Source organism: Myotis nattereri (assembly GCF_964212035.1).
Source record: "Myotis nattereri genome assembly, chromosome: 15".
Lineage (NCBI taxonomy): Eukaryota > Metazoa > Chordata > Mammalia > Chiroptera > Vespertilionidae > Myotis > Myotis nattereri.
Window position 1 is genome coordinate 37,601,563 of NC_138090.1, and position 144,179 is coordinate 37,745,741.

Below are 144,179 nucleotides of genomic sequence, written 5' to 3' on the forward strand. Positions count from 1 at the left end.
TTTTTACAACTTCCAGAAATAATCACCTCTTTAAAAAAAATTTTTTTATTGATTATTACATATGTGTCCTTATCCTCACGTTACCCCCTATCCCCCCCACTCATGCCCTCATCCTCCTGTTGTCTGTGTCCATTGGTTAGGCCTATATGCTTGCATATAAGTCCTTTGGTTGGTCTCTCCCCCTTCCCCACACCCTCCCCTACCTTCCCTCTGAGGTTTGATGGTCTGATCGATGCAGAAATGATCACCTTTAGAAGCCACCCTCTTTTTCCTTCAAAATGTATAACTATGCCTCAGTCCTTCCATTAAGTATTTCTACTCTAATATTCTTTCTTTCTGTCATACCATCAGCAACTTGTACAGACCTTTTCTTTTTTTAAAATGTATTATAATTCTTCACTCTTAGAAATCTTAACTATTCAATGATTACCAAAAGGTAAACAGCCAGCATTTCTTAGATTAACTTTCATGAGCATACTTTAAATGCATTTTTACTTCAAGAAAATATACCTTCAAAAAAGTACAAGAGACCTTCTGTAATAAAAACTAAGAGCGGGCAAATTAAAACGTCTAGCAATCAATGTTTCAGTTTTTAAAAAAATATTCTAGATGTTTATTATTTAACCCAACAATGCTTCAAAGCCTTTAAGTTAATTAAGACTTTTGGAAAATTATGTATAGGCATATGAGGTTAGAGAAAAGGCAAGGGGAGGAGGGAGCAGGCTGTTTCCAGGCCTCTAGCCACTTGGATTTAAACTGCCAGATTTTCCCTTCGAGATAACATGTTAAGGTTACTGCTGTGGCTTCTGTTTCTGGCCCTCTGGGCCAGCCCTTCCCTAGGCCACTTGTTCCACAATTGTGAACATTATGTTAGTTTTCTGTTTTTGACTTTCTTATTTTTATGTACATAGATTTTCTGAGCCTCTTTTAACAGCTTTTCTGCACTTCTATCCTCCAGTTCTCTACCTTTGCAGTTTTCTTGAAATGTCAGGTCAACTATTACAAAATGTAATTTTTAGTATTCCAGGTGGCTGAAGAATACACAGGAGTACCCGTAGATACAGGAAAAACCCATTTATTTCCAGATGTACTAGTAAAGTGACTCAAGGGGTCTGTTCTCCAAATCCTGAGTAAACCAATATGGAGGAAGCTTTCTCTTTATACCCTTTGGTTTCTTTGTCCCCCAAATATGGATCATACTTTCGAAACTTAAGCAGGCTTCACAAAAAGCCCCGTGTGTTGGGATGGGGGCTGTGAGACCACACCTAAAGGCCTGGCCTGGTGCCAGCGCTGATAACCCCCTCCGGGGGTTGTGTATTGTTCATGGTTTATGGCCTCTGTAAAATGGAAGTATTTAGGTAAACAGGTCTTGCAAGACCAGATAATTAAGAAAGGGGCAGTGGACTATAAGCTAACAGGAATGTGCATTAGGGATACAGAGTCAGGGTGCTGGCACCCCCGCCACCCCCCATATCTTATTTTCCTCATCATTAGGAAGGACTCATGTGTTTTTTGGAGTTCATGGACTTTTCCTGCCTGTTAATTTTATTGAAAGTGGAATTTGCTGTTTTGGTCCCCATTTGTAACTTTGAATTGTTTCCAAATGGTGAAAGAGGTAAGATTCATATCTAAGCTATTGTACTGATCATATTAACAAGACTTTTCTCCCCAACTTGGGATAGTCAGAGAACCATGAAAGACTGGAAAGGAATAAATTATAACTCTAAGTGCTGCAGAGGAGATTGAAATTGTATGCATGAAAACAAGATCCTTAAAGAAACAGAAGGTGTGGGATCCATAGCCATATGCAAAGAACAGAGACATGATTTCATTTTTAAATATATTTAAAGCTATGTAACAGACTGTTGCCAGTGGAAATCAGGTTCTTCCACGGGATCTTAAGGAAAGCATCCCAATTCCAAGGGTACCATGCACAGGAGATTGTGGTGTGGCAAGATTTATTCAGGAAGGCTGCCCCTGGGTTTTCAATGTCCCATCTCCCTCTGTACCTTCATGGAAAAAGTCCAATCTTGTCTTCATAAACACCAGTGTCCAGAGTTTGTTTCATATTAAAGCTTAGTCCTTTGGAGCTTATTCAGTCTGCCTCAGCTCCGGTGGGCTGCTAGACCCACATGGAAGTGTGTTTTTGTTGTTGTTTTCTTTTTTTTTGGGGGGGGGGGTGAGGAGAGAGAGAGAGAGAGAGAGAGAGAGAGAGAGAGAGAGAGAGACACTCTTTGTTCCCCAGAAATTTTAAAGGACCAGGCGCTTTAAAAAAAAAAGATAACCAATCACCTTCCCAAGATTTCCCCGGCTTCTGATGGGTCCACCTCCTAGCCAATGATCCTTTTCCCAGGTTAGACTGACAGGTGTCTATGGTCAAGTACCTCCCCACTGTGCCATTTTGACTGCTATTGCACTGATCCTTATCTCCCCCTGCTCTCTCACCGCCCCCCCCCCCTCCAGCCCCCCCCACAGACCCTCCCACCCCCAATCTTCAGTACCAGAGCAGGGCAGGGAAGGGTGTTAATCCTTGTCCGGGTAATTCTGTGATTCCCTGTAGTATGTGTGAAGCTAGTGAAGCTATAGCTTCCTGATGAAGCAAACAGGCTAAATGTCACTTCAGCTCTCCAGCCCATTAGGCTGAACAATGCCCGATTCTCTTTGCTTTCTTCCTTAATTAATATGTAGGCTAACAAGACCAATTTGGTTTTCTTTGTGCTTCTCCAATAGTCAAATAAAATTGATGGTACAAGAACATGCATCCCTGAGACAGCATAAAACCTGGGTCCCGGGTTCCAAGGACACTGGATAAGAAAAAAAAAAAAATCACAGAGCTGGTACCACCCTGCCACCCCTGCTTGGGATCCCAGAGACTCCAGATAGTCAGAAAACAAACAAACAAACAAACAAACAAACAATCAAAACACCAGGTAAGTCCACCACAAAAATATAATCAGACCTCCACTCCCTATGAAAAATGTCTTATCTCTTCTACTTGCTTTCTGAACTCCCCCCCCCCCCCCCCCAAACAGTTGAATAGCAGCGCAGGCTCAGAGATCAGGAGCCCTCCCACCTCCCTCGTCAATAAAAGCCTTTCCCTCAAGCCCTTTGGGGAGCAGATCCATCCCTCTTTTCTGTCTGGGTGTAGGCTACCTTGTGCACAAGTTCAAGTCTTTGCCTGAACTTTTTCTTTTTTTCTGGCGAACTCCCTTGATTTCTAACGTGGAGGATCACAAGAACCCAGGTCACAGGTAACACCCTTAAGTATCATTGTATTCAGGTGAAGAAAGTGAGGTAACGCTTCCAATTTTACCTATGGCCTTACACACGCTATGGCCATCTTCAGAGTCACCACTACCGTCCCCAACACACACATTGACGCTCTTGACAACCCGCCCCCTTCAGCCCCATTCTGAGCTCCGGGATTACATTCCCTGGTGTGACTTGGATCTGAGATTTTCAGGTTTCCACTCCCTGAGCAGTGAAGGTTCCCCACCTGATGAAGGCCAAAATGGCTATTTAGTTAGACCCTAGTATTCGCAGAGTGGGTTTGCAAGTCCGAGAAGAGGGACAGCCCCACTCGTCCCCGTGGGAAAGCTCAATGCAGAAAGTCATCTGTGACAATCTTCTACTTGGGCGGGAGCCTCACCCTTTCTGGTTCAAGACTACGTTTCCCAGAAGTACTTGCGGCTCTAATCAACTTCCAGCGAGAACGGGGCTACCTTTTTCTATTTCTCAAGGAACATATGACTCCCTGGGATTGGCCGGGTGTATGGAAGAAACTGGTCTCCAGGGTATGAGATCTACCTGGTGTGGGAGCGCATTCTGAGCCTGCGTCTAGATCTCAAAGACTCATGGCAGAGCTGTCGGCGTAACCTAGAGTATGCGTTAGCGGGGAAACCCGAGAGACGGGCGCCATCTTGACCAAACGGATCCGGGTCGGGACTACGTTTCCCAGAGGGCCCCGCGGGAACAGGGCCACCTCTACACTAGCCTGTGGAACCCTGGGCCTCCCAGGAAGGTGGAGTGCCAGGTGAGCGGCCTTGGTTTTGGGAGCTTGACCAGGTTTCTCAGGTGCGTCCCTGATGGAGTCTCGGGCCTGTGTGAGTTGGTCGGGCTGGGGAAAAGTGTGAGATTCCATCTGTACGATTGTGACCTTATGTGACTGTGCGGCGTTGCGTGTGAGTGTGATTGTATGCCTCATGGTGGGTGTGTCACTGTGACTATGCGCGGAGTTCTGTGTGCAGGTGTCACTGTGGATATCCTCGTTGTAGGTGTGTGATTGTGACAGTATGCGGCACTGTGTGTGTAGGTGTGACTGTTTACCCTTGGTCGACTGTGATTGTGTGTGTGTTCGTATAACTTTTTGTTTTGTTTTAGCTATATTTTTATTGATTTCAGGGAGGAAGGGAGAGGGAGAGAGAGATAGAAACATAAGTGATGAGAGAGAATCATTGATCGCTGCCCCCTGCACACCCCACACTGGGACCGAGCCCACAACCCGGGCATGAGTCCTGATGGGAATCTAATTGTGACCTCCTGGTTCATAGGTCGAGGGCTCAACCACTGAGCCATGACGGCTGGCTGGGATATTCGTGCCTCTGTGTGTGTGTGTGTGTGTGTGTGTGTGGCAGCGGAGTGTAGAGAATCTGTGAGTATGTGGCTATGACTGTTATATGAGGGCTGAGTGTTTGTGACTGAGGTTGTATAAATGTTAGCAGCAGTAAGTGTACTGGATGCCTGTGACTGAGGATGTGTGAGTGTGATCATGTAACTGTTTGTGGCATTCTTTGTGCAGTTGGAGGGTGCCTGTAATTGTGCCAGGGTGGACAGTGTGTTGATGTGTGAGGTTAGGACAGATTTTGGTGTTGGACAACAGACTTTTCCCCTTTTCATACCTGAAATGCTAAAGATATCCCAGACTCCTCTGGTCTCTTCCATGGGTGGTTGGTGTGGGTCCAAAGCTACCTCTGATCTGATGAGCCTGGGCCACAAGGAAAACCTGGCATCTCTGATTTCTTTCTCTTTCCTCAGCTCTTCTTCTCAAGAGGTCCTCAGAAGAAGGAGGAATGGCTGTGGACCAAGCCAAATGCAAGGTGCTCTGGGGCTTCCTTTATGCTCTCTTTCTCCTGGATTGTATTGTTTAACATAGACTCATTAAATATCCTCTTCCTACAACTTTTCATTCAAGAAAATAATGGGAAGCCCTGGGGATGGGCACACAGATCCCAGTATACATACATCCTCATTTCCTTCTTTGTGATGTTCATATATTAATTTAGAAAATAGCTCAGTTACTCCTCTGTGCTAAGTTTTCCCTTTTTAAATACACACACAAAATGTGCCATGGTTATTTTAAAGAATTTGGAAAATAGGAAGTTACAAAGAGTATAGCCAGTCAATGTTTTGATTTATTTCCTTCTAATACATTTCCTAGGCATGTATAGTATACATTATTTCAAGATTGGAATCTTACAGCACTTACCATTTCATAGTTTATGTTTTCACTAAAATTATCTGTAGCTATTATTTAGTTTCTTTTTCATTCTTAAAAAAAATTTCTGAATACTACATATGTAAACAAAAGTGCTTAAAATATAAGTTTAAGAAGTAACTGTAAAGGGAAACTGTTTAACAAAAACTTGCATTAGCACTCCAGAAACCACAGTTAGTCCTACCCACAGAGAAAAAACCTAATCCTTATCCTGACTTTAAGGTGGTAATTTGTTGTTTTATTTACCATATATTGACACATCCCTAAAAGAGATAGTTTAGTTTTGACATTTAACTTTATAGAAATGAAATTGTGCTGTGTAATGTTGTTTTGAGTCTTGATTTTCTGACATAATACTATATTTCTTTAGGATCACTCTTGTGAATTGTTTAATAAAATTACCTACAGCTTAGTTAGTGAGTGGATGAGACAAGTTTTTGGCTCCTTTGAAAGAACTGCTCTGAACATATATTTATAAGTATCTTGGTGCACACATGGGTGCTTTCCTAGGTCATAAACATATCAGTGGAATTGCCGGGATTTACAATATGTGTGCATCTTTAAATTTCCTAGATATTGCCAAATTATTTTTCAAAATGCTTGTACGAGTTCAATTACTACAGCAGTTTGTAAACATAGTCATCCTGTATTCTCTCCAATACTTGGTTACTTGGTATTTTAATTTTGACGAGTCTGCAGATATAATGGTATATATATATATATAGTTTTAAAAGGATAACATACATTCCTCAAAGCACAGAACTTAAAATATATGTCTGATGAATATTATTATAAAGGGAGTATATTCATTTAACTAGAGCTCAAATCAGATCAGGAGACAGAATATTACTAGCATTCCAGAATATTGATTCTTGTCCCATGTACTCACTACCCATCTCTCCCAAAGATAACCATTATTCTGTCTTCTATAGCCATAGATTATTTTTACATATCCTTGAATTTTATATAAATAGAATCATAAAATATCTCCTCTTTTATGCTTGACTTCTTTTTTTTTAAATTGTTTTATTGCTTAAAGTATTACAAAGGGTATTACATATGTGTCCATTTTATCCCCCCGCCCTAGACAGTCCCCTAGCCTCCCCTATCCCCCAATGTCTTATGTCCACTGGTTATGCTTATATGCATGCATACAAGTCCTTTAGTTCATCTCTTACCCCCCTACCTCCTGCCCCCCAACCCTCCCCGGTGCTTGACTTCTTTTGTTCGACATTAAATTTCACTTGTAGCATGAATGTACTATGTGATATTATGTAGTATGAATATGTGAAATTCATCTATGTTCCTTTACCTAGTTGTAGGTGATTTATTATTATTATTGTCTAAAATTCCCTTCAGTGAACATACCACATTTTTTTTATTCATTCCATTATTGATTGGCATTTGGGTTGTTTTCAGATTGGGGCTATTATGATAAAGGCTGATGTGAACATACTTGTACATGTCTTTTGGTGCACATATGAATGCATTTTTATTAGGTATGTCCCTGTGTCATAGTTTAGGCATATATCAGCTTTAATATAATACTAACAGTTTTCCTAAATAGTTTTATATCAGTTTATACTACTGACTTCATTGTATGAGAATAAACTTTATAACAGGAGGCTTTATTAGAGATACAGAACGATAGTTAACAATGTAAAGGTTAGTCCACCAGCAAGATATTACAGTTTTAAATGTGTATTCCCTCATAAAATGACTTCAAATATATTTGACAGAACTAACTAAAAGAAGTAGCAGACAAGTCACAATTGTAGTGGGGAATTTTTAGCACTTTTCTCAATAGCTGATAAAACAACCAATAAATACCCCATAAAGTATATAATATTTGAACAATGTGATTGACAAATGACCTAATTGATATACATAGGACAGTGTTCTTTACAGCTACAGTATATATTACTTTCAGATGCATATGAAGCAGTTATCTAAATTGATTATATTCTGGATCATAAAGGGAATTTCAGTATATTTCAGAGGAGTGAAATAATGTTGTATGTTTTCTGACCACAGTGGAGTTCAGCTAGAAGTCAATAACAAAAATATAATTAGAAAATTCCATATTTGGGATTTAAGCAATGTTTTATAAATAAGTGGTGAATCAAAGAAGAAGTTGCAATAGAAATTAAAAATATTTTTAAGTGTATGATAATGAAAATATAAAAATCTGTAGTGTTGCTGAAGCTGAAGAAAATATGTAGCCATAAATGCATATGCTAGTAAAGAAGAATGCTAAAAAATTAATGATCTATATATTCATCTCAAGAAGTTAAGAAAAAATATACTGAAACCAAAAGAAAGCCTAAAATAGGAAATAATAAGAATAAGAGCTCAAATATAAATTTATATATATTAGAACATAAAGTGAATGTACAATCACTCTGGCTGGTGTGGCTCAGTTGGTTAGATCATTGTCCCATATACTTAATGGTTGTGGGTTTGATTCCCGGTCTGGACACATACCTAGGTTGCAGGTTCTGTCCCTGGCAACCAATCAATGTTTCTCTCTCTCCATGAATAAATAATAGATAGATAGATAGATAGATAGATAGATAGAAAAATAAGTAAATAAAGAAATAATGAATGTACAATAGAGAACATTAACAAAGCCAGAGGTTTATTTTGGGGATTAATAAATTGATAAACTTCTAGCAAAATTTAAAAAATAAAAAAAAAGGAGGTAGGACACAAATACCAAATCAGATTTGAGAGAAAAAAAAAGACTAATTTTAAGGCTGAGTTCTTAGTTAATTCTTGTTTGGTACCTGAGACTTGGTTGCACAGTAAAAGACCATTAAACCTGAACCAGTGGCCATTACACTCAGTCCCTTTTTATTCTTCATTGGGTATGTAAATTCATTTTTTAATACAGATTTTTAGTTTTGCAACTCATTTTCTTTATTGGACATTGTGTGTGCTTTAAGTTTTACATGGCCTGCAGTATCATTACAACTTACCATGCTATCATGATGGATTTAATATGTTAACAAATTGTTCATTTCCTAAGTGATAATGGGTTGAGTATGCAATGAATTCTTTGGGACATTCAACTTATTTATTATTTTATCATACCCTATCTCTATTGGATTTGTGTCTGCTGGTTCTGACTAATGTGGAATACCTTTCCTATCTTGGGTTATTATGTGAGGCCGAGCTGTGATAGTCCTTCCCTGGTTTGATTTAGTGGTCCCTTTTTTCTGAGGCTGGCTTTTTCAAAGTTCCCAGAGTTTATACTGTTCAGACTGTACAGATGGAAACAAGCACATTAATTAGGTCATATACAAATAATAGGATGAGAAAATATAAATAATAGGACAAGAAAAAATAAATATATAATCACTGACTAATTATGGCAAGGAAAAAAACTATTTTTATTCACCCTCTCTTTTGTATACTTCATTTTTTTTTTCATGCTTCATGTTATTATGGGCTTAAAGCATTTTCTGATGTTTTAACTTACTGATGGTTGTCATATTTCATCATAGTAAAAGGAGGAGTGGCAGGAGAATTATAGTATGTCATTACATAAATTTTTATTACATAGCCAATGACAGCCCCTTTAAGGAGAGTCTTTTATTAAAAATATATTTTTATTGATTTCAGAGAGAAAGGGAGAGGGAGAGAGATAGAAACATCAGTGATGAGAGAGAATCATTGATCGGCTGCCTCCTGCACGCCGCCTATGGGGGATTGAGCCCACAACCCTTGACTGTAATCAAACCCAGGACCCTTCAGTTCGCAGGTCAATGCTCTATCCACTGAGCGAAACCAGCCAGGGCAAGGAGAGTCTTAAAAGGAATCTTTTCAGCACAGCACCTGTGATACTTTTAGAAACAACCTTACCTGTTGACAACAGCAGAAGGTTCCAGATCTAACAAAAAATTTTTTTCTGATGTAAGACTTAGAGTCAGCTATTATCCAGGAACTCCTTTTTTTTTTTAATTTACTTTGTCTTCACTTCTCTTTTTTCCTTCTTGGAATTGAATAAAAGACCAAAAATGGGAGACTTATGTTATACCTGACAGTTTATGTTGGGTAAAAGTGGTACTGTTATTGGTCTATTTTAAGTGGTGCCAGAGCTCAAAAGAGTTCTTTTTAAGGTTTTGTGTTCACATGAACTTTTCTCTAGTTTTCTTATGGTAAGTGATTTTTTTCCAGCTTTCAAAATTTTGTCATCCTTTGGTAGATTATTGGGGAATTAATTGAGGAAATAATTAAATCTGAGGCATTTCCACAATAAATATGTATTATGGAATAACAAGCAAAATTTGCTTTTTTAAAAATAATAAGACTTGTCCTAACCGGTTTGGCTCAGTGGATAGAGTGTCGGCCTGTGGACTGAAAGGTCCCAGGTTCGATTCTGGTCAAGGGCATGCACTTTGGTTGCGGGCACATCCCCAGTAGGGGATGTGCAGGAGGCGTCTAGTCGATGTTTCTCTCTCATCGATGTTTCTAACTCTCTATCCCTCTCCCTTCCTCTCTGTAAAAAATCAAAAATACATTTAAAAAAATAATAATAAGACTTAAAAGAAATTTCACACTCAGGTGGGCACCTCCTTCCTCAGGAAAGATATAACAGCTATCTGAAGCTATTAAATATTAGCTTCATTATACACTAATTGAACACTCCAGTTTCTATGATTTCACTTTCCTTTTGACTCTATTAACCTAAAAGTTATCAGGCACAAGGGTAGGAAAGTTAGAATACAGATAGTGTTTGAAAAACAAGCACATAGTGTTTTGAGCAGGCTTACTCTGAATTAAATTTATATAATGTAGATAAAAAGTTAACTGAAAACCTGAAGTTTACTCAAGAAAAAATCAGGATGAGCAGTTTTCTTGGACCTGATCTTTTTCTGGCTTAATTTATTCCCCAATCCATTCTCCTGGGCAAAAATCATGCAAAGATATATTGGTTCCCCTTTCCCATTAGCCACTCAAAATGTTTATACCACCCTCACTTGCTCTGTACTGCTAGAAAATAGAGTTATTGCCTACTCCAACGTGAATGGGAATGCCTTTGAAAAAGTAATGGACTATAATGGAATTTATAATAGAAAAGCATTATAAAGAATTGGGTTCTTAAAAACTAATGTCACTCAATGTTATTAGTTACAAGGAAAGTGTAAATCAAAACCACAATGAGGTACCTACTAGATACCTACATACGTTTTAGTATGGCTATGGTAAAAAGGACGGATCATAAGAAGTGTTGGTTAGGATTGGAGAAATTGTTGGTAGGATGTAAACTGGTGCAACTATTTCAGAAACCAGTTTGGCAGTTCTTTAAAAAGTTAAGCAGAGTTAGCATATGACCCAGCAGATCCTCTCCTAGTTATATACCCAAGAGAATTGAAAAAATATTCAACCAAAAACTTGTACATGAATGTTCATGGTAGCATTCACAATAGCCAAAAAGTGGAAGTAATCCAAATGCCCATCCATCAGTAGATAAACAAAATGTGATATATTTATACAATGGGGTATTATTTGCCAATAAAAAGTAATTATGTTCTGATACATGCTATAACATGGACATAACCAAGAAAACATGTTAAGTGAAAGAATCTAGTTATAAAAGGCCATATGTTATATGATTCCATTTATATGAAATGTCTAGAATAGGTAGAAAGTAGATTAGTGGTTGCTTAGGGCTGGGGAAGGAAGGAAAATGGGAATTGACTATAAATGGGTTTTCTTTCAAGGGAGATGAAAATGTTCTAAAATTAGAACATGCCGAAACCGGTTTGGCTCAGAGGATAGAGCGTAGGCCTGCGGACTGAGGGGTCCCGGGTTCGATTCCGGTTGGGGGCATGTGCCTGGGTTGCGGGCACATCCCCGGTGGGAGATGTGCAGGGGATGGCTGGTCGATGTTTCTCTCTCATCGATGTTTCTGACTCTCTGTCTCTCTCCCTTCCTCTCTGTAAAAAATCAATAAAATATATTAAAAAAAATAAAAAAAATAAAATTAGAACATTTGTGGTGATATACTAAGAAACATTGAATTATATACGTTAAATGAATGACTTATATGGTATGTGAAGTTTCTCCCCATAAAGCTGTTAATAAATAAAGCTAACCTAAAATTAGTGTATTAGAGTCTACATAAAATAATATTGTCCATGACTTTATAAGTGTGGCAGCTAGTTAATCAGTACATGGAGGTTTTTTATACTGTTTAAAATTTACTTTTGTGTATGTTTGAAAATTTTTATATTAAAAAGTTAAAACAAAAAAACCTAATGCCTAGTGGTGAAAGACTAGGAGCCTTCATAGTAAAATCAAGAAGCATGCACTATCCATAGGATTATTTAACATTTTTTATACCTATTAGAAAAAGAGTACCCCTTAGGAAACAACTAGAGAACCATTGTTTTATTCTTTGCTATAACTTCTATGAGTCTGCTCTGTGTCTTAGTTGATTTTCTGCCCATGGATGTCAGTGTTGGGTAATAACCAACTTTCACTTTATGGTACTAATAAATACCATAATCTTTTAAAAAAAGTGTAAACTCCTGGCTTTTCTAGACGCTTGTAGTGAAAAAGCCTTGATGATTGCTTATCTCTTTCCTTTTCCTGAAATTCTTCTCTGTCCCACTTGGTATTCTCAACTTCCTTAGGCTGGGAGCAGAGGGGGAAAAAGAGGGAATAAGGGACAAGAAAAGTTCAAGAGCCATTCTCTAGAGGTCAAGGAAGTTCTCTTTGATAGGCTTGATATAAATCCTGACCCAGGCCAGCTCTTAGTGTGGGGCTCATGTCTAGTCCCAGGAAAGAATTGGGCCCCAGTCTTTGTTCCTTTTAAACTCTGAGACACAGGGGGAGTTTTCCTAAGAGCTCTCACTGCATTCCACTTGGAATTGTGGTGGCACTGCAGTCTCCTCTTCTTATGAGGTAGGAATACAGAGCACAGCAGTGCTTTCCAAAAATAGGTCTTTCTTTCAAAGACAGCCTTCTTTTATATACTCTCCAATCACTCAAATACCTCTGGAATAGACATTGAATTGAAACGAGGGCACAAATTAGGTTTCCATCCAGTTCCTTTTGCACTATACATTAGATGGCCAAAATTTTCACTGGAATGCAGAGTGTCATGGCCCCTATTGTCTTGCTTTCCTTCTCCAGGACTTCTCCTAAACTGAAAATCAGAGGGTGTTTTTTATTTTATTTTAATTTTTCAATTACAGTTGACATACAATATTATGTTAATTTCAGGTATACAACATACTGATTATACATTTAGATAACTTAAGAAGAGATTACCCTAATAAGTCTAGTACCCATCTAACAAAATATAGTTATTAAAATATTATTGACAATATTTCCTATAGGGTACTTTATATCCCCGTGACTTTTTGTATAACTACCCATTTGCACTTCTTAATCCTTTCATGTTTTTTCACCGAACTCCCCAATCCTGCTTCTCTCTGGTGACCACCAAGTCTCTGTATCAGTGAATTTGTTCCTGTTTTTCTTGTTCATTTATTTTGTTTTTTAGATTTCAAATATCTGTGAAATCATATGGTATTTATCTTTTTTTGTCTGACTTATTTCACTTAGCATAATGCCCTCTAGGTTCTTCATGTTGTCACAAATGGCAAAATTTTTATTCTTTTCTGTGACTGAGTAATATTCCATTGTATATAGGCATCACATCTTTATCCTGTCAATTATCAAAGGACAGTTTGCTTCTATATCTTGGCTATTGTAAATAATACTGCACTGAACATAGGGATTCATTTATCTTTTCAAATTAGTGTTTTGGATTTCTTCAGATAAATACCCAAAAGTGGAATTGCTTGGTTATATGGTAATTCTATTTAATTTTTTTAAGAGAATCTTTTTGCTGTTCTATGTGTTTTGTTTTTCCATATAATTTATTTTTTAAATATATTTTTTATTGATTTCAGAGAGGAAGGGAGAGGGAGAGAGAGAGAAACATCAATGATGAGAGAAAATCATTGACCAACTGCCTCCTGCATGCCCCCTACTGGGGACCGAGTCTGCAACCCTGGGCATGTGCCCTTGACCGGAATCAAACCTGGGACCCTTCACTCTGCAGGCCAGCGCTCTATCCACTGAGCCAGACTGACTAGGGCTATATTTAATATTTTGAGGAACCTTCATGCTGTTTTCCACGGTGGCTGCACAAATCTACAATCCTACCAACAGTACATGAGGATTCCCTTTTCTTCACATCCTCACCAACATTTGTGGTCTGTTGATTTATTTGTGTGTGTGTGTGTGTGTGTGTGTGTGTGTGTCAAGCACTGCTTTATTTTTTATATTTTTACTGTTGACAGTATTACAAATGTCCCCCATTCCCATCCCTCCCCCTTTACACCCATCCACGCAGCCCCTACCTCCTCCAGGTCTATGAATATAAGTATATACATTCTTTAGTTTATCTCTCCTTGTTCCCCTACCCCACATGGAGGTATGTCAGTCTGTTACATGCCTCCATGCTTCGGGTCTTATTTCGTTGGTCAATTCATTTTATTCATTAGATTCCACAAATAAGTGAGATCATGTGATATTTGTTTTTCTCAGATTGGCTTATTTCACTTAGCATAATAGTCTCCAGGTCATCCATGCTGTCCCAAAGGGTAGGAGATCCCTCCTTTTTTACAGCTGCATAGTACTCCATTGTGTAAATGTCCCACAGCTTTTTTATCTATCTATTGATGGGTGCTTGAGCAGTTTCCAAATTTTAGCTATTGTAAATAATGCTGCCATAACATAGGTGTTCATGTGTTCTTTCTTATTGGTGTTTTAGGGTTTAGAAGGATACATTCCCAGAAGTGGGATTGCTGGATTAAATGGCAGTTCCATTTAAATTTTTTGAGGAAACTTCCTACTGTTTTCCCTAGTGGCTGCACCTATTCTGCATTCCCATCAGCAGTGAACTAGTATTCCCTTTTCTCCACATCATCACCAGCACTTGTTGCTTGTTAATTTTTTTGATGAAAACCATTCTGACAGGTGTGAGGTGATAACTCATTGTGGTTTTAACTTGCATTTCTCTGATGATTAGTTATTTTGTGCTTTTTTTATATGTCTCTTGGCCATTTGTATGTCCTCTTTGGAGAAGTGCCTATTCAGGTCTTCTGCCTCTCCCTCTCCCTCTCTCTCTCTCTCTCTCTCTCGTTCTCTCTCTCTCTCTCTCTCTCTCTCTATATATATATATATATATATATATATATATATATATGTATACACACACATATATATATACATACATATATATATACACACACATATACTAGAGGCCTGGTGCACAAAATTCATGCACAGGTGTGGGGGGGGGTCACCTTAGCTCAGCCTGCACCCTCTCCAATACTGGACCCCTCGGACATCCCTCTCACAATCTAAGACCGCTGGCTCCTAACTGCTCACCTGCCTGTCTGCCTGATCGCCCTAACTGGCCCCCCTGCCAGCCTGATCACCCTTACCTGCCTCTGCCTACCAACCTGATCGCCCCTAACTGCCCCCCCTGCCAGCCTGGTTGTCCCCAACTGCCTCCCTTGCCAATCTAGTCGCCCCAACAGCCCCCACCCCCCGCTGGCCTGATCGCCCCTAACTGCCCCCCCCCCGCCAGCCTGGTTGTCCCCAACTGCCCCCCTTGCCAATCTAGTCACCCCCAACAGCCCCCACCCCCCGCTGGCCTGGTCGCTCCTAACTGCCCCCACCCCCCACAAGCATGGTTGCCCCTTACTGCATCTCCTGCCAGCCTGGTCACCCCCAACTGCCCTCCTCTGCTGGCCTGGTTACCCCTAACTGCACCCCCTGCCAGCCTAGTTGCCTGCAACTGCTTCCCCTGCTGGCTTGGTTGCCCCTCACTGGCCCCTCCGCTGGCCTAGTTGCCCCCAACTGCCCCCCTGTTGGCCTGGTTGTCCCTTACTGCCCCCTCCTGCTGGCCTGGTCACCCCTAACTGCCCCATCCCCGCCAGCCTGGTCACCCCTTACTTCCCCCCCTGCCAGCCTGGTTGCCCCCAACTGCCCCTCCTGCCAGCCTGGTTGCCCCTCACTGGCCCCTCTGCTGGCCTAGTCACCCCAACTGCCTCCCCGCCGGCCTTGTTGCCCCTCACTGCCCCCCTCCTGCTGGCCTAGGTGCCCCCAACTGCCCCACCAGCCTACTTGGTTGCCCCTCACTGCCCCCCTCTGACAGCCTGGTTGCCCCTCATTGCCCCCATCCCAGCCTGGTTGCTGCCAACTGCGCCCCCTTCCAGCCTGGTCGCCTCTCATTGCCCCCCTTTGATAACCTTGTCACCCCTCACTGCCCCCCCCCCCACCCGCCAGCCTGGTCACCCCATACAGCCTGCTGTTCAGTCGTTTGGTCATCCCTCACTAACCTGCCCAGCCAGCCTGGTTGCCCCATGCGGCCTGCTGCTCAGTCATTTGGTTGTCCCTCACTAACCCCCCTAATGGCCTTGTTGCCCCACTCAGCCTGTTCAGTCACCCACTCGGTTGTTTCAGATGTGCCGGCCCCTGGCTCTTTATATATGTGTTATATATATATACTAGAGGCCCAGTGCATGAATCATGCATGGGTGAGGTTCCTCGGCCTGGCCAGTGATCAGGGCCGATTGGGGTCAGCCAGCCGAGGAGAGGGATCAGGGGAGGTTGGCTGGTAGTGGGAGGTTGGCTGTGGGAGCACACTGACCACCAGGGGACAGCTCCTGGGTTGAGTATCTGCCCCCTGGTGTTTAGTGCATGTCATAGTGACCGGTCATAATGGTCACTTAGGCTGTTATATATATAGATATAATAGAGGCCTGGTGCACAAAAATTTGTGCACTCGGGGGAAGAGGGGGTCCCTCAGACCGGCCTGTGCCCTCTTGCAGTCTGGGACCCCTCGGGAGATGACGACCTGCTGGCTTAGGCCTGCTCCCGGGTGGCAGAGGGCAGGCCCAATCCCTAGGTGCAGCCCCTGGTTGGGCTCAGAGCAGGGCTGATTGGGGAGTTGGGGCGCTGCCCCCTGTCATGCACAGAGCAGGGCAGATAGGGAGGTTGCGATGCCACCCTCAGTCACGCTCAGGGTAGGGCCGATTGGGGGGTTGGGGCACCGCCCCCTGTCACACTCAAGGCAGGGTCGATGGGGAGGTTGCGGCGCCACCGCCGGTCACGCACAGAGCAGGGCCCATCAGGGGGGTTGGGGCTACATACCCTGTCATGCACAGAGCAGGGTCAATCAGGGGTTTGAGGAGCTCCCCCCTGTCACTCACAGAGTAGGGCCGAAAGGGGAGTTGGGGCACTGCCCCCTGTCACACTCAGGGCAGGGTGGATCAGGGGGTTGGGGCGCTGCCCTCTATCACCCACAGAGCAGGGCCGATCAGGGGGTTGGGACGCCGCCACTGTCACACTCAGGACAGGGCCAATGGGGAGGTTATGGCTCTACCCCATCACACACAGAGCAGGGCCCGTGGAGGAGGGGGGGTTGGGGCGCCGCCCTCTAACACCCACAGAGCAGGGCCGATCAGGTGGTTGGGGTGCCGCCACTCTCATACTCAGGGAAGGGCAATGGGGAGGTTATGGCTCTACCCCGTCACACACAGAGCAGGGCCCGTGGGGGGCGGGAGGGTTGGGGCACCGCACTCTGTCACACATAGAGCTGCAGGGCGATCAGGGGGTTTGGGCGCTGCCCCCTGTCACGCTGATCCCGGTGCCGGGAGGCCTCTCAGCTCCGCTGATCCCGGTGCTGGGAGGCATATTACCCTTTTACTCTATAGAATAGAGGCCTGGTGCATGGGTGGGGCTGGCTGGTTTGCCCTGAAGGGTGTCCTGGATCAGCGTGGGGGTCCCCACTGGGGTGCCTGGCCAGTCTGGGTGAGGGGATGATGGCTGTTTGCAGCAGGTCACACACCCTTCAGGGTGGGGGTCCCCACTGGGGTGCCTGGCCAGTCTGGCTGAGGGGCTGAGGGTTGTTTTCAGGCTGGGACTGAAGCTCCCAACTGCTCCTTTTTTTCTTTTTTTCTTTTTTTTTTTTATTCTGGGCCAACTTTACCTCTGAGGCCTTGGCTGCTGAAAACAGGTTTCTGGCCTTTGTTTACCATCTGTATTTGATACAATGTTGCGGTCCAGCTGGCTGAAGCTCCGCTGAGTAAAGCAGGTTTCTGGGGTTTTTTTAGCTTATTTATTCGCAACATTGTTGCTTAGAGTTGCAGCTGAGAGGCCAGCAAGTCAGGCGGGGAATGTTGGAGTTCTCCGTCACTGAAGCAAGCAAGCCTCCCTGTTCCCATCAGCTGCCTGGCTGCCAGCCACCATCTTGGCTGCCAGTTAATTTGAATATCTCGGCCCTACTCTTTGAGTGACAGGGGGATTAGCCAATGGGAAGGGTAGCGGAGTGACACTAATTACCATGTTTCTCTTTTATTAGTGTAGATTAGAATTTGTGTGAGTTTATTTCCTCAGTTTTTATGCCTATATATTGTATTTTTATTATTTTTTATATATTTTTTAAATTAAATCTTTATTGTTCAGATTATTACAGTTGTTCCTCTTTTTTCCCCCATAGCTCCCATCTACCCAGTTCCCACCCGCCACCACTGTCCTCATCCATAGGTGTACGATTTATGTCCAGTCTCTTCCCACATGCCCACACCCCTTTCCTCCTGAGAATTCTCAATCCACTCCCTTTCTATGCCTCTGATTCTATTATATTCACCAGTTTATTCTGTTCATTGGATTATTTATTCACTTGATTTTTAGATTCACTTGTTGATAGATGCATGTTTGTTGTTCATAATTTGTATCTTTACCTTTTTCTTCTTCTTCCTCTTCTTACAGGATACCTTTCAGCATTTCATATAATACTGGTTTGGTGGTGATGAACTCCTTTAGCTTTTTCTTATCTGTGAAGCTCTTTACCTGACCTTCAATTCTGAATGATAGCTTTGCTGGGTAAAGTAATCTTGGTTGTAGGTTCTTGCTATTCATCACTTTGAATATTTCTTGCCACTCCCTTCTGGCCTGCATAGTTTCTGTTGAGAAATCGGCTGACAATCTTATGGGTACTCCCTTGTAGGTAACTAACTGTTTTTCTCTTGCTGCTTTTAAGATTCTCTCTTTGTCTTTTACGCTTGGCATTTTAATTATGATGTGACTTGGTGTGTTCCTCTTTGGATTCCTTTTGTTTGGGGTTCTCTTCGCTTCCTGGACTTGTAAGTCTATTTCTTTCACTAGGTAGGGGAAGTTTTCTGTCATTATTTCTTCAAATAGGTTTTCAATATCTTTCTCTCTCTCCTCTTCTGGCACCCCTATAATTCAGATGTTGGTTCGCTTGAAGTTATCCCAGAGGCTCCTTACACTATCTTCATATTTTTGGATTCTTTTTTCTTTTTGTTTTTCCGTTTGGGTGTTTTTTGCTACTTTGTATTTCAAATCTTTGACTTGATTCTTGGGATCCTCTAGTCTGCTGTTGAATCTCTGTATAATATTCTTTATTTCAGCTAGTGTATGCTTAATTTCTAGTTGGTCCTTTTTCATATCCTCGAGGGTCTCACTAGATTTATGGAGGGTCTCACTAAATTTATTGGCGGTTTCTAGAAAATTCTTGAAAAACTTTATAAGTGTGATTTTGAACTCTATATCCAGTAGTTTGCTTTCCTCCATTTCTGTCATTTGTGACCTGTTTCTTTGTCTCCACATTTTTTATGCTTCCCTGTGTTGATAGGGTGGCTTTGTGTGCTAGGTGTCTTATTGGGCCCAGTGGCTCAGCCTCCCCAATTATCTGAGGTGGACACTCTTGGTGCACCCCTTTGTGAGCTGTGTGCACAGTCTTGTTGTAGTTAATCCTTGACTGTAGTTGGTATCACTGGGAGGAATTGACCTCCAGGCCAATTGGCTGTGAGAATCAGCTGTGTCTGCAGTGGGAGAACTTCTGTGCTGGAGACACCCTTCTGGGGCAAGACTTGCTTCAGTGGGGCTTTGGTGCTCACTGAGTCTGCCCCCTGAGTGTGTCCCTTATGGATCTGAGGAGTTGTAATCTGGATGGTCCCACTCTATCCATTGGGTACACTGCCTCTTGGGTCTCTAAGAAGGTGCTAATTTAGTCTCTGCCTGAGGCTACCCAGCAGGAGCTATGGAGAGATCAGCAGATTCCTCTTCTTTGTTTGGGATTTGGAGGTGCCCAGATGAGGCCCAGCTGTGAACCAATGCAAGCTGCTGTGGGGCCTTGGGCCTTCTTTTGGATGTTCTGGGTCTCTCTGACCCAGCTTCAGTTTGTTAGGTAATTTTAGATTGCAAAGGGCCAGGTCATTCATATGCAAAAGCCTCTACACACAGCTTGGGTGGGGTGGGGTCTCAGGGAATCAACAGGGTGGAGTAAACAGCTATGGCTGATCCTCAGCCCTGCCATAAGAAGTCCCAGTTCTCAGTGTCCTGTGGTAATTGCTACAAGCTCCTCTGAGAGAAAGCCACCCTCAAGTTCCAGCCGATGCCAGACAGTCCAGTTTCTTCCCGTATGTGTCTGGGTCCCCAGAGAGTAGCCCGGAACTGGAGTTCGGAGTGGAAGCGTGTGTCTCCCTCCTGATTGAAAAAGACAACCGTGTCCTCAGTTGCCAGTCCTTTCCACATGCGCCTCCATACCTCTGCACTTTACTTCCGCACCTCCTCTGAGTCTCAGTGTGCTTTTCTTTTTCCTTCTAGTTGTAGAATTTCCACTGAGCCAGCCTTCCTGTGGTTCTGGATGATGTCCGTTTTGTCTTTTAGTTGTATTTTTGAAGTGCTTGTGCAAGGCAGCAATTTCCGGTGTTTACCTATGCCGCCATCTTGGTTTTTCCCTATTTCCTCATTTTTTAAATTGGATTGTTTGTGTTCCTTTTGTTGAATTGTATGAGTACTTTATATATTTTGGAGATTAATCCCTTATCAGATATATTATTGGCAAATATGTTCTCTCATACAGTGGGCTCCCTTTTCATTATGATGGTGGCTTCTTTGCTGTGCAGAAGCTTTTTATTTTGATGTAATCCCATTTGTTTGTTTTTCTTTTCCCTTTATTTCTCTTGTCCTACGAGATGTGTTGGCAAAAATTCTGCTATGTGAGATGTCTGAGATTTTACTGCCTATGGTTTCTTCTAGGAATTTTATGGTTTCATGGCTTATGTTTAACTCTGCTTTATTCTTGTTTATGGTGTAAGTGGATGATCTAGTTTCACCTTTTTGCATATATCTGTCTAGTTTTCCCAACACCATTTGTTGAAGAGACTATCTTTACTCCATTGTATATTCTTGCCTCCTTTATCAAATATTAATTGACCATATGGTGTGGGTCAATTTCTGGGGTCTCTGTTTTGTCCAATTGGTCTATATGACTGTTCTTGTCTTAGTACCAAGCTGTTTTGATTATAATGGCTTCGTAGCATAGTTTGATATCTGGTATTGTGATCCCTCCAACTTTGTTCTTCTTTCTCAGGATTGCTGCAGCTATCCAGGATCTTTTATAATCCATATAAATTTTTGGAGTATTTGTTCTAGTTCTATGAAGTATGCCATTGGTATATTGATGAATTGCATTGAATCTGTAGATTGTTTGGGGTAGTATGGACATTTTAATGAAGTTAATTTTTCCAATCCATAAATATTGTATACTCTTCCATTTATTTGTATCTTTTTCTATTTCTCTTTTCCAAGTACAGGTCTTTTACTTCTTAAAAGTAAGTTTATTCTTAGGTTAAGTTTTTTCTTAGGTATCGTTTTTGATGTTGTTTCAATGGTAAATGGATTGTTTTTTGAGTTTCTCTTTCTAAGAGTTTCTCTTTCTAAGAGTTCATTATCTATCCTATCTAATAAAAGAGAAACATGGTAATTAGCCATACGTCTGCTACCCTTCCCATTGGCTAATCAGGGCGATATGCAAAGTAACTGCCAGCTAAGATGGCGGCCGGCAGCCAGGCAGCTTGAAGCGAACATGAGGCTTGCTTGCTTCAGTGACGGAGGACTCCAACATTTCTCGCCTGCCTTGCCGGCCTCTGAGCCTGCAGTTTGAATACATTGTTACAAATATAGAAGCTAAACAAAACCCCAGAAACCTACTTTTAGCCGGGATCTCAGAGCTGGAGTTGCAACAGTGTTTCGATTATAGAATCCAAACAAACCAGATACCTGCTTTCAGCAGCGGAGGCCTAAGAGCTGGACCCAAGCCTCAGAGCGACAGCTGGCCCAGAATAAAAAAAGAAAAAGAAAAAAAAGAGTGGTTGGGAGCTTCAGTCACCCGCCAGCCTGAAAGCAGCCCTCAGCCCCTCACCGAGCCTGGCCAGGCACCCCAGTGGGGACCCCCACCCTGACGGGGGTGTGACCACCTGCAAACAGCCATCAGCCCCTCATCCAGGCTGGCCAGGCACCCCAGTGGGGACCCCCACCCTGATCCAGGACACCCTTCAGGGCAAACCAGCTGGCCCACACCCGTGCACCCGGCCTCTATCGTATATAGTAAAAGGGTAATATGCCTCCCAGCACTGGGATCAGCGGAGCTGCGAGGCCTCCCGGCACCAGGATCAGCATGACTGGGGGCAGCACCCAAACCCCCTGATCGCCCTGCGGCTCTGTGTGTGACAAGGGGCGGGGCCACAACCTCCCTATCCGCCCTGCTCTGTTCATGACAGAGGAAGGCGCCCCAACCCCCTGATCAGCCCTGCTCTGTGCCTGATATGGGGGAGCTCCCCAACCCCCTGATCAGCCCTGGTCTGTGTGTGACAGGGTGCAGCGCCCCACCCCCCCTCATGGGCCCTGCTCTGTATGTGACAGGGTAGAGCCATAACCTACCCATTGGCCCTGCCCTGAGTCTTACAGGTTTCAGCACCCCAACCCCCTCATCCACCCTGCTCTTTGTGTGACAGGGGGCCATGCCCCAACTCCCCTTATCGGCCCTGCTCTGTGCGTGACAGGGGGGAGCTCCCCAAACCCCTGATGGGCCCTGCTCTGTGCGTGACAGGGGGCAGCGCTTCAACCCCCTGATTGGCCCTGCTCTGTGCGTGACAGGGGGTGGCGCCACAACCTCCCCATCAACCCTGCCTTGAGTGTGACGGGACGGTGCCCCAAACCCCCAATCAGCCCTACCCTGAGCGTGACTGAGGGTGGCACTGCAACCTCCCAATCCGCCCTGCTCTGTGCATGACAGGGGGCAGCGCCCCAACTCCCCAATCAGCCCTGCTCTGAGCCTGACCAGGGGCTGCACCTAGGGATTGGGCCTGTCCTCTGCCACCCGGGAGCAGGCCTAAGCCAGCAGGTCATTATCTCCCGAGGGGCCCCAGACTGCGAGAGGGCACAGGCCCGGCTGAGGGACCGCCCCCCCCCCACCCAGTGCACAAATTTTTGTGCACCGGTCCTCTAGTCTATATATAAAAGGCTAATATGCTTAGTGCCCCATCAGTTGTCTGACAAGTTGGTATAGTGCACACTGACACTAGGGAGTAGATGCTCAACGCAGGAGCTGCCGTGATACGCACTGGCCATTTACAGAGAAATGGCACTGTGGACCTGGCACCAACAAAGCAACACTCAGCTTCCCCCAAGTGGGACACAGGCTCTGTCACCACCCCAGAGCGACAGCCTACCAAATCGCAGCCAACACTGCCAAGACCCCATGACCCAAAATGTGGCCCACAGCCCAGCCCAGCCAGGAAACAGTGGCTGTGGGCGCCAGGTAATGACGTCACACAGCAATGCCCAGCTTCCTCTCCCTAGCAACTAGTCTCCTTGGAGTTTTTTCAGCCCAGAGACATGACTTGCTTTATAGCTAGGTGCAAGCATTTTACACTTTAAGCAAATGTCTGTGAAGCATTTTCCCATGCCTCATCTCATTTGATCCTCACAGAAGTCCTGGAGTAGGTAGATAGGAGACTTGGTAGAATCCTATTTTCCTTTCATTAGCCAGAAAGTGGAGATTTAGAAAGTTTAGAAACTTCACCCAACTGAAAAGAAGTCAGAAATGGTGGACCTTGAAAATGACTTAATGTTTTCTCACTGCGCAGAATATATTCAAACACTGCTGCAGTTAAATATTTCACCCTTTGTTCTCCCTGCGTGATCTACAATAATAATCTGCTTTGTGTTGATATTTACTGCTGTGTTGCTGACAATTACCTAAAAGAGAAGTTGGGGTGCTTCACTGGGCTGGAAAGTTTAGCTAAATCAAAATAAGGCCTAATTAAGCAAGTTTATCTATATATATAAAGCTCTCACTGGCACCCATCACACATGTGTGTTTTGATCTGTCATTGTCGATCGTGAATTTGGTTGACACTTGTATTATAGAGAAAGGGCGAATATTTCTTTTAAATTAATTTCCTTTCAATGTGCACAGACTTGTGCACCAGGCCTCTAGTTGGTGTATAAAAAATGCCATCAATTTCTGGATATTGATTTTGTACCTTGCTACCTTGCCAAATTAATTTATTAAGTCTAGTAGTTTTCGGGTGGAGTCTTTAGGATTTTCTATGTACAATGTTATGTTATCTACAAATAATGACAGTCTTACTTCCTCCTTTCCAATTTGGATGTCTTTTATTTCTTCTTCTTGTCTGATCACTGTGTCTAGGACTTTCAGTACTATCTATAATAATAAATGTATAATATGCTAATTAGACCGGACGACCTTCCAGATGAAGCCGGGGCTATGTGGGAAGCCCAGGTCCCCAGTGCCTGCCGGCAGCCAGAAGGAAGCCGCAGTCCTGGGTGCCTGCCGGTGGCCGGAGGGAAGCCCGGGTCCCAGGTGCTGGAGGGAAGCCAGTGCCGGCAGTCGGGGAAAGGAAGGCCTACTCTTGCATGAATTTCCTTCATCGGGCCTCTAGTGTTGAATAAGATTGGTGAAAGTTGACATCCTTTTCTTATTCCTCTTCTTTAGGGAAATCTTTTTAGTTTTTGCTCATTGAGTATGATATTGGCTGTAGATTTTTCATATATGGCCTTTATAATAGTGAGGTATGATCCCTCTCTTCCCACTGTGCTTAGACTTTTTATCTAAAAAGTGTATTGGATTTTGTCAAATGCCTTTTCTGCATCTATTGATATGATCACGTGATTTTTATCTTTCAATTTGTGTATATGATGTATTATATTTATTGATTTGTGAATATTGTAGCAGCCTTGCATCCCTGGAATAAAACCCACTTGATCATGATGTATGATTTTTTAAACATATTGCTGGATCTGATTTGCTAATATTTTGTTGACGATTTTAGCATCTGTGTTCATCAGGGGTCCATTGGTGCAGTCTCTTTGATCTCCTGAGCTGGATAATCTATGATTGCCCTTTGTGTATGTTATTTTGGCTCACCTGGTGTAATTAGGATTTGATTATTGATGTCCCATTTGTGGGAGGGAACTCTCCTCAAAGTTGCTATTAGTGAAGCTCCACTCCAACCTTCTCATGCCAGCTGCTATACAGATGCTGACAGAACAGAACAAGACACAACAGGATCAAAGCAAACAGACCATGAAAATTAAGCTGTGCAAAGCAACAACAAGTCTAAGAAGGAAAAACAAAGAGAAAGCAAAGCAAAGAAAAAATAAAAAGGATATTAAAAGACATGAGACCAAAGACCTAGAAGGGATATAAAGAGAAAGGGAGAAAGAAGAAGAAAAAAATGGCAATATGGAAGCAAGAAGGAAGCGAAAAGAACTAGTGTAGGAATAAAAAAGAAAAGGAAACCGAAAACAGATGAAATAATAATAATGAATTTAAACATAATAACAATGGATGTAGTAAGTTAGGAAAAGTTAAATGGAATAAAGAAAAGAGAAAAGAAGAAAAAAATAAAGTAAGAAAAGCTAATAATAAAATGACAAAAAGATAATAGAATCAAAGGAAAGAGAAATTAGAAATATGAGCAGGAAAAAGGAAAAACAGACAACAAAAAACAAACAAAACACACACACACACAAACCTTTGGGTGTACTGTTTATGGAGTTCGCTGGATTTTTCTCTGATGTTGAATCTGGTCCCTTGATTTGTCTATTCTGTCACAAATAGACAAATTTGTCTATTTGTCAAAGTCCCTTTCTGGCCCTGGGCAAACTAATTGAGGCCCCATAGGTTGAAGCCTCTAGCAGTCTAACCACAGGGCTTCCTTAGCACAGAGGCTGGGTCTGCCTCGAGTTTCATGCACTGAGTATCCCTATTCTGATCTGTTCTTTGTTACCCCATGGAGCTGGGCTCTGCAAGGATATACTGGTCTTGGCTGGGATGGTTTAATCAGACTCATGTTGGGAGTGGTGCCAGTAGCTTATAGGAGGGGGAGATGGGTGAGGAGGCACTTCCTTTACTTTCAATACTTCAGCTCTACGTGGCTTGTTGGCACCTCCTCACTGCTACCTGCAGGGTCACAGATTTCCTGCCCAGGCTGTTTCCTGCTTACCTCAGGTCGCTACAGGTCAGATCAGAAGCAGCTCTTTCGCCAGTTGGAAAGTGGGCACCTCCCTTGCATTCCAGGTAAGCAGGGCTGATCCTCCTTCCTGGTTCTACTGCCCAGTCCCCATTCTGCTCACCAGCACAGTTCCTCCAAGTAATAAAGGGTCCCAAGATTCAATGCTAGGTGTATCCTTCAGACCCCTCCATTGGAGGCTGGCCCTGAGCTCCACTGTGAGGCCCCTTCCCACTGGTCAGGAGGTGCTTTCCAAGCTGCATGATGGCAGGTTGCTAGTGCTACTCTACCCAGGAACTTCAGCCCAGGCTTTCACTGCTGCACCCACTCTGCAATCTCCACAGCCAGTGCCCTTGGGGCCACCACTCTCAGTCCCAGGCCCTCCCATCTTACCTACAGATCTTCAGTTCTACTTGGTCCAGGGCCAGAGAAGATACATCCACCTCCCTGGTCTTCAGCACAGTTCCTGCCCTTGAGCCCTGGCAGTGGAGCAGAGTAGTTGGGCTCTAAGGTGGTGGTGATAGCACAGTAGCAGTGACAATGGGTAAGTCCACAACAGGGATGAGTCCTGCTGGGTCAGTGGAGGCAGCATGGGTCCGGGCAGTGTCCTCAGTGAGTGCACGGGTCTGGTTTGTGTTCTCAGCTTGTGTGTGGGGTCCCACCAGTGTCTGCAGTGGAGGCATGGGTCCAGGCGGTGTCATCTGTTGGCGCATGGAGTTTGGGACGGTGTGTGTGTGGGCTCAGCCCAGCCAGGGAAGTCCAAGTGGTAGTAAGGCAGGGCACCTAGCCACTGCCACTCCCCACAGCCTCCTCCTGAGGAGGACCTTTTAAAACTTTCAAGATGGCATGTTTCTTAAGCTGGAGCCATGCTGGGGAGTGGCTGTGGCAGTAGCAGTGGCTCCCAGGCCAGGAGAGCCCAAACTACTGACCCGAGACTCCACATACTTGCCCTCTCACATTCTCACTCACATTCTCACCCTCACTCTGGTCCTGTTGGCTGCCATGTTAAAAATCACACTGTCTTGATTACTGTCAATTTATTGATAATGGCCATTTTGACGCATATGAGTTGCTATTTCATTGTGGTTTTAATATGCATTTCCCTGATGATCTTTTCCTGTCTGTTGGCCATTTGTATGTCCTCTTTGACGAAATGTCTATTCAGATCCTCTGCCCACTTTTTATTTGAATTATTTCTTTGGTGTTAAGTTTTATGAGTTTCACATATATTTCAGATGTTATCCTCTTCTTGGGTGTATCATTGGCAGATATCTTCTTTCACTCAATATGAAGTCTTTTCATTTTGTTGATGATTTTCTTTGCTGTGCAAAAACTTTTAGGCCCTACCGGTTTGGCTCAGTGCATAGAGTGTCGGCCTTCGGACTGTAGGGTCCCAAGTTTGATTCCAGTCAAGGGCACCTGCCTGGGTTATGGGATTAATCCCCAGTAGGGGGTGTGCAGGAGGCAGCCAATCAAGGATTCTTTCTCATCATTGATGTTTCTATCTCTCTATCCCTCTCCCATCTTCTCTGAAATCAATAAAAATACATTTTTAAAAAAACTTTTAGTTTGATGTAATCTCTTTTTTTTTTTTGTTTTCCTTTCCTGAGGAGACATACAAAAATATGTTGTTAAAAACAATATCAAGGAAGTTCATAGCACTACAGGCATACCTCAAAAAAACAAGAAAAATCAGCAATAAACTATTTAACCCTACAAGGTGTTAGGTAAAGAACTAAAAGAGAACAACAAGGAGAGCCTAGAATGAGTAGAAGGAAGGAAATCCTATATAATAAAGATGTAATATGCAAATTGACCCTCATGCCATAACGCCATCACACAATGGCTGCCCTGCCCAGCCCCTCCCCCAGTCCCACCTCTGATCAGCCTCTCCCACCCCAATTGAGGGTGGGGTGGCCTGCCAACCCCCCTACTCCCCCATGGCCCCTCACACAGGCCAGCCACGCTTTCACAGGGCTGGGGGTACCCCAGGCAGGCTGCAGGCATGGCATTGGTCAGAGGCAAAGGCCCTGGCTGTCCCTGGCCTAGAGAGTTCAGAAAACCTCAGCAGTGTCCAAAGACCAAAACCGAGTGGAAAGGTCCCTTCCGTGTTTATGGCTTAAAGTGCCAGGAGGAGGCGAAGCGTCTTGAACCGGCAACCCTGGCATCTGCACACCAAGCCTTGGGGCACACCACACCAATGGCACCTGTGGGTGAAAGGGGGAGAGCAGGGAGCTGGGGTGCAGAGCTGGGAGAGGCCTAGAGTCTTTGGGAGCTGCCTGCCTGCTGAGATTGCTGTGACCCACACGCTTAGGCTTGGTCAAAGACCCTGGTCAGCTCTGCCACTTGTCTTCCAGGTGCAGCTATCCCTGAGCCAGCTGGCATTGTGCTCAGAGAAGCAGCTGTCACTGGGCTCAGTTAAATAAGAGAAATCAAAGAGTCAAGAGTAAATATCCTCCCAGCCCCTTCTTACGCCCCGGGAGAGGAGGGCTGGGGATGGGGGTTATGGAAAATGGCTGCTGCTTTGCGTTTTATAATGAAAAGACTTCTGCTATGTAGAGAGGAGAGCTGATTCATTTCCAGCAACACCTGGTGTGTTCCCTGCCCCAGCCCTGAAGCCTGACAGCACCCAGCAAAGGTATGTTCGCACAGCCATGTTGGCCTGGCTCCTGGAACCTTGGGAGCAAGTTTGAGCTGCATTGATAAAAAAAACAAAAAAACAAAACAAAACAAAACAAAAGAAAACAAAAAAAAACAGTGAAGGTTGAAAAACACCTCTTTTTACTCAAATGGCACTATAAAATGCAGATTACAGCATCTGATTTTGTCTTCTGTGTTGATTTTGAGGCAGAGCACAAATAGGTTTATGGGAAAAGAAGAAAGAAACAAAGGGAAAGGGAGAGGATTCTGCCGTCCACAGCACTGAACGTTGTTTGTTTTTTGTTGTTATTTTTCTTTCTGTTTTTCAAGTCAGTATATGCCATTTAAACCACTTTATGGTGTTAGGTAATGAGCTAATACTTCCTCTATTAAGAGCAAGCAGCAATGCCTTTCATATGAGTCACATACATTTAATCCATTCAAATGGAGCATACTGAGTGGAGAGAATGGTATGTGTCATTATATAAAGAACTTGGCATTATGATGCTATCTGGCTGAAGATCTTATTTATTTTGCAATTTAGAGAACGTAGACAAATCAGGCACTGAAAATGAATGTGCATGCTTAAATGCATGACTTTATTTTCATCCGTAATGACCAAATGACCAGTCACCAGGAGGTGCATTGATGGGTCCCACGGCGTGGTGGGTCTGGGGTTTCGCAGTGCAGTGAGTCTGGGTGAGGCTGCGTGGTGCGGGCCCGGGCTGGGGGACCTGAGTCTGTAGCCTCCGCCCTGGCACCGTGGCCAGGGGACCTGAGGTCACACCTCCCGCCCTGGCGCCGGGACGTGAGGCTGTGTCCCCTGCCCAGCAGGGCTTGACAGGGGTGGGGCCGGCCAGGTCTTGGTGTCGCCCAATGGAGGTAGGGCCAGCCAGACACTTCTATTGTAGAGAAAGGGCAGATAGCAATATTAAAATATTTCTTCTAATTAATTCCCTTTTAATGTGCACAAATTCCATGCACCGGGCCACTAGTAATAAAGATAAGAGCAGAACTAACATAGGGACTAACTAAACAATACAAAAAAAATCAATGAAACCAAGAGCTAGTTCTTTGAAAGGAAACAAAATTGATAAACCATTAGCAAGACTCGTCAAGAAACAAAGAAAGAGGACCCAAATTAAATAAAATCAGAAACAAAAGTGGAGAAGTAACCACTGACATCACAGAAATACAAAGGATTGTAAGAATATACTATGAACAGCTATACGCCAAAAGCTGGACAATGTGGATTAAATGAACAAATTTCTAGAAAAATATAATCTCCCAAAACCAAATCAAGAAGAATCAGAAAACCTGAATAGACCAATAACAACTGATGAAAATTAAGCAGTAATAATAATATAAAAAAACCTCTCAGCAAACAAAAGCTGAGACCAGACTTCACAGGGGAGTTTTACCAAACATTCAAAGAAGAACTAACACATACACTCCTCAAGCTATTTCAGAAAATACAAGAGGAAGAAACAGTTCCAAACTCTTTTTATGAAGCCAGCATTATCCTAATTCCAAAACCAGATAAAGACACTACAGAGAAAGAGAATTATAAGCCAGTATCCCTAATGAACATAGATGCTAAATCCTCAACAAAATATTAGCAAATCCGACTCAGCAATATATTAAAAAGATTATACACGATGACCAAGTGGAATTTATTGCAGGGATGCAACGCTGGTACAATATTGGGAGCAAATCAATAAATGTGATTCATCACATAAACAAATTGAGAGACAAAAATCACGTGATCATATAAACACACGGAAAAAGCATTTGACAAAATTCAACACCCATTTTTGATAAAAACTCTCAGCAAAGTGGCAACAGAGGGAGATATCTCAACATGATAAAAGCCATATACAACAAACCTATAACCCACATCATACTCAGTGGGCAAAAACTAAAAGCATTTTACCTAAGAACAGGAACCAAGAAAGGGATGTCCGCTTTCACCACTCTTATGCAACATAGTACTGGAAGTCCTAGCCATAGTGATCAGAAAAGAAGAAGAAATAAATGGCATCCAAATTGGAAAGGAGTAAGTAAAACTCTTGTTATTCACAGGTGACATGATATTGTACATAGAAAACCCATAAAGACTCCACCAAAAAACTAGATTTAATAAATGAATTTGGCAATATAGCAGGATACAAAACCAACACCCAAAAATTGATGGCTTTTTTATACACCAATAAGGAATTCTCAGAAAGAGAAACTAAACAATCCCATTTACAATGCAACAAAAAAATTAAGATACTTAGGAATAAACTTAATCAAGGAGGCAAAAGACTGGTACTCAGAAAACTACAGGATATTGAAAGAAAAGAGATAGAAGAAGATATAAACAAGTGGAAGAATATATCATATTAATTGATTGATAGAATCATCATAATTAAAATGTCCATACTACCCAAGGCACTCTCTATTAAAATACCAATCGCATATTTCACAGAGCTAGAACAAATACTCCAAAAATTAAATGGAATAAAAAAAGACCCCTAATAGCTGCAGCAATTTTGAGAAAGAAAAAATAAAATTGGAGCAATCACAATACCAGATTTTAAGTTATACTACAAAGCCACCATAATTAAAACAGCCTGGTACAAGAACAGGCATATAGATAGATCAATGGAACAGAACAGAGAGCCCAGAAATCAACCCAAGCCATTATGCTCAATTAATATTTGACAAAGGAAGCAAGAGCATACAATGGAGTCAAGAGAATTTCTTCAATAAATGATGTTGGGAAAATTGAACAAATACATGCAAAAAAAAAAATGAAACTAGACCACCAACTTGCACTATACACAAGAATAAACTCAAAATGGATAAAAGATTTAAATGTAAGTCGTCAAACCATAAAAATCCTAGAAGAAACCATAGTCAGCAAAATCTCAGACATCTCGCATAGCAATATGTTTATAGATACATCTCCTAAAGCAAAGGAAACTAAGGAGAAAATAAACAAATGGGACTACATCAAAATAAATAACTTCTGCACAGCAAAAGAAACCATCAACAAAACGAAGAGAGAGCCCACTGGATGGGAGAACATATTTGGCAATGATACATCTGATAAAGGGTTAATATCCAAAATATATAGTGAACTCATATAACTTAACAAAAGGAAGACAAACAATCCAATTAAAAAATGGGCAAAGGACCTAAATAGACACTTTTCCAAAGAGGACATACATATGGCCAAGAAACATGTGAAAAAATGCTCAAAGTCACTAATTATCCGAGAGATGCAGATCAAAATGACTATCCACAAATCAGTAAATGACAACTGCTGGTGAGGATGTGGAGAAAAGGGAACCCCAGTACACTGCTGGTGGGATGCAGACTGGTGCAACCATTATGGAAAACAGTATGGAGTTTCCTTATTAAATTAAATATGGACCTGCCATTTGACCCAGTGATCCCACTTCTAGGAATATAGCCGAGGAAACCTGAAGCACCAATAAAAAAGAATTTATGCACCTCTATGTTCATTGCAGAATTACTTACAATAGCCATGATCTGGAAACAGCCCAAGTACCCATCGGTAGATGAGTGGATAAAAAAGCTGTGGTACATTTATACCATGAAATACTATGCATCAGTCAAAAAGAAGAATCTCTTACCCTTTGAGACAGCATGGTGAGATCTGGGGAGTATCATGCTAAGTGATATAACTCAGTCAGAGAAAGACAGGTATCACTTAATTACACTCATATGTGGAATCTAAGTAACAAAATACACTAATGAACGGAGTGGATCCAGAGACTTGAAGGATGGAAGAGAGGGCAGAATCTCAGAGGGAAGGTGGGGGAGGGTGGGTGGGAGGTAATCAATCAAAGACCTTGTATGCATATATGCATAACCCCTGGACACAAACAATAGGGTGCTGAAGGCCTTGGGTTGGGACAGGCTTGGGCTGGAGGATGTCAATGGAGGGAAAAAGGGGACATATGTAATATGTTCAACAATAAAGAATTATTTAAAAAAACAATATCAGAGTTTGCTTCCTATTTTTTTCTTCTAGGAGTTTTACAAGTTTCTATCTTACATTTAATTCTTTAAGTCATTTTGAGTTTAGTTTTATTTATTTATTTATTTTGCTTGTATTTGTACAATTTCTCCCAACACAATTTACGGAAGAAACTGGCTTTATCCTATTGCATATTCTTGCCTTCTTCATGATAGATTGACTATATAGGCATGGGTTTTTTTCTAGGCCATCTATTCTGTTTCATTCATCTATGTTTTCTGTTTTTATGACAGTACCATGCTGTTTTGATTACTATCGCCTTGTAGTATAATTTGATACCAGGTAGCATGATACCTACAACTTTGTTCTTTTTTCCCAATAATTCTTTTGTTATTCCAAGGTCTTTTGATTACGGTGACTTGATATTATGGTTTGATATCAGTTATTATTATTCCTGCAACTTTGTTCTTCTTTCTCAAGATTGATGAGGCTATTTGGGGTCTTTTTTTGGTTCCATATACATTTTTGGAATATTCTAGATCTTTGAAATATGTCATTTTTTAAAAAAATAGGTATTGTGTTGAATCTATAGATTGCTTTGGTTAATATGGACATTTTAATGATGTCAGTTCTCCCAATCCACAAACATAGTATATGCTTCCACTTGTTTATATCTGCCTTTATTTTTTTTTTCAATGTCCTATAGTTTTCCAAGTACAGATCTTTTACCTCCTTGGTTAAGTTTATTCCTAGGTACCTAAATTTTTGTTGTTGCAATTGTTACTGGGATTTTTTTTAAGTTCCTCTTTCTGATAGTTCATTCTTAGTGTATAAAAATGCCATCGATTTCTATATTTTAATTTTATGTTCTGCTATTTGCTGAATTCATTTATTAGATCTAGTAGTTTTTTTGTTGGGTTCTTAAGGTTTTCTATGTACAATATCGTGTCATCTGCAAATAATAACAGTTTTACTTTCTTCTTTCAATTTGGATGCCTTTTATTTCTTCCTGATTGATCATTGTGCCTAGGACTTCCAGTGCTATCCTATATAATAAAAGCCTAATATACAAATTGTTCCCTTGATTGGGTGTTTGACCACTGGCTATGACATGTGCTGACCATCAGGGGGCTATGCAGAACATGGTGGGCGTCGGCAATGCAGTGCTGGCAGCAGGCAGCAGTGGAGGCACTGCCGGCCCCAATGGGCCCTGATGAGAGCAGGACCATGGCGGGATGGTGGAGCAGGTGAGCAGGTGGCACCAGGCCAAGGAAGTTGTGAGCGGGGCCCAATCGTCCCGCAGACAGTGACCAACGGTGGGGAGCGGGGCCACCACCTGCCTTCCAGGCACTGAGGGAACCAGGTGGGGCCTGATGACTTAGTTGGAGGGTGGTGCACGGGGGGCACCCAGAGGTCAGCTGGGACCTACCCTTCTACGCAAGATGTTCACACTTCGATCGCTGGCCAGGCCTAGGAACCGCACCCATACACGAATTTCTTGCACCATGCTTCTAGTGTTGAATAAAAGTGGTGAAAGTAAACATCTCTGTCTTGTTCCTGATCTTCAGGAAAATGCTTTTGGTTTTTGCCACTGAGTACGATGTTTGTCATATATGGCCTTTATTATGCTGAGGTATGAAGTCTCTATTTCCACTTTATTGAAAGTTTTTATCATAATGGAAGAGTGAGGTCCAAGTCTCCCAAGTGGCCTGTATCTGCACTGACTCCACCACCACATGATGTGGGCTCTTCTTCCTATCTCTGTTGTTCTGGGTTGAAACCCTACACTCCTGGGGAAATGGAGTTTTGTAGCCACAATATCCCTCCGGCTTCTCAGCCACTGCACCTGGTTTTGGGGGCTAGCCCTTTCTGTATCTCTGCCCTTTTTACCATCTTTATGTGGCTTCTGCTGTGATTCTTTGGTTATAGTATTCAATTCAGCTAGCCTTCTTTATTTAGGTTGATTGCTCCATAATTTAGCCATAAATCAGGTTTGGGGCTGAGAGCAGGTGAGTGTAGCTTCCACCTATACTGCTGCTGTGTTGGGATCTGTTGTTATTTGATCTTCAGTAAACCTTTTCTGCAACAATTTCCATTGCTGGTAGCAGGAGCTCTGGTGGGGTCCAGGAAAAGACCCCATTTAAAGTAATAGAGGACACCTAGGAATAATCTGAATAAGAATTATGCATGATATATAAGAAATATTCCTGAAGGACACAAACATTGATTTGAGTAAATAGAAAGTCATTCTGTGTTCTAAGAAAGCAAGACTCAACACCATAAAGATTTCAGAACTCCTTATATTAATCTATTCATTTTATGCTTTTTAATATACCTTATTTGTTAAGATATAATTTCTTTATTCCTATTTCTCTATTTTTCTGAAAGTGTTTATTATAAATGCTTGCTGGATTTTATTGAATGCTTTTTCTGCATCTATTGATATGACCATGTGATTTTTATCTTTCATTTTATTTATGTAATGTATCACATTTATTGACTTGGAATATTGAGCCAGCCTTGAAACTCCAGAATAGATCCCATTTGGTCATGGTGTATGATATTTTTAATATATTGTTAATATGTTGTTAAAGATTTTAGCATCTATGTTCATAATGGATATTGGCTTATAATTGTTATTGTTTGTAGTGTCCTTATCTAGTTATGGACCTGCGATAATGCTGGCTTAATAAAAAGAGCTTGTCAGTCATCGTCCCTCTTGAATTTTATAGAATAGTTTGAGGGGGATAGGTATTAGTTCTTCATTGAATGTTTGGTAAAACTCACTTGTGAAGCCATCTGGTCCAGGATTTTTGTTTGCTCTAAGTTTTTTTGTTTTTGTTTTTTTTTGTTTTTTATTACCGCTTTGATAGCATTAGTTGTTATCAGTCTATTCAGGTTTTCTGACTTTTTCTGATTCAATTTTGGAAAAGTGTGTGTACGTTTCTAGGCATTTGTTCATTTCACCCAAGCTGTACAATTTGTTGGCATATGCAGTGGAACCTCAGTTCTCAAACTCAGTTTGTTCCAAAAGGCTGTTTGAAAACCAAAGCAGTTTCTCCCATTAGAAATAATGTAAATTGAATTAATTTGTTCCAGACCCCCGGTAATTCCGTTTTAACCTTTTTTTTTTTTTTTTTAATTCTCACCCGAGGATATTTTTCCATTGATTTCTAGAGAGAGTGGAAGGGAGGGGGAGAGACAGAGAGAGAGAGAAACATTGATGTGAGAGAGATACATCAATTGGTTGCAACCAAGGTACATGCCCTTGACCCGAATCAAACCTGGAATCCTTCAATCTGCAGGCCGACACTCTATGCACTGAGCCAAATTGGCTAGGGTTAAACTTTCTTATACACAGTACATAACTAATGTACTGTGTAATCTATAAGTAAACACCTTAAAAACAAAAAAAGAACATGGAATGTAAATGAAAATGTAACATAAAGGAAATGAAATGCACGGTAAAAATGAAAATTTAATAACAATAATAATAATAATAATAAGCAGCAACAAAAGCAAAAAAATCACAAAAATATTCACAGCACAATTTCTTGAAATGTGAACAGTGGACTCATTCTCTCCTTTGAACCTGAGAGACATGTGGCTGATCATACAGGTTGTCAGGTTGAGAAGTGACTTGTTCAAGATGGAGACATTTGAGAACCAAGGTATGACTGTAGTTTAATTGTTCATAGATATTATTACAATCCTTTGTATTTCTGTGATGTCAGTTGTTACTTCTTCTTTTTCATTTCCGATTTCCTTTATTTGGGTTCACTCTCTTTTTTTTCTAGATAAGTCTGGTTAAAGATTCATCAATCTTGTTTATGTTTTCAAAAAACCAGCTCTTGGTCTCATTGATCTTTAATATTGGGGTTGTTTTTTTTTTAGTTTCTATGTCATTTATTTATTCTTTTAAGTTTATTATTCCCTTCTTCCCCCCTTTACTTATTCTGGGCTTTTCTTGCTGTTCTTTTAGGTACAGTGTTAGATTGTTTATTTGAGGTTTTGGGTGTTTGTTTGTTTGTTTGTTTGTTTGTTTTTTGCCTATTGAGGTAGTTCTGTAATGCTATGAACTTTCTTCTCAGGACTACTTTCATGGTGTCCCATTGATTATGGGTTGTTGAGTGTTCACTTTAATTTGTTTCCAGGTACTTTTTTATTTCTTCTTTGATTTCATTGGTAACCCATTTATTGTTTAACCTCCATGTGTGTGTTTTTTGAGTGTTTTTATTATTATTATAGTTGATTTCTAGTTTTATGTCATTATGATCCAGGAGAATGCTTGACATGATTCAAAGCTCCTTGAATTTGTTAAGACTTATTTTGTGCCCTAACATGTGGTCTATCTTTGAGGATGTCATTGCACACTTGAGAAGAATATGTATTCTGCTTCTTTGGGATTAAATGTTATGTAAATATCAATTATATCCATCTGATTTAGGGTGTCATTTAAGGTCACTGTTTCATTGTTGACTTTATTATTATTTTTTTCAGCAAGATCTATCCTGTGAAGACAGGGGTATTAAATTCTCATAATAGGACTATATTGCTGTTGATCTCTCTATTAATGTCCATCAAAAATTATTTTATATATTTACGTGTTCCTATATTTGGTGAATATATGCTTATAAGGGTTAGATCCTCTTGTTGAGTCAATCCCTTTAGTGTTACCTGTATTCTTTGTCTCTTGTTATGGCCTGTGTTTTGAAGTATAAGTATTGCTGCCACAGCTTTTATTTCATTTCTATTTGCATGGTATATTTTCTCCATCCATTCACTTTCAGCCTGTGTGAATCTTTTGTTCTGAGATGAGTCTCTCATAGATATAGGTCATATAAATGGGTTATGTTTTTTATCCATTCAAATACCTTAAGTCTTTTGAATGGAGCATTTGGTCCATTTACATTTGAGGTCATTATTGATAGGTACTTATTTATTGTAATTTTTTCTTTATACCTATGTTTCTCTATTTCTTTTTTTTTTTTTTAAAGCAACTGGTTTGAACCTTTAACATTTCTTGCAGTGATGGTTGGGTGGTAATGAACTCCTTTAGCCTTGTGCAGTCTGAGAAGCTCTTTATTTATCCTTCCATTTAAATGATAGCCTAGCCGGATAGAGTAGTCATTTATTGCTTTGAATATTTTATGATAATCCCTCCTGGCCCGAAGTGTTTCTGTTGAGAAATCAGCTGACAGCCTTATTGGAACTTCCTTGTAAGTAACTGACTGTCTCTCTTTAAGATTCTCTCTTTGTCTTTAATCTTTTTCTATTTAATTATGATTTGTCTTGGTGTGTGTCTCTTTGGGTTCATGTTGATTGGGATTCTCTGTGCTTCCTGAACTTTTGTGAATTTTTTCCTTCACCAGGTTAGGGAAGTTTTCTGTCATTATTTCTTCAAACAGGTTCTCTATCCCTTGCTCACTTTCTTCTTTTTTTAATCCTCACCTGAAGATATTTTTTCCATTGATTTTTAGAGAGAGTGGAAGGGAGGGGGAGAGACCGAGAGATTGGTTGCCTCCCACACACACCCTGACCAAGACTGGAGATTGAACCTGCAACCAAGATATGTGCACTTGACCAGAATTGAACCTGGGACTCTTCAGTCCACAGGCTGACCCCTCACTCACTTCCTTATCCTTCCGGTACCCCTATGGTGTGATGTTTTTATGTTTCATGTTGTTCCAAAGTATCCTTAAGCTATCCTCAAGCTTCTAAATTTTTTTTCTGCTCTTATTGAGTATTTTTTCTTCCTAGTCTTCCATATTGCTGATTTGATCCACTACTTCATCTAACCTACTTTTTATTCCTTGTAGTATATGTAGTCTTGATCCCATTCTTCATTCTTCATGGTTATTTTCCATGGTTTCTATGTTCTTTTTCATGCTATTGTAGTTCTCAGTAAGTTCCTTGAACTACCTTATAACGTACTTTTCGCTCTCTATCTGATAATTTGCTTGCCTCCATATCATTTAGCTCTTTTTTGGGGGATAGCTCTTCTATTCTTTCATTTGGGTCTTGCTTCTTTTTCTCCCCATTTTGGTCTCTGTGTTTTTGTTTTTCCCCCTATGTATTAGATAGATCTGCTATGACTCATAGTGTTCAGGTTGGCCAGATGTAGTAGGTGTCCTGTGGGATGCAGTGGTGCAGTCACCTTGATCTCCTGAGCTGGGTGCTCTAAGAATGTACCTTGTGTGGGTTATGTGCATCCTGTTGTAACTGGGTCTTTTTTTCTGTTTGCCCATTCTTGGGTAGTACCCTCAGGCTGACTGACTGTAAGGCTCAACCCTGACCATGTGTGTAAGTGTTGGAAAAGTGCAGTTTCAAGAAATCTTGTTGGGCTCAGTGGCACAGTCTTTCCAATCACCTGAGCTCTGTGCTCCAGGAATGTCTCTTACAGGTTATGTGCACCCCCTGTTGTAGTTGGTCCTTTTTTGCCTGCAGTTAACCCTTCAGGCTGGGTGACTATAGGGATAAACCTCAATCACCATGTTCAAGTGCAGGTTGCTGTCAGATGTCTGTATGTAGCTGGCCTTGGGCTGTCTGTTGTTACCATGCTTTTCACTGTTTGTGTCGGTGTCTACTGGATCTGAGTGTGTGTGGGAGAGGTACATCAGTGTAAAAGGATTGTCTTTAAGCTTAGAAGTTGGAGGCAGATCTGTGAAAGGACTCTCTGATGCTGCAGTCTTTTCGCAGCAAGGGTTCAGGAATTTGGAGAAGGGGCTATGACATAAATGAAGAGACTAGACAAGATATATAAATTTGGAAGGCATGTGGGAAAGCCAGGCAGAGGCCTCACCCTCTAGTGAAGTGGGCTTTCTGATTGTCCAGACCCACAGCTTTTTATTCACACATTTTGCCCTTGAGCAAAGCAAACACACATATCAAAGGTAAGGTTTGGTAAACAGTAAAAGATTATCAGGTTAGGGGAATTGCCTTCAGATGCTCAGTCAGCAGCAGATAATAATATGCAGATTTTTAGCCCTGCTGAATATCAAAGCCCTATCAGCCTTTTGAAGACTTTTCGCATTTATTATGACCTGCTGGTCTTTGCCCCCAGTATATCCCCCTTTTTATTTTTAATAAATGTAACAAGAATGTATGGCATTTGCAGAGCTTGGGTCCTTTTAAGATTTTAGATTCAATGAAAAGGATTGAGTTCTTTCATGTCCTTTAAAATTGTTGTCAAGCATCTAACGAACCAGTTTGCAGTATTCTCTGTTGTGGGCCAACAGTTCTTTGAGTCCTCTTTCCAATCATTGTCCAACAGTTTTTCATGGGTTCTCTTCTCAATTACTGTCCCTGTGACATGACAGCAATGATATTCCAGTTCTGGGTGGTGGACAAATGGTGAGCAATGGCAATGCAGGTCCGACCTTCTTTGGCTTGGTTCAGGGCAACCTGCACCGATTTACAGCTGATGACTGCTAGTGTGGCAAGGCATTTTTACCATCCCCCATCTCTGGATTGTTTCTCCTGTCTCGTCAGCCTGCTCTTGAGTCTACTGCTATCTGGGGCTGGAGTAGTGTGGTTAGTTCCTCTCTCGGATCCATTGTTGCAGGAATCCACATGAGCTTGGAGGATTTTTCTGGAAATATACAAGCATATTCTTGACCAAAGGTTAATAAAGGGACCTTTCTATAAACTAGACCAGGGGTGGGCAAACTACGGCCCGTTTGAAATGAATAAAACTAAAAAAAAAAAAGACCGTACCCTTGTATGTAATGATGTTTACTTTGAATTTATATTAGTTCACACAAACTTTCCATCCATGCTTTTGTTCCGGCCCTCCGGTCCAGTTTAAGAACCCATTGTGGCCCTTGAGTCAAAAAGTTTGCCCACCCCTGAACTAGACTCTCAGAATCTTTTCATTTTGCCAAACTATTTTCCTTTGGCTTATTCTGACAACAGTATAATTTCATGGGTGTCTTGACATCAGCATTACAAGTGAAAAAAATTTTAAAGTAATTAAGGCTTGATGTAATTTACTTGGAAGAGATTACTGTACTATCCCCCCTTTTTTGTTTTAAATAATATTAAGAGGTTGTTGGAAATCCTGCAATGCAGCCATGATAGCTTTTAATTTAATTCTTAGTATAGAAGTATGACTGGTCTGAATTCATTGCATGATAAGTAGCTTTACTATGAGATGAACCATCAGTAAAAAATAGTTAATGCTCCAGGAATAACTTCCTCCCTAGTATAACTAAGTTTCCCTGAATATTCACTTACTTTGGTTTGCCAATTTAAATCAATCTGAAATAAAGCTTATTTTCTAACTTAATTTGTCCTTGGGTGTTGACAGTAAATGACACTAATTGGATTTCTGCTATCAGTCTGAGTATATCCACATAAGCTTTGTTTAGGGAGGCAAAATGCAAATTACTTACCTTTCTTTTTGAGGCCTAATAAATTAACTTTTAATTACCGTTTCTAAATATTTGAAGGAAATCTCCCTTTATTTCCTCCTAGAGTAATTTCTAAGCCACATTTAGGGAGTTTCTTTTTTTATATATATACTGGAGGCCCAGTGCACAAAAATTTGTGCACTCGGGGGGGAGGGGGTGTCCCTCAGCCTGGCCTGTGCCCTCTCGCAGTCTGGGACCCCTCGGGAGATAACGACCTGCTGGCTTAGGCCTGCTCCCGGGTGGCAAAGGGCAGGCCTAATCCCTAGGTGCAGCCCCTGGTCGGGCTCAGAGCAGGGCCGATTGGGGAGTTGGGGCACTGCCCCCTGTCATGCACAGAGCAGGGTGGATTGGGAGGTTGTGATGCCACCCTCAGTCACGCTCAGGGTAGGGCCGATTGGGGGGTTGGGGCACCGCCCCCTGTCACACTCAAGGCAGGGTCGATGGGGAGGTTGAGGTGCCACCCCCCCGTCACGCACAGAGCAGGGCCGATCAGGGAATTGGGGCGCTGCCCCCTGTCACTCACAGAGCAGGGACGATCAGGGGGTTGGGGAGCTCCCCCCTGTCATGCACAGAGCAGGGCGGATCAGGGGGTTGGGGCGCCGCCCTCTATCACCCACAGAGCAGGGCCACCCTCTATCACCCACAGAGCATCAGCTGTCACACTCAGGGCAGGGCCGATGGGGAGGTTATGGCTCTACCTCATCACACACAGAGCAGGGCCCATGGGGTGGGGGGGTTAGGGCGCCGCCCTCTATCACCCACAGAGCAGGGCCAATCTGGGGGTTGGGGCGCCGCCACTCTCACACTCAGGCCAGGGCAATGGGGAGGTTATGGCTCTACCCCGTCACACACAGAGTAGGGCCTATGGGGTGCGGAGGTTGGGGCGCCCCACCCTGTCACACACAGAGCCTCAGGACGATCAGGGGGTTGGGGAGCTCCCCCCTATCAGGCACAGAGCAGGGCTGATCAGGGGGTTGGGGCGCTTTCCCCTGTCAGGAACAGAGCAGGGCTGATAGGGAGGTTGTGGCCCTGCCTCCTGTCACACACAGAGCCGCAGGGTGATCAGGGGGTTTGGGCACTGCCCGCTGTCACGCTGATCCCGGTGCTGGGAGGCCTCGCGGCTCCACTGATCCCGGTGCTGGGAGGCATATTACCCTTTTACTATATAGACTAGAGGCGTGTTGCATGGGTGGGGACTGGCTGGTTTGCCCTGAAGGGTGTCCTGGATCAGGGTGGGGGTCCCCACTGGGGTGCCTGGCCAGCCTGGATGAGGGAATGATGGCTGTTTTCAGGTGGTCACACCCCCTTCAGGGTGGGGGTCTCCACTGGGGTGCCTGGCCAGTCTGGGTGAGGGGCTGAGGGCTGTTTTCAGGCTGGGACTGAAGCTCCCAACCGCTCCTTTTTTCTTTTTTATTCTGGGCCAGCTTTAGGTCTGAGGCTTGGCTCCAGCTCTGAGGCTTCAGCTGCTGAAAGTAGGTATCTGGTTTGTTTTGGTTCTATAAAAGAAACTCTGTATCAACTCCAGCTCTGAGATCCCTGCTCACTGAAAGCAGGTTTCTCGGGTTTTGTTTAGATTCTATATTTGTTACAATTTTCAAACTGCAGGCTCAGAGGCTGGCAAGGCAGGCAGGGAACGTTGGAGTCCTCCATCACTGAAGCAATCAAGCCTCATGTTCAGTTTAAACTGCCTGGCTGCCAGCCGCCATCTTGGCTGGCAGTTACTTTGCATATCACCCTGATTAGCCAATGGGAAGGGTAGCGGTTGTACGCCAATTACCATGTTTCTCTTTTATTAGATAGGATATACTTTTTTCTTTCCTTTAAGCAGAGCAACACACTTAATTGCTTTTCTGATGCTGGCTCATACTGCCATGCCTACATTTTAAGTGACTCCCTTTTTACTTATGGTGACTCATTAATGATCAGATTTAATGCTTGAATAATAACCTTAAGTTTACATGTAAATAGTAGTGACTCATTAATGATCAGATTTAATGCTTGAATAATAACCTTCAGTTTACGTGTAAATAGTAGTGAAAGAGATTTTAAAATTTCTCATTTTTACTAAGCTTAAAACTTACTTTTAAACAGCATTCTTTTTGGCTAGTGCTCATTTGCATACATATACAAATTTTTACATTGGCCATCATTAAAGCCAATTGCTTATAAAAACATTGGCTTCTCATATAACTGAAATTATATGATACCTTGATTATATTGTGAAAAGCTAATTTATTTAAGTACTTACAGTAGTCATCTTTATTGAAAAAGCAAAGCAAGCAAACCTATACATTTGACTCATGAAGCATAGATGCCGTCCTATCCCAGCCTATTTGAAATGCAGGCTGCCTGAAGGCTTTAAAATTCTGCTGCTGAATAATCTGATTCTGCTTAAGAAATATTCAGCAACTTTGTCTTTGCCCTCCCTTAGAGGTTGAAACCTTTATAACATTTAAAATATCTGTACATAAATAAAATATTGTTATTAATTTTTATTTGATAAGCTTTCCACGTGATTTCAAGTATATTAAATTGGCCTAATTTAGTTCAAATATATTTCTTTTAAGAGGAGAGAATAAATCCTTGAGTCATTCCAGGGCCTTTGGAATGTCCCAAAGTCATCTCTTGGTTAAAGTCTTGAAATTTATCTTGGAAAGACCATCAAACATATATAACCCTAAGATTATATTATATACTTTTTATAATTATTCTAAAAGATATCAATTAAATTTAAACTGGTTTTTATTTTAAAAATTTTGGTTCATACCATAGAATTAATCCTCTTTCTTTAAATAGACCATATAAAATATTATACTCTAGGTTGAAATTTTACCACACATAGTACACATAAGGGCTACAATATATTTTTGTTATGCCCAGATTTCAAGATCCCCAAGGAAACCACACCAGGGAACTAGCCAGTCCGATGCAAAAGCAGAGGGTCTCTTATACAAGCTCACTTGGTCCCCCCCTTGCCTCCTTTACTGGGTGCAAGAGAGAGCCCCCAGTCCCAAGGGAACAAAGAATTTATATTGCTTGGTGTCGGGGGTTGGGGCAGGGTGCAGCTAGGGTCTGGTTACACAAAGACAGGGGGGTGGCCAGCATACTTTTGGCCTTGGGCTAGTTTCCCCCGCTTTCCCATTGGCCGAGATAAGGGCAGGCTGAGTAACTGATACACCCTTCGGCTTTTTCTTGGAAGAGGGGTTAAGGACACAGCCATCAGTCCTGCTCTGTCCTTTCATTTTGAACTACTAATTTCTCCAGAGAAAATACAAGAATTATTTTCTCAAAAATAAATTTCTGTACTTTATGTATTTTGTTATCACAACCATATAATTTCTCCTAACTTATTTTGAACTTTAAACTCTTAGAAGCCTTAAATTTTTAGTTGGTAAGTTAAATACTTAACATTTCTCAGATTAGTAATAATTTTACATTTTTAAGGATATATTTCAAATAAAATACAAGACATATTTAATTAATAGATTCAGTTGTATCCTCTAGATTTTTCATATGAGGCAAACTCAGATTAATATTTCAGTATTTTTTCATTTCAAAATACTGAGATATTTAATAAATTTTATTATTTAATTTAGTAAACTCCAAAGTTTTAAGTTGCCAAAGACTTTGGAAAACTATGTTTCTGGCTGGTGAAAGGAGGGGGAAGCAGGGAAGCAAGCTTGTAGCTACTTAAATGTAAAATCGCCACATTCTTTCCTTAGATCTGAAGTTTCTGCTGCAGAAAATGAGACCAGTCCCCTCCTCTATCAGAAAGCACAGCCAGTCTTCCCCCCTACCCCCCCGCCCAGGCGACTGGACCCCCACTATCAATATATCTATATATATAAAAGCCTAATATGCAAATTGTCCCCACAGGAGTTCAACCGGGAGCCCAGTTGCTTTCCATGACATGTGCTGATCACCAGGGGGTAGAACAGAATGAAGGAAGGCTCTGGCTGGCAGCTGGGGAAGGGAGACCCTGGCTGGCAGCCAGAAGGCCCCAATCGGCCCTGATTGCCGGCCAGGCCTAGGGACCCTACCCGTGCAGAAATTTCGTGTACTGGGCCTCTAGTCTATAATAATTACTGAAAAGCTTTACCACAAATCCTTCATTTTTTTTATCTATGTTTATCTATGTAAGTTACATTTATTTATCTATGTTTCAACAATTTTGAGATTCTAAAGCCAACTATTATCATCTAAAGCATTTACTTTGGCAAATTCTGTAACAGAGATAACTCACTGACTTTCAGTGGCCTTAATGTTAACTTTGGAATGTGGTCCATTATTATTTAAAAACTACCCTTTATTATGGAAACACTAATCTTGTTGCCTAAACCCAGCCTGTATTTTTTCTTTGGGTCATTTTTGCTACCTTTTTTCTTTTGAGAAAAACCATCTTGGGTTTATTCTATAGCGTCCGCAAAGAGATTGAGCTCAGCTCAAGACCCATCCAAGATCAGATAGAGCGCACTTTCGTCTTAAGCCAGCTTTTTTCTCTCCAGAGTACAGAAATCTCAGACATCTCCCTTGAATTCTGCTAAATTTTAAATGATGAATGGGAAATAAAAAACATGGGGAAAATGAGACTTCTTTTTGTTATCTCTACCTCCCTTTGTCTCCTAGAACATCCTTGGCCACGTGTCTCCCCACCCCCACATCCTGTTTGCTCTAGGGAAATTCAGTAAATGGCTTGGCTGCCTAGGTGGTTTCTTTTCTTACCTAATTAAATTAAAGGCATGCTTAATAAACTAACAATAAACACATTAAACCAAATAAAAAGGAAAGATCAACAAACATATAGACTTAATAAATCAAAGTTCTTTTCCTGGGAATTTCTCTCCCATAGCATGATTACCCTTCAAACTTAATTTAGCTAAACTCTGCCTGCCCCAAGTCGTCATGGTAATTTTCAGACAAAGCATTAAAGAGTTCCCCAGTGAGAGGACTAACAGCTCTATCCTCTCTAGCTGCCCAGCCTTTCCACACTAGAGGCTGAGGATCTGGCTCTTTTTTAGCTTTTGCAGACTTTTGATGCCCAATACAAATTAGGCATTTTTGCAATTTTGACAAGACCCCACATAGTTAAATATGACAAGGCCTCTTGTTTCCCTTGAGCCTGACTTAAGAGAGTACCTTTTGACATTTTAATTTCTTTATAATTTTGCCTTTTAATCAAATTATTCCCCATATGGCCTGGCTTTAAAAAGACGTCCTTGCCCACTCTGGATCGAGAATTCCAAAGCTTGGTGCAAGCTTTATGCACAGTGAATCTCCCCACCAAATTTTTGGTGATCCCCACCTTTACCAGTAATCCCCACCTTTACCGTTGGACCTCTTTCTTTGCTCAGGCGAATAATCTTCTTTTCCAGATGTCCCTCATTGAGGCGCCATAAATGCTGCAATCTTTTCGCAGCAAGGGTTCAGGAATCTGGAGAAGGGGCTGCAACATAAATGAAGAGACTGGACAAGATATATAAATTTGGAAGGCATGTGGGAAAGCCAGGCGGAGGCCTCACCCTCTAGTGAAGTGGGCTCTCTTAATGTCCAGACCCATGGCTTTTATTCACACATTTTGCCCTTTAGCAAAGCAAACACACATATCAAAGGTAAGGTTTGGTAAATAGTAAAAGATTATCAGGCTAGGGGAATTGCCTTCAGCTGTTCAGCCTGCAGCAGGTAATAATATGCAAATTTTCAGCTCTGCTGAATATCAAAGTCCTATCAGCCTTTTGACAGAAGCCTCCCCTGGAGACACAGTCCAAAAATCCCAGCTCTACACAGCTCATCATCACCCTTGTGCCACCAAACCAAGCAGGAGGGGGCCGAAAATCAGCCTTGCATGGCACTCTGATCTCTCTCAGCAGGATGGGGTCAAAATTACAAGCTCTTCTTGGGCTCCTAACTCAGCAGAAAGGGCTGAATGTCCAGCTCCCCCATTTCCCCAAAGCCAGAAGGGAGAGGCAGGCTAAGCAGCAGCTTTGCGGGAGGGTTGACGACTCTGTGCTAGAGGTAGGAGTGACCATTTCTCTCTCCTAAGCCACACACTATAGTCACTGACTTGTACCCTAAGTCTTTTCAGAGAATAGAGGGACCCTTGAAGTCATTGCTGGGTGTAGCCAGCAGACCCCTCTGCAGGACCTGAGTACAGCAGTGTGGCCTGTCCAGCAATCAGAATCCAGAGTGAACTCCCAAGGCTGGTGCTGCAATGTTGGGAGTGTTCCTTCCTCAGTATGGTAGTGTTTGAACCTCCCAGGCAGACAGAATCTCCACTGATTCCCACTGTCCATTGCTATGTGGCATCCCGTTCCCATCATTTTTGCTCTGAGTTGCATGGAGATCTGCAGGTAGGGAGTTTTGCAGCTGTGGTATCCCCCCAACTTAACAGCTTCTGCACCTGTGTGAGGGGGCTCTCTATTTCTGTGTCTCCACTCCTCTTACCAGTCTCTATCTGGCTTCTTCTATACTCCTTGGTTAGAATATTTCAGATCAGCTATACTTCAATTGTTTTTTTAAGTTGACTGCTCTATAATTTAGCTGCAAATCTTGTTTGGGGAAGGGAATAAGTGGACACAGCTTCCAGCTGCTCTGCAGCTATCTTGGAATCTTCCTGATTCTAATAGTTTTTGATAGCTCTCTTGATTTCTTTTTTTTTTCTTTTTCTTTTTTACAGAGAGGAAGGGAGAGGGATAGAGAGTTAGAAACATCGATGAGAGAGAAGCATCGATCAGCTGCCTCCTGCACACTCCCCACTGGGTATGTGCCCACAACCAATGTACATGCCCTTGACCAGAATCGAACCTGGGACCCTTGAGTCCGCAGGCCGATGCTCTATCCACTGAGCCAAAGCGATTAGGGCAGCTCTCTTAATTTCTGACATAACAGAATATTTAAACTCATCTTTTAATTTTTGACTGAATCCTGAAATTATCTCTTTTCCAAAAGAGCCCTGGTTCTTTTTATTTATATTGCTCATTGCTACTGTCTAGGCCAGGGGTGGGCAACCCGTGACATGCGTGCCAAACATGGCACGCCAGTAACTTTTGCTGGCACGTGAAACCCTCTCTTATAATCTTCCATTTACAATTTTTGTGAACATTTGAATGACTTAAATGTTAAATTACAAGGAACTGGCAAGACATTTGATGTTATGTTTGGTTACATAAAGGCTTTTGAAAAGAAACTGGAAGTCTTTAAGAGGGATGTGGATAGTGAGATATTTAGATATTTCCCAAACCTCAAGAGGCACATCAAAGACCTCCCAAAAGATGACAGAACAGACTGTCAAAGCCTTCAAAAGCTGTTTTTAAACATCATCGAGTCAACTATTGAGCAATTCTTCTCAAGATTTGCGAAATTCAGAGAACTGGAAGAGACAGCAAAATTCATGAGGTTTCCAGACAGCATAAAAACTGGAGGAACTAAACTTACAAATGTTTTCATGGATAGACATGGCTGACTTTGAAATGCAGTTGATTGAATTTCAGAGTAGCTCAATTGGGAAGCAGAAATTTATTGACCTTAGAGTTGACTTGGAAAACATTGAAAAAAAGCGATTAGAGACAGGAGTACCAGAGAGAAGTGTCGAAAACGAACTGGTGAGGACTTAGAATGCCATTCCAGAAAATTTTTTCTGTTTAAAAAACTTTGCAACAGCATTACTCTCCATGTTTTCATCCACATATGCTTGCGAATCTTTCTTCTCAGTGATGAATTTTGTTAAGTCTCATAATAGGAGTAGCCTGACGAATGAAAGTAGTAGCTCGTGCATATCTCTGAAAATCACAAAATATAAACCTGATGTAAAATCTCTGTCATCAGTGATGCAGCAGCAAAAGTCCCACTGATAATATCAAACAGAATCATAAAATTTTCTGTTGGACTATCAGTGTACATGTATACATTAAAAAATAAATGTATTTTTCATCATCATATAGGGTTGGCACGCAGAAAAATTTTGAGTCAGAGATTTTGCTGGTTTTGGCACGCACTCACAAAAAGGTTGCCCACCCCTGGTCTAGGCCTTTTAAAAACTTAAGTATAGTTGGTAAACAATATTTTTTTGGTTATATTAGTTTCATGTGTACAATATAGTGACTCAACATTTTTCTACCTTACCATTTTTATACCTTATCATAATTCTAGTAATTATCTGTCACCATGTAAACTTATCACAATGTTGTTGACTGTATTCCCTTTCTATTTTTCAACCATTTTCCTGCCTCCTCCTTTCTGGTAACCATTTCTTTGGTCTCTGTTTATGTGAATCTGTTTTTGCTTTCTTTGTTTGTTTTTAGAGTCCATATACTATAAGTGAAACCTGTATTGTCTTTCTCTGCCTGACTTATATCACTTAGCATAATACTCTAGATCAGGTGGTTTGTGAGGTCCGAAAGGTTGGCGACCACTGGTTTAAGGAAACCTTTGGAGCAGCAGTCACCAACAGGTGGTCCGCAGACCACTGGTGGTCTGTGAGATCCGAAAGGTTGGCGACCGCTGCTCTAGATTCGTCCATGTTGTTACAAATTTTTATCATTTTAAAATTTTTTTTTGGAGGGACTGGTTCTTTATTTTAAAAGGATACACAGTTTCCAGTACCAAAACAGTTGCACTATTGGTTTCTCTTTCTCCCAATTGGCCCCCAAAAGGACCACACCGAAGGAGAGTACATTTTAAGCCAATAAGCTACAGGATGTGCACCTTAAAGACCTCACAGACCTCACAGAAACCTCACTAAAAACAGGGCATTAGGTAGGGAAAGAAACTTAAAGATCAGCACACTGCCAGCCCAGACTGTAGCAAGCTCTCACAGCCAGACAGGGTGGCCAGTGTGCCCCAACCCCAAAGAAACAAAGTTTCGAAATAATACAAAATTTAAAAAGTTTTGTACATAAAATATTCATTTCCGTTAGTGTATCCTTCATTTCTGTTTGGTTCTTTTTTACAGTTTTGAAGTTCTCACTAAGTTCATTGAGCATCCTTATAACCAGTTTTTTGAACTCTATATCTAGTAGATTTCTTGTCTCCGTTTTGTTTAGTTCTTTTTCTGGAATTCTATTCTATTCTTTCATTTGGGACATGTTTCTTTGACTCCTCATCTTGGCAGCCTCCCTGTGTTTGTTTCTATGTGTTAGGTAGAGCTGTTGTGTCTCCTGGGCTTGGTAGAGTGGTCTAATGTAGTAGATACTCTATAGCAGCGGTTCTCAACCTGTGGGTTGCGACCTCTTTGGGGGTTAAATGACCCTTTCACAGGGGTTGCCTAAGACCATCAGAAAACACATATATAATTACATATTGTTTACAGTAGCAAAATTATAGTTATGAAGTAGCAACAAAAATAATTTTATGGTTGGGGGTCACCACAACATGAGGAACTGTATTAAAGGGTCACGGCATTAGGGAAGGTTGAGAACCACTGCTCTATAGGGTTCAGTAGCACAGCCTCTCCTGTCACCCAAGCTGGGCACTCCAGGTGTGCCCCTCTCCATGTGGGCTGTGCACACCCTCATGTTGTAGTTGAGCCTTGATTGCTGTTGGCACATCAATGGGAGGGATTTACCCCTAGGCCAATTGGCTGCAAGCACTGGAAATAAGCACTGACCTTCTTGGAGGATCAGTTGTGCAGGGGCCCGGCACAGAGCAAGACTTACTTCAGTGGGGCTCTGGTGCCCCCTGAGTCTGCCCCTTGAATGTGACCTTTCTGGAGGTGATTGGGTGGTGCTTCAATGTGGTCTGAAGCTGTCCTCTGGGTACTCTAGTTCTGGGCCTCCCTGTAAGTTCAGATCAAGATTGGCTATTGCCTGTGTTCTGTCTGGGGCCATCTAGAATGAGCTACAAAGCAATATGTAGGTGGTTGCTACTTGTGCTGAGTTTGGAAGTGCCCACATGAGGCCATCCTATGAACCAAGACCAGCTTCTGCTAGTGCTATGCCTGGGCCACTTAGCAAGAGGTACAGAGAATGCTAAGGTCAGATGCTGCTCATTTGAGAGATTTTAGGAAAGTTTGAAGCATGAGCCAAGACAGGCCATTTCTATGTAAAAACCACTGGTAACAACTTGCGTGTGCCCACAAGTTGGGTGGGGCATGGTCTTGAGGCATCACTAGAGCAAGGTGAATAAATGTGAGCCAGGTTGATGGAGACTCAGATATGGCACCCACCTGCCTGCTTTTTGTGGGGAGGGCTCAACAAATAAGCAATAGAGTCTGCCAGCACTTTTGTCTGGCAGAAAGCTGCCCCCCACCTATTGTACCTGATGCCAGACAACTTAGTTCCTCCCTATTTGTCCTTGGTGCCTCTTTGCAGCTACTGCCCCAGCGCTGGAGCTCACAGGGCGTGAGTTTCAGTAAGTCTGTGTATGGGGAACTGCCTGGGACTCCAACAGCCATCCTTCTCATGCAGCCTCAAACCTGGCTGTTTTTTACAGCCAGAGTTATGGGGAGTTCTCTTCCTGGCACTGGAACCCTTGGCTGGGGGCCCTATGTGAGTCTGGGAACCCTTACTTTTTAGGAGGAACCTCTGCAGCTGAGATAACTCTCCTGATTTGTATTCACCATATGTGGTTGTTGCACCAGCCCGTTACTGATCTCTGCCTCTCCTACAAGTCTCAATATGGCTTTTTCTTTAAGTGCCTAGTTGTAGGATTTCCATCCTACTAGGTTTCAGACAGTTCTGAATGATGGTTACTCTGTAGTTTTGTTGTAATTTTGATGACATTTGTTTGTTTTTTTAACGTATTACTCTTACTTCTGTTTCTGAGATCCAAAGATTCTGGGTCTCAGTGACACTAGTATAATTGCTTGTTTCCTTTATCCCACATTATATGGGCAATAGTCTGAAGTGTTTCTTTTATTTTTTTTTTAATTTTTTATTGTTTTATTCCTTAAAGTATTACAAAGAGTATTACATATGTCTCCTTTTTTTTCCCGCCCTTAACAATCCCCCGGCCTCCCCTACCCCAAGTGTCTTATGTCCATTGGTTATGCTTATATGCATGCATACACGTCCTTCGGTTGATCTCTTACCCCCCTGCCCCACTGCCACTCAACCCTCCCGGGCTTTCCTGCTGTAGTTTGACAGACTGTTCGAGGCAGCTCTGCCTCTGTATCTATTTTTGTTCACAATTTATAATGGTCTTTATAATCCATGAGTGAGTGAGATCATGTGGTGTTTTTCCTTCATTGACTGGCTTATTTCACTTAGCATAATGCTCTCCGGTTCCATCCATGCCGTTGCAAATGGTAAGAGTTACTTTTTATTAAAGAAACATAGTATTCCATCGTGTAGATGTACCACAGTTTTCTAATCCATTCATCTACTGATGGGCACTTAGGCTGTTTCCAGATCTTAGCTATGATGAATTGTGCTGCTTTGAACATATGGGTGCACATATCCTTTCTGATTGGTGTTTCTGGTTTCTTGGTATATATTCCTAGAAGTGGGATCACTGGGTCAAATGGGAGTTCCATTTTTAGTTTTTTGAGGAAACTCCATACTGTCTTCCATAGTGGCTGTACCAGTCTGCATTCCTACCAGCAGTGCACGAGTGTTCCTTTTTCTCCACATCTTCTCCAGCACTCGTCGTTTCTTGATTTGTTGATGATAGCCATTCTTACTGGTGTGAGATGGTACCTCATTGTTGTTTTGATTAGCATCTCTTGGATGATTAGTGACTTTGAGCATGTTTTCATATGTCTCTTGGCTTTCTGAATGTCCTCTTTTGAAAGGTATCTATTTAGGTCCTTTGCCCATTTTTTGATTGGATTGTTTATCTTCCTTTTGTTAAGTTGTAAGAGTCCCCTATAAATTTTGGAGATTAGGCCCTTATCAGATATAACATTGACAAATATGTTTTCCCATGCAGTGGGCTTTCTTGTTGTTTTGTTGATGGTTTCTTTTGCTGTGCAGAAGATTTTTATTTTGATGTAGTCCCATTTGTTTATTTTCTCTTTAGTTTCCAATGCCCTAGGAGCTGTATCGGTGAAGAAATTGCTTTGGCATATGTCTGAGATTTTGTTGCCTTTGGATTCTTCTAGTATTTTTATGGCTTCCCATCATACATTTAAGTCCTTTATCCATTTTGAGTTTATTTTTGTGTATGGTGTAAGTTGGTGGTCTAGTTTCACTTTCTTGCATGTATTCGTCCAATTTTCCCAACACCATTTATTGAAGAGACTATCTTGACTCCATTGTAAGTTCTTGCTTCCTTTGTTAAGTATTAATTGAGCATATTGGTTCGGGCCAATTTCTGGGCTATCTATTCTATTCCATTGATCTATATGTCCGTTCTTGTGCCAATGCCAGGCAGTATTGAGAACAGTGACATTGTAATACAGCTTGATATCTGGTATTGAGATCCCACCTACTTTGTTCTTTCTCAGGATCGCTGCAGCTATTCGGGGTCTTTTTTAATTCCAGATGAATTTTTGGAGAGTTCGTTCTAGGTCTGTGAAATATGCCATTGGTATTTTAATGGGAAGTGCGTTGAATTTATAGATTGCTTTGGGTAGTATGGACATTTTAATGATGTTGATTCTACCAATCCAAGAACATGGTATGTTCTTCCATCTCTTTATGTCTTCCTCTATCTCTGTTTTCAACGTCTTGTAGTTTTCTGAGTAGAGGTCTTTTACCGCTTTAGTTAAGTTTATTCCTAAGTAGCTTAATTTTTTTGGTGCGATGGTAAATGGGATTGTTTTTTTAGTCTCTCTTTCTGTAAGTTCACTATTGGTGTATAGAAATGCCATAGATTTATTGGCGTTAATTTTGTATCCTGTCACATTGCCAAATTCATTTATTAAGTCTAATAGTTTTTTGATGGAGTCTTTACTGTTTTTTATGTATAATATCATATCATCTGTGAATAAGGACAGTTTTACTGCTTCTTTTCCAATTTGAATGCCTTTTATTTCTTCTTCCTGTCTAATCACAATGGCTAATACTTCCAGTACTATATTGAACAGGAGTGGTGAGAGTGGGCATCTCTGTCTTGTTCCTGTTCTTAGGGGAAATGGTGTTAGTTTTTGTCCATTGAGTATGATGCTGGCTGTGGGTTTCTCATATATGGCTTTTATTATGTTGAGGTATGATTCTTCTATTCCCACCTTGCTGAGAGTTTTTATCAAAAATGGGTGTTGCATTTTGTGAAATGCTTTTTCTGCATCAATTGATATAACCCTGTGGTTTTTTTCTTTCATTTTGTTTATGTGATGTATCACATTTATTGATTTGCGGATATTGTACCATTCTTGCATCCCTGGGTTAAATCCTACTTGGTCATGGTGTATGATCTTTCTGATGTACTGTTGCATCTGATTTGCTAAGATTTTGTTGAGGATTTTGGCATCTATGGTCATAAGGCATATTGGCCTGTAATTCTCTTTCATTGTGTTGTCTTTACCTGGTTTTGGTATTAGGGTGATGCTGGCTTCATAGAATGAGCTTGGAAGTGTTCCTTCCTCTTGGATTTTTTGTAGTAGTCTGAGGAGGATAGATTTTAGTTCTTCCTTGAATGTTTGGTAAAACTCCCCTGTGAAGCTGTCTGGTACTGTGCTTTTGTTTGCTGGAAGCTTTTTGATGACTGCTTCAATTTCTTCCATAGTTATTGGCCTGTTGAGATTTTTAGATTCTTCCTGATTGAGTTTTGGAATGTTGTATTTTTCTAGGAATATGTCCATTTCCTCCAGGTTGTCTAATTTGTTGGAGTAGAGTTGTTTATAGTATTTTCTAACAATACTTTGTATTTCTGTGGGGTCTGTTGTTATTTCGCCTCTATCGTTTCTGATTTTGTTTATTTGGGTCCTCTCTCTTTGCTTCTTGGCGAGTCTGGCTAGAGGTCTGTCAATCTTGTTTATCCTTTCAAAGAACCAGCTCTTTGTTTCATTGATTTTATGTATTGTTTTTTTGGTCTCTATGTCATTTATTTCTGCTCTAATCTTTACTATCTCCTTCCTTCTGCTCACTCTGGACTTTTCTTGTTGCTCTCTTTCTAATTCTTTGAGTTGTAGAGTTAGATGATTTACTATCATTTTTTCTTGTTTGTTGAGATAGGCCTGTAGAGCTATAAACTTCCCTCTCAGGACCGCTTTCATTGTGTCCCATAGGTTTTGGATTGTTGTGTTTTCATTGTCATTAGTTTCCAGGATGTTTTTAATTTCTTCTTTGATCTCATTGGTAACCCAATCAATATTTAATAACATGCTATTCAGCTTCCAAGTGTTTGGGTATTTTGGGTTGTTTTTATTGTAGTTTATTTCAAATATTATGCCATCGTGATCTGAGAAGATGCTTGGTATGATTTCAACCATCTTGAATTTGGGGAGACTTTGTTTGTGACCCCATATGCGGTCTATTTTTGAATATGTCCCATAAGGCCTTGAGAAGAATGTATATTCTGTGGCTTTGGGGTGAAGTGTTCTGAAGATGTCAATTAAGTCCATCTGATCTAGTGAGTCATTTAGGATTGCTGTTTCTTTGCTGATTGTTTGTCTAGAGGATTTATGCAGTGATGTCAGTGGTGTATTAAAGTCCCCTACTATAATTGTATTGTTGTCAATCTCTCCCTTGATATCTTCCAGGAGTTTTTTTCATGTATTTGGGTGCTCCTGCATTGGGTGCATATATGTTTATCAGGGTTATATCCTCTTGTTGTGTTGATCCCTTTAATATTATTAAGTGGCCTTCCTTATCTCTTGTTATGGCCTTCACTTTGAGGTCTATTTTGTCCGATATAAGTATTGCTACCCCAGCCTTTTTTCATTTCCATTTTCCTGAAAGATATTTTTCCATCCCTTCACTTACAATCTGTGTGAGTCCCTTTTAATAAGGTGGGTCTCTTGTAGATAGCAAATACATGGGTCATGTTTTTTTATCCATTCAGCCACTTGTTGTCTTTTGGTTGGAGCATTTAGTCCGTTTTTGTTTAAAGTTATTATTGAAAGGTAGCCATTTCTTTTTTTTGTGTGGCTGTTTTCTTTCTGAGCTTTTTATTTCTTCTTTTTACACCATTCCTTTTAGCATTTCTTGCATTGCTGGCTTGGTGGTGATAAAGTCCCTTAGCCTTTTTTTGTCTGTGAAGCTTCTTATTTCCCCTTCAAGTTTGAATGATAGCCTTGCTGGATAGAGTATTCTTGGATTCAGTCCTTTGCTTTGCATCACTTTGTAAATATCTGTCCATTCTTTTCTGGCCTGATGTGTTTCTGTTGAGAAATCATTTGATAATCTAATGGGAGATCCCTTGTACATAACTTTCCGTCTCTCTCTTGCAGCCTGTAAGATTCTCTCTTTGTCCTGAACATTTGCCATGGTAATTATGATGTGTCTTGTTGTGGGTGTTTTTGGGTTCATCTTGTTTGGGACTCTCTGTGCTTGTGTGATTTTTTTCTTCCCCACCTCAGGGAAGTTTTCTGATATTATTTCTTCAAATAGGTTTTCTAACCCTTGTTCCTCTTTCTGTTGTTCTGGCACCCCTATTATTCGTATGTTGTTTTGTTTCATGTTGTCCCATAGCTCCCTTAGACTCTCCTCCTGTCTTTTAATTTTTTTCTCCAATTGCTGTTCAGTTTGGGTGTGTTTTGTTTCTCTGTCTTCTAATTCTCTAATTCGGTCCTCTGCTTCTCCTATCTACTGTTGAAACTTTCAATGGTGTTTTTTATTGCAGCTATATCACTCTTCATTTCTTCTTAGTTCTTCCATAATGTATTGATTTTTTCATCTGTTTCTTCTTGCTTCTTGCATCAGTTGTTGATTTTTTCCTCCATCCGGTTTATGCACTCTAGGACCCTTAATCTGAATTCTTTTCTGTCATGTTGCATGCCTCTGTATCACTTAGCTGTTTTTCTGGCGATTCCTCCTTTTTTTCAGTTGGGGGTTTCTTTGTCTACCCATGTTTGATCGTACCACCATATCTAGATGGTGAGTCGTTCAGTGGCTGCCCCTTGGGTGGCAGTGACTCCTCGGGCTGTGGCTGCTCCTCGGGTGGTTGTGGTAGCAGCTGCTCCTCAGTTGGTAGCAGGTCCTCTGGTGGGTTCTGTTCAGAGTTGTGGTGGCTCCTCTGGCTGGTGGGGGGAGGCTTCACACACAGCTGCTGTTCCTCAGACAGAGTGTGTGGTGATCAGGAGGCTGCTGTTCCTTGGATGGGCGTGGGCTACAGAAGCCTGAAGTGTTTCTTTTATTACACAAGTATACATGTCTTTATTGTTTCAGGAATCAATGATATTCAGGGATGTGGCCATAGGTTTCTCTCAGGAGGAGTGGGAATGCCTGGACCCAGCTCAGAGGGACTTGTACAAACATGTAATGCTGGAGAACTACAGCAATCTGCTGTCAGTGGGTAATGTCATTCATATCAATAATTTAGAGTTCTCTTCTGGAATGTCTGTTTTCTTCCACAGTGAATTTCTTAGCTGCTTTTTTAGTTACTAGCTGAATTCTTGTTCTCTATTCCTAAATAAATGGTTGGAACTGAAATGAAAAAGAAGAATACTAAACTGAAAGTTCCAATTGGCTGTGGCTGAAGCTTCATCTTTTTTCTTTTGCTATTCCTGTAGTGGCATCTCTTTTTTGATCATCAAGGGACTGCATCTTACATGGATCTGACTTACCCATAGCATAACCATGTTTTGTATCTTTTCTTGTGAGCAGGACTTTACATACCCAAGCCTCATGTTATCTCTTTATTGGAACAAGGGAAAGAGCCCTGGATGGTTGGCAGAGAACTGACAAGAGGCCTGTGTTCAGGTAAGTAAGAAATGATTGAACAAAGCAGGGCATCATAGGTAATAACTTAGCTAATCAGTAAGGAAACAGTGTCTTCAAGATATTATCTTAGAAGCTCCCATCAAAACACTAGGCCTGGGAGAAAAAATAAGTTTTTGTGTTGTGTTTTTTTTTTACCATGAGTTTATAAATGACCTATTTCATTTCTTCCCTCACTTACTAATCTTTTTATTATTATTCTTTAACATACCACTTAATTTCAAGTAGGTTTCCTTCACTTCCCCTCCAAAGAAAACTTTTACCCATATTTAAGTTTCAGTTCATTATTAGCCTTTCTTTCTCTTAGACTCATCTAAATGTTTTCTGTTACCACCCCCAAAATAAGATGTGTGTGTGTGTGTGTGTGTGTGTGTGCGCATACATGCATTTGTATATATGCACTGCTCTTCCCCTTCAAGTAATAGTCTTCAATATAGCTTCTAGCATTTGGGCTTCTGCCATTGTGTGAGAAGAGGGAATTGTGTGAAAGGAGATCAGCAAAGTAGCAGGATGTATGGGGTGTTGGTGTGCTAGGCACATGTGGGAGGAAGGGTGTACCTGCAGGTGATTTGGATTTTGTGGACTTAGGTATGGACTTTGAATTCTGTTCTAAATGAGGTAGGCATAAAGCCATTTTATTCTGAATGAGGTGATTTGAGCAGAGGAGTGACAACATGTTTTTAAAGGAATACTCTATCTCAGAGATTGCTAATTTTGGATTTCTTTGTACAGAATTTAGGGAGTCAATGAACTTAGATGAGAAGGAAGAAAATGCATCTTGCCCTGGCCAGTGTTCAGTGAATCCCAGTCAGGGCACATACCTAGATTGCAGGGTCAGCCCCTGGTTGGGGCTTGCACAGGATGCAGTCAATCAATGTCTCTCATATCAATGTTTTTCTCTCTCTCCCTCCATCTCTTAAAACATAAAAAAAATTGATATTTAGTAAACTCTAAGTGAAACTTAGTATTTCTTCCAATTATGGTATATGCAGCAAACCATAATAGTATTTGTTCCATGATTTTGACATGAATGGAAATCAACATACTGAATTATTATTTGGGCTCATCACTATTTCATAACTACTGTAGTACTAGGTTTACTGCTAGATCTTACTATTCAGTGTGTTAATAAAGAAGAAAACTCCAGGTGAGGGAAGAACCCCTGTGAAAGCCCTTCTAGGAGGGGAAAGGTTGGTGTGTTTGAAGAACTGAAAGAAAGCCAGTATTGCTGGGACCCATGAGCAAGCAAGAGTGAAATGTGAGTCGAGGTTGGAAAGACAGGTAGGAACCACATTACTCAGCCTCTGCTGGTATTATGAGAAGTATGGATTTTTGTAGTAGAAGGCCAAGCCAAGTGCATTTTTGGTCCCTGAATTGATTACTGAGTGTGAAACTTGCTGGGGAAACTGGGTTAGGAGGCTATTTTAGTGGTCTGAGTAAGAGATAATTCTGGTTTGGAAGAGGGCATTAACAGTGGAAATAGAAGAGGATAGTTTTAAGTTACTTTGGAGCTTAAAATTGTTGAAAGGTTATATAGAGGTACAAGTAAAAAAGATTATACTAGAGATGTTCTAATAAGCTCCATTTTGATGTCTTCAAATCATTTCATTAGCTTAAAAATTCTTCTTTTTGATAAGAGATTCTTTCATAATAATACCTGTCAAATACTGAACACTTTATTGAGAGATAATTACAAACATTTCATCAACCTTCCAGTAATCATTTCTTTATCTTTACAGATAAAGAAGTAGGGATTTAGAAAGGTTAAATAATTGCTTAGGAACATATAATGAGTAAGTGTCAGAGTTGGTACTCAGCTTATCAGTCTGCTTCTTGTTCCTATCATCTTTCCATTGCAGTGTTTAGCACTTTGTCATTTTCTTTCTGTCTGCCTTAAACTTCAGCTGCCACTCCTCTTAGTCACTACAGGTGGTAATGAGCAAGTGTCTCTCTTCTAAAATAAGCATCACAAAATTCTAAGGCAAACAATAGTTTCACCTAATCCCTAGCACATAACAGATTCTGAGTCTTCCCTATCCGCCACTCACATCAAAATAGTTCAATCCTTAGATTTATCTCAGGATATTCCCTCACGTGGCTTGCCCTCTGTAATCTCTTTCATATTCCATCCAATATATCCTTTATTATGGAGCCTATTGTTTCTGCCCCAACTGAGTGTGCAGCAGTTTAATTCTAACACTGACTACCCAGAGTTTACATAGACCTTGTAAATTAATAGCAAAATCCTACACAATACAGCCTTTACTTCAGCTGCCAGCTGTAAGTCTCAGGTGGTCCTCAGAACACCCATACTTCTGACCAACTGGCTATAAAGTTGGGGCTTTCTATGACTCTTGCAGTTTTAATGATTTGCTGGAATAACACAGCACTCGGAAAGCTCTATACTTACAGTTGCAGTTTTACTGTAAAGGATATATATTAGGCCAAGGTCTGGGAGGCTCCCAGATGCAGAGGTTCCATACCCTCTATCACTGTTGAGTCAAAATGCATCACCCTTTTGGCATTTCAGTGTGTTCAGGTAGCAAGCTTTAGTGTCCAGAATTTTTATTGTGATTTATTTATATTCACATGATTAATTGAGTCATTGGACACTCAATTTCTGGTTCCTCTTATCTCTCCAGAAGTTGAGAAAATGAAAGTCCTAAACTAATCACATGTTTGGTCTTTCTGGTGACCAATGTCTATCCCAAAGCTATCTTTGGACCTACTATGTTTGACTTGATTAGCATAACAAAAATACTTCTATCATACAAGAAATTCCAAGAGTTGTTGAAGCTCTGTGATAGGAACCAGGTACAAAGACCAAATTCATTTTTTTTATTATATCAAAAACCAAGAATCTTCCCCTCTATGGATTTCTTTCTTTCTTTTTTTTAATTGATTTTTTACAGAGAGGAAGCAAGAGGGATAGAGAGTAAGAAACATTGATGAGAGAGAAGCATCGATCAGCTGCCTCCTGCACACCCCCTACTGGGGATGTGCCCCAACCAAGGTACATACCCTTGACCGGAATTGAACCTGGGACTCTTCAGTCCCCAGGCCGATGCTCTATCCACTGAGCCAAACCGGCCAAGGCTGAGTTTATTCTTTTTTATTTTTTTTAATTTTTTTATTGTTTTATTGCTTAAAGTATTACAAAGGGTAATACATATGTGTCCTTCCCCCCCCCCCCGCCTTGACAATCCCCTGGCCTCCCCTACCCCCCAGTGTCTTATGTCCATTGGTTATGCTTATATGCATGCATACACGTCCTTCAGTTGATCTTATACCCCCCTCCCTCCTGCCCCCCAACCCTCCCCGGCCTTCCCGCTGCAGTTTGACAATCTGTTTGAGGCAGCTCTGCCTCTGTATCTATTATTGTTCATAAGTTTATAATGGTCTTTATAATCCATGAATGAGTGAGATCATGTGGTGTTTTCCTTCATTGACTGGCTTATTTCACTTAGCATAATGCTCTCCAGTTCCATCCATGCCATTGCAAATGGTAAGATTCCTTCTTTTTTACAGCAGCATAGTATTCCATCATGTAGATGTACCACAGTTTTCTAATCCATTCATCTACTGATGGACACTTAGGCTGTTTCCAGATCTTAGCTATGGTGAATTGTGCTGCTATGAACATATGGGTGCACATATCCTTTCTGACTGGTGTTTCTGGTTTCTTGGGATATATTCCTAGAAGTGGGATCACTGGGTCAAATGGGAGTTCCATTTTTAGTTTTTTGAGGAAACTCCATACTGTCTTCCATAGTGGCTGTACCAGTCTGCATTCCTACCAGCAGTGCACGAGTGTTCCTTTTTCTCCACATCTTCTCCAGCACTTGTCGTTTCTTGATTTGTTGATGATAGCCATTCTGACAGGTGTGAGATGGTACCTCATTGTTGTTTTGATTTGCATCTCTTGGATGATTAGTGACTTTGATCATGTTTTCATATGTCTCTTGGCTTTCTGAATGTCCTCTTTGAAAGGTGTCTATTTAGGTCCTTTGCCCATTTTTTGATTGGATTGTTTATCTTCCTTTTGTTAAGTTGTAAGAGTCCCCTATAAATTTTGGAGATTAGGCCCTTATCAGATATGACATTGGCAAATATGTTTTCCCACGCAGTGGGCTTTCTTATTGTTTTGTTGATGATTTATTTTGTTGTGCAGAAGATTTTTATTTTGATGTAGTCCCATTTGTTCATTTTCTTTTTAGTTTCAAGTGCCCTAGGAGCTGTATCGGTGAAGAAATTGCTTTGGCATATGTCTGAGATTTTGTTCTCTTTGGATTCTTCTAGAATTTTTATGGTTTCCTGTCTTACATTTAAGTCCTTTATCCATTTTGAGTTTATTTTTGTGTATGGTGTAAGTTGGTGGTCTAGTTTCATTTTCTTACATGTATTTGTCCAATTTTCCCAACACCATTTATTGAAGAGACTATCTTGTCTCCATTGTATGTTCTTGCCTCCTTTGTCAAATATTTATTGAGCATATTGGTTCAGGCCATGGATTTATTTCTTTCAAGAGACTTTAATGGAGGTCAGAAAATTATCCAGTTTTTATAATATATATGCATACATGCATGCTTATATAGATGTATATAAAACTATCATTTTTTCATATGCCCTAAGCATTGTATATTTACCAGTCTTTCCAGATGATTCTGATTCATATGAGTATTTGAGAAGGATTGTAGTTTTCTATGTCCATAGTCTCTTCTTTCCACTTTCTGCATTATACAGTCCTGCACCACTTAACAAAAGGGATACGTTCTGAAAAAGTATCATTAGGTGATTTCATCACTGTGTGAACATCATAGAGTATACTTACACAAACCTAGATGACATATCTTACTACTGTCATTGTGTGTTCTATACTTTTATATAGCTGGAAGTGCAGTAGGTTTGTTTACACCAGCTTCACCACAAACATGAGTAGTATATTTCATCACAACCTTAGAACATCTAGGATGTAACTAGGCAATAGGAATTTTTCAGTTCCATTATGTATTTACTAAAGGCCTGGTGCACAAAATTTGTGCCCTTGGGGAGGGGGTGGTCCCTAAGCCTGACCTGTACCCTCTCACAGTCTGGGAGCTCTCAGAGGATGTCTGACTGATGGCTTAGGCCCATGGGGAACAGGCCTAAGCCGGCAGTTGGACATCCTTAGCACTGCCATGGAAGTGGGAGAGCCTCCTGCTACCGCAGCTGCGCTCACCAGCCGTGAGCCCAGCGTGTGGCTGAGTAGCACTCCCCCTGTGGGAGTGCACTGACCACCAGGGGTCAGCTCGTGCATTGAACGTCTGCCCCCTAGTGGTCAGTGCTCATCATAGTGACTGGTTGTTCCACCATTTGGTCAATTTGCATATTACCCTTTTATTATATAGTATGAGACCACAACTGCAGATGTGGTCCAAATTTGACTAAAATGTCATTATGGGGTACATGGATGACTATATCTCACTACATTCTATACATTTCTAATCCATTTTTCAGATTAAACAAATATACTTGAGAACTGTATGTCATTTACTACCAGATATCTATAATTTTTTCATTTCTATTATAAAAGTTTAACGTTTCACAAATGGGACAGAAGTAATATTTGCTATTTTCTTTTTTTCAGATCTGGAGTCAATGTGTGAAACCAAGTTATTATCTCTAAAGAAGGAAGTTTATGAAATAGAATCATGCCAGAGGGAGATAATGGGACTTACAAAGTATGGCCTTGAGTATTCTCATTATAGAGATGTTTTGGAATATGGCAGTCACCTTGAAAGACAACTGGGATATCAGAATGGTCATTTCAGCCAAGAAATATTTACTCATAGATATATGCCCACATATATTCAACAGACATTCTTTACTTTGCATCAAATAATTAATAATGAAGAGAAACCTTATGAATGCAAGAAATGTGGGAAAGTCTTTAATCAGAATTCACAATTTATTCAACATCAAAGAATTCATAATGGTGAAAAATCTTATGAATGTAAGGAGTGTGGGAAATTCTTTAGCTGTGGCTCACATGTTACTCGACATCTGAAAATTCATACTGGTGAAAAACCGTTTGAATGTAATGAATGTGGAAAGGCCTTCAGTTGTAGCTCATACCTTTCTCAACATCAGAGAATTCATACTGGTAAGAAACCCTATGAATGTAAGGAATGTGGGAAAGCCTTTAGTTATTGCTCAAATCTTATTGACCATCAGAGAATTCACACTGGTGAAAAACCCTATGAATGTAAAGTATGTAGGAAAGCGTTTACTAAGAGCTCACAACTTTTTCAACATGCCAGAATTCATACAGGTGAGAAACCCTACGAATGTAAAGAATGTGGCAAAGCTTTTACTCAGAGCTCAAAGCTTGTTCAGCATCAGAGAATTCATACTGGTGAAAAACCCTATGAGTGTAAGGAATGTGGCAAAGCCTTCAGTAGTGGCTCAGCACTTACTAATCATCAGAGAATCCACACTGGGGAAAAACCCTATAATTGTAAGGAATGTGGCAAGGCTTTTACTCAGAGCTCACAACTTAGACAACATCAGAGAATTCATGCTGGTGAGAAACCTTTTGAATGTCTTGAATGTGGGAAAGCCTTTACTCAGAACTCACAACTTTTTCAACATCAGAGAATTCATACAGATGAAAAACCATATGAATGTAATGAATGTGGAAAGGCTTTTAATAAATGCTCAAACCTTACTCGACATTTGAGAATTCATACTGGTGAAAAGCCCTATAACTGTAGGGAATGTGGGAAGGCATTTAGTAGTGGGTCAGATCTCATTCGTCATCAGGGAATTCATACTGATGAATAATAAAAGTTAAAGCTCTTCCTAATATTCTTTTTAATATATATATATTTTATTGATTTTTTACAGAGAGGAAGGGAGAGTTAGAAACATCGATGAGAGAGAAACATTGATCAGCTGCCTCCTGCACATCTCCTACTGGGGATATGCCTGCAACCCAGGTACATGCCCTTGACTGGAATCGAACCTGGGACCTTTCAGTCCACAGGCCGACGCTCTATCCACTGAGCCAAACCGGTTTTGGCCCTAATATTCTAAACAACAAATAATGTTAGAGAGTTACCATCTTTCACTATTTGTTTTCATTCATATAAATGCTAATTTTCATAATTACTACATATATATATATATATATATATATATATATATATATATATATAGAGAGAGAGAGAGAGAGAGAGAGGGAGAGAGCGCCTATATTGGCATTTATCCATGCTTCCCCAATATTGTACTAATGGCAGATGTTCAGTAAGTCTTTTCTTTCCCATTATTTTGTCCTACCTTCTTGGTGTTAATGTTATATTATTCTTTATATTTGCTTGTGTTTCAGGGCTATTTTTTCCTGTTCTGATTTATATATTTGTGCTTAAATTATGTGATCTTGTATTTTTAATTCCTGTAGAAATTTAACTTGCTTTTGAAATCAGTGTTAATATTTTTGTCTCAGAAATTTATATTTTCTTAAAAAAAAACAGAAACCAAAAAGCAAATATTAATTGTAATCAGAGTAACTATAGATGACTACTCTCAGGTTGGTAGAGTACATCCTACCGTACTTTGTCTTTAAAGAAAGTGTAGTCATGGTATGCATATTGTATCTTCACCTGCTCTTAACATGCCAAAAAATATGACTGCCATTTCGGCAAATGTAGATTTTTTATTTTTAATGACTTATACTCAATGACTTTTTAAAATGGCTTTATTATTCATGTTATGGTTGCATCTAAATGTTCACATGCCCTGAGTAGTATGACCCAAAATTTATCTTTGGATTTGTGTTTTTCTTTAAAAAAAAAAAGTATTTTAATTGCTGAAATTATCCACATCTTTTCCTTATAGACTTTTCTGTTCCTTTTCATTAGCCCTAATCCCAATCTCATACTAGGAGGTTTTTAACCACTATTATAAAAATGTTGTCATCCTTCTAGATTTTTTTTTTTTACTTTTTATTGATAGGTGTTAGTGGTATTTCATATGTTTTATTTCATGTACAGTGAATATAATTATGCTATATCTATTGGTTTGTTATGAGGATTCAATGAATGAATAAATTTAAAGTATTGGGACTATATCACATACTAAGTGCTTAGTAAAAGTTGTCCATTTTTATCATTGATATACTAATTTTCATAATTACCTTATTATTAGTGGGAAGGATTTAAACCATGTTGTTTACCTTTGTATAAATCAAAGAATGTGCAATGAAAAAAGAAATGAGTGTAATGTGTATAAGAAAGCTTTTCTCATCACTCATTATTCAGCATGGGTTTTTAAAAGGAAAAGGAAAACTGTGTGAGTAGTCTCAATTCAGACTTCATCGTTTATGCTGCACAAAGATGAATACTAGCCTTAAACCCTATGGATATAATGATTGGTAGGTGAAAGCACAAGTGTTAAAGTAGGAAATGATGAAAATATTTTTCCTAGTAATTAGTTCCCCCAAAGCAGAAAATATATATGCCAAATGTTTTGCTCCCTTGATCAACATGGGTTAGCCATTTGTCCACCATAAGCATCTATAGATGCAGTGGTGGACCTTTTTTAATTAAATTAAAAATAGAAGGCATTATTAGTTATAAAATGCTTAAATAAGTAAAAGAAAAAAGTAAGTAATCTAAAATAGAAAATTTTATGATTTGACTGAAAAAAAGACAAACTTTTGTGATTCATGTAAGGAAGTAAGGATGACAAATAGCATCGTGAATGAGACAGTGACATGACCACATATTTACATTTGAAAGGACTAGATCTTTTTCAGTGATAAAAATGTTTCGGTGATTAAAAATAGATTAAAAAATACTTTAAATGTCACACAGCTACTAAAGAAGACATCACCCTAGATCAGCCGTGGGCAAACTACGGCCGCTGGCTGTATCCAGCCCATTTGAAATGAATAAAACTAAAAAAAAAGAAAGACCGTACCCTTTTATGTAATGATGTTTACTTTGAATTTATATTAGTTCACACAAACACTCCATCCATGCTTTTGTTCCGGTCCTCCGGTCCAGTTTAAGAACCCATTGTGGCCCTCGGATCAAAAAGTTTGCCCACCCCTGCCCTAGATATATTTATAGATAAAACCTATGAAATGTTTGGGAACTCTTCCAGACTGAGATATTAGAGAGCAAATTATCTATTTCTAAATATTTCATAATTCTAATGTTAAAACTATCTAGGAGAACACAAAGGAAGATAATACAGTTGACCTTCAAACAACACAGATTTGAAATCACTTCCACACAGATTTTTTATAATAAATACAGTCAGTGCTTTGTGTCCACAGTTTTGAATCTGTAGATTCAACCAACTATGGCTTGAAAATAGTATTTTTGCATTCCCAACAGTTGTTTGAAAATTCCCAACAGATTTTGATCCACAGTTGGTTGAAACCACAGATGTGAAGGGCAAACTGTAGTCACTTCTGGGGGGAGTCAAAAATTATAAGCAGATTTTTGACAGTTGGAGGGTGGGGGCTCCTAATCCTAGCCTTGTTAAATAGTCAAACTGAATGTCCAGAATCAGTTATGAAAATGTGATGTTATAAATTAGCAAATCAAATTTAGTAATAAATTGAAAAAAAATGATCACAATCTGAATTTAGGAACAAATTGTTTCTAATAAATACTTATTCAAACTTGCTACTCATTTTCTGAAACTTGGAAATCAAATCATATTCTTTAGTATCTGAACTCAGAAACCAAATAGATTTTGAAGAAAGAGATTCTTTAAATACAAAACAAGATAATTCACAAGGAATTTCTAGAATTCAGAAAACTAAAGCACTACAAATGAAAATATATTATAAAGCACTAATATCTTCTAGAGGCAGCCTTTTTTATTCTTAATGGTATTTGACAGAATGGAATGTATTTAATAAATGACTTATCCTACCTGCTGCAATATCACTGCATTTACCCTGTCTACATCTCATTTGAAGAGCCTTTAAAACATTGGCATGGATTATTTTAAAATTCATTTTAAAGCTACTCTGCTCCTTTTCTGGTTTTGACTTCAAAGGTAGCATTCAATAAATATGTGTTGTTGGTTTATTTAAAAAAAAAAAAAAAACAAACAAAAACCCACACACAAAAATATAGCATTCAAGAGGGAAAATGGCAGAGGTATAGACAGACGTGTCTTGTGCCTTGTCCCGGAGCAGATAAGGGTGAGCAGCTGAAACGGGTAACATACAGCCCGAATAGGCAGTGGATATTCAGCTGAGAGACAGTTTGCAGCTGGGAAAGACAGAGAACTCTGGGAAAAAGGGGATGGTTGGAGACTGCAGCTAAAATCTCTCCCGGTGCGCCTGTTCAGTCGCAGAGACTGCGCCATCTTGAATGGCTGTTACCAGCATCCAGAGATCAGCTACTAACCTGGAAACAACGGATCTCAAGCAGCGCGACTGCATGAACTCAGACGAGCACTGCTTCTTCTCATGGAAAAAGGTTAGACTTCCCCTAAAGGTGCAGTTTGCAATTCAGTTTGGAGAGAGGAATGCGCGCGGGGGGAAATCTGCGCCCCACAGAGTCCACAGCCATTGGGGCCAGCATGATCCGCGAGTGTGGAAGGGCTCCCGCAGGGCTGCTGGCAGAAGGGAACACTAAAATAAGCCCATAGCTGGACTAGATGCAAAAAAGCAGCCTCAGATTTTGCCAGTTTGCCGGCTGCTTGGTGTGGTGCCAGGGGAGAGTGGGCCCGCAGAGACTGCACACAGACCTGGAAGGTGGAGGCTTGCGAATTCGCACAACTTCTCAGGCTCTTGTTTTTACACTTCCCCTTAGCCCTGTGCGTTTGATTATTAAACCCAGTGCATGGGATTTCCCAGCTGGGGTCACTCGCAGAGCCTGTAGGGATAAGTTGTTTCGGGGGAGCCTGGGAAACAGAGCGGGGAGTAATGATTAAAGAAACAGCTCTGGGCAGTGGACTTTTCCAAACCAGTTTCAAGTACAATAGAGAAATTAAACCCTACTGGATAGAGAGGACTTATAGCCTCGAAGGTCAAACCAGACAAACTGCCACCCAGAGGCAGAGCCACGAACTGACTCTTCTGTAAATACAAATAAAGGCAGTCTGGGAAACAAATACAGCCTGCCTTAAAATCAGGACTGTGGTTTACAACATGGAGGAACAGTGTATCACAGGGAAATTCAACACTCTCCTGAATACGTGGCAGGTCTAAGGCATGCCAAAAAGAAGAGTAGAAGATCTGAAGCACCTTCATTACTGCAAATTTTTATTTTATTTTTTAATTCTTTTTTCACCTTTCAATTAAGAACCTATTTTATTTTTTTGTTTTTTTTACCTGATTTTACCTTTTTAATTACTACATTTTTATTTTTAACCAGTATTATTGCTATCATTTTACTATTTTTTAAAGTGTCATTTTATTTTTTTCTTTATTTTATTTTGGGATTAGTGTTCTACACTCTATTTTCATCATTCCTTTCACATCATTTCTCTCTATCTCACCTTTACCCTTAAGCCAATACTCTCTTCCTCACTTTTCCCCTTTTGTTGTCCTGTTTCTCTTACCCTATTCCTGCTTTAGATTTTCCCTATTCCTTCTTTTTACCCACTGTCTAAATTTCACCCTACTCATATATCTAATTTTCAATCCCTTGCTCTAAATCCATATACACCTCTCTCTTGTCTTTGTTCACTATCCAATTTTCTCTCTCTCTGTCGTTTTGCTATTGTTTGCTTGATTTTGAGTATATTGGGTTTTTTATGCTTGTTTGTGAGATTGTTTTTTTTATATTTTCATTTTTCCTTTTTTTTCTCTATCGGGTTATTTTTGTGCTTCTGTTTTCCCTTGCCTCACTTGATATTAGTGGTTGTTTGTAGTTTGCATTCATCTCCAGGGATCTGTTGCTGGAATTCATTGGGATTAGTAGCGGTTCTATTAGAGCTTTCTCCCCATATAAATAGTCTCTTCCCACTTCTATTTCATTCTCTCTCTTACTTTTTTTTCTCTCCATTTTCACAATGTCATTTCTGCACTACTTTTTTTTCACTTTCTCTTTTTCTCTTTTATCTTTTTCTCCTTTTTATTCTTTATCCCCTAATTCTCTTCGCTCGGGTGGTCACCTTTATTTGGGGTTTTTAATATCGTGAATACATTTGTATTCAGTGCCTTCTACATTGTGACCAGCTACTAACCTGGAAACGAGGGATCTCAAGCAGCGTGACTGCGTGAACTCAGATGAGCACTGCTTCTTCTCATGGAAATGTTGGACATCCCCTAAAGGTGCGGTTTGCAGTTCGGGTTGGAGGGAGGACGAAGCTCGTGCGTGCGGGGCGGAATCTGCGCCCCACAAAGTCTGCAGCCGTTGGGAACAGCGTGACCTGCGAGTGGGGAAGGGGCCCCACAGGGCTGCTGGCAGAAGGGAACGCGAAAAATGAGCCCATAGCTGGACTGGATGTAAAGGAGCAGCCTTGGACTTTGCCAGTCTGCTGGCTGCTTGGTGCCAGGGGCAAGTGGGCGCGCGGAGACTGCGCGCGGAGACTGCGCAGACCTGGAAGGTGGAGGCTTGCGAATTCGCACAACTATCAGGCTCTTGTTACCGTTCCCCTTAGATCCGTGCATTTGATTATTAAACCCAGTGCATGGGATTCCCCAGTTGGGGTCATTCGCAGAGCCTGTAGGAGAAAGTTCTTTTTGGGGAGCCTGGGAAACAGCGGGCAGTGGCAAGGAACCAGCTCTGGGCAGTGGTCTTTCCCGAATCAGTTCCAAATACCATAGAGGGAAAAAAAAACAAAACCCTACTGATAGAGAGGACTTATAGCCTCGGAGGTCAATCCAGACACACTGCCACCCAGAGGCAGAGCCACGAACTGTCTCTTCTGCGATCACAAATAAAGGCAGTCTGGTAAACAAATACAACCTGCCTTAAAATCAGGTCTGTGGTTTACTGCACGGAGGGACAGTGTATCGCAGGGGTGTTCAACACTCCCCTGAATGCCTGGCAGGACTGAGGCGTGCCAAAAAGAAGAGTGGAAGATCTGAAGCACCTTCACTTCTGAATATTTTTATATATATATTTTTTAAATTCTTTTTTCACCATTTCATTAAGAGCCTATTTTATTTTATTTTATTTTTTATTTTTTTCATCACTCGATTTTACCTTTTTAATAACTACATTTTTAACCAGTATTATTGCTATCATTTTACTATTTTTTCAAGTGTCATTTAATTTTTTTATTTTATTTTTATTTATTTTATTTTGGGATTAGTGTTCTATACTCTACTTTCATCGTTCCTTTAGCATCATTTCTCTGTATCTCACATTTACCCTTAAGCCAAAACTCTCTTCCTCACTTTTCCCCTTTTGTTGTCCTGTTTCTCTTACCCTACTCCTGCTTTGGATTTTACCTATTCCTTCTTTCTACCCACTGTCTAAATTTCACCCTACTTATATATCTAATTTCCAATCCCTCGCTCTCCCCATACAAATAGCCTCTTCCCCACCTCTATTTCATTCTCTTACTTTTTTTTTGGTCTTTTTGTTTTTTTCTTCTCTCCCTTTTCCCAATCTCATTTTGGCACTCCTTTTTGTTTTTTATTTTTCTCTTTAATCTTTTCCTCTTTTTCCTTCTTTATCCCCTAATTCTCTTCACTCGGGGGGTCACCTTTATTTGGGGTTATTAATATCGTGAATGCATTTAGTTCGGTGCCTTGTACGTTGTGCCTTGTTGTGTTGTATTTTGTGCCTTTGAATCAGCGCAGCAGAGACAGAACTACATAACCAAACACCTTGAGAAGAGAAATTATGGTGAAACAAAGAACCAACCCAAATATGAAAGAAAAACAGGCATCATCAGAAAAGGAAGTAAACGAAATGGAGGCAATGGAGGCAAGCAACCTGTCAGAGAAAGAATTCAGAGTAATGGCCATAAGGTGGATGAAAAGAATGGAAGACCAATTCAACAATATGTGTAGGAACCAAGAGGAAATGAAGAAGAACCAAGAGGAAATGAAGAGAAACCAAGAAGAAAGGAAAAACGACATCACTGCCATAAAGAACTCAATAGAAAGCATCAACAGTAGACTAGAAGAAGCAGAGGACCGCATCAGCGAGCTAGAAGACAAGGTAGAAAAAAATACCCAAACAGAACAGCTTCTAGAAAAAAAAAATTAAAAAGCAGGAGGAGAGCCTAAGAGAACTCTGGGACAATGCTAAACGAAACAGCGTCCGAGTAATAGGGGTGCCAGAAGGAGAGGAAACTGAGCAAGGAATAGAAAACCTGTTTGAAAAAATAGTAACAGAAAATTTCCCTGATATAGGGAGGAAAAAACTCACACAAATCCAAGAAGCTCACAGAGTCCCAAACAAAATGAACCAGAAAAGACCGACACCAAGGCACATAATAACTAAATTGGCAAACACCAACGACAAAGCAAGAATCTTAAAAGCAGCCAGAGAGAGACAGAAAGTTACCTACAAAGGATCGCCCATCAGACTAGCGACCGATTTCTCAACAGAAACACATCAGGCAAGAAGGGAATGGAATGAAATATACAAAGTCATGCAAAGGAATGGTCTGAATCGAAGAATACTGTACCCAGCAAGGCTATCAATCAAAATTGAGGGTCAAATCAGGAGCTTCACAGACAAAAACGGTCTACAGGAGTTTATTACAACCAAACCAGCAATGCAAGAAATGCTAAAGGGTCTGCTGTAAATAGAAAAAACAGGAAACAAAGAAGGAACGCAGAGGTAAAGAACAAAAATGGCGACTAACAAGTTTCTATCAATAATAACTTTAAATGTAAATGGATTAAATTCCCCAGTCAAAGGGCATGGGGTAAATGAGTGGATAAGAAAACATGACCCATATATCTGCTGTCTACAGGAAACCCACCTCAGAAAAAAAGACGCACACAGATTGATGGTGAAGGGATGGAAAAAGGGTTTACAGGCCAATGGAAGTGAAAAAAAAAAGCCGGGGTAGCAATACTTATATCTGACAAATTAGATCTCAAAGTGAAGGACATAAAAAGAGATCAAGAAGGCCACTTCATAATACTAAAGGGAGCAGTCCAACAAGAAGAAATAACTCTGGTAAATATATATGCACCCAATATAGGAGCACCCAAATATGTAAGAAATCTTCTGGAGAAGATCAAGGGAGAGAATGACAGCAATACAATCATAGTAGGGGACCTTAACACCCCATTATCTCCACTGGACAAATCCTCTAAACAGAAACTCAGCAAAGAAACATCAATCCTAAATGACTCACTAGATCAGAAGGAATTAACTGACATCTTCTGAACATTTCACCCCAAAGCCACAGAATATACATTTTCCTCAGGTGCACATTTGTCATCTTCAAAGATAGACCATATATTGGGTCACAGACAAAGTCTCTTCAAATTCAAGAAAATTGAAATCATATCAAGTATCTTCTCAGACCACAAAGGCATAAAACTGGAAATCAACTACAACAAAAACAATCCAAAAAAATCAAACACATGGAGACTAAATAGCATGCTATTAAACAACGACTGGGTCACCAGTGAGATCAAAGAAGAAATAAAAAACATCATGGCAACAAATGACAATGAAAACACAACAATCCAAAACCTATGGGACACAGCAAAAGCAGTCCTGAGAGGGAAGTTCATAGCTCTACAAGCCTACTGCAAGAAACAAGAAACAATGAGAATAAATGATCTAACTCTACAACTCAAAGAATTAGAGAGCAACAATAAAGGCCCACTGTAAGCAGAAGGAAGGAAATTACAAAAATCAGAGCGGAGATAAACGACAGACAGACCAAAAAAACAATACAAAAGATCAACAAAACCAAGAGCTGGTTCTTTGAATGGATAAACAAGATTGATACACCTCTAGCCAGGCTCACCAAGAAACAAAGAGAGAGGACCCAAATAAACAAAATCAGAAATGAAAGAGGAGAAATAACAACAGACCCCATAGAAATACAAAGGATTGTTAGAAAATACTATGAACACCTCTACTCCAACACACTAGACAACCTGGAGGAAATGGACATATTCCAAGATAAATACAACCTTCCAAAACTTAACCAGGAAGAATCTAAAAATCTCAATAGGCCAATAACTATGGAGGAAATCGAAGCAGTAAACAAAAAGCTTCCAGCAAACAAAATCCCGGGGCCAGATGGCTTCACAGGGGAGTTTTACTAAACATTCAAGGAAGACCTAAAACCTATCCTCCTCAGACTATGTCAAAAGATCCAAGAGGAAGGAGCACTTCCCAGCTCATTCTATGAAGCCAACATCACCCTAATCCCAAAACCAGCGAAAGACAATACAATGAAAGAGAATTATAGGCCAATATCCCTCATGAACATAGATGCCAAAATCCTCAACAAAATCCTAGCAAATCGGATCCAGCAGTACATCAAAAAGATCATACACCATGACCAAGTAGGATTTATCCCAGGGATGCAAGGATGGTACAATATCCGCAAATCAATAAACGTGATATATCACATAAACAAATTGAGAGAAAAAAACCACAGAGTCATATCAACTGATGCGGAAAAAGCATTTGACAAAATCCAACACCCTTTCTTGATAAAAACTCTCAGCAAGATAGGAATTGAGGGATCATACCTCAACATAATAAAAGCCATATATGACAAACCCACAGCCAACATCATAATCAATGGGCAAAAACTAAAACCATTCCCCCTAAAAACAGGAACAATACAGGGATGCCCCCTCTCACCACTCCTGTTCAACATAGTACTGGAAATACTAGCCATTGCGATCAGACACGAAGAAGAAATAAAAGGCATCCAGATTGGAAAAGAAGAAGTAAAACTGTCCTTATTTGCAGATGACATGATACTGTACATACAGAACCCTAAAGACTCCATCAAAAAATTATTAGACTTAATAAATGAATTCGGCAATGTAGCAGGATACAAAATTAATGCTAAGAAATCCATGGCATTTCTTTACACCAATAGTGAACTTACAGAAAGTCAAACTACAGAAGCAATCCATTTACCATTGCACCAAAAAAATTAAAATACCTAGGAATAAACTTAACTCAGGAGGTAAAAGACTTATATGCTGAAAACTACAGGACACTGAAAAAAGAGATAGAGGAAGACATAAACAGATGGAAGAATATACCGTGTTCATGGATTGGTAGAATCAACATCATCAAAATGTCCATACTACCCAAAGCAATTTATAGATTCAATGCAATCCCCATTAAATTACCAACGGCATATTTCACAAATCTAGAACGAACGTTCCAAAAATTCATCTGGAATAAAAAAAGACCCCAAATAGCTGCAGCAATCCTGAGAAAGAACAAAGTAGGTGGGATCTCAATACCAGATATCAAACTGTATTACAAAGCCACTGTTCTTAAAACAGCTTGGTACTGGCACAAGAACAGACATATAGATCAATGGAATAGAATAGAGACCCCAGAAATTGACCCAAACCACTATGCCCAATTAATATTCGACAAAGGAGGCAAGAGGATACAATGGAGTCAAGACAGTCTTTTCAATAAATGGTGTTGGGAAAATTGGACAGATACATGCAAAAGGATGAAACTAGATCACCAACTCACACCATACACAAAAATAAACTCAAAATGGATAAAAGACTTAAACGTAAGACGGGAAACCATAAAAATACTAGAGGAATACACGGGCAGCGAAATCGCTAACATATGCTGAAGAAATTTCTTCTCTGATAATGCTCCTAGGGCAATGGAAACTAAAGAGAAAATAAACAAATGGGACTACATCAAAATAAGAAGCTTTTGCACAGCAAAGGAAACCATCAACAAAACAACAAGAAGACCCACTACATGGAAGAACGTATTTGTCAATGATACCACCGATTAGGGTTTAATTTCCAACATTTACAGGGATCTCATGAAACTTAACAAAAGGAAGATACACAATCCAATAAAAAAATGGGCAATGGACCTAGATAGACACTTCTCGAAAGAGGACATACAGAAGGCCGAAAGACATATGAAAACCTGCTCAAAGTCACTAATTATACGATAGATTCAAATCAAAACGACAATGCGGTATCATCTCACACCTGTCAGAATGGCTATCATCAACAAATCAACAAACAACAAGTGTTGGAGAGGATGTGGAGAAAAAGGAACACTTGTGCACTGCTGGTGGGAATGCAGACTGGTGCAGCCACTGTGGAGAACAGTATGGAGCTACCTCAGAAGACTAAAAATGGAACTCCCATTTGACCCAGTGATCCCTCTACTAGGAATATATCCCAAGAAACCAGAAACGCCAATCAGAAAGGATATATGCACCCCTATGTTCATAGCAGCACAATTCACCATAGCTAAGATTTGGAAACAGCCTAAGTGCCCATTAGCAGATGAGTGGATTAGAAAACTGTGGTACATCTACACAATGCAATACTATGCTGCGGTAAAAAAAAAAGGAACTCTTTCCTTTTGCAACAGCATGGATGGAACTGGAGAGCATTATGCTAAGTGAAATAAGCCAGTCAGAGAAAGATAAATACCACATGATCTCACTCATTTGTGGATTATAGAGAACAACATAGACAGATGAAAAGGGACAGACTCAAAGACTGAGAAACAGCGATCAGGCTATCAATCCCCAGAAGGAAAGTAGGGAAGGGCTGGGGTAAGGGGAAGAGATCAACCGAAGGACTTGTATACATGTATATAAGCCAAAACAATGGACATCGACAACAGGGGGATGGGAGCATGAGTTTGTGTGTGGGGGGGAGGTTGGAGGTTAATGGGGGGGATGAGGACACATTTGTAATACCTTAACTAATAATAAAAAAAATAAAAAATAAAAAAAATTAATTGGAAAACACCAACGGCAAAGCAAGAATCTTAAAAGCAGCCAGAGAGAGAACGTTACGTACAAAGGATCCCTCATCAGACTAGCGACTGATTTCTCAACAGGAACACATCAGGCAAGAAGGGAATGGAATTAAATATACAAAGTCATGCAAAGGAATGGTCTGAATCGAAGAATACTGTACCCAGCAAGGCTATCAATCAAAATTGAGGGTCAAATCAGGAGCTTCACAGACAAAAATGGTCTACAGGAGTTTATTACCACCAAACCAGCAATGCAAGAAATGCTAAAGGGTCTGCTGTAAAAAGAGAAAAATAGGAAACAAAGAAGGAACACAGCAGTAAAGAACAAAATGGCGACTAACAAGTTTCTATCAATAATAACTTTAAGTGTAAATGGATTAAATACCCCAATCAAAAGATATAGGGTAAATGAGTGGATAAGAAAACATGACCCATATATCTGCTGTCTACAGGAAACCCACCTCAGAAAAAAAGATACACACAGACTGATGGTGAAGGGGTGGAAAAAGGTTTTTCAGGCGAATGGAAGTGAAAAAAAAAGCCGGGGTAGCAATACTTATATCTGACAAATTAGATTTCAAAGTGAAGGACATAAAAAGAGATAAAGAAGGCCACTTCATAATACTAAATGGAGCAGTACAATAAGAAGAAATAACTCTGGTAATTATATATCCACCCAATATAGGAGCACCAAATACTTAAGAATTCTGGAGATCAAGGGAGAGATTTACAGCAATACAATCATAGTAGGGTACTTTAACACCCCATTATCACCACTGGACAAATCCTCTAAACAGAAACTCAGCAAAGAAACATCAATCCTAAATGACTCACTAGATCAGATGGAATTAATTGACCTCTTCAGAACATTTCACTCCAAAGCCACAGAATATACACTCTTCTCAAGTGCACATAGGTCATCTGCAAAGGTAGACCATATATTGGTTCACAGACAAGGTCTCTTCAACTTCAAGAAAATTGAAATCATATCAAGCATCTTCTCAGATCACAAAGGCATAAAACAGGAAATCAACTACAACAAATCAATCCAAAAAAATCAAACACATGGAGACTAAATAGCATGCTGTTAAACAAGGACTGGGTTACCAGTGAGATCAAAGAAGAAATAAAAACATCATGGCAACAAATGACAATGAAAACACAACAATCCAAAATCTATGGGACACAGCGAAAGCAGTCTTGAGAGGGAAGTTCATAGCTCTCCAAGCCAGCTGCAAGAAACAAGAAACAATGAGAATAAATGACCTAACTCTACTACTCAAAGAGTTAGAAAGAGAGCAACAAGAAAAGCCCAGTGTAGGTAGAAGGAAGGGAATAACAAAGATCAGAGCGGAGATAAACGACAGAGAGACCAAAAAAACAATACAAAAGATCAACAAAACCAAGAGCTAGTTCTTTGAATGGATAAACAAGATTGATAAACCTCTAGCCAGGCTCACCAAGAAACAGATAGAGGACGGAAATAATCAAAATCAGAAATGAAAGAGGAGAAATAACAACAGACCCCACAGAAATACAAAGTATTGTTAGAAAATACTATAAACAACTCTACTCCAACAAATTAGACAACCTGGAGGAAATGGACATATTCCTAGAAAAATACAACCTTCCAAAACTCAATCAGGAAGAATCTAAAAATCTCAATAGGCCAATAACTATGGAGGAAATCAAAGCAGTAATCAAAAAGCTTCCAGCAAACAAAAGCCCAGGGCCAGACGGCTTCACAGGGGAGTTTTACCAAATATTCAAGGAAGAACTAAAACCTATTCTCCTCAGAATATGTCAAAAAATTCAAGAGGAAGGAACACTTCCAAGCTCATTCAATGAAGCCAGCATCACCCTAATACCCAAACCAGGTAAAGACAACACAATGAAAGAGTATTACAGGCCAATATCCCTCATGAACATAGATGTCAAAATATTCAACAAAATCCCACCAAATCGGATCCAGCAGTACATCAAAAAGATCATACACCATGACCATGCAGGATTTATCCCAAGTATGCAAGGATGGTACAATATCCACAAATCAATAAATGTGATACATCACATAAACAAATTGAAAGAAAAAAAACACACAGTCATATCAATTGATGCGGAAAAAGCATTTGACAAAATCCAACACCCTTTCTTGATAAAAACTCTCAGCAAGATAGGAATTGAGGGATCATACCTCAACATAATAAAAGCCACATATGACAAACCCACAGCCAACATCATATTCAATGGGCAAAAACTAAAACCATTCCCCCTAAAAACAGGAACAAGACAGGGATGCCCCTCTCACCACTCCTGTTCATCATAGTACTGGAAGTACTAGCTGTTGCAATCAGACAAGAAGAAGAAATAAAAGGCATCCAGACTGGAAAAGAAGAAGTAAAACTGTCCTTATTTGCAGATGACATGATACTGTACATAGAGAACCCCAAAGACTCCATCAAAAAATTATTAGACTTAATAAATGAATTCGGCAATGTAGCAGGGTACACAATTAATGCCAAGAAATCTTGGCATTTCTTTACACTAATAGTGTACTTACAGAAAGTGAAACTAAAACAATCCCTTTACCATCGCACCAAAAAAATTAAGATAGCTAGGAATAAACTTAACTAAGGAGGTAAAGACTTATATGTGAAAAACTACAGGACACTGAAAAAAGAGATAGAGGGAGACAAACACATGGTAGAACATACCGTGTTCATGGAGTAATAGAATAAACATCATCAAAATGTCCATACTACCCAAAGCAATCTATAGATTCAATGCAATCTTAATTAAATTACCAACGGCATATTTTACAGATCTAGAAGGAACATTCCAAGAATTCATCTGGAATTAAAAAAAGACCTCGAATAGCTGCACCAATCCTGAGAAAGAAGAACAAAGTAGATGGGATCTCAATACCAGATATCAAACTGTATTACAAAGCCACTGTTCTTAAAACAGCTTGGTACTGTCAGAAAAACAGACATATAGATCAATGGAATAGAATAGAGAACCCAGAAATCAACCCAAACCACTATGCCCAATTAATATTCGACAAAGGAGGCAAGAGCATACAATGGAGTCAAGACAGTCTCTTCAATAAACCATGTTGGGAAAATTGGACAGATACATGCAAAAAGATGAAACTACACCATCAACTCACACCATACACAAAAATAAACTCAAAATGGATAAAAGACTTAAACGTAAGATGGGAAACCATTAAAATACTAGAGGAATCCACAGGCAGCGAAATTGCAAACATATGCCGAAGAAATTTCTTCTCTGATACTGCTCCTAGGGCAATGGAAACTAAAGTGAAAATAAACAAATGGGACTGCATCAAAATAAAAAGTGTTTGCACAGCAAAGGAAACCATCAACAAAACAACAAGAAGACCCACTACATGGGAAAACATATTTGCCAATGATACCACCAGTAAGGGTTTAATCTCCAACATTTACAGGGATCTCATGAAACTGAACAAAAGGAAGATAAACAATCCAATAAAAAAATGGGCATCACACTTAGACAGACACTTTTCTAAAGAGGACATACGGAAGGCCCAAAGAGATATGAAAACCTGCTCAAAGTCACTAATTATACGAGAGATGCAAATCAAAAGACAATGCATTATCATCTCACACCTGTCAGACTGGCTATCATCAACAAATCAGCAAACAACAAGTGTTGGAGAGGATGTGGAGAAAAAGGAATGCTTGTGCACTGCTGGTGGGAATGCAGACTGGTGCAGCCACTGTGGAGAACAGTATGGAGCTTCCTCAAAAAAACTAAAAATGGAACTCCCCTTTGACCCAGTGATCCCACTACTAGGAATATATCCCAAGAAACCAGAAACGCCAATCAGAAAGGATATATGCACCCCTATGTTCATAGCAGCACAATTCACCGTAGCTAAGATTTGGAAACAGCCTAAGTGCCCATCAGCAGATGAGTGGATTAGAAAACTGTGGTACATCTACGCAATGGAATACTATGCTGCGGTAAATGTAACTGTTTCCTTCCACGTCTTTCGTGGTTCAGGGTTCAATATCTGGAAGAGGAGCCGCACAAAATTGAAACAGAAAAGACAAGAGATAATTTAGAAATATTGGGGGACCAGGCGGGTAAGTCCAACTCAAGAGGAAGGACTTCCACCTGTGCTCAGTCTGCACCGACCTTTTATAGTCTGAGGTAAACAATGCAGTGGTTACCATAGTTACAGTTCTTGTGAGTTTCACCTGTTTTGATCATGTTTACACTCCCTGCACTTCCCTCAGCCCATTAGCTTCCCAGGTAAGATCTGGGGAGTGTTATAAGGTCAAGCCTAATTATGCTAAGAGGACTGAGCCCTCTAAGCTGGGACTTGTTTGTGACTTTGCCAGCAGGTCAGTCCGAGGCTCAACCCTACATCAATTTCCCACATCTCACCCTTTTTTAAATTATTATTGTTAGCTATTATAATGAAAATAAAACTTAAACATCAAGAACAAAACTCTGCCTATTAAAACAATAACAAAACAATGCCAATCCGTAACCCTAAAACACTTTAAAACTTAAACATAATGTTTTAAGAACAAAGAATGTTCAAATCCCAATTTCAATGTCCAACAGTTCTGAGTCCAAGTTTCAATGTCCAACAGTTCCTTATGTGTACATGTCAGCAATGATACTTCAGTTCTGGATGGTGGACAAATGGTGGCAATGCAGGTCTGAACTTCTCTGGTTTGATCCTGGGAAACCTACAGTGATGCACAGCTGCTGACTGCTAGCATGCCAAGGCGTCTTCAGCATCTTCCATCCCTGGATTGTTTTTCCTCTAGTCTTCATGGCTGGAGCATTCCTGAGAATTCCTCTCTGTTTCAGGAACCCACATGGTCTTGAAGTTGTTTTCTGAAAATATACAAACCTATTCTCGACCGAAGGTTAATAAAGGGAATTTAACTTCGGGTCCTTTTTATATTTGCCCAAATGATTTTCCTTTGGCTTATTTTGACACCATGTTTGTTTTTCATGGGTGTCTTGCTGTTAGCATTACAAATGAAAAAAAAAATTTCCAGATGTAAATTAGTTACAGGATATTTTTCCTTACATGGTATTTTTCCACTATCCCCCCTTTTTTGATTTAATTATTAGGAATCTTTTGGAAAATTTTTATAATACAGTCTAGATAACTTTAAATTTTTAATTTTTTGCACAAAAATATGACTGCTTTAAGTTCATTGCATGTTAAGCAATCTTACCATGAAATGAAAATTTTGGTTAATACTACTTATTTCAATTACACTCATTACTGTCAAACTTAATGCTCACCAACAATCTTAGTTTACACTGTAAGTATTAATGGAAAGGATTATTTTGCATCCTTGAGGAGGCCCTGAGCATTCCTGGTGTTAGTCTGGATTTAGATATAGGGTAGCTGTTGTTAGCCAAGTCTCTGTTTTCTGGGTACCAATCTCAGCTGGGCCAAGTATCTTTCTGTTATCTGGGTCCCAATCTCAGCTGGGCATGGGAAGCACAGCAGCCATGGGGGCAGGAGACCTCCCTCAGAAGGGGTGAGTGTTCAAGCCCCTGCATAGTTGGGGCGGGTGAGGATCTGTGCCCCACCTCTGTTGACCCCCAAGTTCTCTCCTGGTGGCCCCTCTGTGACTGTGCCTGTCTTAGGTCGCCCCTCCCAGTGGTGGTCTTACCCATCATTGACTACCAGCCATCCTCCAGGGCCAAGTAGGGTGATGTGAGGTGAGGTTCTGTCTCCTTGGTAGCCTATGCCCCTGTGGCCTCCATGCCCAGCACCTGCCTTGGGATCCTCTCGCCTGCTGGCGGGGCCCCGGCATTGATCATGGGGAACCCAGGTTCTCCTCCAGAGAGCACCCAGCTCATGACATTGGGCAAGAGACAGATCCATGGTACCAGCCATCACGAGGTTTCAACCTCAGCATGAACAGAGCTCAGGCAACAGCTGTGGGCAATTGGATTGTAAGAAGAGAGACCCTCTTGGCAAAAAGGGCAAGAGAGGTCAGTACAGAATGCTCAAGTGCCTTCTCAGGGGGTCTTCCACACAGTGGAAAGGATTAAATCCTTTCGTGTCCTTCCAAACATTCAAAGAATTAGTTTGTAAGTTTGTTTGGGATAAATGTACAATATACTGTTGTGAAATATCAAAAATCATTGATGACCTTGTAGAACAATAACATGTAAGGATATTCTTTGCTCTAGGCCATGGCAATTCAATTTTAGACTGGAAATGACATTAATTAAATTTCTTCAATTAGTCTTTCAGTAACTTTACACTAGCTATATTCAGGAAGGCAAAAACCCAAATTATTTAAATCCTTTGAAAAGAGAGAATAAACTTTTGAAAACATTTCAGGGCCCGTGAAATGTCCCAAAGTCATTCCTTGGTTATAGTTTTGAAATTTGACTTGAAAGACCACCAAATACATATGTGTATATAAGATTTAAAGATTATATTTAATTCTGTCCTCTAGAATTCGTACTATTTCACTTCAAAATATCTAGGTATAAGTTTTTATCATTTGATTCCATAAACTTCAAGGTGCCAAGTTCCCAGCGGCTCTGGAAAACCATGCTTAAGGCTGGCAAACAGGCCTGGCCCAGCCCTTGACTTCAAAAGGACCATAATTTTTTCTCTGGGGAAAGTCAAGAAGCAAACTTGTAGCTACATTGTGTCCTGCTGGTTGCTTGTCAGCGGGAAATTTCAAAATTTCCCACGAGATCACAGCCTCAGGAAAAAACTGTTTTCCCCTGGTCTAACCTGGTCCATTTAAATGTCAAAGAGCTAAGCTAGTTTCTCCCTGGGCCACTGGACCTTCATAATTAATATATTTCGATAATTCCTGAGATTCAAATCCATTTATCATTTTAAGGCATTTACTTTGGAAATCACTTTATTATGGAGAAATACCAATCTTGTTGCTAGAACCAGCCTGCATTTCTTCCCTCGGTCTAATTTGTCATTTTTCTTAGGAAATAATCAGTCTTGGGTTTTATTTTGTACATTTGCAAAGAGATTCCAGCTCAAAACTATCTAAATGTCCAAAATCAGACGATGCACGCATTAGTTTTAAGCCAGCTTTTCTCTTTACATGTGCACAAAAATCCCAGACGCATTTTTAAATTTTGTAAAACTTTTCAATTCCCCACATGCTTTGGGGGGGAGTTTCTCTAGGTAATATTACCGTACAGATTATTACCACTGGCATGGCAGGAAAGATGTTCTCAGACATCAGGCATCTGTACCATCTTCTTTACCATGCCTCAGGTGGTTTTCAGGCTGTTTGTTGTCCAGATTGTTCTCCTCCTGCTGCTCAGCTTCAGTAGACTGCTTGGAGTTGCTGCTCTCTGTGGCTGAGGTAGTGGATTGTCTGCAGCTGCATGATGTAGCTCCAGACGCAAGGTCCTCATTAGTCTGTGTAGTTCCTCTCTTGGATCCCTGTTGCAGTTTAATATTTCTAGCAGGAATCCACATGGGCTTGGAAAATTCTCTGGGAATATACAAGCATACCCTCTGCCAAAGGTTAATAATGGGTCAGGTCCCTTCCATAAACCAGATTTGGGATCCTTCCATTTAACTAGACCATTTTCTTTTGTTTTATTCTGACACCAATGTAGCTCCATAGGTGTCTTTCCATCAGCATCACAAGTGAAAAAATTTAAAGTGATTAAGGCTTGGTGCAACCTACCCATAGGTGATTTCTCCACCATCCCTCCTTGTTGTTGTTTCAAGTTGGGATTTTAGCCGCTGATGCTGTCGTTCAATAATGGCCTGTCCTTGGGAATTATATGGTATTCCTGTAATGTGCTGAATTTTCCACCTTTTACATAATTCCTGGAATTGACAGCTTGTATAAGCAGGCCCATTAACAGTTTTAATAATTTTTGGAATTCCCAAGACGGCAAAAGGAGTATAATGTGTTATATCCACTTGCCAGATATGGTCCCTCAGCAAACCTCTAGGGTTGACTCCTGTGTTAGGCCCTTGAGGTAGATGTAACATGCAAGTGGGACATTCCTTGATAATCTGTTTAGCCTGAGGTAATAAAGCTAGTCTTTTTGTGGGCGAGCCAATAGCTCTGCTCTCTCCTGCCACCTTTGAATCTCTCCACACCTGAGGTGGATTCGGCAGTAGGGTTTCATTTCTTATTACATATTTTAGATTCCAAATATAAATTAAGATTTTAATTTGAAAAAGAAACCACATTAAGATGACCATTGCACTCTATTTTTCAGCCTGATTTAAAAGAGTACCTTTTAATATTCCAATTTCTTTATAATTCGGCGTTTTTGCACAGGTGATTCTATTAACGGAAAATTAAACATTTCAGGATTCGGACATGGAGGTGGAGGGAGCCATAAAGGCTATTCCTCCTATTTTTTCTTGTCTTTCTGCCCCTGTTTAGGAGCGGAGGGTGCAAAGGGAAGAGATTTATCCTCCTTGGTCTCTCTTAAAGGCTCTAGCAAATGAAATACTGTGTTTCACAAGGAAAAACAATTTGGAGGCAAGTTTTTCCCTGCTGCTGACCTTTTTTCAAGTTCTAACTTTTTGGCAAGCATTTAAGATCTAATGTACCTTTTTCAAGAAACCAAGGGTTATATTCTATAATATCAAACAAAAATTATAAGAGATTACAGTTTCTTACTTTTTAAAATCCAAATCTATTTTTTTTAAAGCCGAATCTATTTTTTTAAAGCCGAATCCTGCCCCGTTAGCCTGGTTGAGAAAACGTTCCCACACCACCTACAGCTCCAGACTACTGTAGCTGATTGTGGCTGTTTGTGTGCGGTGAATTTTCACCTTTACAGTTAATTTTCCTACCTTTACAGTGAATTCTTCGTTCCTCACTTTGCCAGTGAAACTTCGTTTTTTCGCTCTAGCAAAACCTTCACTTCCAGAGTCCTCCTCGGGCGCCAGATGTCGTAAATGTTTCCTTCCACTTCCTGCGTGGTTCAGGGTTCAATATCTGGAAGAGGAGCTGCACACAAATGAAATAGAAAAGACAAGAGATAATTTGGAAATATTGGGGGACCAGGCGGGTAAGAGGAAGGACTTCCACCTGTGCTCAGTCTGCACCGACCTTTTATAGTCTGAGGTAAACAATGCAGTGGTTACCATAGTTACAGTTCTTGTGAGTTTCACTTGTTTTGATCATGTTTACACTCCCTGCACTTCCCTCAGCCCATTAGCTTCCCAGGTAAGATCTGGGGAGTGTTATAAGGTCAAGCCTAATTATGCTAAGAGGACTGAGCCCTCTAAGCTGGGACTTGTTTGTGACTTTGCCAGCAGGTCAGTCCAAGGCTCAACCCTATATCAATTTCCCACAGGTAAAAAAGAAGGAACTCTTGCCTTTTGCAACAGCATGGATGGAACTGGAGAGCATTATGCTAGGTGAAATAAGCCAGTCAGAGAAAGATAAATACCACATGATCTCACTCATTTGTGGATTATAGAGAACAATATAGACTGATTAAAAGGGACAGATCCAAAGACTGAGAAACAGCGATCAGGCTATCAATCCCCAGAAGGAAAGTAGGGGAGGCAGGGGGTAAGGGGAAGAGATCAACTGAAGGATTTGTATACATTTTTATAAGCCAAACCAATGGACATGGACAGCAGAGGGATGGGAGCATGAATGTGCGGGGGGTGGGGGGAGGGAGGTTGGGGGTTAATGGAGGGGATGAGGACACATTTGTAATACCTTAACTAAAAAATAAATATATATATATATATATATAATTCAATATGATGCAGGTTTTTGATTGTATAGAGTTAATATTTTCCCAGAAGATAAAAACATCTTAATTATAGTCTCTTTATAAGTTTTAGTAAACTACTTTAGATCATATTCATACAGAAAAGTGCACAAACCCTACAAGTACAGCTCATTCAATGTTTACAGACTGAACAAACCATGGTAACGAGCTCCCAGATCAATAATGGTAGCATTACTTTTAGTATTTTGGTGGGGAACCTTTTTCCTGCCAAGGACCATACAGAATTATCAATTTAAAAATTAGCCTGCTATTTCAGTCAAACATTTAATTAACCCACCCCTAATGCTGTGGCAGGGCCAAACCAAATGATTTCGTGGGCCTTATACAGCCAGTGGGCTGGATGTTCCCCACCCCCAGTGTATTGGGAAGTGGGAAGGAAGTTATTAAAACAAGAACAAACTTTAACTTTCAATTATAATTTACAAGAATATGAAAGGTCTTTATTTCCATGCAGCTTGAAAGATAAAAATCATACTTTCCTTTGGGGCTCTAAGAATGGACGAGGCAAGGAAGACTTGAACTGAATTCCTGATAGAAATAAGCCATTTATAAGTGAACAGGTTGCTGTGTGGCCTTCCATACCCGGGTGCAGTGCATGGTATGAGCATGGATAGGGGTGTGGATATAGGTGGATGAAGAAGTAGGCCTGAGATGAAGAGACTTTATAGAGATGGAGCCTAAAATGATACTTAGGCGTTTCTGGATGGATTAGAATCTGGAAGTGTTTCAAGTGCTATCAACCAACTTGACCTAATTTAATAGGACTCTATCATAGAATACACTTACTTTTATAGGAAACACTATGATAGACCACATGTTGAGTCATAAAACAAGCGTCAATAACTGCCAAAGACTAATATCATACAGATTATGTTCTCTAGCACAAAACTAAGTAGAGCTCAATGATCCAAGAAATATTGAAAATCCTGTTTTCTTCCAGACTCTTGTTAGTCTTAGCTTTTAACTTAGGTGAATGATTCACCTAGGATTCATAATTTTTTTGTAATATGAAGTATAGGTTGAGGTTTGTTTTTCCTCCTCACATAGATATCTAGTTGTTCTTTCACTTTTTGTTAAAAAAAAAAAGATTGTACTTTCCTAAATGAGTTGCTTTGGAACTTTTATAAAAACCCAAATGACCATAAATGTATACCTTTATATTAACAACTAGCTGTACCCAGCCACACGTTGCTGTGGCTCAGTCTGGTTAAATGAAAAAGAAAGAAAAGAGAAAGCACACGTTTCTAATATGTTTAATTTCACAATGCTTGTGGGTATACAATATTTTTTGTTGTTCCATTGTCTGTGCAGATATAGAGATTGTCTGGTTTGCCGACCCTAGAACACGCAACATATAATTGTCCATGTGAGAAGCAATCCGTGTCTAAATCTAAACCGTACAATCCTAAAGATTGGCCCTGAGCTTTGTTGATGGTGATTGCAAACGCCAATCGAATTGGAAATTGCAATCTCTTAAATTGAAATGGCATATCCGTTGGAATCATAGGAATGCGAGGAATGAGGACATCTTCACCTTTGAAAGGTCCTGTCAAGATTGTTGCTTCTACGGCATTGCTCATTAATTATTTTTACTGCAAGCCGCGTGCTGTTGCAAAGCTTTGGCTGGTTGATATTTTGCAACATGATAATTGGAACGCCAATTTTCAATTGCAGTACATGCGGTGGCATCCTTGGCAGATCAAAGAATTCAAAAATTCTGTTGGATAATTAACCGCTTCATCTACTTCCACAACAGTGTCAATGGACTTGTATGTGACTGCCTCGCTTTGAATGTTAGACTAACAAGAGCCAGTGTACCCAGTGGTTAGAGTGGGACCATCCAGATTACAACTCTTCAGATCCATAAGGCACACAATCAGGGGGCAGACTCAGTGAGCACCAAAGCCAAACTGAAGCAAGTCCTGCCCCATAGGGTGTCTCCAGCACAGAAGTTCTCCCATTGTAGACACAGCTGGTCCTCGCAGCCAATTGGCTGGCGGTCATTTCCTCTCAGTGATGCCAATAGCAATCAAGGCTTAACTACAAAGACTGTGCATACAGCCCACAAAAGGGTGCACCAAGAGTGTCAACCTCAGGTAATTGGGGAGGCTGAGCCACTGGGCCCTATAGGACACCTAACACAGAAAGCCACTCTATCAACACAGGGAAGCATAAAAAATGCGGAGACAAAGAAACAAGTCACAAATGACAGAAATGGAGGAAAGCAAACTACTGGATAGAGAGTTCAAAACCACACTTTTAAGGTTTTTCCAGAATTTTCAAGAAACAGTCGATAAATTTAGTGAGACCCTCAAGAAATCTAGTGAGACCCTCGAGGATATGAAAAAAGACCAACTAGAAATTAAGCATACACTGTCTGAAATAAAGAATATTATACAGAGTTCCAACAGCAGACTAGAGGATTGCGAGAATCAAGTCAAAGATTTGAAATATGAAGAAGCAAAAAACACCCAACCAGAAAAACGAAAAGAAAAAAGAATCCAAAGAGGACCACACCAAGACACATCATAATTAAAATGCCAAGAGCAAAAGACAAAGAGAGAATCTGAAAAGCAGCAAGAGAAAAATGGTCAGTTACCTACAAGGGAGTACCCATACGACTGTCAGCTGATTTCTCAACTGAAACTATGCAGGCCAGAAGGGAGTGGCAAGAAATATTGAAAGTGATGAATAGCAAGAACCTACAACCAAGATTACTTTACCCAGCAAAGCTATCATTCAGAATTGAAGGTCAGGTAAAGAGCTTCACAGATACGAAAAAGCTAAAGGAGTTCATCACTACCAAACCAGTATTATATGAAATGCTGAAAGGTATCCTTTAAGAAGAGGAAGAAGAAGAGAAAGGTAAAGATACAAATTATGAACAACAAATACACATCTATCAACAAGTGAATCTAAAAGTCAAGTGAATGAATAATCTAATGAACAGAATAAACTGGTGAATATAATAGAATCAGGGGCATAGAAAGGGAGTGGACTGACTATTTTCTGGGGGAAAGGGGTGGGGGGTGCAGGAAGAGACTGGACAAAGATCATACACCTATGGATGAGGACAGTGGTGGGGGGGGGTAAGGGCAGAGGGTGGGGTGGGAACCGGGTGGAGGGGAGCTATGGGTGGAAAAAGAGGAACAGGAACAGTTAGAGGCTGAGGCTGAAACCTCTCCAGGTGCGCCGGCACAGCCGCGGAGACCATGCCATCTTGGGTGACTGTCGCCGGCATCCAGAGACCAGCTACTAACCCGGCAACAACGGCTCTCAAGCAGCGCAACTACGTGAACTCAGAGGAACTCTGCTTCTCCCCACAGAAAGCAGATCCAAGCAACAGCGGCCTCCTGATCTCCACACGCTCTGTCTGAGGAACAGCTGCTGTGGGTGAAGCCTCCCTCCACCAGCCAGAAGAGCCACAACAGCTGTGAACAGCACCCATCAGAAGACCCGCTACCAACAGAGGAGCAGCTGCTACCACAACCGCCCAAGGAGCAACCACAGCCCGAGGAGCCACTGCCACCTAGGGAGCAGCCACTGAACGACTCAATATCTATATACATCAGTGAGATCAAACATGGGTAGACAAAGAAATCCCCAAAGGAAAGAAAAGGAGGACTCACCAGAAAAGCAGCTAAGTGATACAGAGGCATACAACATGACAGAAAAAGAATTCAGAATAAGGTTCCTAGAGTGCATACACCGGATGGAGGAAAAAATCGACAACTTATCCAAGAAGCAAGAAGAAACAGATGAAAAAATCGACAACTTAACTAAGACCCAAGAAGAAATGAAGTGCGATATAGCTGCAATAAAGAACACCATCGAAAGTATCAACAGTAGACTAGGAGAAGCAGAAGATCGAATTAGTGAATTAGAAGACAGGGAAGCAAAACACACCCAAACTGTACTTCAGTTGGAGAAAAAAATTAAAAGACAGGAGGAGAGCCTAAGGGAGCTTTGGGACAACATGAAACGAAACAACATACGAATAATAGGGGTGCCAGAACAACAGAAAGAGGAACAAGGATTAGAAAACCTATTGTAAGAAATAATATCAGAAAACTTCCCTGAGGTGGGGAAGAAAAAAGTCACACAAGCCCAGAGAGTCCCAAGCAAGGTGAACCCGAAAAGACCCACACCAAGACACATCATAATTACCATGGCAAATGTTCAGGACAAAGAGAGAATCTTACAGGCTGCAAGAGAGAGACGGAAAGTTACATACAAGGGATCTCCCATTAGATTATCAAATGATTTCTCAACAGAAACACATCAGGCCAGAAAAGAATGGACGGAAATTTACAAAGTGATGCAAAGCAAAGGACTGAATCCAAGAATACTCTATCCAGCAAGGCTATCATTCAAACTTGAAGGGGAAATAAGAAGCTTCACAGACAAAAAAAGGCTAAGGGAGTTTATCACCACCAAGCCAGCAATGCAAGAAATGCTAAAGGGACTGGTGTAAAAAGAAGAAATAAAAATCCCAGAAAGAAAACAGCCACACACACACAAAAAAGAAATGGCTACAAACAAGTACCTTTCAATAATAACTTTAAATGTAAACGGGCTAAATGCTCCAACCAAAAGATATCGAGTGGCTGAATGGATAAAAAATCATGACCCATACATTTGCTGTCTACAAGAGACCCACCTCATTAGAAAGGACTCACACAGACTGAAAGTGAAGGGATGGAAAAATATCTTTCAGGCTAATGGAAAAGAAAAGAAAGCTGGGGTAGCAATACTTATATCGGACAAAATAGACCTCAAAGTGAAGGCCATAACAAGAGATACGGAAGGCCACTTCATAATACTAAAAGGATCAATACAACAAGAAGATATAACCCTGATAAACATATATGCACCCAATGCAGGAGCAGCCAAATACATAAAAAATCTTCTGGAAGATATCAAAGGAGAGATCGACAACAATACAATTATAGTAGGGGACTTTAATACACCACTGTCATCACTGGATAAGTCCTCTAGACAAACAATCAGCAAAGATACAGCAATACTAAATGACTCACTAGATCAGATGGACTTAATAGATATCTTCAGAACACTTCACCCCAGTGCCACGGAATATACATTCTACTCAAGTGCTCATGACACATATTCAAAAATAGACCATATATTGGGTCACAAGCAAAGTATTCCCAAATTCAAGAAGATTGAAATCATAAAAAGCGTCTTCGCAGACCACGATGGCATAATATTAGAAATAAACTGCAATAAAAACAACCCAAAATACTCAAACACCTGGAAGCTGAATAGCATGCTATTAAATATTGATTGGGTTACCAATGAAATCAAAGAAGAAATTCAAAACATCCTGGAAACTAATGACAATGAAAACACAACAATCCAAAACCTATGGGACACAATGAAAGCAGTCCTGAGAGGGAAGTTTATAGCTCTACAGGCCTATCTCAAAAAACAAGAAAAAATGGTAGTAAATCAGCTAACTCTACAACTCAAAGAATTAGAAAGAGAGCAACAAGAAAACCCCAGAGTGAGCAGAAGGAAGGAGATAATAAAGATTAGAGCAGAAATAAATAACATAGAGACCAAAAAAATAATACAGAAAATCAATGAAACCAAGAGCTGGTTCTTCGAAAGGATAAACAAGATTGACAAACCTCTAGCCAGACTCACCAAGAAGCAAAGAGAGAGGACCCAAATAAACAAAATCAGAAATGAAAGAGGCGAAATAACAACAGACCCCACAGAAATACAAATGATTGTTAAAAAATACTATGGACAGCTCTACTCCAGCAAACTAGACAACCTGGAGGAAATGGACAAATTCCTAGAAAAATACAACATTCCAAAACTCAATCAGGAAGAATCTAAAAATCTCAACAGGCCAATAACTATGGAAGAAATTGAAGCAGTCATCAAAAAGCTTCCAGCAAACAAAAGCTCAGGACCAGACGGCTTCACAGGGGAGTTTTACCAAACATTCAAGGAAGAACTAAAACCTATCCTCCTCAGACTACTACAAAAAATTCAAGAGGAAGGAACACTTCCAAGCTCATTCTATGAAGCCAGCATCATCCTAATACCAAAACCAGGTAAAGACAACACAATGAAAGAGAATTACAGGCCAATATCCCTCATGAACATAGATGCCAAAATCCTCAACAAAATCTTAGCAAATCGGATCCAGCAGTACATCAGAAAGATCATACACCATGACCAAGTAGGATTTATCCCAGGGATGCAAGGATGGTACAATATCCGCAAATCAATAAATGTGATACATCACATAAACAAACTGAAAGAAAAAAACCACATGGTCATATCAATTGATGCAGAAAAAGCATTTGACAAAATTCAACACCCATTTTTGATAAAAACTCTCAGCAAGGTGGGAGTAGAAGGATCATACCTCAACATAATAAAAGCCATATATGACAGGCCCACAGCCAACATCATACTCAATGGACAAAAACTAACACCGTTTCCCCTAAGAACAGGAACAAGACAGGGATGCCCCCTCTCACCACTCCTGTTCAACATAGTACTGGAAGTGTTAGCCATTGCAATTCGGCAAGAAGAAGAAATAAAAGGCATCCAAATTGGAAAAGAGGAAGTAAAACTGTCCTTATTTGCAGACGACATGATATTATACATACAAAACCCTAGAGACTCCATCAAAAAGCTACTAGACTTAATACATGAATTTGGCAATGTAGCAGGATACAAAATTAACCCCAAGAAATCTGAGGCATTTCTATACACCAATAGTGAACTTTCAGAAAGAGAGATTATAAAAACAATCCCGTTTACCATCGCACCAAAAAAACTAAGCTACCTAATAATAATCTTAACTAAAGAGGTAAAAGACCTCTACTCAGAAAACTACAGGACGTTGAAAAAAGATATAGAGGAAGACATAAACAGATGGAAGAACATACCGTGTTCATGGATTGGTAGAATCAACATCATTAAAATGTCCATACTACCCAAAGCAATCTATAAATTCAATGCACTTCCCATTAAAATACCAACGGCATACTCAGAGATATAGAACAAACTCTCCAAAAATTCATCTGGAATAAAAAAAGATCCCGAATAGCTGCAGCAATCCTGAAAAAGAACAAAGTAGGAGGGATCTCAATACCAGATATCAAGTTGTATTACAAAGCCACTGTTCTCAAAACTGCCTGGTACTGGCACAAGAATAGGCATATAGATCAATGGAATAGAATAGAGAGCCCAGAAATCGGCCCGAACCAATATGCTCAATTAATATTTGACAAAGGAGGCAAGAACATACAATGGAGCCAAGATAGTCTCTTCAATAAATGGTGTTGGGAAAATTGGACAGATATATGCAAGAAAATGAAACTAGACCACCAACTTACACCATACACAAAAATAAACTCAAAATGGATAAAGGACTTAAATGTACGACAGGAAACCATAAAAATTCTAGAAGAATCCAAAGGCAACAAAATCTCAGACATATGCCGAAGCAATTTCTTCACTGATACAGCTCCTAGGGCACTTGAAACTAAAGAGAAAATGAACAAATGGGACTACATCAAAATAAAAAGCTTCTGCACAGCAAAAGAAACCATCAACAAAACAACGAGAAAACCCACTGTGTGGGAAAACATATTTGCCAATGTCATATCTGATAAGGGCCTAATCTCCAAAATCTATAGGGAACTCATACAACTTAACAAAAGGAAGATAAACAATCCAATCAAAAAATGGGCAAAGGACCTAAATAGACACCTTTCAAAAGAGGACATTCAGAAAGCCAAGAGACATATGAAAACACGCTCAAAGTCACTAATCATCCGAGAGATGCAAATCAAAACAACAATGAGGTACCATCTCACACCTGTCAGACTGGCTATCATCAACAAATCAGCAAACGACAAGTGCTGGAGAGGATGTGGAGAAAAAGGAACACTTGTGCACTGCTGGTGGGAATGCAGACTGGTGCAGCCACTATGGAAGACAGTATGGAGTTTCCTTAAAAAACTGAAAATGGAACTCCCATTTGACCCTGTGATCCCACTTCTAGGAATATATCCCAAGAAACCAGAAACACCAATCAGAAAAGATATATGCACCCCTATGTTCATAGCAGCACAATTCACCATAGCTAAGATCTGGAAACAGCCTAAGTGTCCATCAGTAGATGAATGGATTAGAAAACTGTGGTACATCTACACGATGGAATACTATGCTGCTCTAAAAAGGAAGGAACTCTTACCATTTGCAACGTCATGGATGGAACTGGAGAGCATTATGCTAAGTGAAATAAGCCAGTCAATGAAGGAAAAATACCACATGATCTCACTCATTCATGGATAATAGAGACCATTATAAACTTTTGAACAATAATAGATACAGAGGCAGAGCTGCCTCAAACAGATTGTCAAACTGCAGCGGGAAGGCCGGGGAGGGTTGGGTGGCAGGATGTAGGGGGGTAAGAGATCAACTAAAGGACTTGTATGCATGCGTATAAGCATAACCAATGGACATAAGACACTGGGGGATAGGGGAGGCTGGGGGACTGTCTAGGGCGGGGGGATAAAATGGACACATATGTAATACCCTTTCTAATACTTTAAGCAATAAAAAAAAAGAAAAAAAAAAGAAAAAGAGGAACAACTGTAATAATCTGAACAATAAAGATTTAATTAAATAAACATTTGAGAAAATATAAACAGTTTTATAAAGGAGGAAAACCTCTGAAATTGGAGAGTTTTAAAAGACGGAGAGAGACAGATTCCAAGATGGCAGCAGGTTAGGTGGAAGCTACACTGACCTCCCAGGACCAAACTGGAATTACAACTAAAATATAGAAAAATCATCCTAAAGAACCAACTGAAGAGTAGCTGAAGATAACCCTGATAACCAAGGACGTTAAGAAGAGGCCACATTAAGACTGATGGGAAGTGTGGAGGCTTGAGAGGGCTGTCTGGGCTCCCACAAGCAGAACCTGAATTTCTGAAGGGATATCTGAGCTGTAGGAGGTTGCCCCTGTGAACTCTGGGGTTTAAACCCCAAGCTGGGCTCACCATCCCAGAGTAACAGAACTGGGAAAGGTGCTCCCATAACATCTGGCCATGAAAAGCACCAAGGAGAGATGGCTAGAATCCCCCTAAAATGCTAACACACTAAATTTTGTTTATAGCCACTTACCTTGGGCTCCCGCAGTGGGAGGACAGAGTGGCCTAGAACTGTAGGAGGAGAGTCAGGTTGGTGGCTCTGGAAGAGAGCTGAGAGGACAGCAAGTGGGATCTCTCTGCTGAGTCATTCCCCCATGTTGTATAAACCATCTTACTCAGACCTTTCCCATCAATGCAGTTTTAGCCTGGTGGCTGGGGATAGGGGAATTTGCCCCACTCATTGAAAACCCTCTTGCCTCACCCTGTGAAGTTTACACCTAGTTGAGCTCTATAACCTGAGGCTTATTAAATGACTGAGACAATCAGCCTGCAGGCAGAGGTAGAACTCTTGGTGCTTTGAATTTTTGCTTGAGGTGCTCCTAGGACCTGGGCTAGGAAAGAAGGCCTTGGTGCACAGCTTGGTCCTTTCCACATGCATTCATGCCCAACAAGGGGAATGAGAAGTGGTGGGACACTGACAGCTCCAAACAGGGTACTTAGAGCCAGTCACAAATAGTGTCTGATATTGGCTTGCACCAGAGACACTCCAAAGAGGCCCAAAAACCAATAAACCCAGTAGCTATCTTTAGACAACAACAGAGCAGGATCCACAATAAGCTCCACAAGCAGTATATCCACAAGGAGATACTGGCAGGCTCCAAACCCTTCTGGGAAGAATTCTGCTTCATGTGATGAGCACCCACACAGCAGCCTGCACACTATGTTGGGGGTTGAGCCTCACTATCAGTCAGCCTGAGACTCGAGCCCATACATAAATGAGCCAATAGCAATCAAGACTCAATTAGAACAAGCGGGCCCACACAACATGCACTAGGGCAGTGATGGCAAACCTATGATACGCGTGTCAGAGGTGACACGCAAACTCATTTTTTTTGGTTGATTTTTCTTTGTTAAATGGCATTTAAATATATAAAATAAATATCAAAAATATAAATCTTTGTTTTACTATGGTTGCAAATGTCAAAAAATTTTTATATGTGACACGGCACCAGAGTTAAGTTAGGGTTTATCAAAATGCTGACACGCCGAACTCAAAAGGTTCACCATCACTGCACTAAGGACATTATTAGAGCACCCACGTCTAGATATCAATTGATATCCAAAGGTCATCCGCTACATAAGGCCACCCTACCAAGAATGGGAGTCATAGCAGATCTACCTAATATGTCGAAATAAACACAAATAGGCAGCCAAAATGAGGAGACAAAGAAACAAGCCCCAAGTGAAGGAATGAGACTTCTCCAGAAGGAGAGCTAAATGAAATGGAGATAAGCAATTTATCAGGTATAGAGTTCAGAGTAATGATTGTAAGGATGTTCAATAGCATAAAAAAAATATAGCATACTTGTCTTAGATCCCCACCTCTCCCCAACCTCTCCCCAGACTCTACAAGTCCGCACCTTCTCCTGCACTTCAACCACGGAAATTCAAACTATGCTGGCAGCTCAATTGAACATTACTCCTTCCAACTTTAGTGAACCCATGACCGGCCATGGGATTGGAAACCAAGACCCCAGAAATTCACAACTGTGACTTGTCTTAGTGGGTAAGACTGGAGCAGGAAAAAGTACCACAGGGAACAACATCCTTGGAAAGAAAGCAGCATGGCATTCCAGCATGGCAGCAAAATCCATCACCAAGGTCTATCAGAAAGGGAGCAGCACGTGGAGTGGAGAGAAATTGTCATTGTGGATACACCTGGCATTTTGGACACTGAAGTACAGGATGCTGCTGACAGGAAAAGGGAGATTGCTAGTTGTATCCTCCTGACCTCCCTCGGGCCTCACGCTGTACTCCTGGTGATCCGGCTGGGCTGGTACACAAAGGAAGAACAAAAGGCTATGGAGGAGATGCTGTCAATGTTTGGATCCCAAGCTGGGAAATACATGATTCTCTTATTCACCCAGAAAGATGACCTGGAAGGCATGGAGTTCCATGATTACTTAAAGGAAGCTCCACAAGGCATTCAAGATCGGATGGAGCAGTTCAAGAATCTTCACTGTGAGTTCAACAATAAGGCAACAGGAGCTGAGCAGGAGGCTCAGAGGGCACAGTTGTTGGACCTGGTCCAGCTCATGGTGATGGAGAACAAGGGAGGATGCTACACTGATGAGATGTACCAAAGGGTTGAGGTGGAGATTCAGAAACAGATTCAAGTGAAAGAAGAAAAATAAAAAGCTGAACTGGAGAGAGAGAAAAGGCAAGTAAAAGAGAAATATATAAGAAAATCAGAAACCTGAAGGATAAACTGGAGCACGAAAAGAGAAAGGCAGAAATGGAGAGAGAATTGGCAGAAAGGAAGATTTGCTATGTAAAAAGGCTGCAAGAAGCCAGAGATGAAGTTGAGAGTCAGCCAGATACTAGTATACTTGACATAATCAAGCGTATAACACTGATCACTTTACCTTTTTTCTTTATTCTATTCCAGAGAATTTAAGCTTTTTGAAAATGTTTCCTGCATATTTTTAAGTGTTCCTTCCCATATAACTCATTCCCCAAAGTCAGAGTTCTTTGTTTCTGTTCTTCAAGTTCTCAGGACTGGGGTGTTTAGTAAAGTTTCTTATTGGCAATTCGTAGATATGTGTTTGATTTACTTAACAGGAATAAGACATATTCTCAATTTTTAAAACTCCAAAGTAGAAAGTATGGATGCTCCCTATCTTCTGAACCCTGTCAGAGAAAGGGAATGCAGGAGACCAAAAGACAATGATTCTCTAGAGTCTTTCTAGACTGGCACATAATCTCTGCCTGTGGCTTCTACTCCACATTTTTGCCTTTGGGATAGCAATGATCATTTTACCCATGTGGTTAAAGACATCAGTTATTTGCATTAGGTAATGGATAGCTAGAGATGCTTATAGAATTCTTTCTAAATGAAAAATACCGGTGTATGAGCTAGGGACAGTTAGATTCTGCAGGTCTTCTAAGGGGCTGCTAAACCGGGCAGTCTTAGGCGGCAGAGTCCCGCTCCCTGCGCGGACACTCCTGGGCAGCCAGCAAGGCACTGCGACCACGCCATCTTGGGAAACAGAGCTGCTTGAAACTAGGATCCTGGCCTCAGCACCACCCAGTCTGATCTCAGACGCATACCAGGACCCTGCAGCCACTGGGGACAGAGACCTGCAACCACAACTACAGACCTGCGGACACCAAAAGTTCAGAAATCCCCGCTGCATATCCCTGAGTAACAGAGCCCATGCCCCCTTCCCACAGGCTTGCGGGCAGCGCCAGAGTAACTAACTGATAGACCCACCCCTTGCCTGGGCCTCAGCACTCCAGGAACTTTAGCCTGGAAGTGCACAAGCACCTTGGAACTGATCCCGCGTAGGGCCGGCTTCTGAGCCCTGGGCTGGGAGCAAACAAGCGAACCCCAGGAACTGAGCCTACACGCACTGCTGGCTTCAGAGCCCTGGGCTGGGAGCAATCGCGCCAACACCGGGAATTTGTCCCGCGTATCACAGGCCCAGGGACCCCGATTCTCTGGGCAGGAGGCAGCACCAAGCACCAGTGACTTGACTGTGTTTCTTATCACCTGCGCCTGAGATCCTGATTCCCTGTGCATTCATACTAAGAGCCAGTGACTCCAATTCCTGGTGCAAGGGCACACAGGGACTGTGATTCTCAAGGCAAGGTCGCGTGAAGCAAGGGAGACTCTGATACTGGATTTGGGGGAACTCTGACTCCTGGTGCACGGTAGGGGGCTCTGGTTTACAGCACGGTGCAGGCAGGGTCCCTGATTCTAAGGGCGCATACGAGGCCACATTGAGCGCTGACAACACTGACTCTGAGCGAGCCTGGTTCCCACCAACCCACCACAACCACACATCTTAGTGTCAGAGCTCTTCAGTGACACTAGGGTGGTGGGAGGCTCCCACTGCACATGGCTCAGGCCTACGCAACTCGACGTTTGAACCATTGGGAGATAATCAGAATGAAGAGACGAAACAACACCCAAAGGAGAGACAATGAGGAGTCACCAAGAAAGGACATTAATGAAGTTGAAGCATGCAACATGACAGAAAAAGAATTCAGAATAATGGTTGCACAATTCATTCACAGGATGGATGAGAAAATCAACAACCTATGCAAGAATCAGGAAGAAATGAAAAGTGATATAGCTACAATCAAAAACACCATGGAAAGTTTCAACAGCAGACTAGAAGAAGCAGAGGACCGAATTAGTGAGTTAGAAGATAACGCAGAGAAACAAGCTCAATCTGAACAGCAACTGGAGGAAAAAATTAAAAAGCAGGAGGAGAGCCTAAGGGAGCTTCGGGACAACATGAAATGAAGTAACACACGCATAATAGGGCTGCAAGAAGGACAAGAAGAGCAGCAAGGTTTAGAAAATCTATTTGAAGAAATAATGTCAGAAAACTTTCCAGATATGGGGAAGAAAAAAGCTACACAAGTACAGAGAGTCCCAGGCAAGATGAACCCCAAAAGACCCACACAAAGACACATCATAATAACGATGGCAAATGTACAAGACAAAGAGAGAATCTTAAAGGCTGCAAGAGAGAAACAGAGAGTTACCTACAAAGGATCCCCCATCAGACTATCAAATGATTTCTCAACAGAAACACATCAGGCCAGAAAAGAATGGACAGAAATTTACAAAGTGATGCAAAGCAAAGGCCTGAATCCAAGAATACTCTATCCTGCAAGGCTATCATTCAAAATTGAAGGGGAAATAAGAAGCTTCACAGACAAACAAAGGCTAAGGGAGTTTATCACCACCAAGCCAGCAATGCAAGAAATGCTAAAGGGACTGGTGTAAAAAGAAGAACTAAAAAGCCCAGAAAGAAAACAGCCACAAAAAAAAATAGAAATGGCTACAAACAAGTACCTTTCAATAATAACTTTAAACATAAATGGACTAAATGGTCCAATCAAAAGACATCGAATGGCTGAATGGATAAAAAAATATGACCCATATATTTGCTGTCTACAAGAGACCCACCTCATTAGAAGGGACTCACACAGACTGAAAATGAAGGGGTGGAAAAATATCTTTCAGGCAAATGGAAATGAAAAAAAAGCTGGGGTAGCAATACTTATATCAGACAAAATAGACCTCAAAGTGAAGGCCATAACAAGAGATAAGGAAGGCCACTTCATAATACTAAAGGGATCAATACAACAAGAGGATATAACCCTGATAAACTTATATGCACCCAATGCAGGAGCACCCATAAACATAAGAAAACTCCTGGAAGATATCAGGGGAGAGATCGACAACAATACAATCATAGTAGGGGACTTTAATACACCACTGACATCACTGGAGAAATCTGCTAGACAAAAACTCAGCAAAGAAACAGCAATCCTAAATGACTCACTAGATCAGATGGACTTAATTGACATCTTCAGAACACTTCATCTCAAAGCAACAAAATATACGTTCTTCTCAAGTGCTCATGGGACATCTTCAAAAATAGACCACATATTGGGTCACAAACAAAGTCTCCCCAAATTCAAGAAGATTGAAATCATACCAAGCATCTTCTCAGACCACAAGGCCATAATATTAGAAATAAACTACAATAAAAACAACTCAAAATACTCAAATACTTGGAAGCTGAATAGCACATTATTAAATATTGATTGGGTTACCAATGAGATCAAAGAAGAAATTAAAAACATCCTGGAAACTAAGGACAATGAAAACACAACAATCCAAAACCTTTGGTACGCAATGAAAGCAGTCCTGAGAGGGAAGTTTATAGCTCTACAGGCCTATATCAACAAACTAGAAAAAATGGTAGTAATTCATCTAAATCTACAGCTCAAAGAATTAGAAAGAGAGCAACAAGAAAAGCCCAGAGTGAGCAGAAGGAAGGAGATTAAAAAGATTAGAGCAGAAATAAATGACATAGAGACCAAAAAAAAAATACATAAAATCAATGAAACAAAGAGCTGGTTCTTTGAAAGGATAAACAAGATTGACAAACCTCTAGCCAGGCTCACCAAGAAGCAAAGAGAAAGGACCCAAATAAACAAAATCAGAAATGACAGAGGCGAAATAACAACAGATCCCAGAGAAATACAAATGATTGTTAAAAAATACTATGGACAACTCTACTCCAACAAACTCGACAACCTGGAGGAAATAGACATATTCCTAGAAAAATACAACATTCCAAAACTTAATCAGGAAGAATCTAAAAACCTCAACAGGCCAATAACTATGGAAGAAATTGAAGCAGTCATCAAAAAGCTTCCAGCAAACAAAAGCACAGTACCAGACAGCTTCACAGGGGAGTTTTACCAAACATTCAAGGAAGAACTAAAACCTATCCTCCTCAGACTACTACAAAAAATCCAAGAGGAAGGAACACTTCCAAGCTCATTCTATGAAGCCAGCATCACCCTAATACCAAAACCAGGTAAAGACAACAATGAAGGAGAATTATAGGCCAATATCCCTCATGAACATAGAAGCCAAAATCCTCAACAAAATCTTAGCAAATCGGATCCAGCAGTACATCAGAAAGATCATACACCACGACCAAGTAGGATTTATCCCAGGGATGTAAGGATGGTACAATATCCACAAATCAATAAACGTGATACATCACATAAACAGATTGAAAGAAAAAAACCACATAGGCATATCAATTGATGCAGAAAAAGCATTTAACAAAATTCAACACCCATTTTTGATAAAAACTCTCAGCAAGGTAGGAATTGAAGGATCATACCGCAACATAATAAAAGCCATATATGACAAACCCACAGCCAACATCATACTCAATGGACAAAAACTAACACCATTTCCCCTAAGAACTGGAGCAAGACAGGGATGCCCACTCTCACCACTCCTGTTCGACATAGTACTGGAAGTATTAGCCTTTGCAATTAGACAAGAAGAAGAAATAAAAGTCATCCAAATTGGAAAAGAAGAAGTAAAACTGTCCTTATTTGCAGATGACATGATATTGTACTTAAAAAACCCGAAAGACTCCATCAATAAACTATTAGACTTAATAGAAGAATTCAGCAATGTAGCAGGATACAAAATTAACGCCAATAAATCTATGGCATTTCTATACACCAATAGTGAATGTGCAGAAAGAGAGACTAAAAAAGCAATCCTATTTACCATCGCCCCGAAAAAATTAAGCTACCTAGGAATAAACTTAACTAAAGAGGTAAAAGACCTCTTCTCAGAAAACTACAGGACATTGAAAAAAGAGATAGAGGAAGACATAAAGAGATGGAAGAACATACCATGTTCTTGGATTGGTAGAATCAACATCATTAAAATGTCCATACTGCCCAAAGCAATCTATAAACTCAACGCACTTCCCATTAAAATACCAATTGCATATTTCACAGACCTAGAATGTACTCTCCAAAAATTCATCTGGAATTAAAAATGACCCAGAATAGCTGCAGTGATCCTGAGAAAGAACAAAGTAGGTGGGAATCTCAATACCAGATATCAAGCTGTATTACAAAGCCACTGTTCTCAAAACTGCCTGGTACTGGTACAAGAACAGACATATAGATCAATGGAATAGAATAGAGAGCCCAGAAATCAGCCCCAAACAATACGCTCAATTAATATTTGACAAAAGATAGTCTCTTCAATAAATGGTGTTGGGAAAATTGGACAGACACATGCAAAAAAATGAAACTAGACCACCAACTTACACCATACACAAAAATAAACTCAAAATGGATAAAGGACTTAAATATATGACAGGAAACCATACAAATACTAGAAGAATCCAAAGGCAACAAAATCTGAGACATATGCCAAAGCAATTTCTTCACCAATACAGCTCCTAGGGCTTTGGAAACTAAAGAAAAAATAAACAAATGTGACTACATCAAAATAAAAAGCTTCTGCACAGCAAAAGAAACCATCAACAAAACAACAAGAAAGCCCACTGCGTGGGAAAACATATTTGCCAATGTCATATCTATTAAGGGCCTAATCTCCAAAATTTATAGGGAACTCATACAACTTAACAAAAGGAAGATAAACAATCCAATCAAAAAATGGGCAAAGGATCTAAATAGACACCTTTCAAAAGAGGACATTCAGAAAGCCAAAAGACATAGGAAAACATGCTCAAAGTCACTAATCATCCGAGAGATGCAAATCAAAACAACAATGAGGTACCATCTCACACCTGTCAGACTGGCTATCATCAACAAACGACAAGTGCTGGAGAGGATGTGGAGAAAAAAGGAACGCTTGTGCACTGCTGGTGGGAATGCAGACTGGTGCAGCCACTATGGAAGACAGTATGGAGTTTCCTCAAAAAACTACAAATGGAACTCCCATTTGACCCTGTAATCCCACTTCTAGGAATATATCCCAAGAAACCAGAAACAACAATCAGAAAGGATATATGCACCCCTATGTTCATAGCAGCACAATTCACCATAGCTAAGATCTGGAAACAGCCTAAGTGCCCATCCATAGATGAATGGATTAGAAAACTGTGGTACATCTACACGATGGAATACTATGCTGCTGTAAAAAAGAAGGAACTCTTACCATTTGCGACAGCATGGATGGAACTGGAGAGCATTATGCTAAGTGAAATAAGCCAGTCAATGAAGGAAAAATACCACATGATCTCACTCATTTCTGGATAATAAAGACCATTATAAACTTATGAACAAAAATAGATACAGAGGCAGAGCTGCCTCGAATAGACTGTCAAACTACAGCAGGAAGGCCGAGGAGGGTGGGAGGGCAGGAGGGGGTCGGGTAAGAGATCAACCAAAGGACTTGTATGCATGCATATAAGCATAACCAATGGACATAAGACACTGGGGGCAAGGGGAGGCTAGGGGATTGTCAAGGGCGGGGGAAAAAAAGGAGACATATGTAATACTCTTTGTAATACTTTAAGCAATAAAAAAAAGAAGAAAAAAAAGAAGCTTAAAAAAAAAGAAAGAAAAATACCACATTATCTCACTCATTTATGGATAAAAAAGATCATTATAAACTGATGAATAAAAATAGATACAGAGGCAGAGCAGCATAGAACAGACTGTCAAACTACAGCGGGAAGGCCGTGGAGGGTTGCAGGGTGGGAGGGGAGGAGGTAAGAGATCAACCGAAGGACTTGTATGCATGCATATAAGCATAACCAATGGACACAAGACACTGGGGGGTAGGAGAGGCCGGGGGAATGTCAAGGAGGGTGGGTAAAAAAGGAGACATATGTAATACTCTTTGTAATACTTTAAGCAATAAAACAAAATTTTAAAAAAATATTTAAAAAATAATAAAAAAAGAAAATAAAGTCATGGGGATGTAATGTACAATAACTGTACATTAACTTTGTATGGTGACAGATGATAATTATATGTATTGTGATCATTCTGTAATGTATACATATATAAAATCACTATATTGTACATCTGAAGCTAATGTAATATTACATGTCAATTATACTTCAATAATAAAGTAAAGATATGTATATATATATATATATATATATATATATATATATATATATTATATCTCAGAAATATAGAATACAATGGAAGGCCTGACCAGTTTGGCTCATTGGTTGAGTGTTGACCCATGAACTAGGAAATCAGGGTTCTGTTCCTGGTTAGGGCACATGCCTGGGTTTCAGGCTTGATCCCTTGTAGAGGGTGTGCATGAGGCAGCTGATTGGTGATTCTCATCCTTGATGCTTTTATCTCCCTTCCTCTGTCTGTGAAATAAAAAACAAAACAAAAATCAGTACAGTTTAAGGGAGTTGTGGGAATGAAATATAACAATATTTAGATTGGACAACATGAAATATAACAATATTCAGTGGTTGAGCATAGGCAAAATATAAAAATATTTCTCTCTCTCTGAAATCAGTAAAAACATATTTTTTAAAAAGCAGAAATATATAGAGAGAAACATAGGCATAATGTATAAAAATGGCAATAAATAACTATCAAAAATAACCTTAAATGGAAATAGATTAAATGCTCCAAACAAAAGACATATGGTAGCTAAATGCATAAGAAAGCAAGACTCATATATATGTTGTCTACAAAAAAACCAATCTCAGAACAAAAGACTCACACAGGATGAAAGTGAAGATATGGAAAGAATTTTTCCATGGAAATGAAAAAAAAAAGCAGGGATAGCAAGCAATATTTATATCTGACAAAATAAATTTCAAAGCAGAGGCCATAGCAAGAAATAAAGAAGGCCTCTATATAATACTAAAAGGATCAATTCAACAAAAGATACAACCCTGGTAAACATATATGTACCCAATAAAGGAGCACCTAAATATATTTTAGAACACTTGGAAGACATTAAGAGAGAGATCCATAGCAACACAATCATAATAAAGGACTTCAACACCCCACTGACTTCACTGTATAGATCTTCCAGACAAAAAACAAACAAGGAAACAGTGACCCTAAATAATGCAGTAGATCAGATGGATTTAATAAACACTTAGAGAATATTTCACCCGAAAGCTTCAGAATATACATTCCTCTCAAGTGCACATGGGACATTCTCAAGGATAGACAACATGCTAGGACAAAAAATAAGTCTCTACAAGTTTAAGAACATGAAATCATCTCAAGCATCTTCTCAGATCACAATGGCAAGAAATCACTTAAAAACATTCAACCACATGGAAGCTAAATAGCATGTTATTAAACAATGAATGGGTTACCAACGAGATCAAGGAAGCAATTAAAAGCTTCTTGTAAACAAATGAAAATGAATACAAAAACAACCCAAAATCTCTGGGACACAGCAAAAGCAGTCTGAGAGGGAAGTTCATAGCACTATAGGCCTAACTCAAGAAACAAGAAACATCTCAAATAAACTATCTAATCCTACACCTAAAAGAATTAGAAAGAGTCCTAACCGGTTAGGCTCAGTGGATAGAGCATTGGCCTGTGGACTGAAGGGTCCCAGGTTCTATTCCAGTCAAGGGCATGTACTTTGGTTGTGCGCACATGCCCAGTAGGGGGTGTGCAAGAGGCAGCTGATCGATGTTTCTCTCTCATTGATGTTCCTAACTCTCTAACCCTCTCCCTTCTTCTCTGTAAAAAATCAATAAAATATATTTTAAAAAAAAGAATTAGAAAGAGAACAAGAAAAGCCCAAAGTAGAAGGAAAGAAACAATAAAAATCAGAGTGGAAATAAATGACATTAAAAAAAGATAATAGAGAAGATTAATGAAACCAAGAGCTGGTTGTTTGAAAAGATAAATAAGATTGATCAACCTCTAGCAAGACTTATCAAGAAACAACAAGAGAGGACTCAAATAAAATCAGGAACAAAAGTGGTGAAGTAATAACTTACACCACAGAAACATAAAGGATTGTAAGAAAATATTACAGAGAACTATATGCCAAAAAATTGGACAACCTGGGTTACATAAATGAACAAATTCCTATAAACATACAAACTTCCAAAAATGAATCTGGAAGAATCAGATAATCTCAATATACAAATAACATCTAATAAAATTGAGGCAGTAATAAAACACATACACACACACACAGAAATAAAACAAACAACCCCCCTGCCCCCCTCCCACACACATGAACACACACACAAAACTCCCAGAAAACAAAAGTCCTAGACCAGACAGCTTCACAGGGTGTTTTTACCAAACATTCAAAGAAGAACAAATACCTATCCTCCTCAAAATATTCCAAAAAATTCAAGAGGAAGGAAGAGTGCCAAGCCTTTTTTATGAGGCCAGCATTATCCTAATTTCAAAACCAGACACAGACACTACAAAGAAAGACAAATTAAAGGCCAATATCCCTGAAGAACATAGATACCAAAATACTCAACAAAATATTAGCTAATCAGATCCAGCAATATATTCAAATGATTATTCACAATGACCAAGTGGGATTAATCCCATGGATGCAAGGCTGGTACAATATTCACAAATCAACAAATGTGATACATCACATAAAAAATTAAAGATAAAAATCAGATGATCATATAAATGGATGCACAGAAGGCATTTGACACAATCCAGCACTGATTTTTGATGAAAACTATCAGCAACATGATTATACAGGTATCACACCTCAACATAATAAAGGCCATCTACACTAATAAAAGAGGAACATGCAAATTGGTGTCACTCTGCTACCCTTCCCATTGGCTAATCAGGGCGATATGCAAATTAACTGCCAGCCAAGATGGCGGCCGACAGCCAGGCAGCTTGAAGTGAACATGAGGCTTGCTTGCTTCAGTGACAGAGGAAACCAACGTTCCCCACCTGCCTTGCCAGCCTCTGAGCTTGCAGTTTGAAACATTGTTACAAATACAGAAGCTAAACAAAACCCCAGAAACCTGCTTTCAGCCAGCTGGGCTTCAGCCAGCAGGACCACAACATTGTTTCAATTATAGAACAAATGCAGATCCCTGCTTTCAGCCAGCCGGGATCTCAGAGCTGGAGTTGAAACAGTGTTTCAATTATAGAACCCAAACAAACCAGATACCTGCTTTCAGCAGCCGAGGCCTCAGAGCTGGAGCTAAGCCTCAGAGCTAAAGCTGGCCCAGAATAAAAAAGAAAAGAAAAAAAGGAGCAGTTGGGAGCTTCAGTCACCCGCCAGCCTGAAAACAGCCCTCAGCCCCTCAGCCAGACTGGCCAGGCACCCCAGTGGGGACCCCCACCCTGAAGGGTGTGTGACCAGCTGCAAACAGCCATCATCCCCACACCCAGGCTGGCCAGGCACCCAAGCGGGGCCCCCACCCTGATCCAGGACACCCTTCAGGGCAAACCAGCCAGCCCCCACCCGTGCGCCAGGCCTCTATCCTATATAGTAAAAGGGTAATATGCCTCCCAGCACCGGGATCAGCGGAGCTGTGAGGCCTCCCGGCACCGGGATCAGCATGACAGAGGGCAGTGCCCAAACCCCCTGATCCTCCTGTGGCTCTGTGTGTGACAGGGGGCGGGGCCACAACCTCCCTATCCACCCTGCTCTGTTTGTGACAGGGGAAGGCACCCCAACCCCGTGATTGCCCTGCGGCTCTGTTTGTGACAGGGTACGGCACCCCAACCCTCTGATTCGCCCTGCTCTGTGTGTGACAGGGGGCGGTGCCCCAACTCCCCTATTGGCCCAACTCTGTGAGTGACAGTGGGGAACTCCTCAACCCCCTGATCGGCCCTGCTCTGTGTGTGACAGGGGGGAGCTCCCCAACCCCCTGATCGACCCTGCTCTGTGCGTGACAGGGTACAGAGCCCCAACCCCCCTGATGGGCCCTGCTCTGTGCATGACAGGGGACAGTGCCCCAACCCCCTGATTGGCCCTGCTCTGTGCATGACTGGGGGTGGTGTCGCAACCTCCCCATCGACCCTGCCTTGAGTGTGACAGGGGGCGGTGCCCCAACCCCCCAATCGGCCCTACCCTGAGCGTGACTGATGGTGGCATCGCAACCTCCCAATCCGCCCTGCTCTGTGCATGACAGAGTGCAGTGCCCCAACTCCCCAATCAGCCCTGCTCTGAGCCTGACCAGGGGCTGCACCTAGGGATTGGGCCTGCCCTCTGCCACCCGGGAGCAGGCCCAAGCCAGGAGGTCGTTATATCCTGAGGGGTCCCAGACTGCGAGAGGGCACAGGCCGGGCTGAAGGCCCCCCCCCCCTGAGTGCACAAATTTTTGTGCACCGGGCCTCTAGTATATTATAAACCTACAACCAACATTATACTAAAATATTAAAAGAGTTTCCTTAATAACAGGAACAAGACAGGGATGCTTGTTTTCACCACTCTTAACATAGCACTGGAAGTCTTAGCCACAGCATCAGACAAGAAGAAAAAGTAAAAGGCACCCAAATTGGAAGGAAGGAAGAGAAACTGTCATTATTCACACATGACATGATATTGTACACAGAAAACCCTAAAGATTCCTCCAAAAAAACTACTAGATTTAATAAATGAATTCAGCAAAGTAGCAGGATACAAAATCAACATCCAGAAACAGATGGTATTTTTATACACCAACAATGAACTTTCATAAAGAGAAACTAAAAGAAGTCCCATTTACCATTGCAACAACAACAACAACAAAATGATATCTTGGAATAAATTTAATCAAAGAGTAAAAGACCTTAACTTGGAAAACTACAGGACATTGAAAAAAGAGATAGAAGTATACACAAACAAATGGATGAACTATCTGTGTTCATGGATTGGAAGAATTAAAATCAATAAAATGTCCATACTACCCAAGCCAATCAATAGATTCAACACAACCCTATTGAAATAAAGGGTGTCCCAAAATTCACGCAAGAAGTAATTTTGATAGAAAACACCGGTTTGTAATTACAAATTGTAAATTTTTTATTGATTCATAAAGTATACAGTATAGGGTTATGTATGAAATAAACTGGATTATCATGTTGTGATAGAAAGCACCATTAACTGTTATTGCTTGAGTAGCCGCATTTTTGAAAAAGAATGGTCCAATGACGCCTCCAGCCCAAAATCAACACCAAACAGTGACACGTTGTGGATGCATTTGTTTCTCAATAATCACTCGTGGATCGATTAGTGATCTTAAACACTCTGGCCATCCTTCAACAAGTCATTCAATGCAAAACATCGAAGCAGTTTGTGAGAGTGTTGCTGAGAGTCCAGGGACATCAATTCGGCACCATGGTCAAGAATTGGACATTTCGAGAAGCTCTCTACAGTGTATTCTCCTGAAAGATTTGTATCTTCATGCTTACAAAGTTCAATTGACTCAAGAACTGAAACCTACTGACCACGCACAGCTAATAGAGTTTGTTGAATGGATTATGGAACAACAACAAGTGGATGCTGATTTTTTGAACAAAATCATCTTCAGCGATGAGGCTCATTTTCATCTTGATGGCTTGGTTAATTGACAAAATTGTCGCATTTGGGGTTCAGAAAATCCATGAGTGATTGTTGAGAGAAAAAGGCATCCACAACGTGTCACTGTTTGGTGCAGATTTTGGGTTGGAGGCATCATTGGACCATTCTTCTTCAAAAATGCAGCTGCTCAGGCAATAACAGTTAATGGTGCTTGCTATCACAACATGATAATCCAGTTTGCTATTCCATACATAACCCTATACTGTATAATTTATGAATCAATAAAAAATTTACAATTTGTAATTACAAACCGGTGTTTTTTATCAAAATTGCTTCTTGTGTGAATTTTGGGACACCCTTTAGACATGGCATATTTCACAGATCTAGAACAAGTACTCCAAAAATTTATATGGAATCAGAAAAGATCCTGAATACCTATAAAAATCTTCAGAAAGAAGAACCAAGTAGGAGGGATCACAATATTGAATATCAAATTATACTGCAAAGCCATTGTAATCAAAATGGCTTGGTACTGGCATAAGAAGAGAGGCCTATAGAATAATGGAACATTCAGAGAATGCAGAAATCAACCTACTTCATTATGGCCAATTAATATTTGACAAAGGAAGCAAGAGTATACAATGGAGTAAAAACAGTCTCTTCAATAAACTGTATTGCAAAAATTGGACAGGTGCATGCAGAAAAATGAAACTAGACCACCAACTTACAACATACACAAGAATAAACTCAAAATGGATAAAGGACTTAAATGTAAGATGGGAAACCATAAAAATCTTAGAAGAAGCCATATACAGCAAAATAACAGACATTTGTCATAACAATATCTTTACTGATACAGCTCCTAGGGCAATGGAAACTTAGGAGAAAATAAACAAATGGGACTACATCAAAATAAAAAGCTTCTGCACAGCAAAGAAAACCATCAAAAAAACAAGAAAGCTTACTGACTGGGAGAACATATTTGCCAATACTATCTCTGATAAGGGTTTAATCTCCAAAATTTATAAGGAACCCCTACAACTTAACAAAAGGAAGATAAACATTCCAATAAAATATGGGCAAAGGACCTAAATAGACACTTTTCAAAGAAAGACATACAGAAGGCCAAGAGACATATGAAAGCATGCTCAAAGTCACTAATCATCCAAGAGATGCAAATCAAAACAACAATGAGGTACCATCTCACACCTGTCAGAATGGCTATCATCAACAAATCAACAAATAAGTGCTGGAGGGGATGTGGAGAAAGGGAACCCTAGTACACTGTTGATGGGAATGCAGACTGGTGCAGCCACTGTGGAAAATAGTAGGGAGTTTCCTCAAAAAATTAAAAGTGGAACTGTCATTTGACCCAGTGATCCCACTTCTAGGAATATATTCTAAGAATCCTCAAACACCAATAAGAAAGAATATATGCACCCCTATGTTCATAGCAGTGCTATTTACAATAGCTAAGATCTGGAGACAGCCCAAGTGACCACTAGTAGATGAGAGGATAAAAAGCTGTGGTACATTTTCACAATGGAATACTATGAAACTGTAAAAAAAGAAGACTCTATTACCTTTTGAGACAGCATGGAGAGATCTGGAGAGTTTTATAAGCAAAATAAGCCAGTCACAGAAAGACAACTATGAAATGATCTCACTTAAATGTGGAATATAATGAAGAAAAGATACTGATGAACCAAATAGACCCAGAAACATAGAAGCATTAAACAGACTAATGAATTTCAGAAGGAAGGTGAGGGGTTTAGAGGTTAACCAAAGAACCTATATGCATAACCCATGGACACAGACAATAGTGCAGTGAAGGCCTAGGGAGGAAGTGGTTGTGTGATGGAGGGGTTAATAGGGGGAAAATGAGACATCTGTAATACTTTCAACAATAAAGATAATTTTAAGCCAAAATAAAGAGAATGAGAGATTAGAAAATGGTGATAGTAAATATAGAAAATTTTTTTCAAAGAGCAAAAAAATTGAGCAATTGCCAGAGGGAAAAACAGGATGAAGTAAAAACAATTGTTTAAAGATGAGAGAAATAACAGCATGTTTATATACAGATTAGTGGCCCACAGGGATCAGGCCTAAACCAGCAGTCAGACATCCCTTTCGCAATCTGGGACTGCTGGCTCCTAACTGCTCACCTGCCTGCCTGCCTGATTACATCTAACCCTTCTGCCAGCCTGCCTGATCGCCCCTAACCTCTCTGCCTGCCTGATCACCCTTAACTGCCCTCTCCTGCCAGCCTGATCTTGCCCCCACTACCTCCTGCCAGCCTGGTTGCCCCCAGTGGCCCTCCCCTGTCAACCTGATCTCGCCCCTAACTGCCCTCCCCTGCTGGCCAATTTGGTTCTGATTGGTCAGTTTCTATGCCAATCAGTGTCAAAAGCTCTGCCTCCTAGGCAGCCATTTGTTCCTCACAGCGCCCAGATTTGGTTCTGATTGGTTGGTTTCTATGCCAGTCAGTGTCAAAAGCTCCACCTCCTAGGCAGCCATTGGCTTCTCACAGCACCCACATTTTGTTCTGATTGGTCGGTTCCTATGCCAGTCAGAGTCTCTGGGCCTATCAACGGGGCCTGATCAGAAAGGCCAGGCTAATCAGCAGCCCCGGTAGATGCCTGGAGAGAAATGGAGTCCTGGCTGCTGGCCAGGCATGGATAGAAAGAGAGAGGCAAGTGCTGATGTACAGCTGCCACAGAGGCTCCAGACCAGACCCTGCTTCTCTCTTCAGGCCTCTCTCAGGGCCTGAATTGCAGTCCCCTCAGCAGTAAGTGCTGGGTTACCTCACCTGCAGTCGCAGTGCTGTGTTGCACAACCCAGCGCTGACTGCAGGACTTCCAGTTGGTCTGTCTCTGGTGGTAACTGGTCTTTAGGGACCCAGGGTTTTTATATATTAGGACTAGAGGCCCAGTGCATGAAAATTCATGCCTAGAGGCGGGGGGGAGTTCCCTCAGCCCAGCGTGCCCTCTCTCACAGACTGGGAGCCCTCAGGGGATGTCCTTACTGATGTCCTAAGCTGCAGTATGGTCTCCCTCTGCAGGAGGCGATCAGGAGGATCAGGGGAAGGCGCTGCCCCCATCACCCTGCTGCTGATGCCAAAGCTGGCCTCCACAGCTGTGGACCCTTGGCCCTCGCTTCTTAGCGCTGGCCCTGCCCCCCACCCACTTATGGGGGGGTGGGGGTGATCAGGGGCCAGGCCGGCTGGGGGAAGGGCTGTGGGAGATTGAGGCACCGTGGTCACACGCCATCCAGCTTCTGTGGAGGCTCCAGACCATGACACCACCGCCTCTACCAGTGCCACCTCTGCAGGTGGGACAAACCTGGGCCCACTGGCACCACTGCTGCCAGCGCCGCCTCTGTGGAAGGAAGGGCTGCACAGCACGGATGGGACCGACCGGGGGCCATGGCGCCACTGCCTTTCCTGCACCACTGGCCCTCAGCCCTCACAGCCACTGTGGTTGACATCCCTTGCAGCCACTGTGTGTTTGTCTGGAAGGACGTCTGGTCTAATTAGCATATTACCCTTTTATTAGTATAGATGGGAAAGATCCAATAAAGGTGATCACGCAGGGGAGGGGAGATTGCTAGAATAGGGTCTTTAAAAGAAGACAGGAGATGAGACTTTGTGCCCAAGTGCATAGGAGCATAGATGGTTCATCCATAATAGAGAGAGGAGCCAGAGGAAGTGGACACAGAGGCAGACAGGAGTGTAAATGCAGTAGAAGAGGGTTACAGAACTTCTGTTCTATATTTTCATTTAATTTTTAACCCAAACATAACACTTAAAACAGTATTTCAAGGATATAAGCTTTACTTAATAGTATCCCATAAATAAATATAATTACCATAGCATTTGTTATTTATTGTCATGAATATAATAAACATTTATCAAAACTGAGAAAAAGTATCTGGAATATTTTTTTTCCTTTTTTTTATTATTAGTTAAGGTATTACAAATGTGTCCACATCCCCCCCATTAACACCCAACCTCCCCCCCACACACAAACTCATGCTCCCATCCCACTGTTGTCCATGTCCATTGGTTTGGCTTATATACATGTATACAAATGCTTCGGTTGATCTCTTCCCCTTACCCCCGCCCTCCCCTACTTTCCTTCTGGGGATTGATAGCCTGATCGCTGTTTCTCAGTCTTTGGGTCTGTCCCTTTTCATCAGTCTATGTTGTTCTCTATAATCCACAAATGAGTGAGATCATGTGGTATTTATCTTTCTCTGACTGGCTTATTTCACTTAGCATAATGCTCTCCAGTTCCATCCATGCTGTTGCAAAAGGCAAGAGTTCCTTTTTTTTTTTACTGCGGCATAGTATTCCATTGTGTATATGTACCACAGTTTTCTAATCCACTCATCTGCTAATGGGCACTTAGGCTGTTTCCAAATCTTAGCTATGGTGAATTGTGCTGCTATGAACATAGGGGTGCATATATCTTTTCTGATTGGCGTTTCTGGTTTCTTGGGATATATTCCTAGTAGAGGGATCACTGGGTCAAATGGGAGTTCCATTTTTAGTCTTCTGAGGTAGCTCCATACTGTTCTCCACAGTGGCTGCACCAGTCTGCATTCCCACCAGCAGTGCAGAAGGGTTCCTTTTTCTCCACATCCTCTCCAACACTTGTTGTTTGTTGATTTGTTGATGATAGCCATTCTGACAGGTGTGAGATGATACCGCATTGTCGTTTTGATTTGCATCTCTCGTATAATTAGTGACTTTGAGCAGGTTTTCATATGTCTTTCGGCCTTCTGTATGTCCTCTTTCGAGAAGTGTCTATCTAGGTCCATTGCCCATTTTTTTATTGGATTGTTTATCTTCATTTTGTTAAGTTTCATGAGGCCCCTGTAAATGTTGGAAATTAAACCCTTATCGGTGGTATCATTGGCAAATACGTTCTCCCATGTAGTGGGTCTTCTTGTTGTTTTGTTGATGGTTTCCTTTGCTGTGCAAAAGCTTCTTATTTTGATGTAGTCCCATTTGTTTATTTTCTCTTTAGTTTCCATTGCCCTAGGAGCATTATCAGAGAAGAAATTTCTTCGGCATATGTTTGCGATTTCACTGCCCGTGTATTCCTCTAGTATTTTTATGGTTCCCCGTCTTATGTTTAAGTCTTTTATCCATTTTGAGTTTATTTTTGTGTATGGTGTGAGTTGGTGATCTAGTTTCATCCTTTTGCATGTATCTGTCCAATTTTCCCAACACCATTTATTGAAAAGACTGTCTTGACTCTATTGTATGCTCTTGCCTCCTTTGTAGAATATTAATTGGACATAGTGGTTTGGGTCGATTTCTGGGGTCTCTATTCTATTCCATTGATCTATATGTCTGTTCTTGTGCCATTACCAAGCTGTTTTAAGAACAGTGGCTTTATAATACAGTTTGATATCTGGTATTGAGATCCCACCTACTTTGTTCTTTCTCAGGATTGCTGCAGCTATTTGGGGTCTTTTTTTATTCCAGATGAATTTTTGGAACGTTCGTTCTAGATTTGTGAAATATGCCGTTGGTAATTTAATGGGGATTGCATTGAATCTATAAATTGCTTTGGGTAGTATGGACATTTTGATGATGTTGGTTCTACCAATCCATGAACACGGTATATTCTTCCATCTGTTTATGTCTTCCTCTATCTCTTTTTTCAGTGTCCTGTAGTTTTCAGCATATAAGTTTTTACCTCCTGAGTTAAGTTTATTCCTAGGTATTTTAATTTTTTTGGTGCAATGGTAAATGGGATTGCTTCTGTAGTTTGACTTTCTGTAAGTTCACTATTGGTGTAAAGAAATGCCATGGATTTCTTAGCATTAATTTTGTATCCTGCTACATTGCCGAATTCATTTATTAAGTCTAATAATTTTTGGTGGAGTCTTTAGGGTTCTGTATGTACAGTATCATGTCATCTGCAAATAAGGACAGTTTTACTTCTTCTTTTCCAATCTGGATGCCTTTTATTTCTTCTTCGTGTCTGATTGCAATGGCTAGTACTTCCAGTACTATGTTGAACAGGAGTGGTGAGAGGGGGCATCCCTGTATTGTTCCTGTTTTTAGGGGGAATGGTTTTAGTTTTTGCCCATTGATTATGATGTTGGCTGTAGGTTTGTCATATATGGCTTTTATTATGTTGAGGTATGATCCCTCAATTCCTATCTTGCTGAGAGTTTTTATCAAGAAAGGGTGTTGGATTTTGTCAAATGTTTTTTCCGCATCAATTGATATGACTATGTGATTTTTTTCTCTCAATTTGTTTATGTGATGTATCACGTTTATTGATTTGCGGATATTGTACCATCCTTGCATCCCTGGGATAAATCCTACTTGGTCATGGTGTATGATCTTTTTGATGTACTGCTGGATCCGATTTGCTAGGATTTTGTTGAGGATTTTGGCATCTATGTTCATGAGGGATATTGGCCTATAATTCTCTTTCATTGTATTGTCTTTCGCTGGTTTTGGGATTAGGGTGATGTTGGCTTCATAGAATGAGCTGGGAAGTGTTCCTTCCTCTTGGATCTTTCGACATAGTCTGAGGAGGATAGGTTTTAGGTCTCCTTGAATGTTTGGTAAAACTCCCCTGTGAAGCCATCTGGCCCCGGGATTTTGTTTGCTGGAAGCTTTTTGATTACTGCTTCGAATTCCTCCATAGTTATTGGCCTATTGAGATTTTTAGATTCTTCCTGGTTAAGATTTGGAAGGTTGTATTTTTCTAGGAATATGTCCATTTCCTCCAGGTTGTCTAGTGTGTTGGAGTAGAGTTGTCCATAGTATTTTTTAACAATCCTTTGTATTTCTATGGGGTCTGTTATTTCTCCTCTTTCATTTCTGATTTTGTTTATTTGGGTCCTCTCTCCTTGTTTCTTGGTGAGCCTGGCTAGAGGTGTATCAATCTTGTTTATCCATTCAAAGAACCAGCTCTTGGTTTTGTTGATCTTTTGTATTGTTTTTTTGGTCTCTCTGTCGTTTATCTCCGCTCTGATCTTTGTTATTTCCTTCCTTCTGCTTACAGTGGGCCTTTTTTGTTGCTCTCTTTCTAACTCTTCAAGTTGTAGAGTTAGGTCATTTATTCTCATTGTTTCTTGTTTCTTGCAGTAGGCTTGTAGAGCTATGAACTTCCCTCTCAAGACTGCTTTTGCGCTGTCCCATAGGTTTTGGATTGTTGTGTTTTCATTGTCATTTGTTGCCATGATGTTTTTTATTTCTTCTTTGATCTCACTGGTAACCCAGTCGTTGTTTAATAGCATGCTATTTAGTCTCCATGTGTTTGATTTTTTTGGATTGTTTTTGTTGTAGTTGATTTCCAGTTTTATGCCTTTGTGGTCTGAGAAGATACTTGATATGATTTCAATTTTCTTGAATTTGAAGAGACTTTGTCTGTGACCCAATATATGGTCTATCTTTGAAGATGACAAATGTGCACCTGAGGAAAATGTATATTCTGTGGCTTTGGGGTGAAATGTTCTGAAGAGGTCAATTAATTCCATCTGATCTAGTGAGTCATTTAGGATTGATGTTTCTTTGCTGAGTTCCTGTTTAGAGGATTTGTCCAGTGGAGATAATGGGGTGTTAAGGTCCCCTACTATGATTGTATTGCTGTCAATCTCTCCCTTGATCTCCTCCAGAAGATTTCTTACGTATTTGGGTGCTCCTATATTGGGTGCATATATATTTACCAGAGTTATTTCTTCTTGTTGGACTGCTCCCTTTAGTATTATGAAGTGGCCTTCTTGATCTCTTTTTATGTCCTTCACTTTGAGATCTAATTTGTCAGATATAAGTATTGCTACCCCGGCTTTTTTTTTCACTTCCATTGGCCTGTAAAACCTTTTTCCATCCCTTCACCATCAATCTGTGTGCGTCTTTTTTTCTGAGGTGGGTTTCCTGTAGACAGCAGATATATGGGTCATGTTTTCTTATCCACTCATTTACCCCATGCCTTTTGACTGAGGAATTTAATCCATTTACATTTAAAGTTATTATTGATAGAAACTTGTTAGTCGCCATTTTTTTTCTTTTTTTTATTGCTTAAAGTATTACAAAGGGTATTACATATGTGTCCATGTTATCCCCCCGCCCTAGACAGTCCCCCAGCCTCCCCTATCCCCCAGTGTCTTATGTACATTGGTTATGCTTATATGCATGCATACAAGTCCTTTAGTTGATCTCTTACCCCCTACCTCCTGCCCCCCAACCCTCTCCGGCCTTCCCGCTGCAGTTTGACAATCTGTTTGAGGCAGCTCTGCCTCTGTATCTATTATTGTTCAAATGTTTATAATGGTCTCTATCATCCATGAATGAGTGAGATCATGTGGTATGTTTCCTTCATTGACTGGCTTATTTCACTTAGCATAATGCTCTCCAGTTCCATCCATGACGTTGCAAATGGTAAGAGTTCCTTCCTTTTTAGAGCAGCATAGTATTCCATCGTGTAGATGTACCACAGTTTTCTAATCCATTCATCTACTGATGGGCACTTAGGCTGTTTCCAGATCTTAGCTATGGTGAATTGTGCTGCTATGAACATAGGGGTGCATATATCTTTTCTGATTGGTGTTTCTGGTTTCTTGGGATATATTCCTAGAAGTGGGATCACAGGGTCAAATGGGAGTTCCATTTTCAGTTTTTTAAGGAAACTCCATACTGTCTTCCATAGTGGCTGCACCAGTCTGCATTCCCACCAGCAGTGCACAAGTGTTCCTTTTTCTCCACATCCTCTCCAGCACTTGTCGTTTGCTGATTTGTTGATGATAGCCAGTCTGACAGGTGTGAGATGGTACCTCATTGTTGTTTTGATTTGCATCTCTCGGATGATTAGTGACTTTGAGCGTGTTTTCATATGTCTCTTGGCTTTCTGAATGTCCTCTTTGAAAGGTGTCTATTTAGGTCCTTTGCCCATTTTTTGATTGGATTGTTTATCTTCCTTTTGTTAAGTTGTATGAGTTCCCTATAGATTTTGGAGATTAGGCCCTTATCAGATATGACATTGGCAAATATGTTTTCCCACACAGTGGGTTTTCTCGTTGTTTTGTTGATGGTTTCTTTTGCTGTGCAGAAGCTTTTTATTTTGATGTAGTCCCATTTGTTCATTTTCTCTTTAGTTTCAAGTGCCCTAGGAGCTGTATCAGTGAAGAAATTGCTTCGGCATATGTCTGAGATTTTGTTGCCTTTGGATTCTTCTAGAATTTTTATGGTTTCCTGTCGTACATTTAAGTCCTTTATCCATTTTGAGTTTATTTTTGTGTATGGTGTAAGTTGGTGGTCTAGTTTCATTTTCTTGCATATATCTGTCCAATTTTCCCAACACCATTTATTGAAGAGACTATCTTGGATCCATTGTATGTTCTTGCCTCCTTTGTCAAATATTAATTGAGCATATTGGTTCGGGCCGATTTCTGGGCTCTCTATTCTATTCCATTGATCTATATGCCTATTCTTTTGCCAGTACCAGGCAGTTTTGAGAACAGTGGCTTTGTAATACAACTTGATATCTGGTATTGAGATCCCACCTACTTTGTTCTTTTTCAGGATTGCTGCAGCTATTCGGGGTCTTTTTTTATTCCAGATGAATTTTTGGAGAGTTCGTTCTAGATCTCTGAAGTATGCCGTTGGTATTTTAATGGGAAGTGCGTTGAATTTATAGATTGCTTTGGGTAGTATGGACATTTTAATGATGTTGATTCTACCAATCCATGAACATGGTATGTTCTTCCATCTGTTTATGTCTTCCTCTATATCTTTTTTCAACGTCCTGTAGTTTTCTGAGTAGAGGTCTTTTACCTCTTTAGTTAAGATTATTCCTAGGTAGCTTAGGTTTTTTGGTGCGATGGTAAACGGGACTGTTTTTATAATCTCTCTTTCTGAAAGTTCACTATTGGTGTATAGAAATGCCTCAGATTTCTTTGGGTTAATTTTGTATCCTGCTACATTGCCAAATTCATGTATTAAGTCTAGTAGCTTTTTGATGGAGTCTCTAGGGTTTTGTATGTATAATATCATGTCGTCTGCAAATAAGGACAGTTTTACTTCCTCTTTCCAATTTGGATGCCTTCTATTTCTTCTTCTTGCCGAATTGCAATGCCTAACACTTCCAGTACTATGTTGAACAGGAGTGGTGAGAGGGGGCATCCCTGTCTTGTTCCTGTTCTTAGGGGAAATGGTGTAAGTTTTTGTCCATTGAGTATGATGTTGGCTGTGGGCCTGTCATATATGGCTTTTATTATGTTGAGGTATGATCCTTCTACTCCCACCTTGCTGAGAGTTTTTATCAAAAATGGGTGTTGAATTTTGTCAAATGCTTTTTCTGCATCAATTGATATGACCATGTGGTTTTTTTCTTTCAATTTGTTTATGTGATGTATCACGTTTATTGATTTGCGGATATTGTACCATCCTTGCATCCCTGGGATAAATCCTACTTGGTCATGGTGTATGATCTTTCTGATGTACTGCTGAATCCGATTTGCTAAGATTTTGTTGAGGATTTTGGCATCTATGTTCATGAGGGATATTGGCCTGTAATTCTCTTTCATTGTGTTGTCTTTACCTGGCTTTGGTATTAGGGTGATGCTGGCTTCATAGAATGAGCTTGGAAGTGTTCCTTCCTCTTGAATTTTTTGTAGTAGTCTGAGGAGGATAGGTTTTAGTTCTTCCTTGAATGTTTGGTAAAACTCCCCTGTGAAGCCGTCTGGTCCTGGGCTTTTGTTTGCTGGAAGCTTTTTGATGACTGCTTCAATTTCTTCCATAGTTATTGGCCTGTTGAGATTTTTAGATTCTTCCTGATTGAGTTTTGGAATGTTGTATTTTTCTAGGAATTTGTCCATTTCCTCCAGGTTGTCTAGTTTGCTGGAGTAGAGCTGTCCATAGTATTTTTTAACAATCATTTGTATTTCTGTGGGGTCTGTTGCTATTTCGCCTCTTTCATTTCTGATTTTGTTTATTTGGGTCCTCTCTCTTTGCTTCTTGGTGAGTCTGGCTAGAGGTTTGTCAATCTTGTTTATCCTTTCGAAGAACCAGCTCTTGGTTTCATTGATTTTCTGTATTATTTTTTTGGTCTCTATGTTATTTATTTCTGCTCTAATCTTTATTATCTCCTTCCTTCTGCTCACTCTGGGGTTTTCTTGTTGCTCTCTTTCTAATTCTTTGAGTTGTAGAGTTAGCTGATTTACTACCATTTTTTTTGTTTTTTAAGATAGGCCTGTAGAGCTATAAACTTCCCTCTCAGGACTGCTTTCATTGTGTCCCATAGGTTTTGGATTGTTGTGTTTTCATTGTCATTAGTTTCCAGGATGTTTTGAATTTCTTCTTTGATTTCATTGGTAACCCAATCAATATTTAATAGCATGCTATTCAGCTTCCAGGTGTTTGAGTATTTTGGGTTGTTTTTATTGTAGTTTATTTCTAATATTATGCCATCGTGGTCTGCGAAGACGCTTTTTATGATTTCAATCTTCTTGAATTTGGGGATACTTTGCTTGTGACCCAATATATGGTCTATTTTTGAATATGTGTCATGAGCACTTGAGTAGAATGTATATTCCGTGGCACTGGGGTGAAGTGTTCTGAAGATGTCTATTAAGTCCATCTGATCTAGTGAGTCATTTAGTATTGCTGTATCTTTGCTGATTGTTTGTCTAGAGGACTTATCCAGTGATGACAGTGGTGTATTAAAGTCCCCTACTATGATTGTATTGTTGTCGATCTCTCCTTTGATATCTTCCAGAAGATTTTTTATGTATTTGGCTGCTCCTGCATTGGGTGCATATATGTTTATCAGGGTTATATCTTCTTGTTGTATTGATCCTTTTGGTATTATGAAGTGGCCTTCCATATCTCTTGTTATGGCCTTCACTTTGAGGTCTATTTTGTCCGATATAAGTATTGCTACCCCAGCTTTCTTTTCTTTTCCATTAGCCTGAAAGATATTTTTCCATCCCTTCACTTTCAGTCTGTGTGAGTCCTTTCTAATGAGGTGGGTCTCTTGTAGACAGCAAATGTATGGGTCATGATTTTTTATCCATTCAGCCACTCGATATCTTTTGGTTGGAGCATTTAGCCCGTTTACATTTAAAGTTATTATTGAAAGGTACTTGTTTGTAGCCATTTCTTTTTTGTGTGTGTGTGGCTGTTTTCTTTCTGGAATTTTTATTTCTTCTTTTTACACCAGTCCCTTTAGCATTTCTTGCATTGCTGGCTTGGTGGTGATAAACTCCCTTAGCCTTTTTTTGTCTGTGAAGCTTCTTATTTCCCCTTCAAGTTTGAATGATAGCCTTGCTGGATAGAGTATTCTTGGATTCAGTCCTTTGCTTTGCATCACTTTGTAAATTTCCGTCCATTCTTTTCTGGCCTGATGTGTTTCTGTTGAGAAATCATTTGATAATCTAATGGGAGATCCCTTGTATGTAACTTTCCGTCTCTCTCTTGCAGCCTGTAAGATTCTCTCTTTGTCCTGAATATTTGCCATGGTAATTATGATGTGTCTTGGTGTGGGTCTTTTCGGGTTCACCTTGCTTGGGACTCTCTGGGCTTGTGTGACTTTTTTCTTCCCCACCTCAGGGAAGTTTTCTGATATTATTTCTTCCAATAGGTTTTCTAATCCTTGTTCCTCTTTCTGTTGTTCTGGCACCCCTATTATTCGTATGTTGTTTCGTTTCATGTTGTCCCAAAGCTCCCTTAGGCTCTCCTCCTGTCTTTTAATTTTTTTCTCCAACTGAAGTACGGTTTGGGTGTGTTTTGCTTCCCTGTCTTCTAATTCACTAATTCGGTCTTCCGCTTCTCCTAGTCTACTGTTGATACTTTCGATGGTGTTCTTTATTGCAGCTATATCGCACTTCATTTCTTCTTGGGTCTTAGTTAAGTTGTCGATTTTTTCATCTGTTTCTTCTTGCTTCTTGGATAAGTTGTCGATTTTTTCCTCCATCCGGTGTATGCACTCTAGGACCCTTATTCTGAATTCTTTTTCTGTCATGTTGTATGCCTCTGTATCACTTAGCTGCTTTTCTGGTGAGTCCTCCTTTTCTTTCCTTTGGGGATTTCTTTGTCTACCCATGTTTGATCTCACTGACGTATATAGATATTGAGTCGTTCAGTGGCTGCTCCCTAGGTGGCAGTGGCTCCTTGGGCTGTGGTTGCTCCTTGGGCGGTTGTGGTAGCAGCTGCTCCTCTGTTGGTAGCGGGTCTTCTGATGGGTGCTGTTCACAGCTGTTGTGGCTCTTCTGGCTGGTGGTGGGAGGCTTCACCCACAGCAGCTGTTCCTCAGACAGAGCGTGTGGAGATCAGGAGGCCGCTGTTGCTTGGATCTGCTGCGTTGATTTAAAGGCACAAAATACAACACAACAAGGCACAACGTACCAGGCACTGAACACAAATGAATTACGGTATTAATAACCCCAAATAAAGATGGCCACCCGAGCTAAGAGAGTTGGGAGGTAAGGAAGAAAGAAGAGAAAAAGGAGAAAAACAGAAAAAAGAGAAAAAAAAAAGAAGAAAAAGAAAAAAAAAAGAAAAATAGAATGAAGTAGAAGAGGGGAGGAGACTATTCATATGAGGAGAAAACTCCGATAGAACCGCCACTAATCGCAACAAATTCCAGCAACGGATCTCTGGAGTAAATACAAACTACAAACAGCCAATAATATCAAGTGAGGCAAGGGAAAGCAGAAGCACAAAAATAACTGGCCGGGGGGGGGGGGAAGGGGAGACAGAAAAAGAAAAAGCAGGACAACCTCACAAACAATCCTTAAAGAAAAGAAAAGAAAAAAAAAACCAATATACTCAACAATCGAGCAAGCAACAACAGAACAATAGAGAAAAGGAGAGAATAAAAAATTTGGATAGTGAAGAAAGATAAGGGAGAGGTGGATAAGGATTTAGAGCAGGTGATTGGAAAAGGGATATATAAGTAGGGTGAAATTAGACAGGGCGTATGAAGAATAGGGAAAATCTAAAGCAGGAATAGGGTAAGAGAAACAGGACAGCAAAAGGGGAAAAGTGGGGAAGAGAGATTTAGCACGGCAGCACAATTGAGGTAGAGGAAAATGATGCTAAAGGAACGATGAAAATAGAATGGAGAACCTTAGTCCCAAAATAAAATAAAGAGAAAATAAAATGACACTTTAAAAAAAATGGTAAAATGGCAGCAGTAATAATACTGGTTAAAAATAAAAATGTAGTAATTAAAAGGGTAAAATCAGGTGATGAAAAAAGAAAATAAATGGTTTCTTAGTTAAAAGGTGAAACAATAATTAAAAAAAAATAATTAAAAAAAATGGGCTGTAATGAAGGTGCTTCAGATCTTCTGCTCCTCTTTTTGGCACACCAGGTATTCAGGAGAATGTTGAATTTCCCTCTGATACACTGTTCCTCCGTGTTGTAAGCCACAGTCCTGATTTTAAGGCAGGCTACATTGGTTTCCCAGACAGCCCTTATCTGTATTTACAGAAGAGTCAGTTCGTGGCTCTGCCTCTGGGTGGCAGTGCGTCGGGATTGACCTCTGAGGGTATAGGACCTCTCTGACCAGGTGTTCTCTATTGTACCGGAAGCTGGTTTGGAATGTCCTCCGCCCAGAGCTGGTTTCCCAGTAGTCACTCCCCGCTCTGTTTCCCAGGCTCCCCCAAAACAGCCTTCCCTTACAAGCTCTGTGACTGACCCCAACTGGGTAGTCCCTTGCACTGTGTTCAACAATCAAACGCACAGATTTAAGAGCCTGAGAAGTTGTGCGAACTCACAACGCTTCACCTTCCAAATCTGCGCGAAGTCTCTGCACGCGATCTGGCTCCTGGCACCGAGTAGCCGGCAAACTGGCGTAATCTGAGGCTGCCCCTTTGTGTTCCGTCCAACTGTGGGCTTATTTACAGCGTTCCCTTCTGCCAGCAGCCCTGGGGGTGCCCTTCCACACTCGTGGGTCACGCTGGCTCCACCGGCCACGGTCTTTGTGGGGCGCAGAGCCCCCACCCCCCTGCGCGCGTTCCACTCTCCAACCTAAACTGCAAACCGCACCTTTGGGGAAAGTCTAACCTTTCTGTGGGGAGAAGCAGAGTTCCTCTGAGTTCACGTAGTCGCGCTGCTTGAGAGCTGTTGTTGCCGGGTTAGTAGCTGGTCTCTGGATGCCGGTGACAGTCACCCAAGATGGCTCGGTCTCCGCGGCTGTGCCGGCGCACCTGGAGAGGTTTCAACCTCAGCCTCTAACCGTTCCCTTTATCTAGGATTTCTCTGTCTTTCCTGGCTGCAGACTGTCTCAGCTGAATCTCCTCTGCTTATTCGGGCTGTATGCTACCCGCTTCAGCTGCCCGCCCTTATCTGCTCCGGGACAAGGCACCGACATGTCTGTCTAAACCTCCGCCATTTTCTTCCTCAGTCGCCATTTTTGTTCTTTACCTCTGCGTTCCTTCTTTGTTTCCTGTTTTTTCTATTTACAGCAGACCCTTTAGCATTTCTTGCATTGCTGGTTTGGTTGTAATAAACTCCTGTAGACCGTTTTTGTCTGTGAAGCTCCTGATTTGACCCTCAATTTTGATTGATAGCCTCGCTGGGTATAGTATTCTTGGATTCAGACCATTCCTTTGCATGACTTTGTATATTTCATTCCATTCCCTTCTTGCCTGATGTGTTTCTGTTGAGAAATCGGTCGCTAGTCTGATGGGGGATCCTTTGTAGGTAACTTTCTGTCTCTCTCTGGCTGCTTTTAAGATTCTTGCTTTGTCGTTGGTGTTTGCCAATTTAATTATTATGTGCCTTGGTGTCGTTCTTTTCTGGTTCATTTTGTTTGGGACTCTGTGAGCTTCTTGGATTTGTGTGAGTTTTTTCCTCCCTATATCAGGGAAATTTTCTGTTACTATTTTTTCAAACAGGTTTTCTATTCCTTGCTCAGTTTCCTCTCCTTCTGGCACCCCTATTACTCGGACGCTGTTTCGTTTAGCATTGTCCCAGAGTTCTCTTAGGCTCTCCTCCTGCTTTTTAATTTTTTTTTTTCTAGAAGCTGTTCTGTTTGGGTATTTTTTTCTACCTTGTCTTCTAGCTTGCTGATGAGGTCCTCTGCTTCTTCTAGTCTACTGTTGATGCTTTCTATTGAGTTCTTTATGGCAGTGATGTCGTTTTTCCTTTCTTCTTGGTTTCTCTTCATTTCCTCTTGGTTCTTCTTCATTTCCTCTTGGTTCCTACACATATTGTTGAATTGGTCTTCCATTCTTTTCATCCACCTTATGGCCATTACTCTGAATTCTTTCTCTGACAGGTTGCTTGCCTCCATTGCCTCCATTTCGTTTACTTCCTTTTCTGATGATGCCTGTTTTTCTTTCATATTTGGGTTGGTTCTTTGTTTCACCATGATTTCTCTTCTCAAGGTGTTTAGTTATGTAGTTCTGTCTCTGCTGCGCTGATTCAAAGGCACAAAATACAACACAACAAGGCACCGAACTAAATGCATTCACGATATTAATAACCCCAAATAAAGGTGACCCCCCGAGTGAAGAGAATTAGGGGATAAAGAAGGAAAAAGAGGAAATAGATTAAAGAGAAAAATAAAAAACAAAAAGGAGTGCCGAAATGAGATTGGGAAAAGGGAGAGAAGAAAAAAACAAAAAGACAAAAAACAAACAAACAAAAAAAAACAAAAACAAAAAGAAAAAAAAAACAAACAAAAAAGTAAGAGAATGAAATAGAGGTGGGGAAGATGCTATTTGAATGGGTAGAAAACTCCAAGAGAACCGCAACCAATCTCAATGAACTCCAGCACCAAATCCCTGGAGACTAATGCAAACTACAAACAACCACTAATATCAAGCGAGGCAAGGGAAAACAGAAGCACAAAAATAACCAGATAAATAAAAAGTATGCAAAACAGAAAAATGAAATTGAAAAACAAAACAATTTCCCACACAAGCATAAAAAACCCCAATATACTCAAAATCAAGCAAACACTAGCAAAACGACAGAGAGAGAGAGAGAGAGAGAGAGAGAGAGAGAGAGAGAAATTAGATAGTGAAGAAAGATAAGAGAGAGGTGTATATGGATTTAGAGCGAGGGATTGGAAATTAGATATATAAGTAGGGTGAAATTTAGACAGTGGGTAGAAAGAAGGAATAGGGAAAATCCAAAGCAGGAATAGGGTAAGAGAAACAGGACAACAAAAGGGGAAAAGTGAGGAAGAGAGTTTTGGCTTAAGGGTAAATGTGAGATAGAGAGAAATGATGCTAAAGGAACGATGAAAATAGAGTGTAGAACACTAATCCCAAAATAAAGAAAAATAAAAAAATGAAAATGAAAAATAAAATGACACTTGAAAAAATGGTAAAAGGATAGCAATAATACTGGTTAAAAAAATGTAGTAATTAAAAAGGTAAAATCAAGTGATGAAAAAAATAAAAAATAATAATAAAATAGGTTCTTAATGAAATGGTGAAAAAAGAATTAAAAAAAATATATAAAAATATTCGGAAGTGAAGGTGCTTCAGATCTTCCGCTCTTCTTTTTGGCATGCCTTAGTCCTGTCAGGCATTCAGGGGAGTGTTGAACTTCCCTGCGATACACTGTCCCTCAGTGCAGTAAACCACAGACCTGGTTTTAAGGCAGGTTGTTTTTGTTTACCAGACTGCCTTTATTTGTGATCACAGAAGAGACAGTTCATGGCTCTGCCTTTGGGTGGCAGTGTGTCTGGATTGACCCTCGAGGCTATAAGTCCTCTCTATCAGTCGGGGTTTTTTTTTTTTCCCTCTATGGTATTTGGAAAAGACCACTGCCCAGAGCTGGTTCCTTGCCACTGCCCGCTGTTTCCCAGGCTCCCCAAAAAGAACTTTCCCCTACAGGCTCTGCGAATGACCCCAACTGGGGAATCCCATGCGCTGGGTTTAATAATCAAATGCACGGATCCAAGGGGAACTGTAACAAGAGCCTGATAGTTGTGCGAATTCGCAAGCCTCCACCTTCCAGGTCTGCGCAGTCTCCGCGCGCAGTCTCCGCGCGCCCACTCGCCCCTGGCACCAAGCAGCCAGCAGATTGGCAAAGTCCAAGGCTGCTCCTTTACATCCAGTCCAGCTATGGGCTCATTTTTCACGTTCCCTTCTGCCAGCAGCCCTGTGGGGCCCCTTCCCCACTCGCCGGTCTCGCTGGTCCCTACGGCTGCGGACTCTGTGGGGCACAGATTCCTCCCCGCGGGCGAGCTTGGTCCTCCCTCCAACCCGAACTGCAAACTGCACCTTTAGGGGATGTCCAACCTTTCCGTGAGAAGAAGCAGTGCTCGTCTGAGTTCATGCAGTCACGCTGCTTGAGATCCCTCGTTTCCAGGTTAGTAGCTGGTCTCTGGATGCCGACAACAACCACCCAAGATGGCGCGGTCTCCGCTGCTTAGCTGGCGCACCACGAGAGGCTTCAGCTGCAGTCTCCAACCGTCCTTTTTTTCCTGGGGGTTCTTGGTCTTTCCTAGCTGCAGACAGTCTCTCAGCCGAAAATCCTCTGCCTATTCGGGCTGTATGTTTCCCGTTTCAGCTGCTCACCCTTATCTGCTCCAGGACAAGGCACGGGGCACGTCCGTTTATACCTCCGCCATTTTCCCTCCTAAGTATCTGGAATATTAGTACTGGTTTTGTTTCTACTTCTCTTCTACTTGAATGAGATCTGTCTTAAATATAACTTTTCATTTTCTGGGTATTTATACATTTAATTACATATTTTATTATATTCATGTAGCAAAATTACAATTATATTTTACTACAATAAACAATGAAAACACATATAAATAAATTTAAATCCTCACCTCAGTTCTTTTAGACCTACCTACTATTTCAACAAAGTTTATTTACCTTTCTCACCTTTCCCCTTCTCATACCAACATTACACAGATATCTGTTCTGTGTTTGTTCAAACTTTTGTGGCACTATGTTATGAATTGTTTTCTGAAACTTGATTTGTTTAAATGACAGTCTAATTTGTATGTCCCTTCAGATCAATAGGTATAACTTTACTCTTTCTAAAATCTGCATTATATAGCAACTTATATTCCCAATCTTGATTATTTGTGCCTTTTTTCACTTGGTTAGTTTTTATAGTGATTTATTAACCTTTTGAAAGAGTGTCTTCTTTAGTTCCTGATACTCTCCATTGTGTAGGTGTTTATTATTCTATTTTTATTATTTTCTTACTCATCTTTGAATTTAATTTGCAGTAATTTTTCAAAATTTCTGAGATGAAATCATATTATCATTTGTTCTTTTCTAGTATATGTATTTATGAATATAAATTTCTCTATAAACTTTACCTCATTCCATTAGGTTTTTTTTATATATATATTTTAATCATTTTTTACAGAGAGGAAGGGAGAGAGATAGAGAGTTAGAAACATCGATGAGCGAGAAACATCGATCAGCTGCCTCCTGCACATCTCCCACTGGGAGATGTGCCCGCCACCCAGGTACATGCCCTTGACGGGAATCGAACCTGGGACCTTTCAGTCCGCAGGCCGACGCTCTAGCCACTGAGCCAAACCGGTTTCGGCCCATTAGTTTTTTATGTTTTATTTTAATGATCATTTAGTTTTAATAGTTTTATAAATTATTTATTATTTAATAAATAACAATTTATATTTATTTATACAGCTGCTACTCCTTGAACTGGGGCGGACTGCTCACGTGGCTGCTGTTCCTTGGGTGGGGGCTGGCTGCACGCTACTGTTGTTCCTCTGGTGTGGTGGGCTGCTTGTGGGGCTACTGCTCCTTGGACTTGGACAGGTTGATTGCAAGTCTGCTTGCTGCTCCTCGGATGGGGGTGGGCTGCTTGCACGGCTGCTGCTCTTTGGATGGGAGTGAGCTGCACGGCTCCTCCTCTCCAGGTGTCTGGTTATGTGGCTTGCTCTCTAGCACTTTCCAGTGGAACTCTGCCCTTCCCGGGTGCAAACTGTCTCACCAGCTGAGTATAATTCGCCAATTCGGGGGTGGATGTTTGTTTCAGCTGCTCATTCTATTTGCTCCGGGACAAGCCTTGGGACGTGTCTCAGCCTCATATTTCTTTATTGATTTTCTGTTTGGATGATCTATGCATAGCTGTCAGTGGAGTATTTAAGTCTCCTACTATGATTGTGTTATTGTCAGTTTCTCCATTTAGTTCCAATAGCAGTTGTTTTATACATTTCAGTGCTCCCTCTTTGAGAAGTGTTATGTCTTCTTCTTGATGTAGTATCCCTTTTATCACTATAAAATGTCATTTGTTCCTTGTTACTTATGTTGTCATGAAAGGTGTTTGTTTTTTTTCAGATATAACTATACCTATACCTGATTTCCTCTGGATGACATTTACTTTGAGAATCATTTTCCACCCTTTTACTTTGAGGCTATATACTAGTATGGTTTTGCAGCTTAGATTCATTTCCTGAAGGCAGCATGTGGTTGTTGTTGTTTTTATCTAATCTGCTAGTCTGTGCCTTTTTATTGATGAATTCAGTCCATTTACATTTAGGATGATTATTGATGCACAAGGATTTCCTACAGCCATTTTATCTTTGTTTTCTGGTAGCTCTGTTTCTCCATTGTTTCTTTTTCCTTGCATTTCTGTTTGTTGTTTGAGTCTGGTGGTATTATGTAATTTTTTTTCTCTGTTTCCTCTTTTTTAAAATTATGTGTCTCAACTTTTAACTTTATTTTTACTGTTTTACTATTACATATGTCCTCATCCTCCTCCCCTGCTCCCCTTTGCCAAACTCCATCCAGCCTCTGCCGTCTCCCCTTTCCTCTGGCCATCACCACACTGTTGTCTGTGTCTATGGGTTATGCATATATGTTCTTTGATTAATCCTTTCACCTTCTTTCATCCAGTTCTCCCCCCTGCCCACTGACAGCTATGTGTGTGTGTGTGTGTGTGTGTGTGTGTGTGTGTAGTTCTTTTTCTTCTGAATACATGTAATCTCCATCCCCCTGCCCCCTAGCAAATTCAGACCTTTACCTCCTCCCCTTTTATGTTTGTGTTGTTGTGAATTATCCTTATTTACCCTCTGAGTTTATTTCCAAGTTGCAGTAGCTACTGCTAATGTTATTAAACTTTTTTTAATGTTTAAACTTTATGTAATATTCAAATGTATAGTAACCTATTCTAGAACGGGTTTGTAATATCTTGCTTCTGTCTGCCTGTTGTTGATTTTACTAATAGTTTTGTGTTCTTTTGTACTTTGGTTCAGGTACAATAATTTCCTGCAGCAGAGATTTTCTGGTGGTAAATTCTCTAAGCTTCTGCATGTCTGGAAAAGTCCTTACTTTTCCTTTACATTTAAAGAATAACTTTGCTGGATATATTATTCTTGACTGGAATTTCCCTTTTCGGTAGTTTGAATACTTGGTTCCACTCCCTTACCTTTATAGTGTATCTGCTGAGAAGTCTGATAACCAAATGGGTTTTCCCTTTATAGGTTACTTTCTTCTTTTCCCTGGCTGCCTTGAGAATTCTTTCTTTGTCAATAATTTGTTGACAGTTTTAATACAATGTGCATTGGAGACCTTTTTTTGATTGAGATAATTAGGATAATTTGCATCTTGGGTTCAAGAATTTAGATCTTTCCATAGGTTTGGGAAGTTTATGTCAAATATTTGTTTGAATTGGTCCTCTGTTCCCTTCTCCTCGTCTTCTGATGTTATTCCTTATATTCTTATGATAATCTTTCTGATGGAGTCAGATATTTCTCATAGAGTACTTTCATTTTTTTATGCTCAAGTCTCTCTTTTCTTCCATGAGCCAAGTTGCAGTAGCTACTATCTTCTAGATTTCTATCTTCAATATCACCAATTCTTTCCTCCATCTGGTCAGCTCTATTTCATAAGTTCTCTAGGTCATTCTTTATCTCTCATTGAGTTCTTTATCTCCAGAATTTCTATTTGGTTCTTTCAATCTCTTTGATAAAGTACTCATTTTGTTCATTGATTTTATTTCTGAGTTCATTACACTGCTTATCTGTGTTTTCTTGTAATTCGTTATTCTCAGAACTGCAATCTTGAAATCTCTGTTATTTAAATTACATATTTGCATGTCTTTATTTTCTGGAGATGTTTAATTTTCTTTCTGAGCTGCCTTATTACCTTGGTTATTCATGGGGTTTGATGGATTCCTTCTCTGTCTAGGCCAGTGGTTCTCAACCTTCCTAATGCCGCAACCCTTTAATACAGTTCCTCATGTTGTGGTGACCCCCAATTTCATTGTTACAAATTTAGCATAATTAAAGCATAGTGAGTAATCACAAAAACAATATGTAATTATATATGTGTTTTCCGATGGTCTTCCAGGGGTGGGCAAACTTTTTGACTCGAGGGCCACAATGGGTTCTTAAACTGGACTGGAGGGCCGGAACAAAAGCATGGATGGAGTGTTTGTGTGAACTAATACATGTTAACACTGCTGCTGGTGAAGGAGCGGAGGGGAGAGCAAGAGAACCCCCCGCTCTTTTGGCTCCGCAGGCCAGATAGAACAGCCGAACGGGCCGGATCCGGCCCGCGGGCCGTAGTTTGTCCACGGCTGTCTTAGGCGATCCCTGTGAAAGGGTCGCTGGACCCCCAAAGGGTTCAAGACCCACAGGTTGAGAACCTCTGGTCTAGGCATTTATGTATGACTAGCATTTCCCTAGTAGCTTGATGAAAAGTCTTTCTATTGTTTCCTACTATGTAGTGCTGAGGCATACATTTTTTAGTTCTTTGCACTGCTCTAACTTTTCAGATTTCTGTAGGGTGGTGTAAGATGTTCTGTGTTCTGAGGAAAAAATGGGCATTTCCTCTGGCATTCAGGTTGCCTATTGTCAAGGGACTAACCTGCAGGGGATAATGAGGTTCCAAATCTGTGAAACCCCAATGCTGTCCCCCTGCAGCCAGAATGTGCCAGAAGTGCAGCCATAATGGGGTGTAGGGTGTGCTGGGGGAGGCTGGCTGATGCCTTTGTTGTTTTGTTCTCCCAATAACAGTGATAGGCAGACCTCAGCAGCCTCCCCTCTGTATCTCTACCTCACCCTGAGATTAGTTGCAGAGTGCCTGTTGCTCAAGAATAAATGATCCTGTAGTACCAGTTAACAGGTCTGCAAATAATGTGCTCTGTAACTTGACACTCACTATTACAGATTCTTCTGGGGCCCACTTTAAGGGGAAGTGGCCAGGCTCTGTGGCTCTGTTTTTCTGTCTGGTATGGTGATTGTCACACAACTTTGGCCACACCTCGGTGCTTTGTCCCTTCCAAAGTCACTAGGTTCAGCCTGAGAGTGTATTGACCACTCCCATGGGAATGCTCATTGTATCTCTGTGCTCCTCATGGCTGAAGGGAACAACAGCAGCAACCTGATTCCTCCCCTCTCCAGGTTGAGATCCCTAGTGAGCTTTGGGCTGTGACCTTAGGGGTTGTGTCCCTGGCAGTGTCTCAGGTCTTCTTGCTACCCTCCTCCCTGGTTTGCTCCCACTTGTCCACCTTCAGATGTTTCAATGCACAGATCTCTCAGTTGTGTTTCTGTCTTGAACAGGGAATCCTTTTTTGAATTATTGTTGTTCAAATTGTTGAAAATTTAAGGGGAGAGATCAAGGGGAAATCTCATGCCATTATTTCTCTGAAATTACAAAATTTATTAAAATTTAGTACATATTTTGCTTTATTTATGTTTGGAAAAATAAATTCATGTTATCTCTGTTATAATGAAGTAAATGCTGAAGCATTAATTGCTGCATAAATTTGTTTTCTTATTTTTTGGCTTTTGGTGGAGACTAGAGATGTGGGGTCTTTTAATAAAACTATCCTGTGCTATATTAGAAAGTGAATATTTCTGGGAAATATGAATGTTTTTGCCAATCAGGGAACTTTTGTTTCTAGGGGCTATAAATTGTGTTCATGAATTGCCAATCTAAGGAGCACTAATTATTTACTTTTGGGTGTCACTCAAATTAGGGCTTCTAAATGTAAAGAATCCTAATTAAGATGGAAAGAAACTGTAGGTTTTAGTAGTAGAAGGCATCAGGTCTGAAAGTACATTTTTGAAAGAATCAAAAGAAAAAGGTTTGTCTTAAAATAAGTTTGTTTTTTCTAAATAAATAAGAAGAGACAAACTAAGAGAGACTAAGAAAATTATAAAATTGTAGGTATTTTAAGAAAAATCTTGAGGAAATTTTACATATGGCTAAGTTGAATAGACTGAACTTTAATTAAGTCAATAAATTTAAATATCACATGTAAGCTAATGTAGAATGAAAGTTTGATTATCCCTGCGAGGTTGCAACGGCCCCTGTGAGGCTACAACAGCCCCTGTGAGGCTGCAACGGCCCCTGCGAGGCTGCAATAGCCCCTGGGAAGCCAGCGGAACCCTGTGAGCCGCCCAGATGGCTTCGTCGATGGCCCACGAACTAGCTCGCAGCCCCATGCACAACTCTCACCCGAAGGGCGAGAGGGGCGAGAGCAGCTGTAGTGTTGCTTTCTCCTCACTTTTGGTAGCGAAATCCTCATTTTAAACATAAGAGGACACATTATTTTAAAAAGCCATTACGTGGCTCCATACCCTTTCTGAGTAGAGTGTGAACAAGTCGTGAGAGATCTTTCCGAACACAGGGACACGTTGCGGATGGAAATAGCTACATTTTCCATGTGTCTGACCTTTGACCTGGCAACAAAAAGCGTACACCTATGGATGAGGACAGTGGGGGGGGGGGTTAATGGGCAGAGGGTAGGGTGGGAACTGGGTGGAGGGGAGCTATGGGGGGGAAAATGGGGGAACAACTGTAATAATCTGAACAATAAAGATTTATTTTTTTAAAAAAAAGGAAAAAAAAAGAAAGTTTGGTTCTTTTTTGCTCAGTTAGTTTTTCCTGTATTTATTATTCTACTCCAAATAGGATTACAAAAAGAATTCTGCCTAAAAGCACAGATTCAATTTTTGTTAAAATAGTTCTAAAATAGTCATATTGTTTTAATTAGACTCTTGATTACTTAAGAAAACAATCTTCTGAATGCTAAGAACCAAAGTTTTCTAAAGCACATTTTAATTTGTTATCTTTTAAAAATATATTCTATTGATTTCAGAGAGGAAGGGAGAGGGAGAGAGAGAGAGAGAAATATCAATGATGAGAATCATTGATCAGCTGCCTCCTGCAGGCACCCCACTGGGGATCGAGCCTGCAACCTGGGCATGTGCTCTGACCTGGAATAGAATTATGACCTCCCAATTCATAGGTTGATGCTCAACCACTGACCCTTGCCAGACAGGCTATTTGATATCTTTTATTGTCACTATGGGTAAGTAGGTAATTATTGTTTCATAGTAATATATGATCTCTTTTTTCAAGGGTGTTTGACAGACTTCCCAGGGTTTAAATTTTTAAAGGAGACTTAACCTGGAAATGGCTCTGGATTGTTCCAAAGGACACCTGAAATACCTCAAAGGAGGATTTGTTTTCTCTGAGTCTTCGCCTAATCTAAATAGAAATAGCATTTGACACTGTCCTGAGCTAGAGTTTGGGAGGCGTAACATATCTACACAATACATAGTCACAAAACCAAACAGGCAGCCAAAATGAGGAGACAAAAAAACAACCCCCAAATGAAAGAACAAGAGAATTCTCCAGAAGAAGAGTTAAGTGAAATCGAGATAAGAAATTTATCAGACATAGAGTTCAGAATAATGACAGCAAAAACACTCAACAGCATGAGAAAAGATATAATAACTATGAAGAATGACATAGCACTAATAAAGAACACAATGAAAGAAATACACAGCAGATTAGAGGAAGCTGAGAATTGGGTCAGTAAATTAGAAGATAGGACCCTAGCTAGTTTGGCTCAGTGGATAGAGCATTGGCCTGCAGACTGAAGGGTCCTGGGTTTGATTCTGGTCAAGGGTACATGCCTAAGTTGTGGGCTCGATTCCCAGTGGCAGAAAACTTCCCAAACCTGGTGAAGGAAAAAGGCACACAATTACAGGAGGCACAGAGAGTCCCACACAAGAAGAACCCAAACAAGCCCATGCCCAAACACATCATAATTAAAATGTCAAAAATTAAGGCTAAAAAGAGAATCTTAAAGGCAGCAAGAGAAAAGCAATTTGTTACCTACAAAGGATATCCCACAGGCTGTCAACTGACCAGAAAAGAATGGCATGAAGTACTCAAGGTAATGAAAAGCAAGGATCTGAAACCAAGATTACTATATACCGCAAGGCTATGATTCAAAAGAGATGGTGAAATAGCTTCCCAGACACAAAAAAGACTGAAGGAGTTTATCATCATCAAACCCACACTACAAGAAATGCTAAATGGACTGCTGTAATGAGAAAAAAATAGCAAGAGAAATATAGGTGTGCAGAATTTAAATGGCAATAAATAAGTACCCATCAATAAGAAAAATATAAATGGAATAAATGCCCCAGTCAAAAGTAGGGTAGCTGAAGGATATAAAAACATGACCCAAATATATGATGTCTGTAAGAGACCCACCTCAGAACAAAAGTTACACACAGGATGGGAATGAAGGGACAGAGAAACTTCCTAAACAATGGGAATGAAAAAAAAAGCTGGGATAGCAATACTCATATCTGACGAAATAGACTTAAAATTGAAGGCCATCACAAGAGACAACAAAGGTCACTAAATAATACTAAAGGGATTGACCCAACAAGAGGTAAACATGTATGCATCCAATATAGGAGCCCTTAAAATATATATATATATTTCTAGAGTACTTTAAGGGAGAGATCAACAGCAATACAGTCATAGTAGGGGACACTATCACCCTAATGACTTCACTGGATAGATCTTCAGACAAAATATACACAAGGAAACAGAGTATCAGGTGGATTTAATTGAAATTTATAGAACCTTTCCACCCATAGCTGCAGAATATACATTGGGTCAGATGGATTTAATTGACATTTATAGAACATTTCCCCCCATAGCTGCAGAATATACATTCTTCTCAAGTGCACATGGATCATTCATAAAGATAGGCCACATGTTAGGACACAAAACAAGTCTCTACATGTTCAAGAAGACTGAAATTATATCAAGCATCTTCTCAGATCACAATGGAATGAAATTAAAGACAAAAAAGAATCTTAAAGGCAGCAAGAGAAAAACAGTAAAAACACTCAAAAAAACATTCAAGCACATGAAGAATAAATAGCATATTATTAAACAATGAATGGTTCACCAGTGAGATCAAGAAAGAAATAAAAAAGTTCCTGGAAACAAATGAAAATGAACACACAACAACCCCAAATCTCTGAGACACAGTGAAAGCAGTCCAAAGAGGGAAGTTCATAGCAATACATGCCTACCTCAAAAAAACAAGAAAAATTAATTTAAAAATTAATAATATTTAACCCTACAACTTAAAGAATTAGAAAGAGAAAAACAAGAAAAGTCCAGAGAAAGTAGAAGGAAGTAAATATGTATATATGTTTATATATGTGTATATATATATATATATATATATACACCAAGTGACCAGAATGACGGAACAAGGTCGTTATGATGCTCACTGCAGTGGCCAACTGGCAAACCAGCCTGATAGGAGCCCTGATGCCCCCTGCCTGCAACCTCCCACCCACCGATCGGCCCCCATTGGGGTGGGCAGGCTGGATCCTACCCATGCACGAATTTGTGCACTGGGCTTCTAGTAATAAATGTTAGAGCAGAAATAAGTGACATACAGAATAAAAAAATACAATACAAAAATCAATGAAACTACGGCCTGGTTCTTTGAAAAGATAAACAAGATTGAATAACCATAAGGCTCACTCATTAAGAAACATAGAAGTCCCAAATAAATAAAATCAGGAACAAAAGTGGAAAAGTAACCACTGACCACAGAAATACAAAGGATTATAAGAAAATAATATGAACAACTATATGCCAACGAGCTGGACAATGTGGATGAAATGAACAACTTCCTAAAAAAATACAATCTCCCAAAACTGAATCAGAAGAATCTGAAAACCTGATTGAATTGGTCAATAACAACTGATGAAATAGAAGCAGTAATAAAAAAATAAATAAATAAAATTAAAAAACTCCCAGCAAACAAAAGCCCTGGTCTGGATGGCTTCACAAGGGAGTTTTACCAAACATTCATAGAAGAACTAGCGCCTATATTCCTCAAACTATTGCAAAAAAATTCAAGAGAAAGGACACTTGCAAACTTTTATTTATGAGGTCAGCTCTCATAACCTCCAAACCAGATAAAGACATTACAAAGAAAGAGAATTACTGGTCAACATCCCTGATGAATATAGATGCTAATATCTTCAACAAAATATTAGCAAATCGGATCCAGCAACACACTGAAAAGATCATAAACCATGACCAAGTGGGATTTATACTGCAGATACAAGTCTGGTATAATATTAGCAAATCAATAAATGTGAAACATCACATAAACAGAGTACAAGGCCAAAATCGCATGATCATATCAATTGATGCAGAAAAAGCATTCAACAATACCCAACACCCTTTCTTGATAAAAACTTTCAGCAATGTTGGAATAGAGAGATAATATTGCAACATAATAAAAGTCATACTTGACAAACCAACAGACAACATCATACTCAATGGGCAAAAACTAAAACCATTTCTCCTAAGAACAGAAACAAAACAGGGATGTCCGCTTTCACCACTTTTATTCAACATAGTACTGGAAGTCCTAGCCACAGTGATCAGATAAGCAGAAGAAATAAAAGGCATCCAAAGGGGAAAGGAGGAAGTAAAACTCTCATTATTCGCAGACAACATGATGTTGTACATAGAAATCTGTAAAGACTCCACCAAAAATCTACTAGATTTAATGTAGCACAATACAAAATCAATATCCAAAAGTCAATTGTTTTTTAAACACCAATAATTAATTCTCAGAAATATTTTTCCTTTGCCTGTTTTGGGGTCTGGTGATTTCCTTTGATTTCTGTCCTGGGAGATCACAAGAACACAGGGTGCCTATAAAAAAAATATGCTCCACATCATACATTGTCAGATAATGCAAATTAAAACAATGAGATATCACTTCACAACTATTAAAATGGCTGAAATCCAAAACACTGACACCAGCAAGTACTGGAGAGAATGTGGACCACCAGGAGCTCTCATACATTGCTAGTGGGAATGCAAAATGGAACAGCCACTTTGGAAAACAGTTTGGAAGTTTCTTATAAATGTCTGACTACAATGTGATAGCTTTAGAAACAATAACAAAAAGATAAGACCTTTGACTTAAAGAACACCTAAATTATAACACATGTAGAAATGAATAACAATAAAAACTAAATTCTCAATTCAAAAGGGGGACACAGCACACTTAAACAAAAATAATTAAATTATAAACATAAAAAGTGGAAACCAAGAGAATTAGGAGAAATAAGAGAAAAGGGTAACAATACTAAGAAAGAGATTATTTAAAATGATCGACATTCAGTAAGTTATATAAACCTCTGACAAAGCAGATACAAAAGAGCAAATTTGAGTCCTGACTGGTATGGCTCAGTTGGTTGAGCATCATCCAGTGCACCAAAAGGTCACAGGTGCAATTCCCAGTCAGGACACATGTGGGAAGCAACTAATTACTGTTTCTCTCCCTCTCACTTCCTCTCTGTAAAATCAATAAAAACATTTTTTTAAAAAAGCAAATAGGAAAATGAATAGGAAATGAAATAAAATTACAAGAATAATAAAAATATTATGAATGAGTATTGCAAACAAAATTGATAACCTAAACAAAATGAACACATTTCTAAAAAATAAATAAAACTAGAGGCCTGGTGCACGAATTTGTGCATGGTTGGGGTCCAGTAGTACACCCCTGTGGCGGCCAATCAGGCCAGGCCGGTGGGGGCAAGGGGCTGCAAGCAGTTGGCCAGCCGAGGTGGGGGTGGGAAGTCGGGGTGGGGCCAGCTTGGAGGAGGGGCCGCAGGAGGTTGGCCAGCCGGCTCTGCCCCTGATCCGGCTGGGGCCAGCCAGGGGCGGGGAGGGGCCGCCCCCGATCATGCCAGTTGGCCAGTCACAGTGCGCATCATAGCAACTGGTCATTCTGGTCGTTTGACTTTTATATATATAGATACCAAAATTGACACAAGAAATATAAAATATGATAAACCTGATTAGTTGAAATGGTATAGAAATATTCCCTCAAAAGAAGAAAAAGCTAAAACCAGGATGAATTTACAAGTATATTTTAACTAAACTTTTATGAATGGATTTGAAGACATATTTAATAAGAGATGAACAGGGTAAGAAGAAACACTTGAAAGAGATTCCAAATAACTGAGTTGTATATGGAAATATGCTTCAACTCACCAATAATAGTCAACAATAATAATGAAAACTAAACCATCCAAGGAAAATATCATAGAAAGAGGTGCTGCTGGTGTGAATGTAACCAGTTGCAAGCATTCTAGAAAGTAATCTCGTTGTACCTAGTGAAACAGTGGAAAAAACCCCCAAAAACCCTTTGCACAATATTCCAGGGTACTCTAATCTAGTTCAGACCTACAAGAAGACACATACTAGGATGTTCTTTGTGGAAGCCAGGAGTTGTATCCATCACTATAGGAATGAATAAGCAAAAAGAAGTAAATATATACTATGAATTACTACACAAATGTTAGAAACAATACATAGCATTACAGTTCTGTGCACGGAGGAACATGACAAACCTAAAAACATGGTGCTGAGTAGACAAAAATGGCACTTTTATATAGCAAAATACCATTAATGTAAATTTTAAACATAAAACATGACTAATTTGATAAGGAATAGATATACATATTTAAACAGAACTGTGTGCATGCCTCTGGGGAATATAAATTGGGAATGATTGGGGAAAGAACTAAAAAGTGAATGTTGGATTAAACTATTTTGATACTGTACTATGAATTGAGGTCCAAAAATATAAATGGCAAATCTAAAAAACCAAGAGCTATACCCTTCCTAGCCTCTATGTTATTAGAAAGCAGAGTTCTAACAACCTCAAATATCCAAAAAGAGGGAGCTCTGAGAGATTCTGGATCAGAGAGAAGGGCTTGGAGTATTGCTGTTTGTGGCTCTCTATATTGGGAGGCAGAACACAGGGAAAAAATTTGCAATTCTGTCTCACATGAACAGCTTACTCTCAGGTATGCAATTCAACTTCCTGTTTTATTTCATCATTAGCTGTCATATTAACATTTTCTCAAGTAATTCTCACAAAAACTTGAGAGGCTAAAATTATTTCATTTTTACAGATAATTAAACTTAGCCTGTAAGAAATATGATCACCTTTTCCAGTTTTCCCAACTTAAAGAGCTGATGTCCACATGAAGATCTAACACTCATGCCTATAGTTATGCCAATAATCAAAAGAATAGATACTTACACTACTCTTACTGGAAGATATGTTAAGAATTACCACACAGACACCTTTAAGAGAGCTGACCAGGAAGGTGACTCATTCCCCTGTCACTAAAGTACCTTCACATCATGGCTTCAAGGAATCTGCTTTTCTCCACTATACAATCAATTGTTTCTGTCTTGAGGTTTGTAAATAAAGTAGAAAATCTTAGTAGGATACAGCAAATTAATATGTTAAGTAGAAACTAGATATCAATGTGAAATCATGTTCTAACAAGAAAATATCTTTTTCTAGCAGTCTCCAAATGGGGCCTAATCATAATGGTAGCAACTTTGCCCAAAATTCATATGCAGTCCAAAATTCAAAGACACTACTGCTAAAAGGGTACATGACTCAGTGGAAAATTTCATTACATATCACACAAAGTTTTGCAATGTTTGCTCAGCCATCTATCTGAAATACTTTTAAAAATAAAGAAAACCTTCTATAGCAGCGGTTCTCAACCTGTGGGTCGCTGCCCCTTTGGCAGTCAAACAACCCTTTCATAGGGGTCGCCTAAGACCATCCTGCATATCAGATATTTACATTATGATTCATAACAGTAGCAACATTATAGTTATGAAGTAGCAATGAAAATAATTTTATGGTTGGGTCACAACATGAGGAACTGTATTTAAAGGGCCAGAAGGTTGAGAACCACTCTTCTATAGGGAAAAGAGAATTGGAATTGTAAAGCATCTGGAGCATAGCCACAGTTTCTTTTGACTCATTTACATCAATTGATGTAATTTTAAATTAATTTTCAAATGGTCATTTTAAAACATCAGTTATTGAAATAATGTTCCACAAGTCCTGAAACAACTTTATAAAAGGTAATTAATATATACTTCTTATTAAAGTGTGCTCTCCTGTGAAGTTGTGCCATCCTTTTCTTCTTGGGCAGTAGGAACAACACAAAATAGAAAATATGGTATATAAGGAAAATCTAATTTTACTTTAGTGTCTGTGTTAGGCTCCCAAATCTAGCCAGCAAGACCTTTTACTGAGAAAAATTTTAAATGGAAACTTCTATTTCTGGTCTCATGTCCTCTTGCAAATATATATGCTTGTTTTCTCCTTTCCTAAATTCCTTTGAAGGTAACTAACTTCATGACTTTGGGCAGGAAACACTGAGGATGGGTCTGGAACATCCTACTATTGCCAGAAAGTAAGGATGCTTGCAAAGGTGTTGTCAGAGCAGTGCTGAAGGGAGCTTAAAGTGGCCACCAGTGGCTAAGTTTTGACTATTTGAGTGCAAATTGTAAAAGCCCATGAATTCATAAGATTAAAAAGAAAAATGTTAAAAATGCAATATACAAATAGATAGGCATAATAATATAAGAATGGATTTAGTAAGTACAAAGTTTAAATACACATACATGGATTTCTTATCCATTAGGTATATAAGGCATATAAATGTGTATGTGTACGTGTGTAGTGTTAATAGATAGATCTCTTTTCTTTCTCATGTCTTTAATCAAATGTCAAATATAAGAGGCCTTCCATGGCCACACAATCTAAAATGTCAACCTGGTTCCCCACCTCTTCCTTTATCTTTCTTAGAATTTATTCTTTTACAAAGTATACATTCTATCTATTACAGTGATGGCGAACCTATGACACACATGTCAGAGGTGACACGCGAACTCATTTTGGATGACACGCATCGACAGAGACAAAAAATTGCATAATTCAAATATTTGTCTCTCGCAATGGCCAGAGTTGGGCATCACTCGAGTAATATTGTTACTCATGTTACTCATGATCAGTAATGCAATTCTAAAACCGGATGTAAACATGTACATCAGTGTTGCGTAGCAAAGATACATAGTGAAAACATCCAAGATACATTGTTCCAATATTGACATTAATATAAAAAGGTTAAGAATTGCACTATAAAGAGATTAATCTTTACTCATGACATTTTATTTTTACTCGAGTGACAAAATGCCCAATTCTGGAAACGGCCTCATTATTGTCAACATGTGCCTCAGGTAAGCTTCCCGTATGTTCGCATGCATTCAGCAAACGGATGCACTTGATCGCCATGTTCGTTAGGAGACAGGAGTGGGAGGGTTAGAAGAAAAAGATATACAGTGAAACAGTGATCGGCGAGACATTCTGCGTGTCAGATAATTGATTACAGCACCGTATATTTGTTGGTTAAACATCTTTGAATTGTTTTGCACCAAGAGTCAGTGCAACAACACTGCAAGAAGTTAATAGGTAAGAAATCTATCAACCTTTTATAAAAAAACGCCATGATTTATATTTATTTATTTTTGCAGCCTTGTCATGGAGAATCAAAAAAATAAAAAAGCAAGATTGAATGATAAAGGAAGTGGAAGTAGCAATAGCCGACCCTTTCAAGACATATGGACCTAGATGTAAGGGATTGTTGACAGAAACAACAGATCATTGTGCATACTGTGTAATGAAACGGTAGTAAGCAGAACCTGGAATTAAAGAGACATTTTGAAACTA

The 144,179-nt window shown here is 40.4% G+C and overlaps 1 protein-coding gene and 1 pseudogene across 2 annotated transcripts; both read left to right on the plus strand.

Moving 5' to 3' along the window:
- Positions 1-3,966: 3,966 nt before the first annotated feature.
- Positions 3,967-64,493, plus strand: LOC308531457 (uncharacterized protein; the record flags this gene model as incomplete). The annotated part of the gene is made up of 4 exons (XM_081108385.1): positions 3,967-4,033; positions 5,035-5,096; positions 57,120-57,653; positions 63,298-64,493. The coding sequence occupies exons 3-4, from the start codon at positions 57,617-57,619 to the stop codon at positions 64,491-64,493; spliced, it is 1,233 nt and encodes a 410-aa protein (XP_080964511.1). The 5' UTR covers positions 3,967-4,033; positions 5,035-5,096; positions 57,120-57,616.
- Positions 64,494-82,406: 17,913 nt separating this feature from the next.
- LOC308531458 (GTPase IMAP family member 4-like) lies at positions 82,407-97,963 on the plus strand (annotated as a pseudogene). The gene is made up of 4 exons: positions 82,407-82,473; positions 85,391-85,504; positions 88,034-88,128; positions 96,910-97,963. The product of its transcript is annotated as a GTPase IMAP family member 4-like (transcript).
- Positions 97,964-144,179: the final 46,216 nt, after the last annotated feature.